Raw genomic sequence first — 144,179 nt, forward strand, 5'->3', positions numbered from 1 at the left:
GTCCCAAAGTTAACACATTCATTTGTTATAGAACAATAAATCATCTTACATTAATTGTATTATTTATTTTGCAGTCTTTGAAGATCCAATACTGACGAAATACACTGGAAATTATTGTCTGAAATAAATTATTGCTTGCAAGAAGTTGCTTTGCTTTCTTTCTCTTAGATATACAAAATGTCAGGAAAATGGCACCATTGATTGATTGCCAATAACATAAACTGTATAGAATGGTGATTGGGTCTATAAAAGTATGGCTGACAGGTGCACACTGACTATAGGTATCAGAAGCATTAATAAAATATCTCGAAAAGAAAATAAAGCAACATATAATAACAATAGTCTGAGAGGGTAGTGACTTTTCTAGTGGCAACGCACGACACGCCAATTATTCGATTCTTTCTAATTAGGCGTGCATTTATGACGTAGATCGCTTTAGTGTTGAAGAATTATGGGACAGCGCGAAACTACCTAGCAAGAACGCACCGAACTTAAAACTGTTGATGCTCAATTAAATGCAAGAAGGTATAGGGACAAAATACTGGCACGACTTGTTCTCCCATTTCTCTAAAGGCATCATTTAAAACATGCACGTGGTACATTTACGCATTTCGATCAACTTTATGAAAAAAAATCATGTTCGTTTGTTACCGTGACCAGCAAATTCTTCAGATTTATCTCCCACCAAACATTTTTACCGAGTATAGATAAAAAAAATACATCGTGCTAGACATGTTTTAAGAGTTTTAAGTTCCATATATGAAGACAAGTTATATGATATCTCATCAGTTGATATCAGAAGGTGTATTTATTGTTTTTGAAATTTCATTTAATGGTATTCTTTCATATAGACATAGACAATGAATCATATTATTGTTTTGAAGTTATAGAGCAACCAAGAAGAGCAAAACAATCTTAATAAAACACCGATTTTTATGACTTATCCAACTAAAAGGATATATGAGTGTTCATCTTTCACTCAACCTGCACAGCCACGCAAAATCAGTTTTTTTTATATAAGAGTAAAGAAAATTAACGTACGAGCTGCAAATTTTAGAAAAGAAAATTTATCATTCTGCAGAGAATACATATACACATGACTCAAAAGGCTTAACTTTAAACAGTTGGGCAGAAATGGACACAATAATCAACCTTGATACAGGTAATAATTTGTTTTACTGGAGTCCGAGTTTCTCATTTAATAAAAATTAAAAAAAAAAAATGAAATTTCATTAAGTCTAATGGGAATGCGTTTTCTTTTTTGAGATTAAATTCTAAATATATTTCGCTGAATTTGTTTGCTTTGTTTTCCCGAAAATTTGCAAAACTATACAAAAAAATGAACACAAAATAAACTAATAATAATTGTTTTAGACACCAACACATATGTTTCCCTACCGTTCATATTGTCACATTAGCTAAAATCAGTTTCTTTGGCTGTCTGTTTTATTTTCAAATATTTTTGAATGTTGTAGAAGTTTCTACCGACAACCATCTTGGAATGGCGGCCGTTTTTTTTTCTTTTATCTTTTCAATATGGCCGATCGGATGCCTCTGTGATGACGTATTTTGAAACCGAAAATCACGTCTTTATAATATTTTTATGCGCGATTTCTCGTTTTTAAAAGGTGGCCATATTGCGATATGCACAATAGCATATGGTGTCTGATTTTTGTTGGGTTTCATTTCGTTTGGTCGTTTTTGAGATCGTTCGCGGACGAAGTCCGTATGAAAAGAAGAATTATTAGTGATAGAAGAATAACAAAATGGTTCCTACTTTGTTTACGGTACATAATAATTTAAAATGAAAAATATGTAAAACACATTATTCATTATTTTGCTTTCAATCATATCTAGATAGACTGATAGTTTAAAGGCGACAAATTTCATGTGAAGCTCACAGAAATTACCTCTACCTCATGGTGTAAAGTTTTTTTGATTTGTTTGTATTTGTTTGTTTATTTGTTCCTTTGTTTTTTTTTTCTTATATATTGAATCATGTTGAAACCTGAGGCGGTGTTGGAAAAATACAAAACGAAATTAAAATATCTGTTGAATTCGGATTTAACTCTTTTAATCGATACAGAAAACGACATTTTGATAAATAGAGCAAAAGACAACAAGCTGTATCTTCTTCGAATGAATACTAGCCTGTTCTGTAAGCTAGTGCATGTTGGTGTATGATATTGCACATATTGTCATAATACATAATACAAACCACTAAAAAATTGACTAGATAGTGGTGTATCAACCCTTTTATTGCAAATCATTTTAGAAGCAATATATTAGTTTCGTAACATCCGTTGTTAAGATATACCATAGCTAGTGGCCAATATTCTGACTTCTTAAGTACCAGTCCACAAAATAGTTAGACACTGTGGGTTTTTGACATGCATGAATCACCTCCAGTCTGATCAAACCATTCGTGCATTTTCTGTCAATATGATAAAATGGAAATTAGGGACTCATGTATTATGCATTCACATTACATTACAAAAGGCATCAAAGAACAAGAACAGCAAAACATCAGGATCGTCAAGAAATGCACCGTTCAAAATCATAGACAGAAAACACGCAATCACCATATACCAAGCATTAAAAAACTACAATCAAGTTTAAATGTAGATTTAAAAAACATAGAAACAACTGAGAATATGATAACTGGCCAATCGTTTCTGAAACCGTCTTGAACATTTTTACATGAAGAGATTAGGCAAACACTTTCGAACGAGTCAGAACAAAAAACATATTCAGCTGAAATACTGAAAGAAAAGAAAAAAATCCAGTAACAGCAAAAAATGTTATCAAACAATTAAAAAAAAATTAAATGAAAATGAAATTTATTGAACAATGATTGTTGTTATCGTTCCTAGTTGTTTTGTATTATCGTTATCATTTTGGTTAATCTGCGTATATATGGCTAGCATTATTTTTTTAATTATCAAAACAAAATTATTTGAAATTTTAATATCTTTCATTTGAAATATAATAAAGAGGACGTAATGTAATATGGTTGATCACTATAACGGTAATAGCTTCATTGTTTAATAACTTTACAAGAGCAGCTTTCGCAACATCTTGACAGTCTGTACTAGTTTAGCTGGGGCTTGGCTTTCTAAGCAAAATTAATAGATCGTTTATCATGCATGATCCAGACACAACTGACAATCACCAGTGTCGGTCATAGAAAGGACTGTTTAATATGAACACTTCATCCAATCAAATACAAATTCATATCAAAGGAAAAGATGATTCAGCGTGCAGAAAAATGCTGCCAACAAACGATGTTTTTTTTTCAAAATACAAGTGTGGACACTGATTGGTATTGCTCGAGGGGCAAGTATGGACGCAGACTGGGATTGCCCGAAGAGTAAATTTGATTGAACATACATACATTTTGTCTTGAATGTGCTTTCATTGTCAAGAAAACTTCTCTATTTACTGATATCAATAATTGAATTATGCGTATGCTGATAAACATCCATTGACATATGTTACTTAACACCTAAATGGAGAACAAATTCCACAATGGCTAAACATAGCCATAAGACAAGTCATATACATATAATAATGCTTCTTTCTTGAAGGTGTACTTGAATAGGATGTGTTGAACTTGGTTGAGGATTGACTATTTCACTTTATGTACGTTAGCTTGGTAAAGTTCTGGACTAAGTTTTTTTTAGATTAACAGAAACCAAAAGTATGGTATCTGTCAGTTATATGGATGGCCCTAATTTGAAAACGGTAGGGGTCATCAACTCAAAATTAAATAAAGGCATCCCTTTAGTAGTTAGTAAAATCTCAAAATTTCATAATAGTTAATCAACCATAACTAAAGTCATCGCACGAAAACCAAATGAATATGGACGACGACACGGACGCCGCTGACAGCACCATACCAATATACGACCAAATTTTTTTTTACATATATAAGGTCTTTGTTTTTACATCAGTCCTAGTTAAACATTTTATATCAAAAGAGAATAAAACTGCAGAACTGTCATGTACTCAACAGAAAACATTCAAAATTCTTATGAATCAAAATTACAATACCGTTATATGAAGGACTTGAAGGCTAAATCCATCGATACTGGCTCACAGTTGACATTTCAAAATCAATATTTCAACTAAATATTGTATTAAACAATTTTATCAACTTTTAAATAGCCTGCAAAATGTTTCCTATACTATAGTACTTTTTTCAGAACCGACGTGTATGTGCATTCAGTACTTCATAACACTGTTATTATCTTTAAATCACTATTTCATTTAATCCAGTAAATCTTCTTCACAATTGTTACATGTGTAGTATTAATGTCTTGACACTTAATAAAAGCCCACCCTTTTAACACACGTTTAAGTATGAATGTGATTAAAATTGTATTTTTATGTACAAACTTTACTTTCTTGGCATGAAGTCATAAACAAAAAAGAAATGGTTTAATTAAAAAATCATATTAAGAGTTGTCAGTAAATGCAGTCTGACATATACATATATATAGCAAAATTAAAAATCGTTGGAGCTCCTCGGGTATGTACTTACATGTACACACTGTACTTTTACGTGTACATAATTATATATATATATATATAATCTAGAGACCCCGAAACCTCATGTTACAGTAATTGTCAGCTAATTGGACTACTCTAACTCAACCGATTTCTCAATGCCATGTGTTTTGCAACAAGGTAGCTTGCCAGATAATCACTAATCTCTAACACTGCTGGCGTAATAAATAGATCATCCTATTAGGCTTAAAAATGTGTTATATTTCTGGTCATCATACGTACCCTCCTTCAGACACCCTATCCAAAAGTTTTTATTTGTTATTTTGAAAAAAAAAATAATCATAAAGTCTGCGGATTGTTTTTTTCGAAAAAAAAACAAAGTAAAAAATATAGCTATGATAGACGTTTTTATTTCTATCCTAGATGAAAAAAAAACAACGAGAAATATTGGTTGTTTATATCTAGATTCGATTGTAAACATACATGCCGTGAGTGTGCTCGTGGTCGTGGATAATCCCTTTTAGGATTCGGCACTTGAATTAAATATGATTTGTTTGGACTACCACCGTTAAAACAAAAAGTATCTCAATCGCCGAATCCAAAAAGGGATTAGGCTGTGGACTAAGTCTATTAGTTTTTGCATATTTGGTTCATTGTATTCTACGTTTGGTGTCACTATAACTTATTCTAAAAATAATAATAGAATAGACCGAAGGTACTACGATCTCTGCTTAAAAAAAAGAACATCCATCTTACTAGCATGTCAGGTGTAAAGGAAAGAAACAATGACAGTAAGGAATGGTTTGGTAGATTATACCAGTGATCACTAGAAGTAATTAGTACATGCAGTATCTGTACTGTGGGAGACCTTATCCCTCGATATGTGTTTCTAGACCTAAATAATCGAATGTGAGTTTATTAACTGAACATTAGTAAAAGAAACTACATGTATCTTATTTTCCTATTTCAAACATAGATAAGATTGTATGACAACGTTACTTGTATCGTCTAAACTCGTGAAGGCTTGGTACCAAACTAACCTGAATTAGTACTTTGTTTGTGATAGATGTTCAGGAATTATCACTTTCTGATCGCCTTTGTTTTTAGGACCAATCTCCATCAATTGAAGACATTTAAAATGTATTTTCGAAAGTGAAAATTATTTTGAAAGCATGCATTTTAGTGTCAAATAACATTTTGTTAATCATAATAATTGTTCATAATGACTGGGCATTTCATGTTCTTTAGTAAATGGACTGTTTCCAAACTGTTGTTTGCTTTTGAGATGTGATATCTCTCGAGTATGCGTTTATCGCTTAAAAATCAAATACCGTTCTCAAAAAATGTGTTTTTATCCTTGTGTCCCATCCCATTTTTCATTTCATTATTATTTCATTATCATTTTGTCATCCACTTTATGTTCATCGCCTGAATATAGCTGAAATATTGCTGCTCGGGCGTTAAACCCCAACAAACAAACAAACAAATTCATCTGTATCCTTCTTCAAAACCTTATCAAAACATTCCGTTAAAGACAAATCACACTAACAAGTTCTGACGTTAGGAATTTTGTGAAATTTTAATAGAATGGTCTCAAGTAAAAAGGCATTGATATAAGATTCTCAAAATATAGGTCACCGTGCTTTTAACAAAGATATGGCACTTCCAAAATTCGTAAAATTGGGAGTTTTTGTCATTTTCCGAATTCAATTCAGACGTCTCTGATCTTGCCAATATTTGTACGAATGACACATGCCATACACCAGTAGATTGGAAATTGTCTGTATTTCATTCATAAAACATTAAAAACAAAATACAAAAAGAACCTTTTATTGTTTCCCGCCAAAAGAAAAACTGTAATCTGAAATCTCGTTAAGATTTTTTTTTAAACTTGCGGTATGAAAAGGTATCCATTAGCTGATGTTCTAAACTCTTTAAAAAGTGAGGGTCACCGATCAAATAAGAAAGTTAATCTCATTTGTGTACCATTTCTGCAGAATTTTGTTTGGTTATTGGACGTTACCTACTCCAAATGTTATCTTGGATGATGTTACGTCATAGTCAGCGTCGGAACGTCTTTAGAAGAAATAGAATATTAAAACGGCGATACAAAACTTGTCTGCTAAGAAATAAGCGGAAGACAAAAAGAATTACAACTGGGGAGAACAGGAACTTGGGCAAAAGGTGACATATACATGTACATAAAACTATTCTTGTTGCATGACAGTGACTCTTCGAGTGAACATGTTATAATTCGTAATCATATTTTAAGTCACACATACCACAATGTTTATTCATAATACTTCAATAGCGAATGACTTATCGATCTAAAGTTCAACAGTTACAAATGTACATGGAGCGTTTCAACAGTTAGTAGTAATATTTTTACTAAGCTTTAGGAAGAAAATATCGCACAACAGCCGCCGGTGAAGTATTTTTACATGTAAGAAAGTGCACCTCCCATATGTACTTGTACAGGTTTGTGTCTTCTTGTGGCGTACTTTGTGTCAAATTTGAAATAAATTCTGGATTGAAATTTTCAAGAAATAAAAAGGCATGATCTATTATTGTCCTAATATTTTTCATTTACATTAAAATAATATTTCGGCGCTCTATGGAGAAGAAAAAAGTTTTCTACAAAAAAGGGACAGGACAGAAAATTTGATTCTGGAATCAAAGAAAATAAATTGGCAGGCCATCCTTGTCGGCGTTTACCAGTGTTCCTACTCTGATACTGCATAGATTTTGTTTTGCAAATGGACGACAATCCATCATGATTTCATACAAAAATGTTTGATAATCAAATTGGCATAACACTATCGGAGAATGCCATTATGCTGATTATCATTTTTTTTTCTAAGTCTATGTCTTAGTAACATTTGGTATAAGTTTCCTCCGTTGTGATCATATCGTGGAAAAATGCCAACAAATTATTTCCTTTGCATAAAACGCATAATTACATTAGTTACTTACATGCATATGCGTTCTTCTCTCTCTGATTAGGGAATAATTTTTAAATGGATTCTCCTGTTTTCTGATATTTATTGATTAACAATTGGTTTAGAAAACAAGAGTCAGCCGTTACGTTCGAAGTAAAATAGGCATGCAAAGTGTCTTCCTTCGTTCGCTTCTAGTTTTGGGTGTCATGTCTCTTCATTCACGGCGAAATTTCAAATTTCGAAAACCACGAAAAATACTGCGGAAACTAAAATCTCGTATGCTATAATTTGTCCTCTTCGCGTTCTTGTTGTTATGCATCGCTTTTCCAGCGAAATTCCAAACATAGAAAATCACGGAAAATACTGTGTTTACAGCTACTGAAGAAAGTTTAATAATTCTATGTTGCCCTATATACTTCTAGATGATGCGGTTGCATTTCTAATTGATTTTGATCTCCAGCCTGAGCATCTCCTACTCTGCCCCCTCGGCAACATTGAGGTTTTAACTCATTCCTGACAGTTTCTAGTCGAGAGAAGTAGATAAAAGGATCAACAAGAGGATTTAACAAAACTATAAGATTTAGCGCTTGCAAAGTTGATAAATTATCTCCACTACTGAATTGCCCTAAAGTAGATAAGTATAGGTTATAAAGAACTCTTGGAAGGTAAGCGAGGGATGTCACGGTCACAATGGCGAGCAAGGTTCCCATTTGTTTTCGCAATTTCTTATCTTTATCATTTGACATTGCCCTTTGCACGCCAGACATCACCAAAAGTCGTTGCTTTTTGTGCTGATGTTTGATCTTTATCACTATGATGCAGTAGCAAACGGTAATTACAGTTATCAGAATCAACACTACAATACCCCGCCTAAAAAAAGTTTCTTCTGAAGACGAGTAACCATGATTACATTGTATCAAAGATAAATCGTTGAATGTATATATCAAAAACACAATAATTTCTGGTAGATGAGTAAGTACCAATGCAATCAGAGTAAATTTGTGTGATGTAACAATTGAAAATAGACGTTTCTGTATTACAAATGTAGCGTTAAGCTGTTCAACACAAATTTGCATTCTCTGAGTTAAAGAAAACATAGTTGTTCCTGCAAGTAAATGTATCAGAAATCGGCATTGTATTAAATAGGACTCGTGTGTTCTGAAAAGATCAAGTATACCAAAATAAAGTGATCCGCTTCCAAATAATAAATCACTTGCACTAAGACAGAGAACCAAACGTATAAATCTACGTTTTCTTAATGCTTTCCTTCTGCACAACAAAACCAAACATAAAATATGTGTATTTGACATAACAAAGCCTATAAAAATACTAAAGAACATTCCACGCCTTGAATACAACTCCGAAGAAATGGATATGAACTAATTAATAACAATAATCATATCAGCTAAATCATTTAAATGATTCTCCGTTCATCCAATCGCAAGACATTATTAAAATATTCATTTTCTTATTCATGTAAACCCTAAAGCAAGGTTACTGACTTTTAAGTTAAAATATCGGTGTTTTTATGGTCATTTTTTAGTTTCTAAGAACTGATGTCATCATGACAACCAATGTTCTTATGAGTTGTCAGATCGTACTCGAATTTACAAAAACTTAGTTCACCGAACTTAAATATATGAGATGTGGAAACTCTACCATCTTACTTTCTAATGCCGTACTATACAGACATACTCCATGCAACGCTATGGTCAACATATGAATGCATACCATATACAATCAAGCCTAAGGTACAGCCAAACCCTGAAATCGATGCACTCCCGGGTTTTCGAACGCCTTCTTTGCTCTGACCTCTATAGCAACACCACCTGCACTCAACAAGTCCAATGCTCTACACCAATCCGCCAACTAGCTATAGAAATATAACTTCCATTAACCGAGTGATGCGTCCCTTGTAAGTAAATCTTCAGCGTGAACATTAGCACATGATGTGACTTGATAGCGTTTTCGATAGGACAACCTCTGATGGTATCAAGTAAGAAATTAAAAAAGTAAGTAAAAATACATTACACAATTAAACACATCAAAAATCAGATCAAAAAGGTCTGAGTCCCTGGTTACAAAGGAAATGAAAAAAAAACTAAATGTTAATTACACAAATGTACAAACAAGGACTACTAGTAGACAAGTGACATGCCATGCAGCTCATTACCAGTTTAAACCTGTCACCATCGGATGTAAAATACATGCCAGTTCTTCCCATCCGGGGTTGAGAACCACGGTACATCGTAAGTCATACAATAAAGACACAACCCATGTCATGCCAAGAACTGCTTTTAAATATAGTGTTTATATTAATATAGTTCGGACCAAATAATTCTGACTACCAGTTATAAGCTGGTGAATTAACTAGGGGACCTTTGGTCAACTAGCAGTGGTTTCTAATAAAAATACCTATCATCGGTTGACATACTCCCAAACAATTAGAGTGGGGAAATGCTCTCCAACCCTTCCAGATTCTACGGTAAGATTTTCCAAAGGCTGCCATCGATACCTGTTGGTTTACTAAAGTCTACTAAACATAACATACTAGTCTACTAAACATAACATACTAGCAGAATCCCAGTTAAGGGCAGTCGTCCGAAATCCTGAAGAACATTCAAGACAGTAAAGAGTAATCAAGGGAACCAAGGTTCTAGCAAAAATCAAAAGAAAGAATAACCAAACATGAATAACAGACATACACAACAAAGAACATTAAGTAACTAAAATAATGCACACAAAGTAACAAAAGCAAACGAGCAACTCGCACTCAACTAAAAACTGGGAGCATGGAGCAGGTGCACCGGTAGGGTAAGCGTCCTCTGCTTTTCTAGAAACATCCACCAAGTTGCTTATAAAAAGTCAAGTCCGGGGTAGACGAATGAGGAAAGGAAAACTATGACACGATGAACAAATCAGTTTTTATGGTGCAGATGGATACACCATAACGATCCCCGAGTTCATGATGGCGACCACAAAACGTCTGTAGTGATGACTTCAATCTTGTAGCAACATAAGTTGAGTTGTGATATGAAAACTCCATACGCAGGTGCTTAAGGGATGAAAGATGAAAGGATTCTGAATCAAATCATCACGTTTGTCGTGTAAAGTTTGGTCGATAGTTTTCCTATCAGAGAACATATATAAAATTTCAACTGATGGAAATGATCCTCCTCCCAATTGAGTCAAAGATGTAGAACGACTGCTTGTTAGAGTTTTTGCCCTTGAAAGAATTTAAAAAAAAAAAAGTTCAGTATGAGAAGATCTACAGTATCATGCCATTGGTGCAATTTTCAGGAAAAAATCTGTTTATTTTTCAAGGAGTGGAATCGCCTGAAAACGCAATTTTGACGTTTTTTCTTTTCCATTTCCCTCTGTTATCCAAAGAACCGAAGTTATACATTTCACTTTTTTATTGTAAATAGAGACTGTGAGCTATTCAAGCTTGTTATATCGATAGCAATGATTTTTTCCAATGTTCTCTGTGTAGAATGCATGAGAAATAAATTTTGTATTTCCACTCTTGCAAATCTGTTCATTGCGACTTTACCTAATAAATTGATACGAAATTATATATTATGAATATGGTAGCAATTGGTTGTCGTGAAAATTAATCGTACATTATGAATATGGTATTATGAATATTTGGATATTGATATGTCGGGTTTGGGTCAGAACGATGTGCCACACAAAAAGTTGGAGTTTTATCTGTATCGCGGAGTACCGCGCTTCAACCTCTTTAAACGACTTTGAAGTTGAAATCGTGCATGTCACACCTACAAAATTCGATTCCGAATCATTTTTCTGTATGCTTTTACCATATTTGCTACAAAAATTACAATTTTTATTGACATTTTGATCATTTTTGAATCTTACACATGCGAAGTGGTGCGAGACGAGTAGGCGGAGAAGTCCTTCATATACAAGGGGTTCAGCAGGGATGAGTACTCCCGCCTATACTATTTATCCTCTATATGAACGATTCCAGGGCTACCAAAAGGTGTACATGCAACCCTTTACGCAGACGATATTGTTCTCTAGTTCTCAGAGGAATATATAGGTATTGCAAAATACAGAATACAAACTGCTTTAGACAAGGTAGTGATATGGGTTGAACAATCATGGCGTGTTACAATCAACAAAGAAATAACAACTGGAACTTCATTCACACTCTCCCAGAAAAAACAGCCTGTACAGCTTCAAATGGGCAGAAAACCACTTGAAATTGAAGAGCAACAAACATATCGTGGTGTAACATTTGACAAAAGAATGACATGGAAGCAACATATAAACATCAGCGGAAGCAAAGTCATGAATTAAGCATCATGGGGAAATTGGCAGGAAAAAAATTGGATGCAAATGCAAAATGAAAAAAAAAAAACCCTTGATTTTGGTTTACCAGGGGAATATTCACCCACATCTCGAATATGGATCTAGCTCATGGATGACGACAACAAAAACCCACCTCCAGACCTTGAACAATGTTCAGAACCAAACATTACAAATCACAGGTGCCATAAGTCAACCCCAATACAGAGTATGAAGGAGAAAACGAAGTTAGAGAAGGGGTGCAAAGCAATAACACAAGCCACAAAATATTGGTGTACCGAAGATCATCCAATAAATTGCTAGACTAAAACAACTTTCATCAGGCAAATTGAAAAGATCAAGTTTTACATTAGAGACAAAGGCTTTACAGAGAGAGCACCAAGAAACTTTATCAAAACATGTCAATTACATACATAACTACTCTTCTGCAGATAAACTAAGAAATGTCAGCATCAAGACATCAGTACCAAACATCATGACGAAAAATGAAGTCTGACTTTGTTAAGAAAACTCCTTAAAACTGAATAAGATGTTCATGAAGTAATATTTTTATGTGTCTATCAAACAACATTAAAATGATCCCAAAATGCTAATCATAATTTTGCATTATTCACTGTCATTTGCAGTTTGTAATTTGTTTTTCCAGAGGATCAAGAGGGGGTTGGCCCCCACTATTTATGGTAAAATTTGTCATTTTCGTGTGTAACATTCAGATTTAGCTAATTCCCGCTTACAAATTGTTTTTTTAACTATTCTTATGTGTGGAAGGATAAATAATTATTATATGATAAATAATTACATCTATGTGTCTGCCAGCATGGACCTTGTCATTTGGACAGACAAATAATTATTATTGTTATTCGTCTGCCCGGACTGAAAGATAGTTACTTCGGCTATTTGTCCATTTATACGGACAAATAGCAATGGCCTATCTTAAAATGTTAATAATGATTGTAGGTCCCAGTGTGCATAAAACAAGCTTTAAATAGGTGTATAACTATTGGAAACAGTTGAACTAAATTATTGTTGTAGTCTTGTAAAAAATGTAGTTTCAGTTGTATCAAATTTTATATGTGCCCTCATTATCCCTGTACATGAGAGCGAATTTTACAGCCCTAAGTTAATTGTCCAAAGGCTTCTAAGGACGAAGTAAGTACATGTAAAAAAAATTATTAAGTCTTTCAAAAATTTATTTCATCCTTCACCAGATGCATTTTTCATATCAAAATCACTGCTGATTCGACATTGCCCACCTGAAGCACCCTTATGAACTTTTATGGTTCTCTAGGTCTTTTTCTAAATCAATATCGCCTTTTCTTTCAGAATCAGCAGAAAAGATAACATCACTATCTCCATGGCTTGTCCCGAGGTCACCAGAAGCAATGAGTTTAATGACACCGTCCCCTGGTTTGGACAGCTGATCAGATTTTCTCAGTTTACAGGCTTCTTCATATGGTGGTTTTATTGGGCTTTGTGTTGGAGGATGATAAACATAGTCCTGCCCTGGTTTTAGCTGGAAAGGTAAAATGTCAATGCCAGTATACTAAAATCTCAATAAAAAGTCACAGGGACCAAGCAAAATTATTTGAATCATCCCAGGTTGTGTATAAACTGGAAATATATTGGTTGGTGATTGTTTCTGCTTTTAAATGATTTGTTGTGCTTGCATTTCATTCACTTTATCTGGGTACATAGTGATATTGTAAGATAATTTTTCTGTGTTGTATATCACTATACAGTGTTTTCAGGGAAATTTGTGTTCATTTTATTCTATGATGATAAATTGTCTTTGGAACACACAATATGTTATTGTGAATAAAAAAAATGAGAATTATCATCAAACCAGATATACTTCAATCACACCAATACAATTTCAGATGCACTAGCAGAACAAACATAGTTGTTAAATTCTTCAATTACAGTGGTCTGTTTGGCATGTAGTTAAGTAAGGAGATACCATTTCAACAAATAAAAGTTATGAGTATCATTCTTATACATGTACTTATCAAAATATGAAACTGCATTGAAACACTTCCAGACATTGGAGGGAATTAACCTAGAAAACCTTTCGAGTGGAATGATTGAAAACATCAAGTTCTCCAAGATTTCCATCAATCTGAGATAAGTCATCAGATATAAAATTGTATTGGAAAAATGAGAATTTTGTAGGAGAGTAAAATAGTTTGACTCTTCTAATTTTGACATATCAAGGTTCAACTGTATTTAAATCAGAACTCCATTCAAACTTAAAGTGCATCAATCAACAATCTTAAATGAATTGCTGAATAAAAAGCTTAGTGGAGTGCAGCATGACCTCACTGGTTGAACCCTGAACAGTTTGAGCAAGTGTAAGACTATATTAGTTTTTGACACACTTAAGCATTGGGACTTATAATTTATTACCGACACTACAACTAGTCTGGACACTGCACAGAATTTGAAACTCAAATAAAAGCTTTCAAAATCAGACCAAAAACTAGCAAAAACTGTGAGCAATGCTCATGAACATGCCACATTTGATAACATACACCTTTTAACCTCCATTTTGATTCGGATCAAAATCTGAAATAGGAAGTGCACAATAGGAACATGTAATAAAGATTCTGTGAAAGCTTCTTTAAGTTCCATTCAGTGGTGTAGGAGGAGTAATGGATAAGAGACAGGCCCACCACGTACCCATATCAACAAATGACAAAGTCCATGTTTTGCTATGTGAAACCCCAAAATTGATTCGGATCAAAATCTTAATTAAACGGTACACAATGGGAACATGTTTTACAGATTATGTGAAAGTTTTATTTAATTCCATACAATGTTGTAAGAGGAGTAATGAATAAGAGATGGGTCCCCCTTCTGTGTAACTGAAGGAAGAAAGGATAGACACCCCATCACTATATATACTCTACTTTGCAAATAGGGTGGATCATAAAAAAGTTTTTGGGGTGTGGTCCCTTTGACTTCTTGTAACTCAAAAACTGTAAGAGATATCTGAAATCTACACTCTTGTAAGATTACAATTCAGGGATGAAAATTAGCAGTCGCCCAGTAGCCCATGGCTAATAGATTTTGAGCTGGGCTACCAAACTTTTGGGTAAAAAGTAGGTGAACTAAAGAAAATGTTAAACAAAAATATGGTCTGCCAGGTCTGGGCTACCAGCTTATCTTTACCCCTGCATTTAATACTTCAGTTTAGTGTTCTAGCTTTCCATTTATTCATTTAGATAAACAGACACACAGACAGATGGATTAAGACAACACATTATTTTTGAAGACCGCATGCTGTAATCTGATCCCTACCTCTAATGGGTATGTCCTATCTGAGTCAAAACCACTCAAATCACCACAAGCCAGGAAGGGCACAATGATTCTGTTTGGTCCTTCTAAATTGTTAAAATCTACATCTGAAAATACAACCCAATCAAAATTACTAGATATGATTTCAGGCTTTGTCTTTAAAGGAAGGACTTATTTGTGTTTACTTTAGGAAGAGTCACACACACAGACAACCAGCTGTCCTCATTTGGAAACTCCTAAACTGTTGTCAAAGTACACTGAAGTTAAAAATTAAAATATGCAATTTATAGACAAAGAAAAAATAAACAGGAATTATTACTTGAGTATACCTGTCCTATTATTATTTTTGATATGTTGTCAAAGTGGCCCTCATATTGCAAAGGTGAAGCAGCATGTTGTTTTGATAGGCCCTTTCCGCTATTGTCTATTTTTGCAATGACGTAACAAAATAAAAATGTAAGTGTGATGTTCAGTTGCAGGCTGTGTCTAACTCATAATATATTTTTTTCCGTACAAATAACCATACCATATTGATGGTCTAATAATGGGTTTGACATGTTAGGAATGTATCCATCTGGTGGTGTGTAATCCTGACATACTACAAATGATTCTAAAATGGAAAATTAAATAATATACATGTACAAATAATACAAATACACATACAAAATTAGGGGGTGAAAAATACAGCTTTAAACATATGACATTTAAAAGAAAGTATGTTGTAAGGAATGCAAGCCCATTATAGCTTGTTCAAATGATGTGGCTTCATAAAAATATATTTCTCATTATGCATTAGTATATGTGGCATTCTAATATGACGTCTTCCTATCGTCAAACAGTATATGTCGGTGCAACCCAACCTTTAGCACCTGCACACTGTCTCTTTTCTTTCACTATCGAGACAAAACATGCGCTCACTTAAAAACGTTTAAACAATGATTTAATGGCTGAGAGGTTATCTAAATGAAATCAATTATATAAATACCCACATTTAACACATATGATGACATAAATATACAAATTTACGACAGAAATGTGCACCATCAGCGTTTTCCTGGTGGCTTTTCTCATTGCCTCCTACAGAAATTAGCGGCAATGTAAACATGCATTCATCCAACTTCCATATGGGGGAGGTTAAACGGAACAGCCGTTACTTTGGCATTTATATTCTCATTTAAATAATCAAATATAAATGTTGTGTCCATGATAAAATGAGTACAAATCTACCCCCTCCAAAAATTATTTCTTAAATAATAATTTCAATAAGGTCTGAAGATGAAATACATTTTGTAAGACAAAATTTGTTAATAATTTTGAAAAAACTAACTCTGTTAAGAGAGTTTATCAGGTAAACAGAAGTTTAAATCACTTGATTTCATGTGAAGTAGTACATCAAATGCTATCCCCCACTACATAGTAGTCTCAGATAAAACTGTGCAGTTAAAAAAAAAAAAACAACCAAAAATCTACATGTACACAAATGCAGCAACAGCTGAAATTTGACATCTAATTGTATGAAGATGATAATAGCAGGTCCGATCTACAATTCTTATTTATTAAAAAAAACATTACATGAAATGTAATGCTATAGAAACCTTGCTAATTACAAACCAAACTTGTGGAACAGTTATGATTGGAGAAAAACTGTAAATACTCATCATGAAAAAGCTATACATACAGTAGATGTACCATACAAAAACCCAGTAAATCCTGAGAGATGGTGATACCTTGGTTTACCTGGTAAATCCTGAGAGATGGTGATACCTTGGTTTACCCAGTAAATCCTGAGAGATGGTGATACCTTGGTTTACCCAGTAAATCCTGGGAGATGGTGATACCTTGGTTTACCTGGTAAATCCTGAGAGATGGTGATACCTTGGTATCCTGAGAGATGTTATTACCTTGGTATCCTAAGAGATAGAGATACAAGGTGTTCCTCATGTTAAAAGGTGTGTTGGGGTAGTCATGTCATCAAAGTTGTGTATGTTTAATAATTTGTTATTTCCTATCTTCAAAGACTTGTTACTCCCATAAAACTTAGTATATTGAATGATTTGCAACTATCATCCTAAAATATTTGTTTACTACATGTATCTAATCACTATAAAGACTTGGTCCTCTCGTCTCAAGTGGTTAATTTCATTACCTATACTTGAATTTCTGCTACTTCTTGGTTTAAAAATTGACACCATTGGAAAAAATATCTTCAATTGTGAATATAACAATGTTACGTCTTTTCCTCTAAAGATCTAAAATAAATATTTACTTTCAATTCTATAATAATTGCAAGATTTATGCAGATAAAGCAAACATCAACATGATATAAGAACTATTAATAAAAATACTGAAAAAAAAAGAAAAAAATTGGGTAAAGACAGAAATGGCAGAATTTTGTTAAATAGGAAGTAGGTGTCTGACAGGCCTAAAATTGTATCCCAAAATATGGGACCCGTACCTGATGGTGGATACCAAATATCAACAGGCTGCAATTATTTAAAGTTGCTGAGAAAAGTGTTAAAAAAAATTATTTCCCTGCCCATCCGCCCCGCCTGACCAACATTCACCATACTACAATCAGATTTTCACTATGTGAAATTATGTCGAAAATCAACATGCAGTAGATCTTATTTTATATTTAAATTTTATTATAAAGAGACAGCATTTCAAAATCGTTTGGTCAATGAAATTTCAACAAATATAACTTAAAAGTAGAATTTATCAATAACCATTTTCGGTAAAGGTATGTTCAAGGTGGTATGTCAAAATTAGGTTATCATGTGGAATTTTAAATTGGTTGATTTGTTTATATCTGGTAAGTCTTTAGTATAAAGTTTAGATTTTGCTGGATACTTAAATTCATAGCTTGACCTAGGCACAAGAACCATAAATGTTGGTACTCCATTAACAAAATTCAAGTGAAATCAAAAGAAGATAATCCAAGGATAAAGACCAGACAAGAAAAACCGACACGCACAACAAAAGGCATGAAATTACCAAAAAAAATATGTACAAGAAACAAAAGCAAATGAGCAACATGGGAGCATGAAAAATATACACCAAACACCCACTGCTAAAAAAATGTCACATTCGGAATTGTTCTTCTTTGGATATAAATAAACCAGGTGCATGGATGAAGATTTTTACTGCACTTTATTCAAACTTCAAATTAAAATGTCCTACGGCAGATATTTCATGCATTTCAGCATGATAATGATTGACCTATGGAACATACCCTGCTTTGTACTAGTCTGACATGCTGAGCCATATTTTATTGTGCAAGCTCACAGAAGCAACAGCCTGCAGGTAAGCTTTCCACTCCACTCAGACACATTATTCCATCTCCTAGATGACCAGTAATAACTCTATCCCCTTAAATACCACATGCTTGGAAAAAGAAGCAGTGACTACCAATTTTAAAGTGTTTTGTATGACTTGGCCAGGTCAAAACCAACCTACCAAAAGGAGACCACTGAGGTGTTTTTTCTACTTCAAACTTGTCCTTCAAGCTATAATTAGGTTCCCTTCTGTATATACAAGAAAAGTTGTGATATATCTTTTACAACAAATGATTATGACCAATATGGAATTATGTTTTTTATGCCTATAGATACCATGGAAACAAATGCCTTCCAAAATTATAAAACAATACTTTTTTCATACATTAAATTTTATGGAGTACATAATATGATTATTTTTTATTACCTGTTTTTCATGATTTTCAGATGTTTTGCAACACGTTGAAATTTTTCCCTTATAACTGAATGAAAACTTTCATAAAACTATGTTTCTATAAATTAGTGTTTAGTATTCTTCATGTTGTTTAAAGTAGATAAATAATAACCTTAGCTAGAAAATTTCCTCCTTTCTTCAACACGTGTGTTGTAATATTCAGCGCCTAGGAAAAAAAAATTCATGTGAGCAGTACAAATATGTACGAAACAATAAAAAAAGAATTTAACATGCATGTAAAGAGAATAAATATGGTGAATATGTAAAAGAGACAACAACCCCACCTGGTTGTCATTGTACATTTTAGGATTGACTACTGAATATCAGTTCCTATTTCATTGTATTTCATGACTACACTAATCAGAAATCAGCTAGACAAATGAAGTGTCAAGAGTGAGTTGGAAAAAAATATAAATCACAGCTCCTGATCTTGTTTTTACCATCTCCAGATCTTATTTATACAAGCTGACCAAATCTAATTTTTACCACACCTAATCTAATTTTTTACTGACCTTATTTTTAGCACTAATTTAATCTATACAAGCCTCTGGTCTTATTTTTACCATTGATCTTATCTATACTAGATCCTAAACTAATTTTTGACAGCTTCTGATCTAATTTATACCAGCACCTAACCTTTTTTTTTGGTATACCATTGGTCTTATTTTTATCAGCTCCTACTTTTTTTTTACCAGTACCTATTTTTATTCATACCATTGATCTTATTTATACCAGCTCCTATTCTTTTTTTTCACCACTGATTTTATTTTTACCAGCTCCTGATCTTAATTTTAACACTGATCTTATTTTTACCACTGATCTGATCTATACTAGCTCCTTATTTATACCATTACTTGTAACATATAGAAACCTTATTGTGTACAACTACATGTATCTTTGAAATATTAGCCATTTCTAATGGTTATACGCAAGCTTTTTAGCAAAACAACTCACAGAAAAACATTTTCTTTTTTCATAAATTGGCAGAATTTTTGTGCTGTCTATGCTTGGGCTATGCTGAACTTAATTTATTTATTGAAATATGAATACATCTTTACAATCAGTAAAATAAAATCTGAACATGCTGTCTTCAGATTATAATCATATTTATAAATACCTACAGCTAGAAGTAACTGGGCTTGTATGTATTCGTCTATATCATGTAATCCTGTTACTGGAAATAATCAGAGAAATATTAACACAAATTGTAGTATCTTCACTAGTACTATAACAAATTGACCCACAAGCTGTAATATTTCAACATCCCCTTATGATAAATTGACCCCAGCTGCAATATTTTAACCTTTCCTCATAATAAATTACTGGCAACACAGGAAACTTACTCTTCAAGGAAAAATTACTGTGGTTAAAAGTTTGGCCTTGCCTAAATTAATTCATTTATTAACCACTCTACCTAATATTAAAAAGAATTTTATAAATGATTTAGATAAACTGTTTTATGGTTTTATTTGGGATGAAAAAAAAAAAAACAGAAAAAATTAAGTGCAAAACTCTTATAGCAGACATACCATATGGAGGATTGCGAACGGTTCATCTGCCATCTTTTATGACTTATCTAAAAGTGTGATGGGTTTTTCTTCATGAAAATGGGGATTGGCAGCATTTATTGAATTTATCACTAAAACATATTGGTGGTTTACTAGTTTTTTCTCTTAATAAAGAGTAACTTCTTGAAGTTAAAGATCATATAAAAAACCCTTTTTGGAGAGATGTGATTTGTGCTTTAAGTTTTTCAAAACCAACTCTTAAACCTGATGATATTAAACAATGTTTATCAACTGACATTTTAAACTATGTATCAGTGGAGGATATACCTTACTACATGTATGTATCAGTAGAAGATATACCTTACTACATGTATGTATCAGTAGAGGATATACCTTACTACATGTATGTATCAGTACAAGATATACCTTACTACATGTATGTATCAGTAGAGGATACACCTTACTACAAGTATGTATCAGTAGAAGATACACCTTACTACATGTATGTATCAGTAGAAGATATACCTTACTACATGAGATGGGAGAATGCCAATATTTAATACATTTGTAACATTATGAATGCATCAAGAAACAATTTTCTTTCTTTCCAAGACATCAAAGAAAGGACAAATAGCCAGAACTTTGTTAAAAAATTTTCTTTGATTAGCTATATACATTCTAGAGTTGAAAAATGTATTAAAGAAGTTAAAAAATATCGATCCCATGTGATGAATTTTTAGATTAAGTTGTTCATTGCAAGAGAGTAAAATTTGTTTATACACAACTTATTAAATAGCAAAGTTATCTCCCAAATGAAAAATTTTATAAGTGGGAAAATGAACTTAATGTTGAAATCCCAGAATGGAACAAACTATTTGTACTCAATAAGAAGTGTTGTAGAAATGTTTAACTGAATAATTTCCTATATAAATTTTTACACAGAGTTATTCCTACAAATGTATTTTTGTACAGAATTCACATTAAAAAAAGTGATGTATGTTCTTTTTGTAACAATGAAAAGGAAACAGTAAAAATTTATTTTTTGATTGTGCAATCACCTTTAATACTTTGCAAAATGTTTATCACTGTCTGCAAAGGTTTTTTACAGGCTTGGTTTTGAAAAAAGAAGTTTTCCTTGTGGGTGATCCCCAAGGAGGACTTTTATTGAATCTTCTATTGACTGTTACAAAGAACTATATATTTAAATGCAAACTTGATGAGAGACTTCCAAACTTATTAGGGTTAAAACATAAAATTAGAAGCTTATATAATATTGAATTATATATAGGCCATAAAAATTTCAAGGAGGATAAAGTCAAACAATTGTGGGCCCCTATTAATATCATTTTCCGTATTATAACCCAAGTTATTATTTTTTTGCCTTTATCTTTTCCAGTTATATTTATATGAACAAGCCAAATGAACATATTGTAATAGTTCAGTCATTTAGTTGAATTTAAATGTGTACAGTGCAGTGGATTATTTACAAAGTTCTTGAACTGAATGAAAGATGAAAGTGAGAGTGTGTGAAAGTGATGATGAGTATATATAATATTTGAATAGTCTTTTTTGTATTAAATTTGATCTCTTGTGAAGACTCTGTAACACCTTAGTCAGGTGGTGATGTATGAGTCTTTGTAAAACCCTGACCATACTCAAAAGGAAATAAAAAAAAAAAGGTTAAATGGAAGAAATTCGAAATTCCAAGAATACCCCTTTTTATGAAAAAGTTATTTTTGTAACCTTGAAACTGAGAAATAATTATTTGAAATGAATGGATATATTGAATACATCAATATTTAAATCAACAGTTTCCAACATGTCCTTTCAAAATTATTTTTATGCTAAAAATTATCCTTTTGTTTAATATTGGTGTATATTTTTCAAAGGTAGGGGTGGCAGTTATTTTTGTCACCTTGAAAATGAGAAAAAATCGCCTGAAATGAGAAGATATATTGAAGATATACATCAATAATCAAAACAATAGTTCCCAACATGATTTTTTTCATTGTTTATATGCTCAATATTAACATTTGGTTCATGTTGAGGTAATTTTTTTAGGGTAGGGGTGGCAATTTTTTAGCTTATTGGACTTGAAAAAGTTCAAATGTATATGACATGGGCTCATTTGAAAGCTAAGATACCACGTAAAGGTACTGTATCAAACAAAAGCTTGTTTGAACTATGGTATAAAGAAAAAAATTGACAATAATGTATGATGTAGACAAAAATCAGAAATTCTGAAAAGTTCCTTTTACGATTTTATAATAATTGTAACCCCAAAGGAAAATCTAAGTACCTGAAATGATCAGATATGCTGGATACATCATTATCTTAATCATGAATGCCCAAAATATAAGTTTTACAGTGTTGGTAAGCTGTGAATGAGAGTTTTGTTTGATACTGAGACCAGTTTTATTGAGGTAAGGGTAATATTTTCACTTTTAATTGAAAATTCTAAAAAAAAAATTGTTTTTGTGGTTGTATTATCTAGAAAATTATTGAATTATACCAACTTTTGAGACATTTTGGTGGAGCAATAACTGGATATCTTAACCTCTCCTTATAATAAGTTAACCCCCAGCCGCGATATTTTAATCTTCCCCTCATCATATATCTACCCCATTTGGAGTGCTTAAATATCATGTTAAAATAAGCCCAGGAATCAATACTTCAACATATATATTTGGGTCAATATTTCATGGGGGTCAAAGTATCATATAACACTGGTGTTAAAATATCAATTGAAATTTTAATCCCGGGTCAATATTTTAATATCTTCACCCTTATGATAAATTAACCCTTTAAGGGGTGCTTAAATACATGTACCATGTCAATGACTGTATACAACTTTTTAATATATGATCAATGCATTTTGACTGCTAAAATAAATTGGTTGTAGGCTAAAAACCACTAATTCCACTTTCCATAGGCTTCTATGCTAATTTCACAATATTCAATGGCTTCTATGGACTTTACCTTAACTTTAACCTGCAGAGGACTATATATCAGCATGATTCTACATATGTCAGCTCACAATCCTCAGAATGGCATGTGGGGTTAGCAGACTTGCAGTGCAGTACTGGTCACCGGAAGTGAAGGGTCTATAAATAGCATGGGAAATCCCAGTGTTTTCACAAGACAGGGGTATATTTAAAAATCATTATGGAGATTAGGCTTCACATCACAAGAAGCAAAATGCACCTATAAAATGTACAGAAATGTTTTTCCTTTCAGAAACTGTTTAAATTTTTTAAATAAGATGAGAACTATTTTCACAGCACTATGAGGAACAGGGGTAATTTCTGCGTAGGACTATTTTTGCGTACGTTCCAAATGCTCATTGGTTGAATTGGTGGTCTGTAACCTAAAGGGTCACTTTTTGTCTTAGAAAAAATAAATAACTATACAGGTATCTTCCTACACACATACTGAATGCAGCTGCAAAGTTTCAGTGAAATGTGACAAGCACTTTTTTAAATATTTGATTTTTAAATATAGGGTAACCAAGTTGTACGAGCAAAAAAGTGACAATATTCTACCATGCTTAAATGCATTAAATATTTGCAAAGAACTTTTTCTGACTTCTCAAATAAAAAATATCAATCACAACTTGTTTTTTAACAATATTAATGAAGAAATAGTTTTAAAAGTAATCATTTTCTGAGAAATTGGTCTATTTTTAAAAATTTATTTCTGACATGCCTCCCCCTTTTTCTTGATCACATGTCAAAAATCCTAAATCTTTAAATTTTCACAAAAGGTGATATATTTGGCTTTAAATTTGTAAATACAGTGTTTTCACATTAAAACATGACCAGTAAAGGGCACCTAAAGCAAAAAAAGTACTCAATAATGGATTTTCCATGTTGCCATAGGGGAATGCTGATATGGCCTTAACCGCAGTAATGAAAGTGAGTTTTTCCTCATTTCTAACCTAATTTTTGCTCAAATCTACACAAAACTTGATTTCAAGTGCTTATTACCACCATATTTAGGTAAATATAGCCCTCAAAGTTTAATATTTGATATTTTTACTAAATTTTCTACACTTTTTACAAAATAGGACATAAAAATCAGCCAAAAAGACCAATTTTCCATAATTTGGACCTATAACTTAAAAAAATGCATATTTTGAAGGATTTTTGTAGTGTATTCCTCTCATGGCAAAGTTAACAAGATCTTCAAGTAGTTTAAAGCTATTTCAAGAAACTTTTCATTTTGCCATGGCTTCATCTTAAGGCTAAAAACCACTAATTCCACTTTCCATAGGCTTCTATGCTAATTTCACAATATTCAATGGCTTCTATGGACTTTACCTTAACTTTAACCTGCAGAGGACTATATATCAGCATGATTCTACATATGTCAGCTCACAATCCTCAGAATGGCATGTGGGGTTAGCAGACTTGCAGTGCAGTACTGGTCACCGGAAGTGAAGGGTCTATAAATAGCATGGGAAATCCCAGTGTTTTCACAAGACAGGGGTATATTTAAAAATCATTATGGAGATTAGGCTTCACATCACAAGAAGCAAAATGCACCTATAAAATGTACAGAAATGTTTTTCCTTTCAGAAACTGTTTAAATTTTTTAAATAAGATGAGAACTTTTTTCACAGCACTATGAGGAACAGGGGTAATTTCTGCGTAGGACTATTTTTGCGTACGTTCCAAATGCTCATTGGTTGAATTGGTGGTCTGTAACCTGTAGAATAAAAATGGGTAATTTGGCAACCTCAAGAAGAGGTGAGAGAGTTGTCAGAGAACTAAGAAATGAAATTAAGTTGGCCTTACCACTTACTAATAATAAGTTCTAATCACTCTAACAATCAAACTACATGCAAATTATCAGAAATACCTTGTGATATCTTATACTACACAAAGATGTGGAGTTTGATATGCTATCAACTCAAGGCTAGGTTGCCAATAAGAATCCAGTAGAGTAGCATACCACAAACAGGTTGGTATACCTACCATCTGGAGCCCCATCACATACGACCAAATCAGCAAAGTCACCCTCAAAATGGGAGATAATTTTCTGAGCTGTAGATTTCTGAAGATAAAAAAAACATAAAATCCTAACACTATATTTTAGGATGGCTAGTTAACTATTTAAATGTACATGTTAGCAGTGATTCCAAGCAACAAAACCTCAAGCCTAAATGTTCTATCACTTAACCAATTTGAAGTATTATTCTTGCTGTTTCCAGGCCAAAAAATAATTGCATAGAAAACTGTAAAAGACCGAGCAACCTGTCCATTAAATTGGAATTACAACTAGAATTGTAAGGAACTTTATTATATAGATAGCACTGATTTACTGAATGTTCATAGTGTAAATAATTTTGATAATTCACACAGTTAAATAAATTCAGTAGTTTCACTCTCAGACTTTCTACAGCAAAAATGTAACAAAACACCACAAACATGAATATCAATCCTCCATTCACAAAATTTATAATGTATGTTGAAAATAGCAAGAAATAATGGAGAAAATCGATATAATAAATAGGATCAACTATTGAAGCTTGTGAATAACCAAAATGTATGATCACTCATGCAAAGAATGCTTGAAGATTTAATTGTGTTCGGAACTTACACTCATGAAATATATAGGCATTCTTCAGCACTTGTGATCATATTTTGCTCATTCACTCTGTACAATTAGTTATCCTATTAATATTATTTCACGCAAATCTTCAGATAATGTACCTTGAATTAATGTGAAGTTTAATAAAAAAAATCCATTTAAGAGAAGAAAGCAAATAACCAGCAATGATTTTGCTAAATGCACATCAGCACATAAAGCCCAACCTTTGAATCAAGTTTCATCACAATTCATCAAAGAAACAATATATCATTGAGATGGAATCCATCTCTGTGGGGCCCCTCTGACCAAGTTTGGTTCCAACTGGTCAACTAGTGTTCAAGAGTTTTGAAAAAAAAGGTTACAGCCTAGACACAAGTTTGTCACAGAAAAAACAGGAATTTGACCATGAGGTCAAAGTTCAAAAAACGAAAATAGACATATCTTAGTTACATGTAGGACCCCTTGAAAATGTATACTGTCAGGGAAAGGAGCCATTGTTTGTACATCTACAGCTAATGAGAAAGGGTATATGTAAGTTATGTTCCCTTGTACCTGTATAGCATAAAGGACAGGAGCCATACCTTATAAATCTATAGCTAATGAGAAAGAAAAGGGCATACCTTAGTTACCTATGTCCCCTTGTGTCGTTGTAACATCTGGGATAGGAGCCATACCTCGTAAATCTCCAGCTAATGAGAAAAGACATGCCTTTGTTATGTTCACTTGTATCTGCATTACACCAGGGATATAAGCCATATTTGTAAATCTCTAACAAGAAAGGAAAGGGTATATCTTAGTAACCTATGTCTCTTTAACACCTATGATAGGAGCCATTGCTTGTAAATCTACATCTAAATATAATGTGAAATACCTTGGTAATATCTCCTTGTATCTGTATTACACCTGGGATAGGAGCCATTGCTTGTAAATCTACAGCTACTATTTTTACATCATCTGGCTTATCTTGTTCTTCTCTGAAAATGTGCAATTTTATTGTATAGGTACATGTAACTCCATCATCAATTGGTATATTCATAAACTTAATGGAAGGATTCACCTGATATATTTTGACAGACATAATATGAGAGTTAATTATGGTAATACAATGTACAACCTTAAATTTAAAACTTAAGCAAATATTTCAATGTTTAAAGACACAATTAGTTCTTCTATCTTACACGTACATTCTCAGGTTCTGAAATTCATAAGTGAGCAAGAGCATATCTAAGTTTAGTACATCTTCACAGAAACAAGAGGCTTCCAGTAGCCCGAATCACTTACTTAGTTCAGTTTTTGTCTTTCAAGGGCAATAACTCTAACGAGGAGTTGTCCGACAATTTTTATCCCTGCTTTGGTAGGACATCATAAGTATCATTTCATCAATTGAAAGTTTCATTCTATCTATCATCGTTTACAAGATATTGAGAGAAAACTGTAAAAACAAGATATTGACAGAAAACTGTAAAAATAATCACCATTTTTCACCTTTCAAAGGCATAACAATAGACATAGACGTAGAATTTTTATTTACAGTCGGACACATTACAAAACAAAGAGGCTCCCAGGAGCCTGAATCACTCACCTGGTTAAATTTTTGAAAGTTTCATTCTATCCATCATAGTTTTCAAGGAATTGGCTGAAAACTATAAAAAAAAGTCATTTTTCACCTCTCAAGGACAATTACCCTTACATGGAGTAGTCTGACCACTTTGATCCTTTGGAGATTTTTGTAAGCCTTATAACAAGAATCATTTCAGCAATTGAAAGATACTGGCTAAACCTAATGGTTTCGGAGATATACCGGTATATGCAAAAACTACTGTCTAACCCCTATATTAGTAACAGCGGCCCTGTTTTTAAACCAATCAAAAATCTATTCATTTCATTAAAGATACCTTAAAAACCTAAAATACCAACTTTCATTGAATTCTGTACAGTAGTTTCTGAGGAGAAGATTTTTTAAGTTTAACAACAGCAAAAATAGCAAAAAATGTCCAAAAAGGCCTATAACTCCAACATGGGTCAACAAATTTTCACTAAAATTTAACCACAGATAGATTTCATCATGCTTTTGTGCATGTCAAAATTTGGTTTTAACCTAACGGTTTTGGAGATATATGCTAAAACCTGCTGTCTGACCCCTATGTTCTATTTTCAGTAATGGCAGCCTTGTTTTTTTAGCGGATCAAAAAATTTTGAGGATGATGACCGACATCATTTGAGATATATGCAAAAAACATGTCTGATACCTTATGTTCTATTTTTAGCAACAGAGGCCATGTTTTTCAACAGATCAGAATACCCCACATCAGGTCTATGCAGAGCACACTAAGGAACATTCATACTGTTTGGCTCTTATTGGTTAAGTAGTTTCAGAGGAGAAGATTTTTGAAAGAACTAATATAAACAAGAGGCACCCAGGAGCCTTTATCACTCACCTGGTTAATTTTTTTGTCTGTAAAGGGCAATAATTCTAAAAAGGAGCTGTCTGACAATTTTAAATCAATGAAGAGTTCGGTTGGACTTATCATCAGGATCATTTCATCATTTGAAGTTCCATTCTATTTATCATAGTTTTCAAAATATTGGCTGAAAACTGGTAAAAACATAATTTTTGCCTTTCAAGGGCAATAACTCTAACAAGAAGTCATCCAACAAGTTTGATCTCTGCAAACTGTCGTAGGCCTTATCATAATTATCATTTCAGCAATTAAAAAGTTTCACTCTATCTATCATAGTTTTCAAGATACTGACTGAAAACTGTAAAAAAAACCATAAATTTTCACCATTCACTGGCAATAAGTCTACAAGGAGTAACTTTGACATCTTTGATCCCTGGAGACTTTTGTAGGCCTTATAATAAAGACTTTTTTCAGCAAAAAAAAAAAATTGGCTAAACCTAACGGTTTTGGGGATATATTAAGCGAATAACTTTTGACTGACCCCTTTGTTCTATTTTTATTAACAGTGGCCATTTTTTCCCATGGATTGAAAAAACCCCTTCATCGGTTCTAAGAAAAAAAACCCTAAGGAACATTCATTCCAAATTTGGTTCCAATGGCTCAAGTAGTGTCAGAGGAGAAGATTTTTGAAAAAAATAACATTAAAAATAGCAAAAAAAAATGCAAAAAACCTTTGGCAATAACTCCAACATAGCTTATCATATTAAAACAGAAATTTTACCATGGACTGACCTCATCATGCTGAACACTTTTACCCAGTCAAAATTTGGCTAAACCTAATGTTTATTAAAAATTTATGCAATAAACTACTGTCTGACACCTTTGTTCTATTTTTAGTAATGACAGCCAAGTTTTTGGCCAGGTGAGCTAAAAAGAGTTTTTAAACTTACTTAAGACATGGCTAATGAATAATTGTATAAATGGGCAAAAAATAAAAATCTGTATTTCCCTAAAATTAATTCAAAACAAAGAAGTGATATGTCTTAAAAACATACATCAACTTCTTAGCTAACACTTGGCTCCAGCTCCCTGGGGCAGCACATAGATCTACTATCTTTCTCACACCTGAAAAGAGAAATGTCTGTATGTAAGAAATAGCATAAAATATGATGTTAACAAAACCTTTTAGAAATTGTATACGTGTTTGTAGTTAAAAATAATTAAAACATGTATACAGGAACAGAATTTTGAGGATAATTAAAGAGGTCACAATTTTATGGTTCGTGATATTGTGTTTTTGTTCAAAATGGCCAAGCCATTCTTTTAGTACCAGCCATAAGTGGAACTGACAAATCAACAAAAGTATGAGTAGAAATGTGGACCAATAGATACTCAGTTGAGCTTGGTATTAAAAACAAAAAAGTCCAAAACATAAAATGGTTTTTCCATGTTTCAATTTAATGGTCCAAATATAAAGTGATAATAAAATGGGTTAAAGGTCTAGAACCTATGTAGGTCTTAGGTCCCAGACCTCAAATCACCACTAATTTGAACCCCTCACCACTTAATAATAACTGCATTAATCATATCTTTCCAGGAAAAATTAGTTATATTTGCAATGAAACACATCAAGTGAGTGTTAAACAATTCAGACACAGAATAATACCCTTTCAAATTCAAAGTTGAAAACTTTAATTCTCACATTCTATTGAAAAGTTTCCCTATTTCTTCACAGAATTGATAGATGTTTGACATGCATGCTATGAATTTTTCAATCATGCCTGTAAAATATCTTTTTTGTTGTTGTTTTTTTTAGTTTTTTGTTAATTAACTAGTACATCTAAATCATTACCCATGCAATCATATGGCTAACCCCTAAGTTGGGGCTTTATCCTTATTCAGATTGTTTTGCTGTATTCCAAAATCATTCCAGTTCTAAATATACAATTATTAAATGTATTTACAATGTAGTTTACAACCAAAACATGTTCAGTGAAAGTTTCAGGTTTTCAACATGCTAATTCTAATAAAAATCAAATCTTTAACTGGATTCCATTGATAAAGGAGCAAGTATGAGATCAAATACAAGTTCGATTTTGCTACACAAAAAATATATGTACTCACAGGTATATATGTCTGTGAACTTAAAGGTTTATCAAAACTTCAACATTACCATTAAACAAGTTATAATCTTCATTGATCTGTAATAGCTTAAATGCACTTCTTGCTCGCCACCCTTCTTCTTTGGCAAGACGATAATAGACATCTCTTTTGTCTTTACTTGATCTGCCCATCTTAACTCATTCTTTAAAAAAAATCAACATGACTGTAAGCACTCAACTCAGATTAAGTCAGTCAACAAGCTAAACTACAAGTTGATGCCAAGTGAAATTTTACCATAAGCAGAGACATACCAGTATGTTATACAGAGATTATATAGATTTTCTCCCTTCTTTGTTGCAATTCAAATATTGTGAATCGCAGATTAATTTACTTATTGTGATGTTTTGTGACATTTCACCGGGAAAAGTCATGATCAGAAAGTGAAATTACCAAATTTATTTCAGTTTTAATTATCCAAAATTTGTAAACTAGCATTCAGTAAATCACTACTGTTTATATAATAACTTCTTTTCAATACTTCTTTTTTGTTGGTTTTGGTAGAAAGAAAAAATGTGATGATGAGATTTACGCATGACTGAGAATTTCACCATTGCACCGGAACTAGGTTGAACAAAAATAATAATGACAGCTGATGACCCTTGGCTAGTCATTCACTCATTTGTATGGCAAGCCAAAGTGGACAAAAATCAATATTTTGTACTGATAGAAAACAAATTTTTAATATTACAAAATCATTATTAGAAAATATTATTTACTATTAGAAATTCATTTTGTAATACTAAAAATTCACTTTCAAATATTACAAATTTCTGATTCAGTAATATTAAAATATCACACATTTTGTAATATTACAAATTGAATTTGTAATATTAGAAAATGAATTTATAATACTAAAAAATCAATTTGCATTATTGCAAAATCAGTCACATTTTTAATATTACAAAATGATTTTCTAATATTAAGAAATTGTAATTGAATACAACATATCCATTTTATAATATTGGAAAATCAATTTCTAATATTAAAAATAGTTTTTAATATTAGAAATTCAATTGAATTTTTAATATTAAAAAGGGTTTTGTGATATTAGAAATCAAATTTGTAATATTACAAAAGCCTTTTTTAATAATATCAATTTATTTCGTAATATTAAAAATTCATTTTCTATATTAAAAATTCCTGATTTAGTAATATTAAAAAATATCACGCATATGGTAATATTACAAATTGAATTTGTGATATTAGCAAATGAATTTGTAATATTAGCAAATGAATTTGTTATATTAGAAAATGAATTTATAATATTAGAAACTGTATTTCTAATATTAAAAATCACTTTGCATTCATTCATTCTATATTTCCTCTAATACAGAGATTTTATGAACAAATATTAGAAACATACAAGTAATTATACATGTCAAGATAGAAAGAAGAGAAAAAAATATAAACACATTGATCAGTACAAAAATGTCAACTATATACATCACTGAGGCCTATCACAAAAAGTCAAAAAGGAAAAATGCAATAAAAAGACCTGTATCAACCTAAGAACAATATTGCAAAACAGTCAATTTTTTTAATATTACAAAATAATTTTCTAATATTAAGAAATTGCAATTAAATGCAACAAATTCAATTGAATTCTTGATATTAAAAAATGATTTTCTAATATTAAAAAGGGTTTTGTAATATCAGAAATTAAATTTGCAGTATTAAAAAATGAATTTTTAATAATACAAAATCATATTTTAATATTAGAAAAATCTCATTTTTGTCCACTTTGGCTCGTCATACATTTGATTTTTTAAGTAGATTAGCATTTACAATCATAATTGTTTCGTAATTGGATAGAGTAATCAAGGAAACCAAGGTTATAGCGGTGATCAAAAGAATGTAATCCAGGGACAAAGACCAGACATGGAAAACAGACATACACAACAAAGAACATAAAGTAACTAAAATCATACATACAAAGTAACAAAAGTAAATGAGCAACTCGGACTCCACTTAAGACTGGGAGCATGGACCAGGTGCACCGGTAGGGTAAGCGTCCTCTTCTTTTCTAGAAACACCCGCCGAGTTGCTCATAAAAAGTCAAGTCCGGGGTAGACAAACGATGGAAGGAAAACTATGACCCGTTTAATAAATCAGTTTTCATGGTGCTGATGGATACACCACAACGATCCACAAGTTCATGATAACGGTCATAAAACTTCTGTAGTGATGACTTCAATCTTGTAGCAACATAACTCTGTTCCAGAAGCCTATTTGTTAGAGTTCTAGCGCAATACAAAAAGTCTGCGTAGTTTCGGCAAGCTCTGGCATAACGTATGAGTTGTGATATGAACACTCCATACGCAGGAGCCAAAGGGATGTTGCCACAGATGAAAGGGAAGTTGACAATTCTGAATGAAAAGTCATCACGTTTGTCGTAAAGTTTGGTCAATAGTTTTCCTTTACCATCGATTTCTAAGTGTAGGTCAAGATATGAGGCTGACTTCACAGTGTCTGTAGTATCCTTTACCTCAAGTTCTTTTGGGTAGATTTGATGTATCAAATCCCCAAAATTAGGATTTTTTAAAGATAAAACGTCATCTATATAGCGGAAACTGAGATTGAAGGATCTAGCCAAACGATATTCTTTCTTTCTGATCAGATCAGCAATAAAGTCAGCCTCATAAGAGTGAAGGAATAGGTCAGCAAGTAAAGGAGCACAATTTGTTCCCATTGGAATGCCGACCGTTTGTTGAAAAACATATCCACCACACTGGACAAATATGTTGTCAATTAAAAATTCCAGCATTTTGTAAACATCTTCCTCTGTATATTTGGAAGATGATTTGGAATTATTTCTTACAAAGTATGAGGAATCTGTACTAAGAACTATATATTTGTATCTAGGTGTACCATCTTTTTTGGAAAAACAACGATGTATAATGTTTTTAAGTTGGGATTTTAACTGAGTATTTGGAACAGAAGTATACAGTGTTGAAAAATCATAGGCTTTAATGCTATTATATTCAGATAATAGTCTTGAACTGATTGTCTCCAAAAGATCTTTCGAATTTTTCAGGATCCACATTGAATTAATACCACTACCGGAGTAACAAGTGTTGTGGTAGGACTGTAGACCCTCTTTGACAGTTGTGAGTATAGAAGTTAAAAGTTTTGAAAGTTGTTTGGTGGTACATTTTGTAGATCCAGCTATGAAACGCTGTTTGTATGGATTCTTGTGAAGTTTAGGAATCCAGTACATAGACGATAAATCACAACCATCGTCCTTGGTAGAGAGACCAAACGAGGATAGCACAGATTTATGGTTTTCTACAATCTCTTCTTTGGAGAGAGTGGTAGCAGTGTAGGTCTTATCACTACAATTATTTTCTACGTCTACCTCTGATAATAAATATTGGATATAAAACATTTTGCAGACAAAAACAATGTTGTTTTGGGCTTTGTCTGCTGGTACGACAACATATTTGTCATGTACAGTAGACAGTGTTTTTGCTACATTGGGGTCTTTGAAAACTGATGTAGCCTTGGCACTCATTGACCTACTTAAAACTTTCATTCGTTTCAAAATTAAAGACCTCACGGCCTTTAACCACTCTGACAGAGAATCAATGTCTTCTTGTTCTCGTTTTATCCATTTTCTTGCATAGTCCTCGGCGGCATCCATAAGAACTTTAAAGTTATAATTCCAATTTATGGAGTGTGGTTCACGGTACTTGGGACCTTTAGAAAGGATATTACGCAGAGATTCGTTTTCAATAATGGTTAAATCTCCTGTAACGATGTGACCAGAAGGACCATATTTGAATGGAGAGGTTTTGCAAGAACAGTCAGGTGGTTTAGCCTTGAAGTCCTCAATCTCGAGGTTCTGCAATAGCCTTTTATAATTGAAAATTTTGGATGCGATGGGTGAAGTATAGGAATATGAAATAATTGGTATGGATTTGTCTTTGAAATATGGGGGAAATTTGTTGGTAACGTTTTTGTGATGGAGTATGTTAGCCAAATGAATTGCATCTATACCTTTGTTGACAAATGGTAGTGGAAGAAATGATCGTTTTTCTTCATCTTGACTTTTCACACAAACTGGTTTAAAGAGTCTGTGGAAACCAATATCCAAAATGATGGCAACAAGTCTGTATAATGATGAGGTGGGGTCAGAAACAGGAGTGTCGAGACTTGTTTTGTAAAGGGAGTGTAGTAGAGTGAGAGGTATAGAATAAAGTTTGGTTCTAATGTGATGAAGTCCAAGAGGTTTTTGTATGAAAGGAAGGAGACCATCTATGGAGACATCATGTAACTTATATATAGGTGACATATAGCGGCGATGGCCATGACTCCTTTCCTGTCTTGGATTTTTGTCAAATAAATTCATCACATTTATGTTATTGTTATATTGGCTTGAAAGGTTTCCTATACCTTTGATGTTGTCATTGCATCCGTAAGGTATTGCAGTACCTAGTCTGCGTATCCAGTACTCCTCTTTTTCCCTACAATAGTTTTTACTTAGAACGGGACTGTTCGTAGGATGGTAATTTTTTTCTAAAATACGAACTTTCATGGAGAGGATTGAATGATCTTGTTGATTAAAGTGTTGATAAATTGTCGGGAATTTGGTGGTGTTAATTCCCGAACGATGACCGCACATTCTTTTATTTAATCGTTCTTGCGTTTCTCCGACATATTTTAAACCACACAAGTTGCATAGATAGATTATGCACACTGTTCGTTAAGAAACAAAACATGTCCATCAATTGCTGTTTTGAATTTTTATCGGAGGCCTAATATTTTGACCACCGGAGTAACTTTTACCCACAATAAGTCAATATTTACATCTCCGGTATGTGCCATACTACATGTAAATAGTGCCATACCACCAAAGGAACTTAACTAGTTCTTATAACTTAGACAAAGTAGAGTAATTTGCTTTATGAAAATATCTCAAACAAGAGATAAGCTCTAGATCTAATTTTATTTTTACCCTGAATTGCTGAATTTTACCATAGTGTGGTACAAGCGAAAGGGATACAACTAATGTATTGTACGGTAGACAGAAATAAAGACTAGAAAAGTCTAGTAAGGACCAAAAGTCTATTATTTTTGAACGCTTTTTTTAATGTAAAATATGGTTGAATTTGTCTATTTAAATATTTTCCATCACATATATTTCGGTTTTCTGGTTCCAGTACCTGAAATACGATTTCGTCGGGAAAGACCAGAAGTAAGAAATGTGATAAAATAACATGTTAAATGCAAAGTTATGCTTAATAATTGTTAAATATACCCTTTCAATTATACTAAAGAGTAATTCACCCCATAAATTTCGTTTATTTTTATTTTTTTTTTTTATTTGATTTTATTTTTTTTATGGGGGGTACTAGTGACGATTTTACCGGGTAAGTTCAGATGTAAAAATGCAATAAAATAACTTGTTGAAACTTATTTTTCAGTAAAATATGTTAATGCAGGTTTGTATTACCATGTTTCTATTTATTTATATGGGATCAATGTTGATTTCATTGGAAGATCCCGAAATTGCAAGTAAGTAAGCTAAATATTTTAAAGTCGGCATGAATATATTAATAAAAAAATGACAATAGGAAAGTGAGTACTATAGAGCTCTTTGACCGACCGAAAGTTAACAAATAACAAGACATGGGCATATATAAATAAAATATGACAGACACATTAGGACGCATGCAGAAGACATAAACACATATTTAAATATCTTTTTTTTTTAAGTTTTGAAAAAAGAGCTTACGAATAGCTCATATCCCGAATTCAAGGGTTTCATATTCAGGGCCCCATGTGGCAAGCGCCTCTCTGTGCATTGAATGAGATCAGACACAACTAGATTTTAACCATTCATTAAAAAACAGACCATTTTGTCCTCGAGGAGAAGAGGGCTTGGATATTATGTTGAGCAAGCGCGAAAATGATATGTTTTTTTAGCATGCAGCAGCCAAATTTATTGATTTTTTTAAAACTTTTTAAGTAATGAGAAAATATTACATCATAATTCTTTTCTGTCCAAGGTTGAGTATTTTTTTTTGCTCAAATATGCAATAATTTGATTCTTTTTCGAGATAATCTCAATCCTTCCTCAGTATAAAAATGGTCGGTCCCTTAAGATACATAGAAATATACTACAAAAAGTAGCAAAGCTAATCAAAAACATACAAAATTCAAAGTTCAAGACCTTTATTTAAAGTCGGTACTTATAAAACATTACAATACAAGCTGTAATGGGCTTTTAAAACAGACACATAAGATATACAGCATTAAATACACACAAAGCATGCAGATAAAAATGGCAACATCGCATCTACCCCAAATAACTTGAGATGAAGGATACTAAAGATACTGTGAAGTCAGCCTCATATCTTGACCTACACTTATAGAAATCGATGGTAAAGGAAAACTAGCGACCAAACTTTACGACAAACGTGATGGCTTTTCATTCAGAATTGTCAACTTTCCTTTCATTTTTGGCGATTTCCCTTCAGCACCTGCGTATGGAGTTTTCATATCACAACTCATGCGTTATGCCAGAGCTTGCCGTAGCTATGCAGACATTTGTATAGTGCACTAGACATCTTACAATTAAGCTTTTGGAACAGGGTTATGTTGCTACAAGTTTGAAGTCATCACAACAAAAGTTTTATGGCCATCATCGTGAACTCATGGATCGTTACGATGTATCCATCTGCATCATGAATTATTTGTTCAACGTGTCATGGTTTTCCTTTCCTTTATCGTATACCCCGGACTTGACTTTTTATGCACAACTCGGTGAGTGTTTCTAGAAAAGCAGAGGATGCTTACCCTACCGGTGCACCTAGTCCAAGCTCCCAATTTTTAGTGGAGTACGAGTTGCTCATTTACAATTGCTACTTTTTATGTATTATTTTAGTAACTCTATGTTCTTTGTTGTGTTTGTCTGTTTTCCATGTCTGGACTTTGTCCCTGGATTACATTCTTTGATTTCTGCTAGAATCTTGGTTCTCTTGATTACTCTTTTAAATTGACAGAAAGAAATCTGGATTCTAAAGTGGTTTGGCAGCTCGTTTCGTTTCATAGCTTGGCCGCAGTATACCTGAATGATTTTAAGCCATATACGGTTGTTCTTACTGATGGAACCGTAATCACTTTTGAAATTCAGTGTCCGGAGCTGTTTTCTAATTTGGCAGTCAAATCAGAAAACAGCTCCGGACACTGAATCCCAAAAAGGGTTAATGGAACTGCTGGTAAATTCTGGAACCTAAAAATATGGGTGTTTATAATTTTAATAAGTCATGTAAGTATGACGAAATTCATTCGTGTATGATGTTAGAGACTTCGATTGTCATAGATCTTATCTGTTCTATTCTCTAATGGTGGCATTTAAGATGTTTCTAGTAGTTGTTCATAGTTACTTTGATAGTTTTCATAAAGAAATATGAGCGCACGTTCTGGGATTTTTTTCAATTTTGTTTGTATTACTTTTACGAAAGAAATGCCAACTGGGGGGACAAAAGTTGAAGTTTGATCATATGTAAAAATGGTTTATTGTACATATAACTCTGTCCAATCTGTTTGATATATATTTTCCAATTCTTTTAAGTATGTTTGTTTTGATGGCTTTTTGCAAATATTTGACATGTGACTGTTGAAATTCAGATTAATGGTTATCCCAAGTAGTTTAACTTCATTTTCACAATTGATTGTATTTCCATGCAGCCAAGTGAAAGTTTATATTTTACCCAACAGCCAAAACCTGAAACTTTTCTGGATTTGCCTTCATTTGATTACTGGAAAACCAATCTATACGAGTTAAACTGTCAGATTCTAGATCATTTTTTTATAACCATGTCTATGTTGTGATGTGCATAAATTGCACGTAAAGGACGCACACAATTATTAGCACAAGTAGCATATTATTATAAGCATACCCCATCAATTATTATCTAATCACAAAAAGCAGCACATTTAAACATCTTGTATGCAGCAAACATGAAGCAGTAAAACAGGCTTTCACGACGAAATCGTATTTTAAGTCACTGGAATCGAAACTTATGTTGTGAATTACTCTTCAAAAGGTCTACACGAACGTATTTGACCATAATTACATATAACTTTGAACACAAAATGCTATTTTATTACATTTTTTACTTCTGGTCTTTATTCCTACCATTTTTGTTTTTCACACAAGAAATCATATTTTCAATCACTGGCACCAGAAAACCTTAATATATATGATGAAAAATATTTTGACAGACATATTGAACCATATTCAACATTAAAAAAAGACATTAAAACGTGTATTTTCCACTACTTTGACTTCTTGTCTTTTCTGTTTTTTTTGTCATGTCTTTTCTGGTCTTTTCTTGTCTTTCTACCCAATCGGAACACCTCTGATTTTCGAGACTTGTTTTAGTGTAATAGGTTAGCGGAAATATCCGAGTAGTTCCGATTTTCTTCCTACCTTGTCTCGGATTTATGCTAGTGCTGAAGAAAAGTCCAGAGGCCATAAAGACATGCTTTAGGCTGCTTTGTTTTTCTAATGAAAAGCGTCATGACGGGTTATGCAGAATTGAAACAACGAGAGCTTTTATACAGATTAGTAATTAGGCATGTCGAAAGAAAATTTTGCACGTTTTCATGCAATGCAGATTCCACGCCGCTGCTCAAGCCACAACTTGGCACAAGCCTTGTCAACAGGCTGATTTTTTATCTATATCTATCTATCTATCTATCTATCTATCTATCTATCTATCTATCTATCTATCTATCTATCTATCTATCTATCTATTTCCTCACTTCTTCATTATGCTGACTATTATGTGCCGTTTGCATGCGTGGCAATCGCATAAATTTAAAAACAATTTTTACAAACAGTGATAAAACTAAATACTATTATATACAGTGAAAATATGTTTTTTTTTTGTCATTCAAAAGTAATTTTGTTTTTTAGGCTATTTACATGTCTTGCTCATTTAGAAAATTTGTGAGAGAGCAGATGTGGTAATCTGCTCTTTAAAGCTGACTACTGTAGTACATAGAAAACTGCAGATGTTGATAGTATGTTCCACTGTATGATGGTACATTTTTTGGATAATATGAAAATTTATAAGTGTCTTTCTTTGTCTGAATTTGTATATAATGGTAGGGACATTTATTTCTGGTTCTATTGCCAGACAGTACAAGTAGATTTGTTGGGTATATGACCAGTTGAAGGTGAATGATCTTACAAAATACTACTAGTCTTGTCTGAATACATCTAAGCTGTTATATTGGCCATTGCAGATGTTATAGTATGTCTGAGACAGAACTGGTGTTATGATATAGATCTGTTACAATGAAACAAGCTGCTCTGCGTTGGACCATCTCTGATCGGTTGATTTGTTTTTTACTTTGTGGGTCCCAAATGCAGGCACTGTATTGAAGCTTGGGTCGTACTAGTGATATGTCTGCTCTTTCTTTTACTGTTTTCGATGGTACTTTTAGGTTGTGTCTTAAGAAGTTCAATTGTCTGCTTGTGTTTGATGTTATATTGTCTACTTGTTTATTCCATTTTAGGTCTGATTGTATAGTTGTTCCTAGGCATTTAGTAGATGGTCCTGGATGTAGTCATGGTCAGCTGGTTTCTTTTTTAATGAGATTCTGATAATTGTGCATTTGTCAGGGTGGAACATTAACCAGTCTTCTTCCCATTTTGCTGCAGCGTTTAAATCTTGTTGAAGCTTACATGCATCTTATGTACTCTTGACGTTTTTGTAGATGATGCTATCGTCTGCAAAGAGTCTTAATGTACAATGTACCGTGTTGTAAGTATTCTGGGAAGTCATTTATATATATGACAAATAATATAGGTTCACCATCAATCATAACTGTGTGCAATCATGTAGGAAATCACCGATCCATTTTAAAATATTATCTTCTATACCATAATCTTTTAAGTTTTTATAACAGTCTTTTGTGAGGGACTTTGTCGAATGCTTTGTCAAAGTCGATACCAATGACATCAGTCTGTATCTTTTGGTCATTATCTCTTATAATCGTAAGAATGGTATTGAGTTTCACAAGAGTGTTTAAATCGAAAACTGTGTTGTAAATCATGTAGTATTTTGTTCATTTCAAGATGTCCAATAACCTGGCTAGCTATGATATGTTCCATTACTTTACATAGTATACATGTAAAGGATATTGGGTGGTAATTAATAGCATCATGTTGTCTCTTTTTTTTTAATGTGTTCACAAACATTTGCACGTGTCCAGTTGGTAGGTATGGTGTGAGTGTCTATTGATTTTTGGAAAATAAGGGTGATTGGTTTACAAATATTTTCTTTTGTCTCTTTAAGTGTTCTGCCACATATTTGATCTGGTTATAATTCAGTACTTACACTACACTCGAAGTGGAATTGTTCTCTAACGCTGAAGTCGGACCTGAGTGAAATTCAGTGTTACACCGACATTTTGAGTGTTCAACACCCAGATTCCACCTAGCCAACACCGACCATTTGTATATTGCTATAGTCGTAAAATTCAAGGCGGCATAACAGTGAATTCATTGTAAGATGCTATGTGTATTCTGTTTCTGTTTCTCATGTAATACGAAGCAATCCAGTTAAGATGAAAAAATTAGTCATGTCATTTAAAATTGGCAGTGGCTCCTCGTCCATGCATTCAACAATGATTTGTGGATGGAGAGCCTCTACAGGCTAATCATCCACATATCCAGTTTGCGTCAAAAACATACAGAATTGTGATGGAAACGACTGATTCGTTACAGAAATGTTATCGAACTTAATATCTGCAAATGTATGACTGTTAATGTCATCGTGAACAGTGTTCACATTTGATAAACTTAACAGTTTTCTATTCATGTTATATACTAGTTTGACTGCATATTTGATAGTGGGAGCAAGCCCTTGTGCTTGAAAATTGATGGATTGGTAAGACACCGAACAAGTCACAGAAGTTATGATGACTGGTGCCAAAGTTGATGCATCGTCTTTACCAGATGTTTGAAAAAAAATAAAATCTTGGCCGAAAACATAAATATCCCACAAAAAAATACCCCAAAAAAGGCATGGAATGTTCTTAAATTTTAGTTACTATAGCTTGACGTCTGGGATGGCAGCATTATGATTTAAAATGTGCCAGACTGAATTGTGCCAAAACAATCTTTCCCAATGTGCAAACTTTGTTTAAAATAGTCTTTCAAGTTTGTTAAAAGGATATTTTGTATTAATTGTGAATGAATTTTAATCATTATTTGTTACATCATTTCCAATTTAAATTGTATTTGTATCATTTTCTATATATTTGTACAAAAAAAATATCTCACAATTTCCACATTACTGATGTAAATGAACCATTTGCGTCTTGATTCCCTGTGTTATTTACTCAAACCAGATGTGTGGAAGGTTAGCTTGTAGGCACTCCCCATCCATGAATGCGATGACGAGCAGCCACTGCCTTAAAAATTCGGCACCATCAATTTTTTTTTAATATTTTGTATATGTTTATCAATTTTTGATGTGTTATTTTTTTATTTACACTTCGAAAGTATTGATTTTTGTAATTTGATTCAAGTGAAGGACTTGTAAAAACAGTCTGGTGACGCATTTAGTTTCTGATTTATGGGTATCTATAAAATGTGAAATGAAATAGAAAGGAAACGAAGTGAAGCAATCCAAAACGAAACAAAATCCTTCAAAACAAAATGAAGTCATTCAAAACGAAAGCTATAAATTGCGAAAGAAACTGTAAAGTTTGAAATGAAACCTTAAAATAAGAAACATAATGGAACTGAGAAAATAAATGTACGTGAATAGTAGCTATATACACATTGAATAGCTGGACTTGGTGCAGGCGGTGTTGCCATAGATGTCACAGCAGAGTGAATGTCTTCTTCTTCCTAATCTTCTAAGTTAGAGTGTAAATTCAATGTAGCACATGGTACACAGCTAAAAGCCTCGTATTTACAACTTTACAAATTATGTAAAGGTTAAAAACATGGCCTCTTGCTGTCTATGGCTGGTGAGAGGCAGCTATGGTATTGGTTGGCCGCCCCTTGAATGCCTTGATGTTACTGGCATGTTTGGCACTGTCTGGAAGGCTGTTCCAGTCCCGGATGCTTCTGGAAAGAATGAGACTTTGTAGGTGTCTCAGTTGGTGTGCAATTGCCTATAGTTGCTGTTTCCCCAAGTTCTGGCATCACCACAGTGTTGTAATGTAGATGCAGCTGGTATATCTATCATGTCACGGTTGATTTTATATACATCATGACTAGCATGGATCTTAGTTGGCATTCTTCCAGGCTTCCCATTGTAGCTTCTTACCATTGATGTAACACAGCCAGGAGTTCTGTCGCAGTAATTGCCCTTGATAAATCTTGCTGCATTTCGTTGTACATTCTCTTGTGACTGTGTGAGACTGTAAATAGGGATCCCAAACTGTGACTGCATATTCAAGTGTGGGTCTAACCATGGTTCTGTAAGCAGAAGCTTTGATGTCTGGTTCACATCCACGTATATAGCGGTGTAGGAACCCTAGCCCTAATGTCATTCATAATTCTGGATGTTACATGTAAATACCTAAGATCGATGATAAACATTTGACTGAGTATTCATAGTGATGATGTTTTTTTTAGTTTAGACTTTCCATTTGGGTCTCTCAAGACTAGCTATTACCATGGAATTTGGATAGTTACTGGATTAAATATTGGAGCATCATTAAATAAACCTACCATTAAAGCTTCAAAAGAACAACCTGTGTAAATACCGAAACTGTAATTTCCAGTTGTTGACATTTTAAGATATTATATGGTCTTCTATTATGCCGACAGCCTTTAGATTTTCCCAGATTAAATGGAGTTGATTTCATCTGTACTAAGAACTATATATTTGTATCTAGGTGTACCATCTTTTTTGGAAAAACAACTGCATTCTGAAGAATTTTATTGTAAACCATGTGCTTAATCTGCATTTATTGAAGTTTGTTTACTAGTTTAAAAACAGGGCTTGCCTAGACATAAGTAGGGGTGGTCTGTTAAGTAGAAATTAACATTCATATAAACCTCTGTAACGTACAATGTTAGGTCTGATTGTGATGATTTATTCATTTTTGTATTTTTTGTTTGTGTAAAATAATGAATTCTGGTTTGTCAGGACGGTGACATCCTGTTAGTGAAGGCTGCAATGCTAGTTTGAATTTTGAACTCCCCTTATGATCATGATTGTTGATTTTTTTCTCATACTTAAGCATTTATTGGTGTATATAAGACATTTGACTGAAAACCATCTATGTTTTATCCCTATTTAGTTTATCAACCAGCAATATCAAGAGACTCGTGAAAATAAATATAACGGGTTAAGTGACAAATTTGTGAGATACAACAGAAAGCCTGAAATTCCAATCCTATCTACTTAAAAAAATCTACATGTTATTTATTTAACACAATGAAACTCATATATGCCATTAGTACTTCACAGAGAATCTCCATGAGAATTTTTGAAGTACTTTACTAAGCTTACATGTAGATCTATGACTTTGGCTTCAATCAGCTGGTAGCAGCTGAGCAAAGGTTATAATCCCTAACCTCATGTCAATAGCATATTTCATATGGAAGCTTTTTACAATGTTCTATTAAGATATTATTCAGATGTACTTTTTATGCCAACACTGAAATTTAAATTGCTTACAATTCCATGAACACATGATGAATGATGGCTTATTGTGGCAGTGTTGCATATTCCAGTGCAGATTGTAGATATTTTTTATTGCTAACTACATGTCTTTAATAAATATATGTATAATCATCAAACAAATTGATAATATTAACTGCCATTCTGATTACATTTTGAGTGAATCACATCTGGATACTTACCGGTTATTTCTCATTTTAACATTTCCAAACAGACATATGTACTGTGATTACAATTTAACAGAAATTTTGTATCCATTATTATATATTATTATTATTATTAACCAACGACCCAAAACACGTTAAAATATGTCAAAAACTGACCAATTCATATGAATTCAAACCGGGCGTCTATACGGGGCCAATACAGCATCATAACTTCCGGTCGTTTGACTCCGCCATTTTGAGTTAGAATTGGATTACATGAAGTTTGATCACAGATCTAAAAGCTGCAGAAACCCCAAAAAATCTTTCATTATTGTACAAAAAGTATATTTAAAACTGATTAATGCAAATAAACCTGTATGTTCTTGGTAAAACACAAAACATGCAAATAAACCTACATGTTCTTGGTAAAACATGAGTTGAGTTGGTTAATAAAATTGTCAATAAATATGTAATTTCATATTGGCCCTGTTGTAGGTTTCGGTCAATCATATTGGCCTCAACAGCCGTATTGGCCCTTGGTGATGCCTCAGGACCAATACGACCGCCTCGACCAATATGACAGACCTCAAAGCTAGAACAGGGCCAATATGAAATTACATATTTATTAACATATATTATGTGATTGGGTATGAATTGTGAAAATTTATAAAGAAAACATAAAAAAATAAATGAAAGCCATATTTGAGATGTCTTATGCTATTTCTTTTTCTGTTACAGTCAGTTGTTCTATGATGGATACCAACAGCTTGCTGTGACATTGTCTAACCTGGTTAAGGCCCACCCTGCCTGTCCACCATCAGACAGACTATTTACAGTTGTCAAATATGGGCTTGATGTAGAGGAAGGTACACTATTTTTCTGAGTTTTCTTCCTTGGTCAATATAAAAGTATTTTTTGTACATGTACAACCTGTAAAAATGCAGTATGACTGTTTTGTTGTGCAGTATCCTCCCTGGGACAAAATGTAGGGGGTTTATGCCCCACCCCTTTCACGTCCCAATTTAGTACCTCCTATTGTCCCACTAAATTTATCTGAATGTCCTATCAAGATTACACACTTATTAATAACCCAAATGAGGTGTCACATTTATGATTCAAAATACTGTCGTAATTAACCCACAGGTACACCTCAGGTAATTATCGGTGATCAATCAACTCTTCAGGGTTATTGGATGGTGATTGACAAGTAGAAAATGGATCCTGATTGGATCTGTCTCCATTCTATTGAACAGCCAATCATTTGTTAATAATTAATTTCTGCTACACAATTAATTTGACAAAAAAATAAGATCAATGTCCCTTTTTAGTTGAAAAAAAACACGTTACATGTTAAAGCACTCACTTCACTTCACCCCTCTATTTTCAAATCCTAGCTAGAACAGGCATTGTGTGAAGTGAGCTTCATAGACTAGAAACAAAGTGTACTTTGCAGTAAATAGAACCATCTAAAGAAGAAAAACAATAAATATACTGTACAATTATCAATCAAAGAAACCAATTTAGTCTTTATGAAATACATTTTTTTGTACGCCTGTTGGATCCTTGGATGGTTCCATTCATTGTGAGATATGTTTTCTGTTTCCAGCTCACATGATGCAACAGTGCAACAGTCATGCTAAATTTTTGCAGGTTGTATATATTGTATTGATCTCTTTCATCAGCATTTCCTTTTATGTACTGCAATACAGTGTACATTTTTTCACATACAACATGTACATGTACAATAAAAATCATGTAAGTACAATCTCACAATTTAAAAACACCTTCATGCACGTACATTAAAAATATTCCTTTTCATTATAATCTTTGGATTTCCGATTTTCTATTCCAATCATTGTAAAAATTTATCAACATTCGAGAACAATATTTGGTTACATCAAATGTAAAAAGTAAAATATTAGTCTAAGTATGTCTGGTAATTTCATTGCCTGCTTTTGACTATTGACCAAACTATATGACAAACCCTATGATTTTTCATTATGTATTGTCAACTTTCCTTTCATCTGTGGCAAACATCCCTTCAGCACATGTGTTTGAAGTTTTCACTCAAACTTATGCCAGAGCTTGCCTTAACTATGCAGACTTTTCATATCACGCTTGACTACTTACAATTAGGTTCTGGAACAGGGTTATGTTGCTACAAGATTGAAGTCATCACTACGGAAGTTTTATGGTCATCATCATGAACTCTTGGATCGTTACGATGTATCCATCAGCACCTTGAAAATTGATTTGTTCAATGAGTCATAGTTTTCCTTTCCTCTTTCATCTACCCTGGACTTGACTTTTTATGAGCAACCCGGTGGGTGTTTCTAGAAAAGCAGAGGACACTTCCCCTACCAATGCACCTGGTCTATGCTCCCAGTTTTTAGTGAAATCTAAGTTGCTCATTTACTTTTGTTATTTTGTATGTATAATTTTGGTTAATTTATGTTATTTGTTGTGTGTGTTTGTTTTCCTTGTCTGGTCTTTTTTCACGGATTAAATTCTTTTGACTTCCGCTAGAATCTTGGTTCCCTTGATTACTCAATGATCTGTGTCTCCAATTGCAAAGGTAGTTTTTTATTCAACTTCCATCATTATTTACATGCTTCATTATTAAAGAAATACGGATTGATCGTTTGTACCATAAGAAACCCTCTGTACCCCAAAATTCAGAGGTCGGGGATGCATGAACCCCTAGATGTAAAACTAGTAGGCATGCTAATAATTGAATATTAAGTTTCCATACCACTAAGATTGTGCTTGGATATATAATCTGTGATGGAATTTTGGGTCAAAAGGAGAAAAACCATTCTTTTTTCTGGTTTACATGTAACTTGAGAAAAATGTGTAGATCTTTGTGAAATTATACTACAGGATTCTATACAACAAAAGTAAGATTTTGTTTGATTTAAAGTGTTATGGTTCAAATCATTTAGGAACAGCGGGGACCAAAATGGAACTGACAAAAAGCATTTCTTCAACTTTGTATAGTTACAAGTATGTACATTGCTTAATTCTTACTGTGTATGACTTACTGCAAAATTGAAAGTTCAAGAAATTTTAACTGTGTTATTAGCTCACCTTGCCATGTGAGCTATGGCCATTCCTGGCGTCCATTGTTGTTGTGTCATGGACATTAACCCATTTTCTTCAAAAACCTCCTTCCCAAAAACTACAGGACAGAATTCAATGAAATGTGTATGGTTCTTCATTTTTCTGCACAAAGTTTATGCTTTGATTTTTTTATCCATAAAAATGGCTGCTGTTTCTAAAAATAGAACATAGTGGTCAGGCAACATTTTTTTGCATTGTCTGAGATTTTTGATCCATCGAAAAACATGGTCTCTGTCACTAAAGATAGAACATAGGGGTTAGACAGTAGTTTTTCCCATATATCTCCAAAACTGTTAGGTTTAGCCATTAATTTGGACAGGGTAAAATGTTCAGCACAATGAGATCTGTCTGTGGTCAAATTTTCGTGTAAATCAATTTAGCCGTTTTGGATTTATTGCCCTTCTTCAACATCTTTTTGCTATTTTAAATGTTACTACTTGAAACAAAAATTTTCTCCTCAGAAACTACTGGACAGAATTTAATGAAAATTTATATGATTGTTCCATAGGTACGAGCATTAGGAATTTTTATCCAAGAAAAAACATGGTTGCTTTTACAAAAATAGAATGTTGCTTATTGATCAGGTGAGAGATTGAGACTCTTTAGAGCCTTTAGTTTCAGTTGCAGGGATAGAAAGCAAATGTCTTTGATATGCACCCTTAAAGAAGAACTTTTTGACCTTTTATTGAACTTATAATTTTTGTGTATATTTTGTGCTTACCAGTTCTTGTGTCTATGATGATCCTATGCTTAAGTATGTCAAAAACTAATGTTATGTCCATACTTGCCCCAATTGAGCAGAGTTGAAGGTTCTGTAGTTTTACCATGCTGCACTCCACAAAGCTCTTTATTTAAACTGACTACATACATGCATGGCAACAAACTGAAAAATGTATAAACAGAGTGTCACATTTTCTTTTTTTAAGCTCACCTAGCCTTAGGCCATGTGAGCTATTGCCATCACTATATGCACCTCAGCATTGTCTGTAAACTTTTTCAAACATTCTCTCCTCTGAATCTTCTCAACAGATTGTAACCAAACTTTGACCACTGTTACTAAAAATAGACCATAGGGGTCAAATTGCAGGACTTTGCAAATAACTCAATAAGAGTTGCAGTTAGCTAAAATCTGGCTGTGGGTATAATTGTTAAGCATGATGGGATGGACCTATGCCAAAATATCATAAAGATCTGTTGACGAATGGATTTTTTTCCAGAATTTTACATTTCCATTTAAAAAAAATCTCCTCTGAAACTGCAGGATAGATTGAAACAAAACTTTTTTTTATCTTTTATTTATTATTATATATTGTCAGGATTTTACATTTCACCCTTATATCACCACCTGACAAGGGTTGACAAATGCATTGAGCTAAATTTTGACAGGGTAAAATTTACCAGCATGGTAAGACCAACCAATGCAAAAATTTTCATAAAGATCTCTTGACCAGTGTCTGAGATGGAGAGTTATTTTCCTTTAAAAGTCATAAAATTACTACGAGTGATTTATTTTATAATATGATTACTTGTGAGAATAGTACAGTAAGGTCAAGAGTCTAGTTTTAGAGAGCTTAAAAGACTATTTTGGACCAGTTGAGCGATTCAGCTCTCTAGAGCCTCTAGTTTCACATGACTATTCTACTGATTTGAGTGGGCTACATTGCAATCACCTTGTCAGCCTGTGTGATACACTTTTCTGGTGTGCAACGTCTTGTTTTTTTTTTTCAGAAATAACAGGCACAAAGCCAATTTCTACAGAAACTGTGACTCCAGGGACTGGCATTGACCTTGAATACACCACAGATGGTTTGTATAGAATAAATGAATATATTCCAACATTTGTTCATAAGATGAGGACCATCTTATGAAACATACATGTATATTAGGGACCAAAGAAAAAAATATAATGAAAATCATGTGTACAGTAAATATACAGTACACTCATGGATACATGTATTTGTTTATCTAACACTCAAGTCGGAGTTTTAAATCTGTGTTAGTTGTGAAACACTGTATCTATCAGATTTTTTGATGGTGAAATATGAGTGTTACACCCACCAAGCTGGGACAATCATAAATTGTTATGATGTACAGAGAATCACTGACCTGGTTGTAAAATTTACCTAGCATGGTGAAGTTAGTCTCATTGACTCTTTGCCAACAATATGGATGTTAGTATTGTTCTTGAAGACCTGAGCTTCTGGGTCCCTGACCTCCAAAATTCATTAGGGACCCCTGCAAATCAAAACAGGGAGTTCAGGGCACTTGTGAAAATTTTCAGTCCAATTGCTTACTGTCTCAATTGACAAATTGACAAACATGAAAAGATAATAAAATCGTAAAATAGATATTTATCATTGATTAATACTTCATAACTGTACCATACTGAGTTATATCTTGTAATGAATTGGAGTCCATTTGATGGCTATACATATTGAAACATTGTATACTGTGTTGATAAAAATTTCTGAAAATAGACAACTGTGTGTGACGTTTTTATTCGGGATTAAACACCGTTTGGCATCAATTAAAGTTCAAAATAAAGATATGTATAGGTTGTATTTCAAACATACTTTAAATAAAAAATGTCTCGGAGTAAACTGGAAGCATTTTTAGTGGTTAAAAATAATTGAATAAGGTCACTGTCATCCTCGTTTTGACAACATATTATAACTTAATACAGACATTGTTCACTGTCCCTTTTAAGGGCTTCTTTGAAATTCTTATGTAACGTTATTTAGAATGCTTAGGCCCTGTAAGTAGTTTCTTTTATTTCAGGAAAAGCCATTCAATAATTAAAAATAAGTAACAGAAAGTGTCACCAGACTGTTTTTATAACTCTGTCAATCAAATCAAAATTAATCAATGCATGGAATCTGGGAGACTGTGACACATAAATTTCAGTCCAGAAATCTTCAAAATGACTTATTTTTCTGAAGTTCTAATGTGCAAGCACTTGCAATTTCTATAATGGTGTAAAAATATTGTATAAAATTCTGAAAATGTCAATATCAGTTTCATGTGTGTGTAGTTTGAATCTTTATATTTAAGTCCAAAAACTTTAAATTGACAGTTTTTTGCAAAATGTATGTGTGCGAGCATTTTGATATACCTAAAATTATTGTTAAAATGTTAAAATTGAATTTATTTATCATATGAGTGGCTGTAGCACATATTTTCCAGTCCTAATTCTTCAAAATGTTATAAATTTTCAAATTGTACTAGTGTGAGCACTTTTAATTTTAATAATGGTAAAAAATTACTGTTTAAAATATTAAAAATGGCAATGCATTGTCTTCATATCATGTTGGTGGTTGCACAGTATTATTTCAATCCAGAATATTCAAAATGACATGATTTTGCAAAGTGTATATGTGTGTGAACAATTTCGATATACGTATTGTATAAAATGTTAAAATTGTCAATACAGTATAATTGTTATGTACATTGCTATGATACATATTTTTAAAATGAGATATTTTTTGGAAAATAAAATGAGTGCCGATACTTGAAATTTGCATAATGTTCTGATATTATTGTTTAAAATATTAAAATTGTTAAAATGTGCATCATATATATATGGTTTAGACACATATATTTTTGTCCAAATTCTACAAAATAACATATTTCTGAATTTTTATGGGTGGTAATACTTTAAATTTCAATAATGGTCTGATTTTATGGTTTAATTTGTTAAATATGTCAATATTGATTAACATCATGTCTGTGGCACAAAATTATTCAGTCCAGATTTTTTTAAATGACATATTTTTACATTTTTAGAAATCATTGTGAACATTTTTAATCTATAATGGTAAAAAAAGTACTGCACTAAATATTAAAAATGTCCATAAAAAATGAACTGTGACAGGTATTTCATTCCAAATTTCCCATGCTTCATTGCCCAATCCGCCATTCCTTATTGCCCCATATCTGACATAATATGGAAAGTTTATCTCATACTGCAGCTGTCACATGTGATACTGTTGTGTTATAAAAATTGAAGATGTCCTAGGTGTTGTGAAAGATATATTATGTATGTGGTAATGATGCAGATATGAACAAGATGATATCCGTGGACAAAGTCAATGTAGGGAAAGACAAAAAAGCAAATTGTACAACAAAAAACAACTAAAAAGTCGATACCAGTAAACAAACAGTACCATCCCCACCAAAACCAGGGTGATTCCAAATGCTCTGGAAAGGTGGGCTGCCAACAAAATATTCTTAAAAGCAAGACCCAATCATATCATTGGAGTTGACAAGGTATGATGAGCATGATTGAATTAAAAATACCTTAATACTTTAATTACCTTTATGTTTTGTTTTAGTTCAGACCATTTCACCTGAGGCAGCTCTTTATGAAACCTGTTATGTCACAGCACACAAGGGCCCATGTCGAGCTGGAGCATTCCACCCTAATGGTAACTATAATTGTATTGATATGCCCTACATCATAGGTGACTTACGCAAAATAGACCAAACTTCTAACACATGGGATGACTTTTCATTCAGTGTTGTCAACTTTTCTTTCATCTGTGGCAACATCCCTTCAGCATATATGTATGGAGTTTTCATATCACAACTCATACGCTATGCCAGAACTTGCCAGACGTTTTACTATTAGGCTTCTGGAATAGGGTTATGTTCCTACAAGATTGAAGTCATCACTACAGAACCTTTACGGTCTTCATCATGAACTTGTGGATTGTTATGGTGTATCCATCTGCACCATGAAAACTGATTTGTTCAACGTGTAATAGTTTTCCTTTCCTCATTCTCCTGACCTGAACTCAGCAGGTGTTTCTAGTAAAGCAGAGGACCCTTAACCTTTCGATGCACCTGGTACATACTCCCAGTTTTTAGTGGAGTTCTAGTTGCTCATTTACTTTGTATGTATTATTTTAGTTACTTTATGTTCTTTGTTGTGTTTGTCTAGATTTGTTTTCCATGTCTGGTCCTTGTCCCTTGATTACATTCTTGGTTCCCTTGATTACTCTTTGAACATCTAATTAATGCTTGGTTGCTCTCTAGACTTTTCCTGATAAATAAGAAAACTCTGAATAGTTTACAATTTTGGAATGGATAGTTTCGTCAAGATCAAGGTTGGCAATTTAATTAAATTCTTCAATCTTTTTTTTAACCAAAAGCTTAATCTAAAGGAAAATAAACAATGACATTTTGGATGAAGAAGAAATATTATTGTAATTATTTACCAAAATGGACTTAATTGCACACATTGTAACTTGGCTCAAATTTTGTCCCATTCAGTGCCATTTAGGGAATGACCAACCATATACATGTACATGGAGGAGTAAATGATGTAAAAATGCATGCAGAAAATATTGGTCACAAACTTGCTGTTTTTGCTACAAAAGGCCCTACATGGTCTTATCACTTTTATTCCCCTTTATGTCAAAGCATAATTTCCATAGAATCCCAAAATTAGAGCCAGGACTCTATCTTGAATTTTTTGATGTGCATGACTTCAGGGCTTGAATTAAAGGGGGAAATGGACAAAAACTTTTCTTTGTTTGTGCTGACTTTTTCCCATTTGTCTTTGAAAGAGATTGTCTTGTAAAAGATTACACAGACAAAAAAGTCAATATTATTATTTATTAAACAGAATGTACTAAAACTTCTCCTTGTCATTGATATTAGAATAGGCCCTGGACTTGTTGTTCTTTGAAGTGGAACATTTTTAACACAGCACTGGTACAAAAGGTTTTCAGATAGTAATTTTTATTTCTTACCAAGGCGACTAAATAGTACGCAGAAACCTAGCCGATGGCTAGGCGCTCTGCCCACAAAGCAACTGGGATTTGTGCCCCAGGTGGTGGAATGGGGTACTCCTGGAGTGTTACATGCTGGGGTTGTCAGGCTATAATACGTAAAACCTGATCACAAACCATAGTGGTGCACCGTATTTGGAAAGATGTCACATTCCTCACACGTTAAAGAACCCTTCTGTGGTATTTGATAGGAGTAGGAACCTTTGCACTCCGCCACAGGAGGCTAAATTGCCCGATCCTGCCCATCCCTCCCTATTACCAGTGGCAATCAAAATTTGTCGACCCCATTATCCTTGTGTCCCATCCCTTTTTTAATTTCATCATCATTCCATGTTCATTATGTCATCCATTTCATGTTCATCGTCTGAATATAGCTGAAATATTGCTGCTCGGACGTTAAACCCCAACAATCAATCAATCATTTATTTCTTACCAGGCCTTGCTTCTGGGATTTGCCTTTGTTTTTTCCTGCTTAAAACTGTATAAAAAAAACTAATTCATACAGATATAGACTTACTTGTATAAACATGCTTGTACAAATGTGATATACACAAAATACTTGTTGAAAATGTTATCACACAAAATCTCCTGCAATTTGGAAATGAGGATTAACAGGTATGACTGCATTCTTTTATGGCAAGAATTTTATGCTTATAATTTATATAAGTGTAAGGATGCTTGTTTGTGGTTTAAGGTTAATGAAAGAAAATTTGCCTGCTTAGTCTAGTTGTACAAGTACATAGTGTTAAATTACATTTATTGATATATATTTAGGCCTATCCATTTCTGTACAGAATACAAATACAACAGACATAAATTAATTTTTTGAAATAAAACTGATGTGGGGATTTTGGATTTGTCGATAAAATTTTATTTCTTTAAAAAGTTTTCACCTCTGACACTACTTGACCTATTGGAACCAAACTTGTTATGAATGTTCCTTGGGGTATTTTGCATAGCACTGATGTGGAGATTTTGGATTTGTCAATAAACATGGCTGTCCTTACTGAAATTAATTTTTCACATATATCTCCAAAACCACTAGGTTAAGCCAAATTCTGACATAGGGTAAAAGTGTTCAGCATGATGAGTATATCAGTGGTTTAATTTTCGTTTTAATCTGTTAACCCATGTTGGAGTTGTTGCCCTTTTTTGACATTTGTTGCTATTTTTAATGTTATTTTTCTCAAAAGTTTTCTCCTCTGACACTACTTGACCTATTGGAACCAAACTTGGTATGAATGTTTCGTGGGGTATCCTGCATAGACCTGACCTGGGGATTTTTTATCAGTCAAAAAACATTGCTGCCATTACTAAAAATAGTACATAGGGATCAGAAAGTACATTTTGCATATTTTATCTCCATAACCATTTGGTTCAGCCAAATTCTTTCAGTTGCTGAAATGATTCTTATTATAAGGCCTACAGAAGTCTCCAGTAATCAGAGTTGTCAAACAACTCCTTGTAAGAGTTATTGCAATTGAAAGGTGTTTTTTTTTTACAGTGTCAGCCAATATCTTTAAAACTGTGATAGAAAGTTGGAAACTTTCAATTGCCCAAATGATCCTTGTGATAATTTCTACCCAAGTCATCTTGAGTCAAAATTGTGGGACAACTCCTTGTCAAATTTATTGTCCTTGACAGACAAAAAATAACCAGGTGAGCAATTACAGCCCTAGATTAACCCTACGAGGAGGAGTGGCCCGGCCAGCAAAAGCTATAATTTTATATAGCCTAACTGGCCAAGTGGTCTAGGAGGCTGGCGGTGTTGCCATAGATGTCACAGCGGTCGTCAGTTTGAGTCCCTAGGAGGGAAAGACCAAACATCGTTGGGAATTTTTCAGACCCCTTTATGCATACGTTATCTTCTCTGTATCAATTTTATCCGATGGAGCAGTGTAGCTGATAGTGTTGTCACATTCTTGGACATTTGTATATTATTTGTTGTGACAGGTATCATTAATTTGATCAAAAACTAATATTATGTCCACACTTGCCAAAACAGTTTGGGGTTCAACCACTGTGGAGGTATCATGCTGCACTTGGCAAAGCTTTTTATAGGGGTATATCTCACCTGCACAGTTTTGTGAAACTTTCTTTTCCCTTATTAAGACGCCAAAAGCAATTCTTTATGAATTAGTGATATGGGTTATACAATTAGTTGAACATTACCCTTTACTTGAATGGATTCTGTATTTAAGGGATCTTTAAACCTACACATATTTGTATCATTTATAATTTCAGGAAAGTTGATAGCAACAGGTTCTGAAGATGCTTCAATAAAGGTAGTAACTTTCAAAGTCATATGAGAAATGAACTCCAGCAGTTGAATTTAGATAAATCAAAAAGGCACCATCTATTCTTTAACACTAAATAGTTGGATGTACGAAAGAAGAGACCATCCCAACATTATTGATTTGTGGAAACTGAATAATAGCAATTTTAAGTTGAGACATAAAACAGTGAACATGTGAGATGAAATGTTCTTTTGAGACATTGAAACCTGATGTTATTCTGTATATCACAGTTGATTTGATATGATTTTGTAATTTTAAATTGACAATAATTTTCAGCATCATGGCAGTTGTTTGAGATAGATATTATCAGATAGTTAGAACAATAGAAAAACAGTCAAGCTGCCAATGAATTAAATTAAATTATTTGATGTCATTTAAGATAGTTTTACATAAATTTTGTGGAAGTATTATGACGTGTATCATGTTTTGTATAAAGTTCAGTAAATTAAAAGTTAGTTGTTTGAAAAAATGCTTGCAGGATTGAGGAATGTCTAATGGTAGAAATAAAAATGGATAGATAAATGTTTTTTTTTTTTGTTTGTTGAAAATGTACATGTACAGTACCTGAACTGATCCGTGCAACAAAAATTGTGATAGGTCATCGATCACCGATCAGTCATCCATCTGTCAAACCAATCCATTAAACCGGTAACCGCATCATGTGACCACAGAGCAGTCAATATATTTTACGTTCTCTGTTTTCTTTGTCAATTTTACACTTTCTTACATAATGCAATAGATTTAAACATCAATTTTTAATTTTATTCTACATTTGTTTTATTCTAAACAGATCATATGTAATTTTACATAACAAAACTATGATCAGATTGGTCACTGGTCATCAGTTTTCAATCCGTCAGCGGTTTATCGGTCAGCAGTCATCAATCCCTCAAATCATTGCACAGATCCATTCAAGGACTGTAGATTGATTTGAAAAATATAGTGTTAATATTTTTTTTAATTACATGAAACGTATATACAATGACTATTTATATTTCTCAGACATTGTATCGTTTCTAATTTGGATACAAATATATGTCTTGCTATTTTAACTTAATTTACATCCATTTACTTTTATTTTAGATTTTAGATGTAGAAAGGATGTTGTCCAAGAGTGCCACCCCACAGGAAATCATTGCCATGGAAACACCACAACAAGCAATGGAAAATCACCCAGTCATTAGGACACTTTATGATCATGCAGATGTATGATTAAATATTTAGATTTTTGGAAAAATTAATAGATTTGTAAAAATCATAAATTAGTTGCCTAATTTGTTTTGTGAAAAAACATAGTTACCTATATGTGTTGAGAGGAAAAAAAACATGAAAACTTTTAAAAGGCTGGATATCTATCATTCAAAGTATATATTTTTGTAAGCTCTGTGGATTTAATTGGTAATAATAATTAATTCTTGTTTGTCATATCATAAAGATTTTGTGAAATGTGAAAAATTTAAGTCTCTGTGTAATATATGTGTTCTTTTCAATTGGTATTACTATCAATCTTGGTCCAGTTGTTTAAAACTTTATCCCCTGGATAACTTGTATAGATTGTACTAGACTTATCTAGTGGATAACTTTTGCCCAGTGGATAAATATTTGAACAACTGGGCCCTGCTGTACAGCAGATGGATTGTATATATATTCATCTTGTAAAATATTAATAGAGACTAGCAGCAAGTCTATTTTTGGTGCTATGTCAATTGTTTTGAATAACCGAAAAAGAAGTTGTATACTGTTTTTGTTTCCATTGATAGGAGATAACAGCTTTAGATTTTCACCCACAACATCAGATTTTAGCGTCCGGTGGAAAGGACTTCAGTGTACGATTCTTTGAATATTCAAAGCCTTCAGTGAAAAAAGCATACAAAAGTTTACAGGTGAGTTTTGGATTGTTTTAATCTGTCACTTGGAAAAATTACTTAATTTTAAAAGTATAATGCATTCTAAAGGTTGAATGGAAACTTAATAAATAAAGTCTGAAAATTTTATATCATCACAGTTTAAAGCTGCTTTAGCTGCCAAATTTGTTCAGTTTTGATTCTACTGGATTTTGTTGATTCAATGAAACAAGTTTATAGTAATGCAATTGAACCAATATAAATGTCGATAATACCTACAGAATATTGTGAAAACAATGTTTTTTAAATCAGAGAAGATCATTAGCTCTGATCTAATTATTTTTTGCCTTTACTTCCGATGTTTGCCGACAGGACATTCACCTGGGTTAAAAATACTTTTACCTTGGTAAAAAAATAACAATAATGGATACACAGGTAAGTAAGTGTCTTGTTTTCATTTCATTTCATGTATTTCTTGATTAGTTTTCAAATAAATAATGACCATATTTAAGTCACATTATATCACAATACGTAAATTTCAAAAGAATCCTTTGTGTTATATTCAAAGTTTTTTCCTTTATGGCTTGAGTCTGTCGGTCTTCCTTGCCATTGAATAACAACTTTTGCTTTGCAATCAGATTGTTAATAAAGAAGGGACCCTTAGCATACAGCACATGCACGGATTAAGGTCACCAGCGGTCACATGGATACAAATTTATCTAGGTCAATTTTTTGTCTTGCAAGACAATGAATATATTGACACCTATTTCATGTATTTAATGCATTTTATTTGTGGATATCGAATGAAATTATACGGGAAGAGTACAATTTAGTAGAAATAATTCAAAGTTAAGATAAATTTCAACAGAAACAAAAATTAACGAAACTGACAGCTAATGCAGCTTTAAATATTTCTATTAAAATGAATTTGTTCAATTTTGTGGTGCTAAGGCATTGTCTTATTTGTACAGGTTTTTTTATGTTTTTACTTTTGCCTTAAGTTGTTTATTTATGTCTTTTTATTGCAAATATGATATTTTTATTCCAGAGGTGTAGTAGCCAAAAATTGTTTGGTACTGCAGAATGAGTAAAATATAATGTTTTGTACAGTTTTTACAGAAATTTTAGTACTGCTTGCCAACAAAAATCATTGGTACTGCTTTAGCAGTGCCTGCCATAGTAGGTTACACCCCTGAATTCATGATCACTTCTGTGTGTGAGTTTTCAAATGAAAATCACTGTAAATTTTAAACTTTTGATAGTTAAACAAAAATCACTTATTGTGCCTCTTATGGTTATTTGCTGGTATATTTTAGAATAACACGGATTTCAACAGAAATCAATGAAGATCTTTCATGCTAGAACAAAATGAAAAAAAAAATAGATGGGTCAGTGTGTTCATTTTTCAGAAATAGGCATTTAAAAATTAGGTGGGAAAGAGATTTCTCTAGATTTTCTGTAGGTTTTGTCTTAGTACATGTTTAGATTTATCTATTTGAACCACTGAAGAAAGAACAAGGATTTCACAAAAAAACTTCCCAAATAACATTTTGAGGTGTGTCTAAAGAAATTATGAAAAAAAAGGTGGGGGTCACTGGGCAAAAAAATTTTATATGCTATATGAAATTGGTAAAACCAGAAGAGTAAGAAAATCTGACAAAAATGGCTGAACATGACCAGTGAACATTTTTTTAAGGTGAAAGGAAATATTGCTGATCAACCAATGCAAATACTCAGTCTGGTTTTCTTTATAGGAAGCATCAGAGGTAAGGTGGATATCATTTCATCCTTCAGGAGACTTCATACTGGTAGGAACACAGCATCCGACATGTAAGGCATTATATGAGATACTTGTAAAATTGGCAATGCTTGTTTCCCAATTCTTTCAGTGATGTTTTGTTGTTACGTTCTAAAATACATTGCACTCCTTTTTTTCTTCTTCTGAATAAATATATTTATAGTAAGTCATTATAGAAGGCCATTCATAATTTATTTCTTGGTTCTTGGTTCCATAAAATCCAATAAAAGAGGGGGCATTACTTTTCACCTTTTTTGTTGTGCCAAAAATGTGACGAGGGGCTTTTACATGGTTCATTTTCAGACAAAGATTATAGAGATGTTGTTTGTTTTCATTTTATTGATTTTGGGTAAAATAGAAATTGAGGCACCCAGAAAGAGATGAGGGAGAGCTTGAGAACCAAGATTTTTTTTTTAGCCTAAAATAAAAATTGTAAAGACGAAGGCAATTTTATGTACATTTTTTCAGTTAAACAAAATTACCAGTTTTGAGTTATAAGTGCAGAAAAATAAATAGAGAATGAATATTATTGGGACTAAATAGCAATCACCATGTCTGTCCATCTGCTACATTTTCTTGTAGAGTAAATGCTTATTTGGCCTGAATTGTATGCTCTCTCTCCTTTCCAAGTTCCTAACTTATCTACTTCCTGTTTTCAAAACAACTTAATTGCATTAGGTATTCTTAGCATGATGTAGTGTGCTCCATCTTGTTGAAAACGGGAATTGATGTGAATTTTGAATTTAAAGTTAGAAATGGAAAATTGTAAAGATTGATAAAAACTACATGTAATTGATATATTTGAAGTACTTAGAAGTGAATGTCAGTTCATTGTGTGTTTATTTATGGTTTTTCAGTAAGATTGTACGATGTTAACACATTCCAGTGTTATGTAGGGCGAGATCCAAGTCATCAACACAAAGGTGCTGTTACATGTGTAAGTATGGTTAAAGTATTCAAAACATGCCAAAGTAGGAAAAAGTGTTTAAGTTACAAAATATGTGTAAGAAGATAAATTGTTTTTAAAAGTAATCAAAATACATGTAAGTAAAGTAAATTGTTTAAGCAATCAAAATATGTGTAAGTAGGGAAAATTGTTAAGTAAACAAAACATGTATAAAGGGAAAAGTAATTAAATAATCAAAAGGTGTAAGTAAAGTGAAGTGTCAGTAATCAAAAGGTGTAGTAGAGTGAATTGTTTAAGTAATTTAAACATGTAAGTAGGATAAAGTGTCTTAAGTTATAAAAATGTGTAGGTAGGGAAAAGTGTTTAAGTAATCAAAATGTGTAGATAGGAAAAAGTTAAAACATGTAAGTAGAGTAAAATGTTCAAGTAATCAAAACGTGTAAGTAGAGTAAAATATTCAAGTAATCAAAACATGTGTAAGTAGAGTAAAATATTCAAGTAATCAAAACGTGTAAGTAGGGTCAAATATTCAAGTAATCATAACATGTAATTAGGGTCAAATGTTCTAGTATTCAATGCATAATCTAAGGTTTTCTAATACATCCAAATTTTACTTTTCATATCTATAGAATAACTGTATTTATTATATAACAGCTCTGAGGGATAGATACTGTTTTACCCTAGTCCTTGTTTCCGTGTGTCTGTGTTTCTGTTACACTTTTTTCTGTCTCAGTTTTCTCAGCAACTACTCATTACAGCCACTTGATACTTAATCACATTCTTCCTGTAGGTATGACATATGGTGAGATTTATTTTTGGAAACATTTTTCTACAACTTCCTGTTTACCAAGGACTTTGTTTATTTTTGACATATTTTGAAAGTTGAAATTTTTTATGCATTTTTCTCAGCAATTACTCATTACAGGGGCTTGAAATTATAACACATTCTTCCTGTAGGTGTGCCATGTCTTGGGATCCATTTTCTGAAAAATTTGACAACTTCTTGTTAACCAAGGACTTTTTTTTTATTTTTTGACTCCATGTTTTTGCAAGTCAAGGTATTCCTCACATTTCTCAGCAACTACTCATCACAGCGGCTTGAAATTTTAACACATTCTTTTAATGGTGGTATCCATTTTTAGAAAAATTTGACAATAACTTCCTGTTTACGAATGACTTTGTTTATTTTTTTACTTTATATCTTTAAAACTTGGAAGTTTACTCACATTTTTCTTAGCAACTACTCATTACAGTGGATTGAAATTTTAACACATTCTTTCTGTAGGTATATCATATGGTGAGATCCATTTTCAGAAAAATTCGAAAGATTGAAAGCTGGGGTATCACTAGTGAGCCATTACTCACGGATTTCTTTGAAGATATTAAGCCTAAGTTTGACTGTCACAAATTTAGTTTGCACATACAGTGACAGCTTAGATGTCGACAACTTTTCTAATGAAATAAAAAAGTTTATTATATAGATAGCAGTATTTTATCGAATGTTCCCAGTGTAATAAATTTTGATATTACACACTGAATAAATTCTGTTATTTCACTCTCAGATTTTCTCCCGCCAAAATGTTACAATTTTGATATCAATCCACCAATCACAGAATTTAAAATTCATGTTGAAATTATTGATGCATTATGAAGAAAATTTATATAATAAATAGGATAATCAACTGGTTATCTTGAATAACCAAAACAGGATCACATGTGCCAAGAACGCTTGAGGATTTAACTAGTGCATGGAACAAGTTTCGCACACTCTTTAAATCTAGGCATTCTTCAGCACTCATGGTAATATTTTGGATATTAACTCTTTCTAATTAATTATCCTATTATTACAACCCTGTTAACCTACTGGATCCTTTTTGCAGGAGATCTCCTGCATTTCATTTCCAAATTACAGAAGATTTGGCATGGCAACATTTTCAACAAATATTTTGTATGTATCACCTGTATATACAAGTCAGTATATATCTGTATGAATTAGTGTTTATTATTTTATTCTTGGTAAATATTTCCAAGAGTATTTCTTTTTTCTGTGGGTGTTTTGGGAATAACATATCCAAAATGCCATTGTCTATTTTCCTTAAGAATAAGCATCCTTTTGGTGAAATAAATTAGATTGAAGAATTTGATTTCAAATTTCAATTTGAACTTGGCAATGGTAACTACCCATTTGAAATTATAAATTATGCAGGGTATACTTGTTGATAGTGAAAATTCTAGAGAGCATCCTAGCATTAATCTGATGTTCAAAGCTTTATATTAACCAAGTGCATACGAGACCAATGGTATATGTGTAAAAAAAAAAACAACAAAAATGGTGCCCATTAAAAATGAAAAGACAATCATGGGAGGTCTTGCAGTGGACATCCACAAAAAATGGGAGGTTTGTGTCTCCCAGACTAATTGGAGAAAGGTTTTGTTTTGTAGGAGTCTCCAGCAGAAATAGGGAGGGTTAAAATGTATGACATTTATCTCCATGCTAATGCAGCTCTATTTTTAGAGTGTTAAAAACTTGCTTGAAGTGCTTGATAAATTAAATGGCCATTTGGGATCTTTCAAATCTGTATAAAGTTTAGATTTATCTACCTTACACACTACACTTCCACAAAACCTGATAAAATAAACAAAAAATTGCTGATCATTTCAAATGGTCCTTTGATAAATTGGGATGTGAATATATTTGTTTGAATTCTTTAAGATCATTTTTTTATTAACTAAAACATAAAAACAACATTAATTGGACGACTTTTGATATGTTTACAGCATTCAAATATTTTTGTTCTCTTTGGAGATACCATTTATTGTCAAGTTATTGGTATTCCCATGGGGATCTTTTGTGAACCACTTATTGCTGAGCTCTTTCTATTGTTGTGAAACACAGTTTATGGCTATAATAGATAAAGTCCCAAGTTCCAAACAACATTTGGTAGAACAATTTAATAAGACCTTGGGATATTTGGATGATATTTTGGCTCTTAACCATGATGACTTCGGTCTTTATACAAAGATATATATCGTGCAGAACTTTCTTTGAACAAAGCAAATATTGATAATAAAGATTATTATACCTTACATAATAAAGGATTAATTTTATTGGATGAAATATAATCACGTGACATAGATTAATTTGGATATATTTTGTTTTAATTGCAAGAAAGGTTAAATAACGCTCAAAATTCATGCCATCATTCAATAACCCTATTATTGTCTGGTCAATAACCCATAAAAATAGAAGAGCAGGTGAATAACCCATCTTTGCAAATTACGACTGGGCACGGCATGAAGAAAAAAAAATATTCACCTACATGTGCAAAAATGTACCACCCACATTCAAAATTTGTAGTCAATAAACAGCAAACAAGACATTTTTTAAGGATGGCCTAGCACATTTGAAACCATGCATTTTTTGTAAGTCCTTTGTTTGTTAGGTATAAGAAAACAATTATGGCACTCTAATTCGGTGAACATCCAAAATTGTCAACCTCACTAAAGTTATTCCCCTCGGGCTAAAACCCTCAGGGTAATAACCCTAGTTCGGGTTGATAATTTTGGATATTCACCTCCTCAGAGGGCTGTAATTGTATAATGTCTTATTTTTGATCTGAGTATTCATTTGGAATATGGTAAACATAAAACTGAAATTTACATAAAAGGAATGATTTTCATTCCCAATTGTTAACTATCTGTTTTCACTTCTAACGTCCCCTAGTCATCATCATATGGTGTTTACTTATCAAATTGTTTTGATTTTGCTTGTATTGGAAACAGTGTTTTGGATTTTAATGAAAGAAATCTTTATATAACAGATCTCATCTACACCAAACAGAACCAAACTTGGTATGAATGTTCCTTTGGTTATTCTGCATAGAACTGATGCTTGGATATTTGATATTGAAAAGTATAGCCACCATTATTAAAAATAGAACATAGGGGTTTGACAGAAGTTTTTTGCATAAATTTCAAAAAACCATTATCAGGTTTAGCCAAATTCTGACGTAGGTAAAAGTGTTTAGCATGATGAGATCCGTCAGCATTGAAATTTTCATTTTTAATCTGTTTAGCCATGTGGGAGTTATTGCCCTTTTTCAACATTTTTTTTTTGCTGTTTTTGTTTTTTCTTTCAAAAATCTTCTCTGACCAAGGATCCGGATACGGTAAAAAATGCCAGTCACTGACCGACACATTTTGCATATAATTAAATCAATGCTACACATGCAGCACCACTGCTAATATGAATTAATTGAAGTGACTCTGAGAATTTTCATACATTTATTACTTGATTTAAATAAGAAAAAGATTGACAAATCCATCATTTTTCCGCTGATCTCTTTGTGGTAGCGAAAGCACATGGTGCTGAAACTACGAATCAGTCATAGTTTGTAATTATTAATTTTGAATTATGTTTGAATCTGTTACTACTGAAGTCAACCACCCATTCAAATCAATTTACAAAACGTATTCGCGATTTTTATTTTTAAAATAGTCAATTTTTTCTTTCCTCACTCAGAAGTTTTTCGGCTGTTTACCGATATGATGAAAAGATCCGAGAGACACAATGTTTTGTTTCCATGTCAGAATGTCCACATGTGGTAGAAACCGAAGTTGTTCACTCGTTCAGATATTTTGTAAAAGACAGAGTATGTGATGGAAAAACAAATTCCAATATTTATCTATAAAATAGATACAAAAAAGGGTTTTTAAAGTTTATTCTCGATCTAGGCAGGTAAAGACTGACACAAATGTCTGCTGAAATTTGATAAAATGTCCGACATGGGTTGTCAAAATTTCCGGACTCTTGCCTCTGACTACTTGACCGATTCAAACCAAACTTAGTTTTGAATTTTTAGTTCACCTGACCGAAAGTGTGAGCTATTGCCATCATTTGGCATCTTTGTTGTTCGTCATTAACAATTTTTCAAAACTCTTCTCCTCTGACACCTCTTGACCAACTGGAACCAATCTTGGTATGAATGTTCCTTGGGGTATCCTGCATAAAATTGTTGTGGGGATTTTTTATTTGGCAAAAAACATGGCAGTTGTTACTATAAATAGAACATAGGGGTCAGTCAATAGTTTTTCGCATATATGTCGAAATCTGTTAGGTTTATCCAAATTCTTTCAATTGCTGAAATGATCCTCATTATTAGGCCTAGAAAAGTCTTCAAGTGATCAAAGTTGTCAGACAACTCCTTGGAAGTTATTGCCCTTGAAAACTGTTAAAAGATGTTGTTTTTTTTAGTTTTCAGCCGATACCTTAAAAACAAGAAACTTTCAGTCACTGAAATGATCCTTATGATAAGTTAAAGTACTAACAAAATCTTGAGTCAAAATTGTTGGACAACTCCTTGTTAAATTTATTGCCCTTGAAAGGTAAAATTAAACAAGATGAGCCATTCAGGCTCCTGGGAGCCTCTTGTTTTCAGGGTATTCTGTACAAACTGTTGGGGGGCATATTAATTTACCCCGTCTGTCCATTCGTCCATCCATCCGTCCGGATTACACATGATCATTTCTACACATGATGAAGGTGTGCAGGGCCAAAGGATTTTGTTTTTCGTGAAATATTATGGAAATTGGTGATAGTTACAGTTAGTCATTTTACTCAGAAACAGGGCTATATGGCTTGTCTGGCTATCTCCTTGTGCATTTTTTAACTACATCTAAAATATTTTACAGGATATTTCTATTTATGATGAAGGTGTGCAGGGCCAAAGGATTTTGATTTTCATGAAATATTACGGAAATTGGTGATAGTTATACTGTCATTTTACTCAGAAATGTGTGGATCATATTGGTGAAAGTTAAACTTACTTATTTTTGTCAAAAATAGGGCCATATGTCATGTATGGCAATCTCTTTCTGTAGTTTTTGAACTACATCTAAAACATTTTTTGCAGGATGTTTCTACACATAACGATGGTGTGCAAGGTCATAGGATCTTGATTTTTCGTGAAATATTACGGAAATTGGTGAAAGTTAGACTTAGTCATTTTCATCAGAAATAGGGCTACATGTATATGGCTTGTATGGCTATCTCTTCTGGCATGGTTAAAATTGTTAAGCATCACAAGAAGGACCTATGCCGAAATTTTCAAAACCATTCATTGACTAATGTAGGAGTTACGACCCCTGAAACAGTTTTTTTTGTTGTTTTTTTTTTTCACATGTACAACTTCGAAAACCATTTAAGATCATTGAATGAAAATAAGCATAATAGTTCTTTAGTGTATTGTGCTCAAAATGACTGTTATGATTTTTAATCCATGAATAGATATGGATGCATATACTAAAAATGGAACTTAGGGGTCATAAGACAAGTTTTTAAAAAAAATTCAAAAATTGTTGCCTTTAGCAAAATTCTGGTTCAGGTCATGAAAATGCTATGAAAAGCATTTGCTGCATTTGACAATTTAGTTGATTTTAACTTAGCCTGTCTCATTCCTCAAGTTTTTCAAATAAGCAAATGGTTAACTAGGTGAGCGATTCAGGCTGTCTTGAGCCACTAGTTTTGCTTACAAAATTTTTTTTACAACACCACATAAATACAATGTAATAAAATTTATAGAAACCTTTGTCTAAAATCTCCTTTCAAAAAGTAACATCTGATTATTCTTCAATGCAATATTTTTCTAAATCATGTAAATATTTGAGCTTTGACTTCCATTCAATGAAGTTGGGAAGTTTGTCCTGAAGTTTACATCGATAAATATAGTTTTTGACAACAATGATGATATAGTTAAGAAAAGGAGTCTCAGAGATATAACCCAAAATTACATTGGTTTTGTCCAATTGAAAATGTGTGAGAAGTTTTTTGGTGTACTGTTCTACAATTTTTCCAAACACATTGAATAATTCTACAATAAAAAAATAAATGTTCAATTATTTCTTCATCTTAACAACAGAAGGTACATATTTTGATATCTTTTAATCATACTAAATATAAATACTTATTAGTGGGTAGAATTCAGTGAAGTATGTTATACTGAAAGGTTTTTAGATATGTCTGATGGTATTTCTTTTTCAAAAGATGAAAATATTTTGACCAGTCTGGAATATCACATCCAAATTCTTCCTCCCATTTTTCAAATTTCTCAGTAGATGCACAGAATGCTTCATCTTTTAACTTCTTATACTCCAAGTTGAGTTCCCTTACTGCTAATAAGGATTTCAGAAAAGAATCTTACATTAGGAAATTTTCTACAATAACATTTTCCATACCAGATCTAATGAAATCTTTTATAAATTGAGGAATTTTAAATATCACACTATAGTATTTAATAAAATTATTACTAACAATCTTATCTCTCATTCTATCAAATAAACAATATTTTGTTCTTGGATCAATCAAATCATACAAATACTGAGTTCCACAATTTTTCCATCTGATATAATAAGGAAAATCTTCACATGGTACAAAATTTATGATATCTAAGGATAAAGTATCATTTACCTAAGTGTTGATCACAGATTTTGCTAATACTAAACCATATAAAACATCTCTCCAGAAGCAATTAGTTAATTTAATACTAATTTCTTTCATTTTTTTCAATTTGGAGGTTAAAGACTCATTTACCTTCATAATCAAGTAAATTTTTCAATAAAATAGTTTGCCAACGACCTCCAAGATTGTTAAAAAAATCTTTGTACCCAACCAATTTTAAAATATGAGACAAATGATTGTAAATGGATCATATAAAGCCCACCTTGATCAAAATTCCTTATCAATGTGTTTTTTGCCAATGATTTTATTACAGTAATTTTACCCATTAGAGTCAACTTTCCATGCTCCCAACTTTTCAATATTTTGGCAACATTCCTGATTTTCTGAAATCGATGTCTACCATAGTGGCTAAATCCAAGGAAAAGTCCAGGTCATGTACTCTAAAATTTGAATGTGACCATTTTAAGTAAAAATTTAAGCACAATATTTGATCAGAAAACCTTTTGCTTCCTATTCATACTACTCTGGTTTTTTATTTGTTGACTTTTAAACCAGAAGTTAAGTGGAAAAAGTCAAAACAATTCAATGTTTCATTTAAAAAGGGCTCTGAGCCATCTAACATCTGAAAGATATCGTCAGCATATTGACTAATTAGAGGTTCAGTATCATTAATGATTACTCCATGAAAATTGTTATTGCTCTTTAACTTAATTGCTAGTTACTCCACTCCAATGATAAATAGATAAGGTGATAATGGATCACCTTATCTGCATCCTATGTTAAGACTGAAAAAAATTGACACCTGACCATTGTTGATCACATAAGGAAAGAAACTTCTATGCAGACTAAAAGATCATGTAAACATCAGTAGCTGCATAAATTGGATAATTTTCATTTCGAAGCATGATCAAATTGACACAGGATGTATGGCTAATAAAACAAAATCAAAAGTCAAGAAAATCAGACATTTCCAGTTTTGGTTGTAACTCAAATTTCACAATTTTTCATTTAAAAACATACTTTTAAGGAAGAAAATTGTAAGAAACAATCAAAATAAGTATCAGAATAATCATTTCCAGCTGTAAAAGCATTTGATAAAAAAGGAATTAGTAACTTTTTGGTTTTTAGTTATTTCATATTAATTTCTAACCAGGCATTATAAGAAGGAAATATTGTACAACTTTTGTTTGAAACATGTTATTAAGTTATTTGAACATGATTTGAAGAAAATATCAATAAAAATTTAATACTTAAAGATGTATTTGATAATTGGTTTGTTTGTTTACCTTATGCAATGTCTATTCACGTACCTAAATCTTTAATTTCATGGCCAATTCTTATGTATTGATGTATAATACGCAACCCCATGTTGTGGAAATAATTTCAAAAGACTTATTGGTCTTCAATTATTAAGAAAACGTCTATCTTAATCCTCTTTTACAGGTTATGACACTTTGGTACTGAAATGGTGAAAAATGTTCTACTTCATAACTAAAGTATAATGATCTTAAACAAAAAAGGACCTATATGGATAAAAAAAAATATAAGAATCAACAGTGTACCCATCTGAACCTGGAGTTTTCCCATTAGACATGTTTTTCAATGCATCTAGACATTTTTGAATGTTAAATTACCTTCACAGATTTCTTTTTGTTCATCTGTCAATTTTACTGAGATCAAAAAAAGACTGATCAGCATTGTCTGTATTTTGTGAGGTATACAGTTTTTAGATAAAAATGTTCTTGTTTCTTTAGAGATTGGTCTGATATATGATCACCCTTTTCATCAATTAATTGAGAAATTGTTTTATTTACTGAATCCTTTTGTTCTAATTTGCAAAAATTAGAACAAATTTGCATAAATATTCTGAATATCTTTCACCATTTTCAAACCAGTTGGCATGAGATCGCAGTAAGAGGCCAGAGATAATACTACCTCTTCTTTTTTCAAGTTTATTTTTTTTATTATTTAATGTTTCTAGCAACTGATTATTTGGATTGTTACTAAGTTTGTTTTCTAGATCTTCAATCTCTGAATCAAGTTTCTTATAAGAGTCTTTCATATTTCTTGATTTCTTAATACAGTAATCAATAGAAAGACTTCTTATTTTCATTTTTAATGTCTCAGAGAAAAATTGATCATTAAATTTTAATTTTACATCTACTAAATTTTCAATGTCTCCAGATAAATAGTATTCATGAACACTGTCTTTAATACATTTTTTAACTTGTCTTTTCTAACATACTCAAAGTCTCGAAGTAACTGGGGATTGAACTTCCAGTACCCTTTTCCTCGCTTTGCAAGACTATCAGAAAATGTGAATAAAATAGCAGAGTGATCTGTCCTATATTCAGGGATTATAGTTGTAGATTTCATTAGAGAAAAGATATCTTCAGAAACTAAAATATAATCGAGACAACTCTGTTGTAAAGAAGGTTGTCCCCAAGTGTATCGTCTAGTTTCGGGATTACAAGTTCTCCAAGGATCTACAAGTTCTAAGTTACCTATTATCTCTTCAATCATTTTTCTGAGAGTTGAGATTTCTATTATAACACATATTGTAATTATCAATAGCATAGTTTTGAACCACATTCCAGTCACCACAAAACCGAACACTAGTATTTTGAAAATTCATGTTTTTCTGATATATTTCTTGATAAAAGTTCGGTTCATTGTTGTGGACCCATATAAAGTCACAAAAGTAATTCATTGTTTATATAAACTCAGATATAAAATTATACATCAACCATTACAATCATTGATAGAATCTTGTACATTATTATCAAACCCTCTCTGAAACAAAACACAAACTCCTGCACTTCTGCTACCATTCATCTTCCTCTTTAGAACTGTGCGTCTCTTGGAGACATATAATAGATGCCTTTTCTCCTTTAACCAAGCAAAAACATCAGTCCTCTTTTTCACACAAGAACTTAATCCCCTTACATACATAGAAAGTACACATACATCAGTGTAACCATTTATAAGTATAGGTAGATGACAAATAATGAGCATAAACAAAAATGAATAAAAATCACAGAAAACATACACACATATATACATTCTAAATAAAGATGACACCTTGAATTCCTTTGTTAACTGGACAGTAAATGACATGTCATAAACCATTTCAGTTACTGGCAAATGGATAAAAGTAAATTTTTGAAAATGATGTGTAAAAGTTCATAGATTTCTGAAAATAGGGGAAAGAAAATCCCTAAAATGAGGAAAAGTTTACAAAATAACCAGAATAACCAGTATTCTGCACAGATCTGATGTGGGGATTTTTTATCTTATGAAAAACATGGTGGCTGCTACTAAAAATAGAACAAAGGGGCAGTCAGAAGTTTTTCTCATACATCTCCAAAACTGTAAATTTTAACAAATTCTTTCAATTGACTAATTGAATATTATAATAGGGCCTACAAAAGTCTTCATTGGGTCAAAGTTGTAAGATGAATCCTTGTTAGAGTTATTGCCCTTAAAAGGTTAGAAATGATGAGTTTTTTTAACAGTTTTGACACTTTTCAGTCATTATTATTGTTGATGATAAGGCCTATACTCTGTAATAGTCTGCATGATTAAAGTTGTCCTTGTTAAAGTGATTGCCCTTGATGGGCAAAAAATGACATTTTTAGCAGTTTTCAGTCAATATTTTGAAAACGATAATAGATAGAAAGAAACTTTCAATTGATGAAATGACCCTTATGATTAGTCCTACCAAAGTCTTTGAGTCAAAATTATGGGACAACTCCTTGTTACAGTTATTGCTTTTTAAGGCAAAAATTTAAGAGGCAGTTGATTCAGGCTCCTGGGAACCTCTAGTTTTGTGTTATAATAATGACTGTTCATAGGGTCTTTACATACAAACTAACACACTATAAGCAGTTTCTGGCATGACACAGGTTGTGTCCTTATTGTATGACTTGTGATGTACCCTGGTTCTCAACTGCACAAGGGAAGAAACGGGAATGGTATTACATACCATGGGGACATAACTTTTTGTAGGTTTAAACTGGAGCTTGTATGTCAATTAACTGCTAGTAGCCCTTTGATCATTTCTATAACATATAATCAGTTTCTTAATTTCTGTTTTAACAAAGGACTTTGTCCTTTTTGAATAGATTTTTATGTGTTTAATTGTGTAAGATTTTTTTCATTGTGGCCAGTTTATGAATGGGGAATGGTTATGATCAAGCCAAAGTACTATTTTGCGCCTGTCCCAGGTCAAGAATATCTGGCCTCTGTATGTATTGTTATGTTTTCACTTTCAGTTTAATTTTATGTTGCTAGAGTATAAAGGGGCAAGTTTTTGCCGTACCTGTGTATAATGTTGATTTGGGGCCAGCTTCAGCTTGCCCTATGGTGTGAGAGTTTCCTCATCAGTCATTGAAGACCCATGGGTAGCTTTAAGCGGACATTTTTCCTCAGGGGGAGGGGGGGGGGGGTAGTGTCTCTTTGACATATTCACCATTTTCATTCTTTTTATATTGATTATATCTGTGAAAGTAGCAATTATACAAACTTAGAAATAATGCTGGCATCAGCTTAAATATTTGAGGAAGTCACCCAATAAATGGAAATCATGAAATTTACAATGTTGTAAAAAAAAAATTGACATTTAAATAGTAATCAAGGGAACCAAGGTTATAGCGGTAATCAAAAGAATGTAATCCAGGGACAAAGACCAAGACATGGAAAACAGACATACACAACAAAGAACATAAATTAAGTAAAATCATACATACAAAGTAACAAAAGTAAATGAGCAACTCGGACTCCACTAAAAACTGGGAGCATGGACCAGGTGCACTGGTAGGGTTAGTGTCCTCTGCTTTTCTAGAAACACTCGCAGAGTTGCTCATAAAAAGTCAAGTCCGGGGTAGACAAACGAGGAAAGGAAAACTATGACCTGTTGAATACATCAGTTTTCATGGTGCTGATGGATACACCAAAACGATCCACGAGTTCATGATGACGACCATAAAACTTCTGTAGTGATGACTTCAATCTTGTAGCAACATAACCCTGTTCCAGAAGCCTATTTGTTAGAGTTCTAGCGCGATACAAAAAGTCTGCATAGTTTCGGCAAGCTCTGGCATAACGTATGAGTTGTGATATGAACACTCCATGCGCAGGAGCTGAAGGGATGTTGCCACAGATAAAAGTTGACAATTCTGAATGAAAAGTCATCACGGTTGTCGTAAAGTTTGGTCAATAGTTTTCCTTTACCATTGATATCTAAGTGTAGGTCAAGATATGAGGCTGACTTCACAGTATCTGTAGTATCCTTTATCTCAAGTTCTTTTGGGTAGATTCGATGTATCAAATCCCCGAAATTAGGATTGTTTAAAGATAATACGTTATCTATATAGCAGAAACTGAGATTGAAGGATCTAGCCAATCGATATTCTTTCTTTCTGATCAGATCAGCTATAAAGTCAGCCTCATAAGAGTGAAGGAATAGGTCAGCAAGTAAAGGAGCACAATTTGTTCCCATTGGAATGCCGACCGTTTGTTGAAAAACAAGACCACCACACTGGACAAATATGTTGTCGATTAAAAATTCCAGCATTTTGTAAACATCTTCCTCTGTATATTTGGAAGATGATTTGGAATTATTTCTTACAAAGTATGAGGAATCTCTACCAAGAACTATATATTTGTATCTAGGTGTACCATCTTTTTTGGAAAAACAACGATGTATAATGTTTTTAAGTCGGGATTTTAACTGAGTATGGGAAATAGGAGTATACAGTGTTGAAAAATCATAGGTTTTAATGCTATTATATTCAGATAATAGTCTTGAACTGATTGTCTCCAAAAGATCTTTTGAATTTTTGAGGATTCACATTGAATTAATACCACTACGGGAGTTACAAGTGTTGTGGTAGGACTGTAGAATGAATGTTGCATTTAAATGGTACTTCAATACACTTAATCATCACATCATTGGGTTTGTATTGGGTTGATGCAATACTCAGGATGAAATACATGTATCATTGGGTCTGATTAATATGTAAAGGTTATACTGCTAACTTGATTTGTTTTGTTTCACAAATAACTTGATCTATACAGAACATTGACAATAAAGCTGACATTATTACAGTAAACCATAAAGGATTATAGTTATATTTTGTGAAGACATTTGATGCTGACATTATTCTGTTAATCAGCATCTTTCCAGTTGCTTTGACATAGAGTTTTTTGGAAATTGCCAGTTTAATTTTTTTTACAAAGCTACAAAGCTTGAGATAAGCTTGAGATTTAAAAAATGCTAGGCTTTAAGAACAGTTGAAACATGTTAAAACTATCTTACAATGTACAGGTGAAGTAGAGTCCTAATTCTAACGTGTCCAGTTCTAAAGATGGTAACATTTTTTTAAGTATTAGATGGTGGTACTCTTATATTGATCAATGCATTTTTTTTACCTTCAGTGAAATGGTTTTAGTAATATCATGAATATGGAGACTTATACTAATAGGATTATTATAGAATGCCTATATTTAATGAGTGTATGGAGCTATTTCTGTGCACAAGTTAATTTTTCTAGCATTCTTTGCATGAGTGATCATATATTTTGGTTAATCACAATCACCATTTGTTGATCCTATTTATAAAATAAATTTTCTTCTTAGTTTATTGCAGGAGAAAGTCATAGAGTGAAATGATCAAATTTATAACTGAATTATTGAAATTTATTACACAGAGTGCATTTGATGAATCATTGCTATCAATATTAAAATGTTTATAATCAATACATTGTTACTTTCAGGTGAAATGGAGCCCTAATGCCAACATGTATGTATCAAGTTCTAAGGATGGTGACATTAAAGTATGGGATGGAGTTAGTAATACAATGATCAATACATTTGTCAAAGCTCATGATGGGAATGAAGTGTGTTCTGTCAACTTCTCTAGGAATGGAAAGGTATCGATTATTGCAAAGAAATGATGTGTCTTGTTATAGTTGGTGACTTTTGACCTTTAGCTTTGATCTGAAGGTCAAATTAGTGATTTTTAGCTCACCTGACCATAGGCCATAAGGGTAACAACAAAATTATTGATCACTAATCCGGTTCATATTTCAAGTGAAGTCCAAAATAAATCTGGTAAAATAGATATTACACCACCGGAGCAGCTGGTACTGCAATGGTCCTGACTTGATTCAGGCATTTCAAACAAAATGGTGGGTTAAATCTAAGTTTTACAGCATGCTAAACCTCTCCCTTTCATTGTGGTGTGAATATACCAGTGGTGATTAAAAGCATTTGCATGCTATTGTCATAATCGGTAAATTAGCGGTCACATTAGCACAAAGAACAATAAAAAAAAAACAATCATTACTCATTGTTTTAGAAGAAACTTGACTATTTTTCAACCAAGGGCTGATATCTAGAAAATATCTAAGACCTTGTAAGACACATTTCCTCATACCCCTGATTCAGGAGTTTGTTACACAGATATTTATGGCCTTCAAGGAAGTCAGAGTAGTTAGTACTTGCTCTAGCATAGTGAATCATTTGTGAAATATTAACACCATATGCAGGAGATGAAAGGATATTGATGCACAGGTAAGGAAAATTTATGATATTAAAGTTAAAGTCATCCTTTTTATCATAAATCTTAGTGCTGAAATTACCACTGCTGTCAAATTCAAGATTTATGTCCAAAAAAGATTCAGAACAAGCTGTTTCTGTAGTCCCCGTTATCTCGAGCTTTGGTGAATTTATTGATGGTAACCGTTTACCAAAAGAAGGATTGTTGATGGACAGTAAATCATCAATATATCGGTATGTAATGTTAAAGGATTTAGCATCTTTCAATTTTTATTCTTTACGAGATTCTGAAGAAATTCAGTGTTATATGAATATAAAAACAAATCAGCACAGTTAGTCCCCATTGGAATGCCAACTTTTTGTTGAAAAATAGCTCCTCCAAATGTAACAAATATGTTACCAATGAGGAAATCAAGCATATTACAAACCTGCTTTTCTGTGCAGCACACTTTGCCTTTCTGCAATGTTTTAGAAAATTTGTGGATTTATAACTAGGAGCAACATAAACATAAACAGCAAAAGATTTACAAATATGTCCTTTCAAACAAGATTTAAATTTATAGTGTGGTAACGTAGTGTAGAGTTGAGAAGTCAAAACATTGGAGAGAAAAGCTGGGAGATTTTATGTTTTAAAGAAAATCTTTAGATTTTTTAAGTTTCCATATATGATTAATGCCACTACAAGAGTAGATGGTATTGCAACAAGCTTGCTGTCCACCCTTCACTACAGATAATATCTTTGTAAGATATGTTGACATCTCCTTCATGAAGCAAGATGAAGAACCTTTCTTTGTATTGATTCTTATGAAGTTTGGGAATCCAATACAAGTGAGGTAAGTCCTCACATTTTGTTTCGATGTTGAGAGAAGACATGAAGGACTTATGATTGTTTAGTCAAAACTAGTATGTTTATATGTGGCATTACCTGGGATGTTACTATCAATGCCCAGTGCCATAATAAGGCAATTGAGGTAATGCGCTTTACAAATAAATACAATGTTGTTTTAAGCTTTGTTCGCAGGGGAGTTAACAAATTTCTCATGTAGAAAAGGTATTCAAGTGCCTCCCAACCATTGAATAAGCACTTGAGTCTTTTATTGACACATTTCTGGAGATTGTCAAAACAATTTTATTGTCACATTTCTGGAGATTGTCAATATGATTTCGTACCAATGATCAGATGGCATGTACCCAAACTGACAAGGACTCGATCTCTGATTCTTTGTCTTTTTCTGTCTCTATCCATGATCTGGCATAATCTTCAACAGCATCCATTATGGTTTTGAAACTAAGTTTCCACTGGAAGCACTGCGGTTATTTGAATTTTGGACCATGAGAAATTACTTAAGTAGTAGTTCATTGTCAGTGATATTCAAATCTCCAGTGATGACATGACCAGAAGGACTGTAATTAGAGAAAAAGCACAGTCACATGTCAGAGGGGACTTCAGTATTTAGATTTTGCAATGCCTTTTTATTGTTGAACATTTTACTACTTATTGTCATAGTGTATCTGTAAGAGACAATAGGAACAGATTGATATTTGAAATATGGTGGAATTTTGGAAACTACCTCTTTACGATGAAGAATATTGCTGATGTTGATAGCATCTACTCCCTTGTTGGAAAATGTAATATGTATAAATTTGCAATTCTCATCATGAAGAGGTTCAGAGTTAATAGGTTAAAAAAGACAGAATTTGGCCATGAAATAATGCTGAACTATCTGTATTTTGTCAAAAAAGGGGTTGACACCTCCTTCCTCGATTCCGAAATCATTAAGATCTTGCAGAAGGGTGACTGGTAGTGAAAAAAGATTTGTTTTAATATAATGAACACTTAAAGATTTTTGTAAACTAGACAAAAGGTTATTATATCTGTCTGAAAGTGAATATGCTGTAACAGGATCAGGTGCATCTTTTTCCCTATTCAGTTGTCTTTGGCCATAGCTATGTTTATTTTCTGAGATAGGTGTTTAACAACGTCATTACATTGATTTCACAGTTACTTGGACTAGGTAAATTTCCAGTACCTTTTTTATTATGTAAGCCATTGCTACCACTTGGCATTCGTCATCGTCATCTGTCAGTTTCGTCATTGTCAAAAACAATTTTTCAAACATCTTCTCCTCTGATACTACTGAATGGATTTGGATGGAACTGTTAAATTAAGCAAAATATTGTTGGAGATTGTTCACCATCAGAAGACAGACCTGTTCAGAAACTTTCAAAATGATTTGTTACTCAATATAGGAGTTATGGCCCCTGAAACATTTTTTCATATCAATTCTTTATTATCCTTATTATAAGGCCTACAAATGTCTTGAAGGGATCAAAGTTGTCTCCTTGTAAGAGTTATTGCCCTTGAAAGGTGAAAATGAGGGGTTTTTTTTGTTTTTTTGTTAGTTTTCAGCCAATATCTTGAAAACTATGATTGCTGAAATGATCCTTATGATAAGTCCTACCAAAGTCTTCTTGAGTCAAAACTGTTGGACAACTCCTTGTTAAATTTATTGCCCTTGAAAGGCCAAATTTAACCTGGTGAGCGTTTCAAGCTTCTTGGAGCCTCTTGTTTGGGAGTCTCTCCCACCTAATCATGTGGGAGGGTAAACAAGTATGAATGTCTTTGGATATCATTGAAAGTCTGCTCACTTGTGTCCATTTTTTGTTTTTTGTTGCATAACTAATCCTGGTGCCATGTGAGCCACAACTTATGCTTTCCATTCTGTAAAATGTCAGACAACTATGTTATGCTTTTTATTATACATGCTGTTATTTCTTTTTCAGTATATACTCTCAAGTGGAAAGGATTCTTTAGTGAAACTCTGGGAGCTGTCTACCAACAGATGTCTCATCATGTACACAGGAGCAGGGGCAACAGGCAAACAGGAACACAGAACACAGGCTGTCTTCAATCACACGGAGGATTACAGTAAGTATGATATGCTTGGTGAACTTTATTCCTTGGAAAAGACTAAGGATGGTTTTCATTTTTTAACCAATTTTATCGATATATCTTTGGAGCAGTTCATTGCCTGTGAGTTGGTTATGGAAGCACAAATAGGTTAGAAATTTAAATCAGACCTAATAATTTAATTTCAAATCAATTCTAATACGTATAAGAAAATAATCATTAATCAAAAAGCTATTTTGGCCAAAAAGGCTACCAGCATTTAAAAAAATAGGGGAGGTAGGTAAGGAAATTATTTTATTATTCGAAAACATTTTAAGTAGTAATCTGTGTAAGAATTATGCAAATCCTGTTACATGTGATACACCTCAAAAAAGGCTATTTTTGTTATTAAGTTGCTTTATAGATCTATATGATGAAATGTATAATTATTCATTCCAATCTGTCTGCTCTTAGGAGATAATCCACACTGAAAATACAACAGTTTCTATTGTATTTTACTGTCATTTACAGAATCATCTCCCTTAACTATGAATTCCACAGTACATTCTATGTAATTTTTATCTTCTAAGAGCATGTGTTATATGAAAAACCACATGTCAATTTCTGTTTACTATAACAATTTAAACAAAATATCAAGAATAAAAATATGTAGGCTTTCCAACCATGAATCACATTTTGCATGATTCTTAGGTTGAGTACTACTTAAATTGAGTTGATGGGGAAATAATCTTTGAGTTAATGTGTTTTAGCCTTTGAGGCAAAATTGCCATAAAATGTTAAGGGTAGGCACAAAAACAATGGATAGGTAGGTGAGCAGGAAGGACATATTTTTTTGCCTTCCTGCAGGAATTTTTAAAAATTGTTCACTACACACCAATCAATGGTAGTGACATTACAGTACCAAAGTAACCAATCAGATGGCTTATTACAAACTTCACAGATGTTTACTTAAGGGATTCACCATTGTTGTTTTTTTTAATTTGACTGCAAATAAGTGCTATGGATTGTGAAAGAGTAATCAAGAAAACCAAGATTCTAGTGAAAATTAAAAGAATGTAATCCAGGGACAAAGACTATACATGGAAAACAGACCAACATGACAAAGAACATATAGTAATTAAAATAATACATACAAAGTAACAAAAGAAAATGAGCAACTTGGTCCACTTAAAACAGGGAGCAAGGACCAGGTGCACCGGTAGGGTAAGTGTGTCCTCTGCTTTTCTAGAGACACTCGCAGAGGTGCTCATAAAAAGTCAAGTCCGGGGTAGACAAAAGAGGAAAGGAAAATTATGACACAATTAACAAATCAATTTTAATGGTGCAGATGGATACACCATGACGATCCGCGAGTTCATGATGACGACCATGAAACTTCTGTCATGATGACTTCAATCTTGTAGCAACATAACCCTTTTCCAGAAGCCTAATTGTATGAAATCTAGCACAATACAAAAAGTCTGTGTAGTTACAGCAAGCTATGGCATAATGTACGAGTTATGATATGAGAACTCCATACGTAGGTGGTGATGGGATGTTGCCACAGATGAAAGGAAAGTTGACAGTTCTGAAGGAAAAGTCATCATGTTTGTTAAAAAGTTTGGTCAATAGTTGAATCTCTATCCATTGTACCTGTATTTAAAAAAAATCATGAAATTAAGTGTTTTATGGACCATATTCATAAAATATGGCAAATAAATACAAAAAAAAACAAACACATTTATTGCTAATTTCAATATGCTTTACACATGTTTCAAGAAGTAATCTGTCATCAGCAGCATTGAAATCCATCACTGAGAGGTTCTGTCATGTGCAATGCAAGGAATGAAGCCTCAGTATATATTTAGAAAATTTGCAATACTGCAAATTTTGGTTAATTTGAAAATAACTTATTATATATTTTTGGGTCAGACTACTGTTTTGATGAATATGCTAAGGGACCTTTGGTCCTCCAGCAGTGGCATTGACCCAATGGTTATTAAAAACATAAATAATAACATAAATAAAAACATTATTAAAAATATGACATATCATAAAGTGGCATACACTTTATAATACAGGTCATTATCTAGGCGAGCAAAGCCACTGGAAAAACAATATTTACTATGGCCAACATCAAAATCATATATTTAGGGCTAACAAAGTAAATCATAAAAAAAATCATATATTTCTCATGGTACTTCATATGTAATAGAGTATGTTCTTCATACAATTTTTGAAAACATTTACTTTCACATATTGTTTCAACAAGTACTATACGCACATAATACAAGTTCGAAATTCCACTTTTGCATGTGTTTTGAAACAGATGTAATTATATGTTATAATATTTTAAAGACCTAATGTAGCTGGAGATCAGAAATACAAAAGGTTATTAGTATAGTAGCAAGTGTATACATAATTGTATTTATAAAAACACATTGGAAATAAAAAAAATATAAATGTTGCTTTTTAGTTTTATTTCCTGATGAGAAGACTACCAGTTTGTGTTGTTGGGACTCCAGGAATGCTGAAAGACAAAGGTTACTGGCTCTAGGTATGTATCTTCTTATTTAAGTAACAATTAAATAAATCTTTTCGTCCTGAAAGTTGTATTTCTGCAGAGATATGTTTCGAAGATTTTGCAAATGCCAAAGAAATTAAGAGGTTTTGAAAAATGAACCTTTGGAAGGTATTTGTTTAAATGTTAGATATATGAAATTGAAGTAGTACTGTGCTTTAATAATGGAGAACTTTTTCAGAATACATACACAACAGTTTTTGAATCAGTACAAAAAAATTACATCACTACTTACCCAACATAGGTAAATACTGGTATTACTCTATTATTTACACCAATATCTTTCTTGACATGAAAGTTTAAAAGAAAGGTCACATATTTTGATAACTAGGGTTATCTGACATTATTATACCTCCACTAAACAAGTGGATGGTATATTTGAATCATCTTGTCGGTCTGTCATGCCATCCATCTGCGTCCTTCTGACGGAATTTTCCTCTTGGATCCCAGTGGATGGATTTGTTTCAAATTTTGTGTGTAGCTTTTTATAGGGGTATATGTTGTAAGCAATTTTGGTCGCTCTACGGTATCAACTTTCTGTATGAGTTGGGATAGCAGGACAATGTGTGCAACATCATGTTGTAATTTTGATGTGGTTATATTCTGTTAATTGTACCTTTCAGGACACAATGGAGCTGTAAGATTTATGGCCCATTCCCCTACAGGACCTGCCTTCATCACATGCAGTGAGGACTTCAGGGCCAGATTCTGGTACAGAAAGGCTGATACAGACTAATTTATAGTTTTTTTATTGACTGATATCAATTAAGATAATACTAGCTCTCAGAGGCTGTTACATTTGTTATTACATAATTTTTTTTTGGTTTAATCTAAAATGTATTAATAAAATGAATTGTAATGGTTATCTGTTAAAAAATTAACACCAAGCAAACATCGTGAGATACAAGTTCCAGGTCAGAAGGCAGTTTTTGCAAAATAGGTTTTCTTTACCATTGATATCTAAGTGTAGGTCAAGATGTGAGGCTGACTTCACAGTGTCTGTAGTATCCTTTATCTCAAGTTCTTTGGAGTAGATGCGATGTATCAAATCCAAGAAACTAGGATTATTTAATGACAATACGTCATCTATAAGACGGAAATTGAGATTAAAGCATCTAGCTAAACGATGTTCTATCTTGACCTACACTTAGATATTGATGGCAAAGGAAACTATTGACCAAACTATACGACAAATGTGATGACTTTTCATTCAGTATTGTCAAATTTCCTTTCATGAAAACTGATTTGTTCAACGTGCCATAGTTTTCCTTTCCTCTTTCGTCTAACCCGGACTTGAAATTTTTATAATCAATTCAGCGGGTGTTTCTAGAAAAGCAGAAATTATCCTACCAGTGCTATTGGTCCATGCTCCCAGGTTTTAGTGGAGTCCGAGTTACTTGTGTACTTTTGTTTCTTTTTATGTATTTTTTATTTATTATATGTTCTTTGTTGTATTTGTTAGTTTTCCTTATCTAGTCTTTGTTACTGGAGTACACTCTTTTGATTTCAGCTAGAAACTTGGCTCCCTTGATTACTTTTTGAAAACTATGATAGATAAAATGAAACTTTAAATTGCTGAAATCTGAAATGATCCTCATAATAAGACCTACAAAGTTAGTGGGGATCAAACTTGTTTGACGACTCCTTGTTAGAGCTATTTTCCTCGAAAGGCAAAAAATTATGTTTTTAGCAGTTGTCAGCCCATATCTTGAAAACTATAATAAATCGAATGAAACTTTCAACAGATTAAAAGATTCTCATAAGTCCTACCAAAGTGTTCATTGAGCCAGAATTCTTGCTAAGCTCCTTGTTAGGGTTATTGTCATTGAAAAATAAAAAATTAACCAGGGATTCAGGCTTCTGGGAGCCTCTTGTGTTTCTTTTAAAAATCTCCTCTGACACTACTTGACCAATTGGAACAAAACTTGGTATGAATATTCCTTGGGGTATCTTGCATAGAACTGAGGTGGGGATTTTGATCCGTCAAAAAAAGTATATGTGGTTTCTAAAAGTAGAACATAGGGGTCAGCATTGATTGTATATGATTTCAATCAACTGGAATAAATACATGTAAATGTGCAAGGCATAAATAGCTTGCCGTTTTGATTTCTTCTTAAAAGCAATTAACTGCATTGAACTTTCCTACTTCTGAGAATTGATAACTGTCATGACTTAAAATTTAGAAAATATTGTCTTGACTATGTGTGTTATTGACTTTATTCTTTATATGTACCTAATTTTACAAAGAAGCATACATTTTCAATGTTGGAAGCACACATACTAGTAATAAAAAATGCAGAATCATGAAAATAGAAATCAGAAAATGCACAATTTGAAATTGCATTTTGAAAGGTCTAAAACTATATTAAATTGAAATAGAATTTAATTTAACCTGACAATAATTTGAATTTTCATCTAGAACATTTCATTTCATTTTCAGTCCCCTAGCGGCTTTAGTCGAAGGGGACTTAAGATTTGCACTCCGCCGCCCGAGTGTTAGTCCACGAACAGTCCCGTTCTAAGTAATAACTATCGTAGGGAAAGTGAGGAGTACTGGATACGCAGACTAAGTACTGCAATACCTTACGGATGCAATGACAACATCAAAAGTATAGGAAAGCATTCAAGCCAATATGACAATAGCATAGATGTGATGAATTTATTTGACAAAAATCCAAGACGGGAAAGGAGTCATGGCCATCGCCGCTATACGTCACCCAAGTTACATGATGTCTCCATAGATGATCTCCTTCCTTTCATTCAAAAACCTCTTGGACTTCGTCACATTAGAACCAAACTCTATTCTATACCCCTCACTCAACTACACTCCCTTTACAACACAAGTCTTCAGACTCCAGTTTCTGACCCTACCTCATTATTATACAGACTTGTTGCCATCATTTTATATATTGGTTTCCAAAGACTCTTTAAACCAGTTTGTGTGAAAAGTCAAGATGAAGAAAAACTATCGTTTCTACCACTACCGTATGTTAACAAAGGTATAGATGCAATTAACTTGGCTAACATCCTCCATCACAAAAACGTTACCAACAAAACTCCCCCATATTTCATAGACAAATCCATACTAGAAAAGCAGAGCACGCTTAACCTACCGGTGCACCTGGTTCATGCTCCCAGTTTTTAGTGGAGTCCGAGTTGCTCATTTGCTTTTGTTACTTTGTATGTATAATTTTAGTTACTTTATGTTCTTTGTTGCTGTTTTCCATGTCTGGTTTTTGTCGCTGGATTACATTCTTTTGATTACCTCTATAACCTCGGTTCCCTTGATTACTCTTGCACTCGTAATTTCAGTAAAGATAATTTTATATTCGCATATAATTTTCATAATTATATATTTATACTCCACGTAATGCTACAGATCTGTGTCTATAGCATCATAGTTCTAAAAAGTAGTTTTTAATTTATTATCTAATTTCTTTTAAAGAATGAAAAGATATTTAGATATTTTATTTTATATGCTTACATGTGTATCTACCGCCTTAATGTTTTAGAAATGTTATTTGTTGCTGAATGAAGTTATGGAGAAAGGGATTTTATGGACAGTTTATTAATGAACATATTTAGAATTAACCAAAATGGTATATAATTGTGATTGACAAGGTTTTCACTAACAGCTATGTTATGTCAATAATTATACTAAATGTCCTATAAATAGATTAGTAATGTTGTGGTTATCCATCCTATGGTAAATGTGCCATACATTTAAAGACAGGAATTTTCATCAATCGAACAGACCTTTCCTTGTAGTTGACCGATACGCTGTATATTGTAATAACTCACGCACAGAGCCAAAATTTAGCCCGCAATTTATTAAGCACGTCACGTCGTACACATTATTCTGTTCCGAGCCAATGACTCATCCCTATATCACCGCTATGCCACGTGCTTGGTGAAAATACAAAAACTATCAACTTTAAAGACTGTTGTTACCAATATAATAGTTTACCTGGATGAATTTTTAACATATCTTTTCTTAGCTTCGCGCTTCGCGCCAAAATTCGTACAGGGTTATTTATTATTCTTTATTTCTAGTTATATCAACTATTTTTAGCACCACTTTGAGGATAAAACTACTTTCAACTGATTAACGTGTATTGCTATACACATTCCGGCAAATGCTAACTTCAAGATGAAACTATTCTTTCTGCATCCGAGGTTACTCTCTAGTGTAGCGTCAATAACCTAGTAGTTCCGATTGTCTACTGGGGCTCAAACCCATGCACTCTAGAGTTAGTTAAAGGTATGATTTCTCATTTTAGTAATGAGAAACAAAATATGTATATTTAAACATTTCAAAACCTACTGATACATCAAAGAAGTCAGGATATTTTGATAGGTAAAAAAAGTTTGTTTGATATTTGGAAATGAATTCATTTGGTTTTTTTTCCTATTTTGAAGTGGACCTGGCCGGTCGTTTGTTAGCTAGGCTAAGGGTACACACTCCCTTTCACTGGGGTAAAGCGGATAACCGTAACGGCCGTCACGGTCATCCCAAGATGCATTACGGAAATTCGGATCAGAATATTTCTCTTTAATAAAGTTGTCTATTCAAGTTATTCAACAAGATAAATATGACATATAGTCAGTCCTTCGTCAATGCTTGATATTTGAAGCGGTAAGTATATGTGTAAAATGTATGATTAATGAGAAATACAAGGTAAAAATATCGCCGGGATGACAAAACTTCGGAGACTATACACTATAACGTATAAAGAAATAAAATTAAACAATAAACAATTTGATTTAAAGTTTATTAAACCGTAGGTCTTATTTTCATTTCCACCTTTTTAAGTGTGGTAGTACCCTTCCATGAGCCCCAGTAAACTGACGTGTACCCTCTTGTGCCCGCCGGTTTGTACGGTCCATTTATATTCGAACCTCCACACCATTTATACCACCAGCCTCCTTGCCACAATATGGCACAATTGTCTTTTTTAATATCATTGTCTTGATCTTGCGTGGTAAACATGTAATTGTTATTTGCTGCAAAGGAATCGCCTGAAATGAAACATTCGTAATTTTGTCACGTTATATGATGTTTTGAATTTTTGAAGTTCTATAGGCATTTTACCAAACTTCTTATAACAATACAAATTTTATAAATTTTCGAAATGGTTTCGAGGAACATTTACGAAATAAAATATAATGGTTGAATGTCATGTTGATCTGAAATACAAATATATGCTACGTGTAATAAGAACATATTTTGATACATGCTCAACACGAAAGTATATATAACTAAGAGACATGAATAGAGGCTCTATTATCAAGGTTACATATTTTATAGAATTCAAATCATTTCAATTATTTTAGATATTTGTCACAAAACTCTTTCTTTAACCATGGCTTCTCTTATATAATGAATGACACTTAATCAATCGGGTATAATACTAAAAAGAAATCAAAATACATATACTATCTATGGTAATTATATGTAAACCAACTTACAAACGTATAAAGAATATATGAAAACGTATTATAAATAACGTCCTTACAAAAACTAAATTTTATGGTGACTCCATTGCTTCACAAAACAAAATTTATCAAAGAAAGGATTTCATTTACATAAGTGAAATAAGATGATGTTTGGATTGTGTATGGAGTCACTAATCAGTTGTTTTCAAATGTTGTACATTGAAACGGCCTCACCATAACATCACATTTGTCAGACGATATTGGACCTACTCGTCCTGCCAAATTTTCAAATTTATCAAATTATTTTGAATTCCTTTATCCCGTCAGAATAACTTAATTTGCCAGACCACATTGAACGAACCAACTGCGTCAGAATATCCTCATTTCGCAGACTACGAACTTACCCGCCGTACCAGAGTATCCCCCATTAGTCATACGGTATTTTGATGCTTCATGTGCTACAATGAAAACTGTGTATTCAGCATAAGCAGTATCACCTGTAAAATCCTCCAGATCAAATCGAACAGTATATGCTCTCCTGTTAGTCAGTATGTGTAAATTGTCGTTCCCTGTATGAACAAAAACGAATGCAAGATAAAAAAAATTAAAAGACAAAACATACAAGAACCTCAATATAACTTTAACTCGATTATTTTTGTGTTAAAAGAAAGAGTAATCAAGAGAACCAAGATTCTATCGGAAATCAAAAGATGTAATACAGAGACCAATACCAGACATCGAAAACAGACACACAACAAAGAACATAAAGTAACTAAAAAAATACATACAAAGTAACAAAAGTAAATAAGCAACTCGGACTCCACTGAAAACTGAAAGCATGGACCAGGTGCACCGGTAGGGTTAGCGTCCTCTGCTTTTCTAGAAACACCCGCACGCGATACAAAACGTTTGCGTAGTTACGGCAAGCTCTGGCATAATGTATGAGTTGTGATATGAAAACTCCATACGCAGGTGCTGAAGGGATGTTGCCACAAATGAAAGGAAAGTTAACAATTCTCAAGGAAAAGTCATCACGTTTGTCGTTTAGTTTTGGTCAGTAGTTTTTCTTCACCATCGATTTCTGAGTGTACGTCAAGATATGAGGCCGACTTAAAGATAGAATATCATATATACAGCGGAAACTGAGGTTAAAGGATTTAGCTAAACGATATTCTTTCTTCCGTATCAGATCAGCTATAATGTCAGTCTCAGTGAAGCATCTGACAGTCATCTTGTTTAACCAAATGGAAACAAAGTTTTATCACACATATAAGGTATCTCTTTTATGATTTCTACCCTGTGAAACTAAAGATATTGGCCAAAATGTGTTTTTCCAAAGGGATTCAATGTCAATTTGACTTGCCACAGCTACCCGCTGAGCCAACTGTGAATCGTTTGTAAAGGGCATAGGGATCATCAAACGGTCAAACAGAAGCTTCGATCAATAGCCGGTAGCAGCCATTCTGTTCGGTGAAATGAAACCAAAAATAATTCTTTTGTAGAAGCTCTACCCTTCACCCTTCGTGCCAATTTTTTTTTTAATCAATGTAGAGGATTTCGTGTAATTAAACAAATTGTGAAAAGGACGTAAAGAGATGACAGAAGCTGACATAAACCCAGGAGCTAAAACGTAGAATAATTTACCTAGCCAATGTTCGCCGGTTATATCTCCAAACCCAGTCTTATAATCTGTCCAATTTCTGTAAAAATTTTCGCTTCCATCTTGCCGACGCTGGACTAACTTAAATGACAAAATTATAAATTACGTTCTTTATCGTTTAATTAGAAATTTCTAAAAGCACATGAAGCAGTTTTAAAAGTCATCTAGATATTACATGTATTATACAAACATTTGTTTTAAAACAGGCACACTTAAGTGTCAACCACGAAATAAAAGAGTTACCTTCATCTAGTCTAGAAAGCAGTTACAACAATTTAATGAATAAGAGGATCAAGGAACACAGAAAAGACATAAAAACTGAAACAAATTTTGTGTGTATATATCCCATGTCTAGTAGCTATCCCTATGTGTTTTTATTGCCGTTCGAATCCCGGTTCCCCTTGGTTTCCCTTTCACAAAACGTTGGAATATGGACAATGGAATAAGCGTGTTTTGTAGTAATTCTGATTGACTGTTGTTAACGGCTTCAGTTATACCACAGATAATTCAAGCATTTTCAGACGAAAACGTATGATTAATTAAACATATCCTGGATTGTACACGCTAAATACTTCCGGGCGCAGGTGGACATTTCACACCATCTAGACACATGCATTTTTCTGTCAGTCGTTACATTATTTTCAATTAGCTAAATGGAGGAGCAATGAAATCCAGCAATCGCTCCCATTCAAGATGAACACGCTATAACCAGACCACAGAGGTGGTCGTTTGCAACTATAAAAGAACACGAGTACAGTGTATTTTGGAACTATACGGCTGGGAGACAAGTTCGGTTGTTCAATAAACTTATAAAATAATCCCAAATTAACTCGATCAAAGGCGTTTACTCACTGTAAAGTACTAAAAGAGGAGGTAATCATCTAAACTGTATTAAATGAAGATAGACAACGTAAATCAAATATTTAAAGAAGCAACAATAACTCTGAAGGAAATTTTACCTTCTCTAGATTTGAGTCTTTACATTTATTAATGGACAAGACATGAACACGATAATATATGATAGACTAAAATATACATTTTTGGTATACACTTTTAAGTGGTTGTTTGAATTTAAAATCATTTAACCTATATAGCATACTCTATGTCACACCGTATACATGTATAGCTTACGCTATATCGCATCACTTCTCGGAACACTTGAAGTATAGTTATAATATACGTATCTACACTCAACCTATATCACCCGTTGTGGTTTGATAGCCTTGTGTGTCGATATCGTATCTTATAATGATTTTAGCATGTATTATCCCGATAATGTTTTATATTTGATTTATAATTATTAAGTCCACGGACAGATTGATATTATAAGAAATTGTAAACACCAAATATAAATAGAGCATTAAAATGATCTTTACCATATGTCTTGAGTTCATGCACTTTTTAATAGAAAAAAATATTCAATCGTATATTTGGTTTTGTTTTTTGTTCCAAAGAGTGCATACCATTGATAAGAAATGTCCACTGGATTTGTCAAACTACATGTCTGAATGATCTATTACAAATGTACTTACAAAACTAGTACAGATTGTTATTTCTGTCACATAAGAGTGAAAAAAAAAACAATCAATGGAACCTAAATTCAAACGATATTCAAAAAGGTCATAATCCAAGGATAACTAATAGACAAGGATAATAGACAGCGAATATAAACATAACCAAATTAACACGTACAACGAAACAAAGTTAGTTTGTAAATTTAGAATCCAACAAAACCCGGTAAACTGATAACAATGCACCAGTCCGGTAAGCAACATCAGCTTTTCAAGAAGCAACAGTCGAGTTGCATGTAGTATCTAGTAACAGTCTCCGGGACAAGTTTGCAATTCCGGGGAGTGCAAACATGGTCTTGGCCATTTTAAGTGGCAGCGAAAAATTTTTTTGTCAGAGATGATGCACTAACATCCTAGTAAAAAAATTACATGAGTTGTATTCTTACTTTGCTTACCATCTAAACACAGTAAGCATTTAAAACCAAATTTCCTCTGAAGAAATCTCATTTTCTTTAAGGAAATATCATTTCCCTTGAGAAAAAATTACACATCAGATTTCCTTTGAGGACATTCAAAAACAAGAATTTCCTTAAAGGAAAAAGTTTTACTTTAAGGAAATTTACTCAATTGCAGTTTCCTCAAAGGAAAATGTTTTTCCTAAAGGAAAATGTTTTTCCTCAAGGAAAATGTTTTTCCTCAAGGAAAAACATCATATTGAAATTTCCTCAAAGAAAAAAATTTTTACTTTAAGAAATAAATCACATTAAAATTTCCTTTGAGGAAACTCTTTCACTTAAAATTTCCTCAAAGGAAATCATTTTTCTTACCAGAACAAAATCTTAAATGAAGAAGCACTTTTGGGTAACGTTTGTAGGTATATTTTATTCCTTTCTATATTATACAATCCTGTAACAATATAACTTACAGTCCATCCCCCAGAGGATGTATCCATGTCACAATAAACGTTGATTCTGTTGAAACTCGACGGATTAATGATGTAAACTCCACTTCCGGATCCGGGTGGAAGACAACTGCAATCTACATGGTCTACCTGTAAAGCTGTAACACAATTATAACTAGAGATATTATATTCAAAGGCGTTTTGAATGTTGAAGAGTATATGTACCAATTAGAAGCAAAAACAACAATAAAAAAGACCCGCATAATGGAATAATTCTTAGCGAGATAAACAAAATATATATACAGTAGTATATGTCCCGTACTACCATACATCGTGTACTAAGTTACAGCCCTAGATTAATCCTACGAGGAGGAATGACCCGGCCAGCGAAAGCTATATTTTTATATAGCCTAGCTGGCCGAGTGGTCTAGGGCGCTGCACTTAGTGCAGGCGGTGTTGCCATAGATGTCACAACGGTACGAGTTCGAATCCCGCGGAGGGAGCGACCAAAAATTTGCATTGCAAATTTGACAGTTCTAACATCGTTGGGAAGTTTTCAGACCTTTCTATACGTTTATGTATTTTCCCTGTATCAATTTGATCCGATGGAGCAGTGTAGCGAATAGAGTCGTCACATTCTGAGACGTTTATATATATATATCCAGCGTAATAGGGGTAATTGTGGTACACATGAATGCCCTCTATATCTTTTTGATGATTTAATGTAAGAGTCCACCAAGATTTCAAAACCATTCGAATCAAAAGTCGTGCAAAACATAACCTGAAAGATTTATTAATATCAATCAAACGGACAAAGAAGTAATTAAAAAGTATAACAGTCGTACGGACGGAAAGGTGGGTATCATGTACACTATATACAACCAGCTTTTAAACGTGAAGTATATGATATTTTACCTAATCAAACTTCTATGATTAGGGGTTCTGTCAATATGGATGTGTTTGGCGTGAGTAGAACAGTTTTTAATTTATATTTATAAATATTCAGTAGGTATTTTTCAGGAAGAACTGTAATTCTATAACCAAAGTTAAAATATCAACTTATTACAATGTGACTTTTCGTTCGGAATTGAACATTAAAAGGGGGCATGGATAATAATCACGTTTCTTTACCTAGCTTGTAATGTATATGAAGTTATCGATTGTATCAAAATAGAGTGAAATGGCGAAATACATTTTTAATATATCATAATAAAAAAAAAATAAATTAAATAAAAATAAAACATTGTGATATGAACTTGATTTGTTTCATGACAATAATTGCTTTTTTTTTTTCATTTCATGTCTTTATACATACCTTATTTGAACAATATTCGATGAGCTTTTTACGAGCTTATTGAATATTTTAAATTTAGTATTTGTACATTTTCTTGTAATATATTGAAAAAAAAAAAAGATTTCCGTATTAAAATGACGGAGGTATGTTAGGGTACAAACTTTTGATGCTTGAAAAGAAGCAGCCCCTTCCACTTTCTCCATGCTGTGTTTTTTCTAACCGGAAGTTTAATTTCTGTTTTCAGACTAGATATATTTTCTGTCCGATATTTGTCCAGCCAATTTCAAAGTCGTTTTAATATTTAGTTAATGAGTATACTAAGATCAATTCGTGAGTCTTAGATATTTTATCTTAATAAGGAAATGATTCAAAATTATTTCAAAACCAAAAAGTTTTGTCCCATCTAAATTGTGACCCTTCAATAAAAGCAATTTACATATATTCCTTTTTTATCGTAATTGTTTTATATATGACATATTATAACCCACTATCATTGCATAAATTGACCAAAAGAACACGTACAAAGAAACAAAACTGAATCAGCAATCCGGACTCCACTAAAAACCAGGAGCACAGACGAGGTGCACCGGTAGGGTAAGCTTCTTCTATTTTTCTACAAACACCCACTGAGTTGCTCATAAAAAGATACATATCTTTAGTTTTGTAAGGTTTAATTCATGAATATATTTTGTTTGGAAAACACGTCGAGGATACGTTGAAAAGTCTTTAGTCAATTGCGAAAAACGCACCGCCGCCAACGAAAACGCTCTGAAGTCGTTTAAACCAAGTTGCATATTTTCAGTGTCATGTAATAAGTTGCCGATTATTTGGCAGAGGACGCTTACCCTATCGTAGCACCTGGTCCATGCTCCCCGTTTCTAGCGGAGTCGGAGTTGCTCATTTGCTTTTGTTACTTTGTATATATGATTTCAGTTACTTATGTTCTTTGTTGTGTATGTTTTCCATGTCTGGTCTTTGTCCCTGGATTACATTCTTTTGGTTACCGCTATAACCTTGGTTCCCTTGATTACTCTTTAAACCGATATGACGTTTTTATCTACAAATGATACATGATATCTTCAGATAGCTTTCTTCACGTCTTCGCGGATTGAAAAAAAAACATTTAATTAGACGCTTACAGGATTTTACTCAAAGTTTGCACTCGTTTATATAAAGCTTTTACATGTAATTTTTTTTTTATCAAGTTGTCTACATAGTGCAGATAGATCATCTCCATTTCGTTTTCCGTGTTTACATTTTTATTGGTATGTACTTATAAGAAATCAAATCATTTGCAAAGCACTAACAAGTTACACAAATTGAATTACTTCACGTTGAAATTTAAATTATGGTAAGTATCTTCACATTTTTTGGTTATTGTAAACTATATAGACAAGTTCAAAGTGGTTACGGTAGACTACGAACATGAAACATGTTAAAACATTACATTTTAAAGAATTAAAATCAAAATACTCATGTACTGAATCAATTTATATCGATCGTTTGAATTTTTACGCCCAAATAATCGTCAAATAGCAAACATTTGAAATAAAAGGGAAGAACTGGGATCGAACTCAAACGTATCTAAAATAAGCTTATTGTTGTAGAAAAATGATGTTGAACTCTTTGATTTTAATTTTAAAAATACTTAATATCTTAAACCGATATAGGTACACAAAGCGAAAGCTGATATTATTCAGAATCAGACCGCAGTACTATTTGACAATGTTCGAAAAGATTTGCGGTTTCCCTGCTTACGTGATTTGCGACTTGAAATGAAACGATTCGGTTGGTCACTAGAACTTTAAAACCGTAAATCGTACAGTTATACTAAAAAGCCACTTTGTTCCAACGTTATTAAGTCAACTGGCACCATGTAGACAAATTACTCACACTACTACACAATATTCATGCACCTTACCAGTCCTTGCTTTCAATTTTTTTATCTAGTAGCCCTTTGGGCTAGCAAGTTTGAATTTTTGGTAGCCCAAACTCAAAACTAATAGCCCGAAAAATTCAGAAAAAGACATGCAAATTATCTGAGGAGTTCGATTGACATCGCTAAAATTTCAATACCGAAAACTATCGACGAACAACAACGACCCTCAAATCAAAATAAGAACCACGGTAATTTTAATTTGACAGCTAAATATTATGTTGTCCTACAAGTATTTGTGAAAGATTTTATTATATAAATCGATTAGTTTTTATTTAGTTTTACTTTTAATCATCGTTTTTTATAGTAAATCTAACATAAAATAAACGTTGCGGCAAATTGCTGTTTTTAATTAACGCCCGGTTCGCAGATATCGTCAGGTTTAACTCGGAATGATTTGACACGAAAGGACAAAAGGTCGCGAAAGTAAATAATGACAAAAATAAACAATAGTGACATTGTCGTAACTTTGTAATTATATTTCGGACAGAATGTAAACACGACAACGTACTGTAGGTCATTGAAACACTTTAATCTTACACTTTCACAACTCGAATCTGACTAGCCCGGTCGGGCTACGGACATTTAAACTGTACTAGCCCGAGGCTGATTTTACTAGCCCCGGGCTTCGGGCTAGTGGCTAACGTCGAGGACTGCCTTATGAATGAATTCTAAGCATGATTTTAAAGTATACAATCTGAATTTTATTTTGACCACTTTGGATCAATGCACACTCTGATAATCCATTTGCAATGCATAATTGTAGGTTCAGTGTTTTTTATGGTACTACATAGACTGATAGCCATTTGACCTGGAAGTGATTATGCCTTGAACATCCAGTCGTTGTATATATACAGGGACAGTGAGAATGTCATCTGCGAAGGCGATTAATTATCTAAATTTACCTAAGGTAACCTTTTTGTGATTCAATTGGTTATTTTTGTGTTGTCTTCATGTGAATAAGCGACAATAATACTTTGTACATTAACTATCGACTCTACGAATCATTCCTATACTCGGCGTCACATAAATAACATACTGTTAAAATTTGAATAAAAATATTTTCTACGACTTTATTGAGACCTATTGTCGTTTAAATTGTCTTAAATGACTTGCTCATTCGTTTAGCCAAACTGCTTCTCCCTGAACAAGTCGCTTTTAGCTTAAATCATGCGTAACAAATCCTTACGGGGAAATCTCATACTAATATCCGCCATGTTGGTTTCTACGGGACGATTTGTTTACAAACGAAGTTCGTAAGTTCCCGTCGAACTCCGGTGACAATCGTCTGCTTGATTAACTTCTCGGTATTGTACGTTGTTCGCGTAAAAAAATCCGAGATATCCGAAATAACGCCGAAATGCATTCTGGGTTCTTCAGTTTTTGGACAAACCATTTAAACGTAAACAACATCTCCTAGCAACCCGATCACTGTAAACATGGCCGACTTTTTACAATGTAAATATTGGCACCGAGAATTAAAATCTGACCGGAATTTAACGATTCAATGTTTAGGGAGATGCCGTTTGCCCAAACGAATGAGCAAGTCGTTTAAGACAATTTAAACGACGGTAGGTGTCAATAAAGTCGTAGAAAATATTTTTATTCAAATTTTAACAGTATGTTATTTATGTGACGCCGAGTATAGTATATTCTTTACCAACTGTAATAAGAGCAACTTATCTAAAAAGAAAATTCTCACATCAATACATTCTATTCACGATAAATTATTAAATACAAATTATAATTATTGAAAATCATTTTATTTTTAAATGTGCGTGTACAGGGTATGCCTATTTAATGGAAAACAATAGAATGTATATAATATCAGAGGTTCAATCAAATTTACTAAAACTTACTATTTACCCACTCCCTTACCAATTATGAGTACTTAAAGGCTTTTGGAACAATTAGCTTTATCATTACATATTTCAAAACATTTCAACAGTACTAAACCAGTCGATTCGTGCAAGAAATTGAATAATTACGTAATAGACAGGAATGGTGTGTCATTAACGAATAAGCAAAAGTAAACAATCGCATTTAATTGGTCTCTTTGAGTTTACTTGTCCTAGAATTCTTAATTAAAATAAGTTGTATTGAGTCTTTGGGACAATCGAAGGCAATATTTCACTATTCAAAATCTGTATTTACATGACAGTAATTATGGCACACGATGTCACTGTGATGTCGTATGTTATTGTTTTATTTCCAAATAAGCAGTTTCTTAAATTTAAAGGGGTTTGTGTACACTCTATTGTTGCGTGTACCTTCATTTGTACTCGAATAAAAATTAAATCCTTTTTAAAAATCACTAAAAAAGGTTGATCTGTCGTTAAAATAGAAATATTTCCTATATTTCTACTTAAGTTTTCTCTGAATGATAACTATAAATGTATAACCCTAAGTGTTCAATTATAAATGGTACTCGTTACATAATTTAACTTGAAGAACAGACACTGTGAAGTCAGCCTCATATCTTGACCTACACTTAGAAATCGATGGTAAAGGAAAACTATTGACCAAACTTTAAGACAAACGTGATGACTTTTCATTCAGAATTGTCAATTTTCCTTTCATCTGTGGCAGCATCCCTTCGGCTCCTGCGTATGGAGTGTTCATATCACAACTCATACGTTATGCCAGATCTTGCCGAAACTACGCAGACTTTTTGTATCGCGCTAGAACTCTAACAAATAGGCTTCTGGAACAGGGTTATGCTACTACAATATTGAAGTCATCACTACAGAAGTTTTATGGTCGTTACGGTATATCCATCTGCGCCATGAAAAATGATATGTTCAATGTGTCATAGTTTTCCTTTCCTCTTTCGTCTACCCCGGACTTGACATTTCATGAGCAACTCGGCGGGTGTTTCTAGAAAAGCAGAGGACGCTTATCCTACCGGTGCACCTAGTCCATTCTCCCAGTTTTAGTTGAGTCCGAGTTGCTCATTTGCTTTTGTTACTTTGTATGTATGATTTCAGTTACTTATGTTCTTTGTTGTGTATGTCTGTTTTCCATGTCTGATCTTTGTCCCTGGATTACATTATTTTGATTACCGCTTTAATCTTGATTACTCATTGAAAACAAATATGTCAACAATGTAGAAAAAATGCATATGATGTTTAGAAAAGTTAAGGTAAAACAATATCCGCCAGTCAGATATTCCCGGGCAAGGTTTACTTGACTAGTTGTTACCGGAAGACAAAAACTCTAATCGTAAGATGACTTGACAGATGAAATTAGTTTAATTGAAATAGTAATAGACCAAATCAATTTGTGAGCACGGAAGTAAGAATATAAGAAATCCGTATCGTATTGGCAAAACGTCAAGCTACAGGTTTGTGCTTGGTTTCTTACGGTTTTATTGATTCAAATTATTTTTTTCCATAAACCGCGTTTCTCCGTTACTTTAAGAAAGCCTCTTCATCAAACTTCAAAACTGTGGAAATGCCAATACCAAAGGTCTTCACACTGATTAAAAAATGTCAGAACAAAACGGTTATCTGCTGTTAAACCTAAAAGCAAGGTAGGTTTAGAATGTATTTTATTTTCTAAAACTTTGACGGAACGGAAAATTCGTGACTAAATCTGATAACAAACGCAATACATTTCCGTCTAGTATCATCAATTTAAAACGTGTTTATCGGTTTAATCTATCCGCAAAAATTACTTAAGCATTTTAGGTTCAAGCAATCTGAATGATATTTTATCCCATGGAGAAAGTTATCAGTATCTTAATTTTTATTACAGAAGTTTGATTTTGTATTGCTTTTGAAGCTAACTTGTATTGATTATTGAAATACCATCTTTTTTTACTTTTATATACTATTTCTAATAGTAATATAAAGACAAGTACCTCTATAATATATTCGAAAAGCAACACATGCATTTGATAAATCACAGGCACTTAATACAGGAAAAAACCTGAATGTTCCGAATCCTTTTTGGACTTAAGAAATTGTCCAATTTATATGGGAATCGGTTTACCCAGGTTCAAAATACATTCAGACTGAATTTAAAAAAAATATATAAAAAGTATCTACTTTAGACAGGGTTCGGTATGCACAGGTTTTGCCGTCACCTGGTTGATGATCGGTGTTATATTCGTATACACCATTTAGAATTACATAGAGAAGAAAAGAAATTTGAATGTATCAAAGAGAAAACAACTTCACCAAACAGTGAGAAAAAAACAACAGCTAAAGGCAGACGGGTTTCTTTATGGACTGTGAAGTTCTTTACACCATAAACATAAAAAAGTTAATAAAGGCAAGATGTTCCTGTCTCCTCGTGTATATTTAAAAATAAGTAATTGTTTATTGTTCTCTATATGGTAATATTGTTGCGAGATTTTACTTTTTCGTCATCCGAATATTTGATAGATGATCGAATGTGAAATGATAAGCATACTGCTAATATATAATTATAATATTACCTGCATGTGAAGTAGTTCAGTTAACCGATTATATGAATGATAAAAAAGAAACTAAATAAAAATAAATAAAAATAAATCGTGATAAAAGAATATAAGGAGGCACAAATTTTCGGTCGTAGGGACTAGACGGGAGGCGAATAACAAATATATGTAACAACAAAGACGTATGGAATAGAAAAAGGAACACATGCACTATCGTATAACACCTAAAAAGTTAAATAATTCAAATAATCTTGGGAGTGGTTAATATAAGGCAAATGTAACCTGTTAGAGGACGAAGTTGTTACATAGATATATTTAAAAATCATGTCGCTATTTCCCACCTCCTGTCGCTTTTTAGTGATGAAGATATGAAAATACTGATTTTGTACGGGAAACTTTCTTGACGGACTGAAATTAGGAATCTCAATGTTTCCAAGCTATAACTTAATTTTGCATTAAACAGTTATGAGTACATCGGCCTCGACTAACATGATCTTGAATTCTGTACGGAAAAAAGCGATAAAAATAATTAAAAACAGATAATAATATAAATGTGTTAAAGTAAATGTAGGTGCTAAATGTAGTTTTATGAACTGTTTGTTGACCAACATACCAAACGGTATTTATTATAATTGATACTTCTAACGTATTACCTGCATTGAATGGTTTAAGCATAACACTTGTCGGTGTTGAATTTTCCATGGTCGGGTTACAGCACGAGTCTAACATGCATTCCAATGTATCTTGTTTATATGTCGCTGAACAACAGTTATCTCTTTCGACACACAGGTTTGCACACATGACACTAGACCTGATTGTTCTTTTTCCGACAACAGTGTCACTCGAAGATATTATTTTGTCGTTGTGGACTGCAAACGTTTGGAAATCCCATTGTCCTTGAGCGGATCGTAACCATCCGAGTAAAAATATTTGCAGTATTTCTAGGAAAAACTGGTTTTGTATAAGGTTTGACATCATTATTTCTCTATTTGATATTTTCATAAATTGTCTTTATGAGAACGTAAAAAAAGTTGTACAATTGAAGACATTCAGAATATAGAAGATTGATTATGTTACAAAAAACACTGACAGATTGAATGAACTTCATTAGAGTCGTAGAGTATTTGATTGATTATCGAATGTTTGTTTTAATTGGCTGACGTGTTTTCCAATACAAGGTATGATTTAAACAATCACTTTAAAAATCAAATGATCATTATCTTTAAAAGAGATGGAAAAATCATGGATGTACAAATATTTAACTGAATTTAAATATATTTGGGATGAGACGTTATCAATTAACCATTAAAAATATAAACGGTATATTATATGTCAGTAATATAAAACTGAAATAAAAATATAGGTAGAAAATCAATTTTTGACGCATTTCCACTGTCATATGCTTAAAAATGCTTTAATCCGCAGATTATCTAACTTGACCTGTAAAAAGCCTTCTGGTTGGGCAGACATCTTTCAGAAAACCAAGTTATTTTGTATATCCTGGTTTTGCATTGTGACGTCATAAACGTAGATTGGTTAAACATCCACAATTCCAAACGAAATAACAGTTTGGTTAAAATCGATTATAATATTTGGACTTTAATCCATTTTTAATTAAATTATAAAAATATTCCTTTGATTTGAACAAGTTATACGAACTAACTGTTCGAGCTAGTTTACACTATAATAAACTGAGTCAAAAATTGTTACAAACCAATGTATTTAGTATTATCTGTTAAAAATAAGGAACTTCTTTCCTCAAATATATTAAACTGATTATATGAATTGAGTACCTGAACACAAGATTTAACAAATCAACAAAACACTTTAAAATGATATATTTCACGTCACAGGTGTCTGGAAATACATAAACACATAACAGAAAATACTTGGCGCATTGGTAGGGTAGATACAACGATAGCAATTAACTACTTAACGATTTCATTTCAAAGCTATGGTAATGAGAGAAGAGTGCGATTATCCTCTTTAATTCAGTGCAATTTTGTGATAAAATAAATCGTTATTTTTATTCAGTAAAATCAAAGGCAAACTGTTAATTGGTAACCAGTTATCGTATTACAGAATGTTTAATGTCAGTGGATCGACTTGTCAAGATAATTGGGCAATATCACTTTAAAATTGTTATCGTTCTTGATCACTAATTGCAAAACAAAAATGTATTTGTTGACGATATTTATCTACGGAGCCTTGTAAGTGCCATGCAAAAAAATATATAATAACTAAGTCGTGCGCATGAAATATTTAAAACATGCCCACGAAATATTAAATTGTGCGCACGAAATGCAAAATCGTGAACACGAAAAGCTAAGTCGTGCGCACAATATACCATTTTAAAAGTGTTAAATCGTGCGAATAAAGTAATAAATCATGCGCACGAAATATTAATGCGCACGCGACTTTAAGTGGAATTGACACGAATGAGTTCAAGCACGTGGAACGGTAAGTTAAGGGGTCAGGACTTTCCTTTCTCTAATGTTTTGACTACATCTTCTTCATCTGTTTTTTTTCTCCAACACCCATATTTAATTAAGAAGTTACGCGCCATGTTCGTGCATGGTGGGTTGAAGGGATTATCACGAGAACTATTAGGGGAAACGTCTTTTTTCACTAGTGGACAATCTTGTAAGACTCTGAAAGAGTGACGATACTATAATCTTATACAACGGAAAAACATGAAATATGGATCTTACTCGTTGAGAACATTTCTCTGTCATTACTTGTTATTACAAGTGGTTTAGAATAGAATTTCGTGGGCAAGACTTTGCGCACAATTTATTATTTCGTGCGTACATTTTAATATTTCGCGAAAGATTAAAACAGATGTACGATTCGGACTTATTATCATTTAGATACAGAATAGACATAGTTTATCCTACCGGTGAACCTGATCCATGCTCCTAGTTAGGATACAAATAGAATTTACTTCGTTCCATTCAGTCGCAATGCAGGATCTAACAACACTACGTTCTGTTAGATATAACCTTAGAAAAGTTCGATATCAAATAGTAACTTTACATTCAATACGAGAGCCAACTACATTTAAAAGTATGAGAATGTAAAAAGATATTGAATGAACTATCAAGTTCATAAAACTATTCATAAATTGTTACATAGAGAATCCGGTACCACGGATAGTGGATTAAAACAATAACTCAATTATCAAATGGAATTATGATTCAAATTGAATTAATCGGGGCATTTAAGTAAACAGAAAATAATGAAGATATTTATCTATTTTGTTGTAAATATATATTAATGGTATATCAAATAATATCTAAAACAACCGTTAAGTAGAAAAAAATATTTCAAAAATGTTGTCAATTTGTTCACCGGCTTGTCAATTAGAAAATTAAAAAGGTAGGTTAACTAAAAGGATAAACAATGAATTAATCATTGTGATTGTTTTGATTAACTTTTCGGTTTTGCCGTAATATTGCCATTTGCCGTACGGACTTTCCTTTTAGACAAATGTAAACCGGGAAATTTTCACGGCAGTTTTATTTCCGCTATTTCACGAAAAGAACCTGAACGCAAAAATAAACTGTCGTGAATATTTTATCGAGGGACATTATAAGAAGATTTGGGGAACAATCGCGAATTCGCAACTGCGCGAAAACTTATCGCTGAAACCGGGGAAAAAAGACGGCGCCAAAATTTCATAGTTTTAGTTAAAGTACAACCTAGATTTGATCAGTTCGGTAATCTTGTAATTACATTTTTGTACCCTTCATTAATCATGTAACAAAGTTGCTTCCAGGTGTTTCTGATTTTCTTTTAGGCATACAGTTGTTATGGTAACAGGCAAATTTATTTCACATGAATTTCACGTTAGTTTTGAATGAATTGAACAAATAAAATATTGACAGAGTTCACTTGAATTTCATGTGAATATTTCACATGAAGTTCTTATAACGTCAATTTAATGTGAAAAATCACTTGTTTCACGTGAACATAACCTAAAACTCGATTTCATAAATTTCACGTGATCATTATTTGCATATGTATGCACTGCGAAAGTTCGCTTTGTTCTACGACACCATGCCAAATATTAAATACAAGAAAACATAGAAACGCTAATCGACTCGAACAGTTTTCATATACGCTTGATACAGCTACTTCTTGTTGTTAACTACATGATAAACCACGGGAACTCCATTTAATCATTGCAATACCACGGATTGGCCTTTTTTGTCGCACAATTTTACCTCTAGCAATGACGAGTATGTAAGAGGATATCCACCATAAATATGCCCATGCATTTTTGTTTAACTTTGTTACTTGCTCATTTGTTTTCTGCACTTTCTTTCTTTCTTAATCGAAGATTGTTTAAATGTTGATTCGTGAAAAGCACTGTTTAGCACTGTAAATTGCAGTTTGTACGTATCTTTCTTTGTTGAATATCAATTCTTTTTCTGTAACATCTTTCTTTTACGTTTCTACAATTATCCATTTGTAAAATACTTCTTCTAACCCCGAAAGTCGTAGTTTTCCAATATCTTTATTTGTTGAAAGTCTTAAATCAATGATTTATGCAGGTTATATATAAATTAAAACATACGTTTCTTTTAAAATCGACACGATCAACACGGTTACAAAGCACTAACATTTGACAAATTAAGAATAAACATGTTACTCATGAGTGAGTTTTCACCGGAAGAGGGATTGTTCTAAACCCAGTACGGGCATTTTCCGATACATTTTGGCTATAACTTTTGTTTTATTTAATGATATTCTCATAATTATGGAAGGATTTCTAAAGAAGAATAAAAGTGCTTTTAACTGATTTAAATTTTTTTGAAAATGTCAAAAAAAAAAAAAAAAAAAACAGCGAAAATCTTGACGAGACACACTTTTGCTGAGAAGAAAATTGCGATGAAAAGGGGTACATGTTGATGATTAAAAAGTTCATTATTCATAAAATGTGTCGTGTTTGTCAAATAATGTTTACTTATTCTTAAGGCTTTTACTAACAGGTACATTTTGATATAAAAAAAATATTTCATTTTTAGTTAGTTTAAGTGAAAAAATCTTAACAGGACGGGCTTATTCTGTTGCGTAATTTGTTTTTTTTACGGGGCTACGGTAAGAAATATCAAATATCTGGATTTTACTTCATGTCTGTCACAAATCCTTAACATATTCTTAAAGCTTAAACTTTTTGCTATATTTTGATTATATGTTTTTGAAACATGTTCAGAAATAAATTCAAAATCTCACAGGGGGAACTTTTTCTGACACGAAATTATCAATTTGGTATCGGATGTGGAAACAAACAAAGTTATTTTTTTTCTAAGTTATAAATGTCTGTCGAAAAAGGTTTACATATCGTGAAGCCTGTATTAAACGGTATATTTTGAAATAAAAATATTTTGAGAAAGTTAAAGGGATGATACTTGACAGGACGGACTCTTTCTCTTACGTGATTTGTGCATTCTTTTTTATGGGGGTATAGGAACAAAACATAATATATTTTAAATTTACTTAATATCTGTCAAAATATTTATCGTATTCTTAGAGCATTTAATTTGTGCTTCATTTTGATGTATAGATATTTGAAATTATTTTTTTAGATAAATCTTGACAGGACGAACTTTTTTCGGGGTGAAAAATCTTCATTTATCGACATAATTAGACCTGGACCTATACATAGGTATTTCTTTCTGTTATAGAGTTAATTGGTGTTAACAGTTACATGTTGTTATAAAACATTAACAAGAAAAGACGAGACAAGACAAGACAACTTTATTGATAACCTCAGACACAATAGGTGTACAAGAGGACACTATCATATCACACAAATCACACAACAATACAAACAATAATTACAAAACATAAAAATAATGCAGTATCAAGGTTGAAAGGTTGGTTTTCACAGCAATTTAGCAAGATTTCTAATGAATGATGCCAAATTAATGCACAGTTCTTTATGACAAAATTCAATAAGCCTTTTTAATTTATACATCTGTGGATTTATAGTATAGTATTTTGGTAAATATTTATCTCGAATTTCTTTGATCTTTTCATGCTTACACAGAAAGAAATAATGGAATTCGTTTCCAATTCCCTGCCCACAAAGATGACATATTCTTTAACCTTTTGGTATCGTAGACCATCTACCTGTTTCAAATGGTATTTGTAAATTGGAGCATCTCAGTTTGGCGATTTGGTGCATTTCACCAACTCTAAGTTTTAACAAGTATGATTCTAACTTAAATTCTTTTTTGAATTCAAAATAAAATTCGCCTCTTTAAGAGTTATTAGCATTTGAGAACCATGATTGAATGAATTGATCTTTTAACTGTCGTTCAACAATGGTTTTCAGTACATTTCTGTCCATAGTTTTTTATCATTCCAAATACATGTAAAAGTAAGTCCTACATCGTTTAGGACGAACTTAGCAAATGATATCCACTTAAAGTTATTCGGATTTCTGGGATGCAGAGCAAACATTACCTTATACATGATAGGTGATAATTTATTATTGTCAGTCAGTAAACTATTCCAATATAAAATAAGTCTGCTTTTAATTATTATTTCCATAGGAAATCTGCCTAGTTCACCATAGATTATGTAATTTGGGGTGATATTCCTCACCTTTAAAATGTTTTTTTTTTTAATAAAACTGAAGGTGTAATTTCTCAAGACTATCTGTATTTTCAAAACCCCATATTTCTGAACCATATATCAAAATGGGAGTAACTATGAGTCAAATAGTTTCAACTGTAAATCACTGGGAATAGCAGTATTTTATTTTCTTGTAAAGAGCGCATAAATCCTTTTGTGCTTGCTCAATTAACTTTTTCTTCGCTTTACAAAAAATTACCATTAAAACTGAAAAGTATACCAAGGTAAGTATAAGAATCTACAATCTCAATCTCTTCATTACAGATTTTGAATATGTGCCTAGGCTTAAATTTCTTTTTACTGAATACAACAACTTTGGTTTTACTAATATTAACTTGAAGCCGCCAACTTCCACAATATCTCTCAAAAACATCAACTATTTTTTTAACCCTTCTGCCGTTTCGGACAAAAGTGCAGTATCTTCTACATACAATATAATAAACAGCTTTACAAATATGTGCAATTTTTCTTGACATAAAACAGATAAATCCTTCAGTGGTTCCAAGTTATTTTCAGCAAAAAAAGCCTCCAAGTCATTTAAAAATACTGAAAATAGAAAAGGTGTTAAATTTTCACACTGTTTACTCCAGCATATGAAATAAAAAAAAATAGAATATTCGTTTTCTAATTTGACACAGTTTTGATATTCTGATACATATTAAAAATGGCAGTAAATGTTTTCCTTTAATGTTCGATTTCAATAATTTTTGCCACAATCCAGCCCTCCATACAGTGTCAAAAGCACTTTTGAAATCAACAAAGGTACAAAACATTTTTTACCAAAAGAAAAATAAATAGTTATTAATGAATAGAGTACAAAAATGTTATTAATAGTAGAAAACCATATGCGAAAACCTGCTTGTGCATTGGATATGAGGTCAATTGCTTCAGAAAATTTATTCAGTCTATTATTCAGTACCACAGGGAAAATTTTACTGAAACATGAATTCAATGTTATTCCTCTGTACATGTTTGGGTCCTCTTTGGAACCTTTATTTTTATAAATAGCTATCATAATACCAGACAACCAACTTTCTGGAATCAATCCTGTACCTAAAAGAATATTAAATAATCTAACATATATTGGCATCATTTCCTCTAGAGAAGACTTCATTCAATTTTTATCATTGCCAAAAACTTTCATATTTTTCAGACTTGTAACTACTTTTCTAATTTCCGATATTGATTTCGGGCTATTTAGTTGGATTTCAGCTTCTTCACTTACATTGTTATTTACGATATCATTTTGCAAGTCAATAAGTCATTAACTTGATTCAAATTTTTGAAGTGCTCATATAATGTTTCAAGTGATATATTAGAGTTTTCGTCCTTTTTCATTTTATTTATATCATTTAAGATTTTCCATAATTCTTTTGGATCTTTTTTGGACATATTGCGAAGATCACCAGCTGCCTTTAGTTGAAAGTCAGCAAAAGACTTGTTTAATGTTGCTTTATGTTCTTTACTCGCCGGTCTCATTCGGAGTCTATTGCTAGCGTTTTTCAAAATGGTATATTTTTTCCGTGCTTTATGAAATTCCTTTCTGGATTTTGCACATTTTCTATTATACCACGGTTTAGAATTTGCATGTTTATTAAATGGTTTACGTTTAACAACTTTTCCAAAAGTATCGACCGCTGCGTTTATGTTGTTTTTACCAATATCCGACACAATGTCCAATTCTATTTGAGTTATATGGCTATTTATAGACAGTTCTTCAAGTTTTAATAAAGTATTTAAGAATTGGCAATAATAAAAATTTTGTCTATTGAAAAATAACATAAATTTTCCATGTGCATATTGTTTATTGCGCGAAGTGCATTTAAACAAAATATGCACATGGAAACTTTATGTTATTTTTCAATAGACAAAATTTTTATCATAGCCAATTCTTATAAATAAAAAAATATATTTTTATCTTTAAACATGAGAAAAGTAGTTCTGAACTTAATTGAATAGGGGCGTGTCAATATTTTTTATCCATTGAGATAAAACAAAATTATTTTAACCAATCAGATTGCAGTATTTATCTCAAATTAATTTATTCTAGTATATCTTCATCATCATTCAGATTAAAAATATTAACAACAGTTTCATCAGGTATTACAAAATCTGATAATGACCCAGTTTTCGCATTGAAATCACCCACTAACGTTACATAAGATATTTTCAGAATTTGACACAGTATCAACTCGTTTTCGAGTTCAAAGAAAGCCTCGGTATTTGAATATTTCGAATTCTCTGGTGGTATATAAACACAATCAAAAATCAGGTCTGATTTAAGCAAAAGAAAGTTTTTCGATATTTGAAACCAAAGAACAAATTCACTTTCTGTTTTGTAAAATTTTAGATTCAAGAATTTTTTGAAAATTATGACTATTCCTCCCGATGCTCTTTGGAATTTCTTTCGATTTTTTTGTGACGAACTCGTAACCATCTGGTATGTTTAAAATATCTAGATCTGTTAATTTTGTCTCTACACAATTTCAAATATCATGTTTACAAATTAAATCATTAAAATCTGGTGATAATAATCTATTATTTATACCACAAGCATTTTAAAACAAGCACTTCAGGTCATTAATACTATAATTATTTACAATTTCATTTTTTGTAACATTTTTATTTGGTTGCCCCTTGCACCGAGTCTCTAAGTGTGTCCAGCTCTGCCCCCTGAATGTTGAGGAGAAGGTCCATGTCTTTGTCGTTTGCTTGGTGGTGTATCACTAACGTGCAGAATCTTTGGAGGGGTCTGGTCATTTGCATGGCTATTGTTTAGTCTATCAGCAGTTGGATCGTTAACTGCTTCATCTGGTACATACAATACATTGTCTATAAAGAGCTTGTCACGAATCATGGTAACTTGCCTATGTCTCTTTTTGCCTGTTTCATGACCGGATACAGATCTTTTCTTCTCTGTTCAATTTCTTGCGGGAACTGTTCTTTTATGCCATATGGTTTACTTCTAAGTTTGTAGGCGCAACTTAGAACATATTCCAGATCTTTCCGATAGAGGAATCTAGCCACAATGGGAGGTGTTTTCTATCACCATGTGGAGCTCTGAATCGATGCACGTTCCCAAATTAAAGGTGGTGTTTAATACCTAACTTGTTATACAGAAAACTACGTATTTAAGACTCGGTGTCCTAATCTCTCTCGCGGTACAAACATGTAAATATCAAGTTGTACTTCATTGATCGATATTTCAGATCAAGAACATCAGCTTTCATTTTCTTAATTTCTTCAGACTCAGCAGTAGGTTGTATAACTGGCTGTAAGACAGGTTTCTTCTTTAACTCTTTAATTCTAGTATCTTGACAAAGTCAGAGGTCATTATATTAGATCAAAAATGCAAATTTTAGAAGAAGGAGAAAAACCAACCACATACTTCTTGAATTTAGAATCCTCAAATTTTGTGAATAAGACTATTCCCAAACTAATTAATGAGAAAGGTGAATTAATTGAAAACCAAGCAGAAATCTTAAATGAGGCACAAATTTTTTATAAAAATCTATATTCTAGAAAAGAAACAGGTACATCTGAAAACCTAAATCTTCAACATGACATACCGTATAATGATATACCTAAACTTACGAACCAAAAAAGAGACTCTCTAGAGGGGAATATCTCAATGTCAGAACTAACACAGGCGATTAAAAGAATGAAAAATGGTAAAAGTCCTGGATCAACTGGTTGTACAAATGAATTCTATAATTTTTTTTGGTTAGACTTAGGGAAGTTTATACTTAGATCAATTAATTATAGCTATAGTATGGGTGAAATGTCAATAACTCAAAAAAGAGGAATTATAACATGCATACCAAAGGGAAATAAACCAAGACAATTTATGAAAAACTGGAGACCTATAACATTACTAAACACAGTATACAAATTAGCATCAAGTTGTATTGCAGAAAGAATTAAATCTGTTTTTCCATCAATAATCTGTACAAATCAAACTGGTTTTATTCCAGGTAGATTTATAGGTGAAAACATTCGTCTAATATATGATATCTTGCATTTTACTGAAGATAAAGATATACCAGGCATTCTCCTCCTCATCGACTTTGAAAAAGCATTTGATTCAATATCTTGGCTATTTGTGGATAAGGTTTTGAGTTTTTTTAATTTTGGAGACTCTATCAAACAATGGATAAAAACCTTTTATAACAATATTCAATCTTCTGTGACACAAAACTGTCAACTTTCAGAATTCTTTGATGTGCAAAGAGGATGTAGACAAGGGGATCCTCTATCACCGTATATTTTTTTATGTGCTGAAGTTTTAGGTATTATGGTGCGGAATAACAAAGAAATTAAAGGAATAACCATTGATGATTCAGAATTTTTAATATCTCAATATGCAGATGACACTTCATTAATATTAGACGGATCACCACAGTCTCTTGACGCATCTCTCAGTACCCGAGACAGATATGCAGATATGTCAGGTCTGAAGGTAAACATTGACAAAACAAAAGTTGTCTGGATTAGAAAGAAAAAATTCAGTAGAGACAAAATGTGTGGGAAGCATGGCTTGGACTGGGGTTCCAGTAGATTTACAATGCTAGGTATTGATTTTTCAGTAAACCTAAGTGAAATTGAAGACCTTAATTACACACCTAAAATCAGAGAAATTGAAAATGAACTGAAAAGATGGTCAAACCAAGTACTTTCCCCTATTGGAAAAATCACCATTATTAAATCATTAATTATTTCCAAATTAAATCATTTATTTCTGTCAATACCAAATCCTAGTAATGATCTCTTAAAGAAATTGAATAGTAAATTATTCAGCTTTATTTGGGATAACAAACCAGACAAAGTGAAAAGAGATACCCTATCCCAATCACATGAACTAGGCGGTTTAAGAATGCTTAATATAGATAACTATATCAAAGGATTAAAACTAACATTGATTAGGAGAATGTTTAAAAATAATTCAAAGGTGTTTAACCTATTATCCCATTCAGAAAAGATTGAATTTACTGAACTGGCTCATGTCAGTCAAATTAAAAAGTTGAAGAATCCTTTCTGGAATGAAGTCTTCTCTGCATGGAACGACCTAGAAACGAAAAATAATATTGACAAGTCTGAGATAAATTCAGTTTGTCTTTGGAAAAATGATAATATCAGAATTGGAAACAGACCAATATTTTATAAGGAATGGGCAAATAAAGGAATTTGGCTTATCAATGATCTATTGGATGACAAAGGAAATATCTTGTCATTTCAAGGGTTTCAAAATACTTTTGAAATAAGAACAAACTTTCTCACTTACCATGGACTAGTCTGTGCAGTCAGAAAATGTATAACATAAAAAAACTTCAATTTTGATGAAACAGAAAAGACATATGGACCAATCAATACTACCTAACAAATTAAAAATAGTTTTAAAATCTCAAAAGGAATCAAAAGATATGTATAATATATTAAATCACAATAACCAAACAGGGTTAAGATGTGAGGAAAAATGGGACCAACTTTTGAACAAAAACTACTCATGGAAGGCGATTCACTCTCAAATGAAATATTCAACAAAAAACTCAAAGCTGCAATGGCTACAATACAGAATAATTCATAGAATACTAGGGACAAATCAATTTCTTCATAAGATAGGTATAAAAGAATCAGATAAATGTGATTTCTGTGGGGAAGAAACAGAAACCATAGAACACCTATTTTGGTCATGTCATAAGGTGATAGATTTATGGGAAAGATTAAATGAATGGATTTTTGATACAACCGAAATAGAATTACCTTTAAATGTTGAACTAGTCCTATTTGGGAATTTAGACAAAAATCCAAAGAACTATATTCGTAACCAAATTATTCTTTATGGAAAATTCTATATTCTAAGAACTAAATTGAATGGTACTGAACTCAACATCACTGCATTAAAAAGCTTTGTCAGAGAAAATCTAAACTTTGAAAAACAAATATTCTACAAAAATAAACAATTTCAACAATCAAATATCTACTGGAACCCCTGGCTCCAAATACTATGATTTTCTTATAATGCAACAAAAGTCATAATTAAATATATTAATAATAAATTGATAATTGACCTGTAGTCCTTTCATATCTGCTCTTATATATGTAAATATTTCTAATTATGAAATATATATGTAATATGTAAATACACATAATACTTGCCTTCATTATGACCATATTGTAACTATCTGATATTTAGGTACATTTGTTATTTCAACAGACCAGAGCTGACCTGACACCTATTCTTCATTATTTTTTTTATTTTTTTTTCGGTATTTCTTTTGTTCTTTTTCTGCTTATTAGATTTTATTTTTTTTCTAGCCATTTATCCTTTTTTAATACAAAGTATCAATCTGTTTCATATTACTTAAATGTCAATTATTGTTATCAGTTCATGTACCTTTATACTAACAAGTACTAACAAAATCTATCCACTCTAATAAATATAAATGAATTCTCTTATTATACTAATTTAAACGGGGCCGGGATAAGGTACCGGTATTCGATGTTTTCCACTAACAAATGTACAGATTGAAATAAAATATCAAAAATTAAAAAAAAAAAAAAAAAAAAAAAAAAAGGTACGAGTGTTCGTTTTAATCTGTAAGTCAACATTCTTTATCTTATTTTTTTTTCACATTTTTATCAAACAAATTGCTAACCCCCTGACAGCTTGACTCGTAATCAGAAATTTTCACACGAAAGTCCGCAATAGCACTTTCTAGTGTCCGTACCCTTGCTGATACAGCTAAAAATTCCTGTCTTATGTATTCAAACTTTTGATCAATGCCGAATTCCATCTTTTTCATACTCGACTCCATACTTGTCATTATATTGAGTATCATACTCAAAGCTGCATTGGCATTAAAGTTTTCCATTTGGGTTGCCTCAAGGATTTTCCTATTTCCTTCAGGAGGGCAACGTATCTTTCAGAGACATTTTAACCTAGTTATTATTGGTTCGTTGTAACGTCGAAAGGTCAGCGCTTTATCAATGAATACTATAAAATACTATAAAGTCCAAAATTCAATTTCATTCATTCTGCAGTTTTCTAATAGGCACAATCAAGCCCCGGGCAAAAGGTAGTAGGTCTCTATGATCTTAATACTACAATGTATTTACAACATTTCAACTCAGTTTTAATTATGTGAAAAATGGGTATCTAGAACTCCCATTTCTTAAAAAATTCCAGTATAGAAAGTAAATAAATATAGTTATATTCACATGTGCGAAAAATTAGTCCATAAATCACATTACAACTATCCCAAATCTATAGTTTTTCAAGAAGCACAATAACAACACTTTCCTGTAATGTCACGTGACCGAAAACTGAATATAAACAGTGCCTGTTATAGTACGTGGGCTGAGATACCCCCGTGCACCCCAATCATCAACCAAAATATGATTTCCAGGTTTAGTTTAAACATATTTTATTTGTAATAAACAAAATGGACCAGACACACTTATGATGTCTTCTCCTGAAATAATAATAATTACAATAAAGTATAGGGATACAAATTCACTAGTGTTATTTATGTTTTACAAAGTTAAGACAAGACAGTAACAATATAACATTAGGTGATGTGGTGAGATGTGATGTGATGTAATGTGTACTATGCGAACTCAAGCGACAAGGAATCTTTTCGTGTATTTAATGAAGAAATATACACGGTCCAACACAGCCTGATATTGTTTTTTCTGATAGATTTCCTGAAAGACCAACAAGTAGACGTAGGTCTAAATTACAAAATTCAAGAACCCACTGTAGGTCGTTCATTAGTTTGGTTCTTGCATTGTTATAAAGAGGGTATACAAAAGGTTATGGTGAGCAGTCTCGTACGCATTACCACAATGACACGACGGGCTTTGTATAATATTGACTCTATACAAATCAAAGTTTAAAGAGGATGAAGAGTTACGAAGTTGAGTTATCAATATATTTAAATTTCTTGGGCCGTAGCAAAAATGTTTGGGAACAGTTAATTTATCACTGGTGTTCAGTAAACACGATTTAAATTGTTTGGGTGCCTGAATCTCCCTTAATGTTCTGTCTAGTTTATTCCATTCAATTTTTGTTGATGGAGAAAAGGATTCACGAGTCACCGACAGCCTACAAAAGGGAACAATGATATCTTCACCATTCCACAGCGGATATACTGTAGTAGATGGAATCTTCGGTGGCATTAGATCTTGTAAATAATCCGGAGCCATTTTATTATATATTTTATGAAATAAATTTAATTTCTTACGTTTTCGTCGATCTTCTAGTTTTTCCCATCCAATTTCTCGATATACTTGCTCCGCTTTGGTGAATATTGGTAAGCCAGTTATCATTCTAGCAGCTTCGAGTTGTAAAGTTTCTAGTTTTTGAGTGTTTACTATCCCACAATTATCCCAGACTTATGAAGCATATTCAAATAAAGGTCGGATATGCACTGTGAATAGTTTTCCTAAGTGATTCCAAGAAAGTTTAAAGTTTAATTTTCGAACAATACCAAGATGCTTTCTAATCGAGGTAGCTAGATTTCCTGTGATCGTTCCATTTTGCGTCGTCACTAAAAGTAACTCTCAAATGTTTATGAGTTTTGTCAAGCGGAATGTCTTTTCCGTTCAGACTGAAATTTATTGTTGGAAGATCGACTTTTGAAAACATTATAATTTCTGTTTTATTTGGGTTAAAGTCCATTAACCATATTTTTTACTATCTGCTATGTCATTTATATAAATTATGAATAAAAAGGACCTAATACTGAGCCTTGCGGCACTCCGGCCGACGCATTGCAAAGATCTGACGAAGAAGTCTATAACTACAGGTACCTGTTGTTTCCTATCTTTAAGATAGCTATGAAACCAATCCAAAAGTTTACCTTGTATGCGATATCATTTCATTTTATGCAATAATTCCCGATGCCATACTTGATCAAAGGCCTTTGAGAAATTGCAGAATACAAAACATGAATTTTTTTTCTTTTCCAATGAATTGAGTATATTGTTATACATTTCAATTAACTGATGAACTGTGGATCGTTCTGGTAGAAATCCCGATTGAAACCATATAGTAAATTGTTTGAACGTACTTATAAACAACCCTTTCCATTACTTTCCCAACACAGCTTATAAGATATGTGGGTCTGTAATTAAAGGGTAAAATTGTTTAATAGGTTACACTTATCTTCGTCTCTATAAGTGTTTGCTTCTACACTGTGATCATTGATAATGTTTTGTAAGGGTGGCAATTCATTAGAACCTTTGTTTGATTTTATTAATAATTTCATTATTTTCCAATATGCCTTAGGATTCGATGAGTGTTATAAGATAATATTATCTAAATTATTTTCAAATTTGTCTTTCAGTGATTGTTTAAGATTGTTAACTTTATTCTTTTGTTTTTTATACCGTGCTTTATCGGAATGGCGTCCACACTTTTGCACTTTTTTGCGTAGTCCATCTCTTATACGAATTTCTTTACGATTTTTATTATTAAACCATGGCTTGTCACGACTGCAGATGGTAACGTGTTTTGATAGTATGCTGTCACCAGCAATTGTCTGAAATCTTTCAGCAAATATTTCGCAAGTTTCGTCAACAGATTTTCCGTTAAACAACTCAAACCAATCTGTATCGCGCATCATCTCGGAAAACTTATTGACATCTGCATGATCATATAGCCAGATTTTCCGTTTAAAAGATAGAAAAGTCGGTTTAGGACATTCAACTAGTGCTATTACGGCATCGCGGTCACTGATGTTTCTTGGAACATCTAATACGTCCGAGTATATGGTCAGTTACCCTAGTAGGTTTATTTATTACATTACTTGGATTAAAAATGTTCATTGTATCTATTATCTTATAATTGTTTATGACGAGGAGGTCAGAGTTTAAGTCACCGGCAATGATAATATTTTGATTACATTGGTACGCCAATTCAACAGCATGCTTTAATCGTGACAAATAGCTCTTATCTGTCCACTTCGGTCGGTAAGTGACACACAAAAGACAATGTAGACCACGTGATTTAACTTCTATCCATATGATTTCATCTCATTGATTTTGTTAGTGATTTAATCTGGATATACTTACTTCGTTTTTGGAGTAGATTAATATTCCACCTCCAGCTCTGTTCCGCTCTTTACGGACCACATTTTTTGAAAATGCTTCTAGTTCAAGATCTTTATCGTTTACGCTATCGTCACATTTTGACTCGGTGACTATCAGAATATCAAATTCATCCGCAAAATTTTCCAAAAACTCTAATTTATTTCGAACACTACGGATATTTATGTTGCAAATAGATAACGAATTTTCAACAAAATGGATTTTATCATGATTCGGAGGACCTGGATTTTGCTCGACATTACCTATGAGAAGTGTAAAGTGCAGTACGTATAGTAGAAATAATACATTAATATTTGGTGCAGCAGATTGTAAGACCGAAAGTGAGACCACGAGAATTGAACACCTAACATTGGTAAGTAATATTGTAACGAACGACGGAGAAAAGTTACTGTGTATCAAAAAACTTAGCTTAAGACTCCACTGCTGATATCAAGTAGTCCTATTGCTGCCTTGTAGGCTTTAACACGATTACCCATTGGTTGAGATAATAGGTACATGTAAGCAATTTCGAGCAGCAACATTTCTGTCTGTCAGAATCAGTACACTCACATCACACATAAAGACTCCATGAAAATGGCAAATGTATAATGTAAATAAACGCAGTCGAATCTTTGACGAGTTGCTACATTAGAACATAAATTATATAATCAACATGAGTTAACAAATCTTGTAGTAATAACAGTAATAATAATAAAGTAAATACTGATATATATATACACATAAAGATATTCATAAGATCTTCTTGATTATATTCATATGAGGTACAACTAGTGGTAGTGTCTACTGTTTTTTTTTTGTTGTCTAACTATTGGCAACAAAATTTGATCACCATCTCAATTGAAAAGATGGAATGATTTCTAATTTGTTAGAAGTTTTAGCACCACCCCCACCCCCCGGACAAAAAAGGAAAAAGTTCGGAACATAGTTCTGTTTATGATACATACTTTTACTACTTTACGGAACATACATAAAAGAAAAAATATTCTTATGGTAAAAACAGTAATTTCAAAAATAAATGGCGTTTATGTTTTCATACAATGACATGCCAAATCGGCAGGTATACTACACGCATAAATCATGGTTCAGGTTCTCAAGTTCAAACAGGCAAAGTGGTAAAAGAGAGATAGTGACCAAGGGTATATTCTAAAGCTATTCAACCATAACTTTAAATGACTAGATGTAACCGAACAAATTAATTTGCATAATTAGAAAGGTCAAAGGTATTTGAACAGGGTCTATTTTCCGACGGACTTTTATCTGAATTACGAAAAATTATATAAAAAGCTAAAATTGAAATCTGATGAGAGTTGGTAAGAAACACCGTAAACAATTATTCATTTAGAGCTGCGCATAAAATTTACATAGCACATAGAAAAAAAAAGATCAGCAAAAATTTGCATATTCAGGGAGGTCAAGGTGTTTGAAATGTAAACAAATGCGGTCAATCTTTTTTTATGGGGGTGGTTTTATTTATAAACAATCGTATGGATCTGATAGGATTTAGACTAGCAAGTTTATTGAAATACTGTAGAGTTCACCAATAAGAACATCGCATAATAATTACGGATATATAATAAAAATAAGCAATATTAAATACAAACAAAAAAGCTATTTGAGATTATGCAAGTTTAGTCATAAGCTTCGGATTTACATTTTTGGAATTATGAAACTTCGAGGTCACTTTGATCGGATGTTGTCCTTCATTGAAGTTCTAAGTTTTGGTCATTATTGTTGGAGGAACCCATTCGAGTATTGGTCTAACCCCAGATCTTGATGCAGTCGCATCCTCCTTTCAATTACCGCAATCTCATCGAAGTTGTTGACCATACGGTTGCGACTGTTTTCTGTTTCTTTTACATATATTCTACCGTCAATTGTCCAGTATGCATTTATAAGTTTGTTGTATTTGAGTTAAGCAAGCTTTTTGGTCAAGTTGGTTCTGTGTTGGGTGAGGTTTTCAGTGATAAACGTACCATTTGGATCATTTTTCAGTATTTTTTTTGTTGGAATAAACCTGGTGTCGGACTTTACATGAAATGAACCTAACAATAACCTGGTACTTGCCATTGAAGGGTTTTCCAATTACGTGGGTCCCCCCAATGTCATTAATTGTTAAGCCGAGTCCTAGTTTTGTTGTTACATACATTGAGCACAAGCTGATCTGTATCAACAGGGTGCACTACTCTTCCGCTATTGTCCACAGGCACAGGAATATTATGGAATCGTAGGCTAGTTCTACGAGAGTATTGTTCCTGATTTTCTATTCTGCTTTCCAGTTCACATATCTTTTTATGCTGGAAATTAAGCTCAGCATCGTGTTCATTGATAAAGTCATTTTGTTTGTTGACTGTCGACTCAAGGGATTGAATTTTGGGGAATTGGCTGCATATTTTCTGAGAATGAGAGTCGATTGTTTCTTTTTTGTTGTGAAATTGTCTCTTTCAGTGGTCCGATCTCAGTTTGTAGACAAGCTATGACTTGTGACTCAATCATTTCTGCTATTTTCTCACCTATTTTGTCAGACAAGATAGGAATAATTTGGTTAATAACATCAGGACTGGTTATATGGCTTCGAGTACTTTACTTGTAATGTCCTTTTTAGATGCTTGTGGTTTGTTGGTTGGTGGTTTGGCTTGTTTACCCTGTGGTTTGTGAGGTGTCATAGCCGGGATAGTTGTAAGGTCGCCGACTGAACCACAATTTCGCCTACGTATCTGTCGTTTTTCTTGTTTTTGTGTGGCTGGTAAATTTTCAGGGCTGTCCGGGCATTGTCTTTTTGACCATGTAGAAAGATTAGGCTGAGAGCTGCACAATAAAGGGACCTCATCTAGATTAACAGATTTCGCCATGTTTGTTATAGATTATGACTTTACTTTGTTCGACTGGTCAACTAGGACTGGATACCCCTATACCTCCCATTTACGAATCTTTTTGTCGCCAAAAATAAACTAAAGCATTTTTGTATTTTTTAGCTTTGTACTTTGTATACCTCGTTGAGGCATAAAATCTTTTTTTTCACGTTTTTGATTCTTCGAACTTTTTCTATCTACAAAGCGAAGTAAACTAACATATATATGTAACATCATGTATGCCATTGTCTCAGTTTGACAATGGTACTACGAAAGTTGCGGTAAGGTTTTGGGGTAAAATAAAAAAAAAATGTACCCCTAAACCACCGAAAAATCGCTTAAGTTGACGTTTTTGCATATCAAAACCCCTAGAGTACTTATGCTTCAGTAAAAAATTGCTTATTTGGTATTTTCTGTTTGGTATTATCACAATTAATGCATCTGGAGTTATTTTTTATGAATTTTGGCGATTTTCGTAGTCTGAATTTTTCCAAAAAAAAAAAAAAAAAGCGAAAACCGGATTTTCGATTTTTCCGTTAAAAGTCACATAAATTCGACTCTACACGTTTTTCACGTGCTCAACTGAAACGTTTCAAATTTGATATCATTCGATAGATAATTTTCCACATAAATAAACCACGAAAAACTAATTTTCAAAAAAGAGCTTTCAAAAATGTTAAAAATACTACCCCTACCCCTAGAAAACTAATCTCAATATCAAACAGAATCCTCTTTCACATCATGCATACCGATACCGTAAAACTCATAATTCATAATTAAGATAGTGATGTACCAAACCCATATGATCAATTCATGCGCTTAGATTTTCCTTTTAGGGTTACAATTACTATAAAATCGTAAAATAGGAAATTTTCAGAATTTCAGAATTTCTTCTGTATCACCCGTTATTTCCATTTTTTTTTTTTAGAATATCGTACTTTAAACAAGCTTTAATGGGATACAGTGCATTAGTATAGTGTCTTAGCATCCAAATGAGCCCGAGTAATCATTATTAAAACCTGTTCAGGTCAAGTTAGGCGAAAAATTGCCCCCCCACCACCAATGAAAAATTAAACTTCACCATGAATTAAAATGTTAATTTTTCAACATATCAATGTATCAAACATCTCTTCCCACTTAAATCTACCTCTACCACTTAAATCTGCCCAAATATGAAAGAAAATGACTTTTTATAGCGTACATGAATGTACACAATGTCTATCGGGCATTTATTATGGATATTTTCTTGTATCAATCATATTGTCAAGCAAATATGCTTTAATTGTCCCGAAAACAACAGAATATTTAAAGAGTTATCAAGGGGGCCAAGGTTATAGCGGTAATCAAAAGAATGTAATCCAGGGACAAAGACTAGACATGGAAAACAGACATACACAACAAAGAACATAAAGTAGCTAAAATCATACAAACAAAGTAACAAAAGTAAATGAGCAACTCGGACTCTGTTAAAAACTGGGAGCATGGACCAGGAGCACCGGTAGGGTAAGCGTCCTCTGCTATGTAAAAAAGAAATTGAAGGAAACAGATTATCACTCATTTTAGCACGTAAATATTATATTTTTTTGTTTAAACACGATTCATAGTTTCTGTTATTTAGGAATATCGTTGTCAAGAACAGGTAGCTTTTTTAAAGCGAAAAAGACAAACATAGAAAAGGCAATTCGAGCCATGTACGATGTTCTACGTAAATGCAGATTACACAACTTATCTTTGGAATACCAGTTAGATTTATTTGACTGAGTTATACAACCTATTCTCTTAAACGGTTGCGAAGTTCGTGACATTGAAACTAATATTGTTATAGAAAGGGTGCATCTAAAATTTTGTGAGACCCTAATGCATGTCAAAAACTTAACCCGGATATTATGGTTTACGGCGACCTAGGCAGATATCCATTGGAAATAAAAATAAAACTGAGGGTCATTATACTAGTTACTGGAAAATCTGAAAAACTGCCTGCGATTTTATTCAACTTTACTCTTAAAAATATGGCGATAGAATACTCTGGGTAAAAAATGTTCAATCAATACTGGATGAGTGTGGTTTGTTTTTTGTTTTGAACGAACAACACGAACATAATTGCATCTAGGATATTTCTGACATTTAAGCAACGCCTTTTAGACCAATTTCAACAGTCGTTGAACTCAAAAGTGAAAAAACTCACCTAAATCTCTGAATTATAGATTGTACAAAGAAGATATTGGAATTGAAAACTATTTCAGAATTTTAGATGACAAAAATATTATTACTATTTTTATGCAGTTTTTGATTTCACCTTACATATACTTGACCCATTAGTGATTTAGGAAATATCTTGAACTCTCCCTTTTCCAAACATGAAATCAAATGGTCTCTCATATATTTTTCTTCGTAATGAGTATGAAGACCCCCAGTTAAACCACTTAATATACATAATTCAACCGTGTTTACAATTGCATATTAAACACAATCAACTGAATAGGATTGTTTCTGAATTTCTGTGATTTTGATGAGAAGCCGCGTTTTCTTTTGTTACACAAGTAAACCTGTGATAACTGGATTTCCTCAGAAACTGTCAATTTATCAAATAAACTATCTAAAACATAAGCCTGTTTTTTATCTGTTTGGACTAATATATTACCCAATTGTGCTTGCCTGTCTCTAAATTAAATTGTAAATTTTGTCTTGAATCTGGAGTAGATTTGCTTGTTCTTTTAAATTTCTACTGTTTTTGCTAGTAGGTGAAGATTTCAACAGGTTCAAGCTCTATGGTGATTTTTGCTGTTAGGATATGGAAGCATGTTATTGTATATGGGCATTGACATGATTCCTTGGAAACTGTTGTGACACAATACTTACCACTTCTACCTTGAACAATAAAAGCACCCTGAGTGTGTACATGAGTGTGACTACTTACTGCTGGGGAAATTGATGATTCTGGGAGCAGAGACAACTTTTTCCTGTACTTGCGATGTGTCTGATAAATTTTCCTCAGCCTTACATGCCATTTTTTCACCCCCGAACTCATGCTCCGCTTGATTCAAGGACAGACCATTCATAGATTTGATGCTCTTTTTTTATGTTTTCTATTATGTCAGAAGGTGCAATAAGTTTAACTCTAAGCCTAATTATGTCGATAAATGAAGATTTTTTTCCCCACGAAAAAAGTTCGTCCTGTCAAGATTTTGGATTTATCTCTAAATCAATTTAAAATACCAAAAAGAACTTTTATTCTTCTTTAGAAATCATTTTAAATTTTGAATGCCATCAAATAAAACAAGTTATAGCAAAAAATGTATCGGAAAATGCCGTCCCGTTTTAGACCAACCCCTCTTCCGGTGAAAAATCATTCATGAGTAACATGTTTATTCTTAATTTGTCAAATGTTATTGAGTTTTTTGTAACCGTGTTGATTGTGTCGATTTTAAAAAGAAACGTGTTTTGATTTATATATAACCTGTGTAAATCACTGATTTAAGACTTTCAACAAAGAAGGATATTAGAAAACTACGACTTTCGGGGTTAGAAGAAGTATTTTACAAATGGATAATTGTAGAAATGTAAAAGAAAGATGTTACAGAAAAAGAAACGACATTAATCAAAGCAAGTTACTAACAAACTGCATGTTAAAGTGCTAAAAAATGCATTTCACGAATTAACATTTAAACAATCTACGATTAAAGAAGACAGAAAGTACAGAGAACAAATGAGCAAGTAACAAAGTTATAAGAAACGCATGAACATATTTATGGCGGATATCCCCGTCCATAGACGAGGGCTTAAATAACGACACGAATAACCAGCCCGTAGTAGAACAGTGACACAACTGAGTTTCAGAGATTTATTCGATTCTTATAGGGCTAGTTTCTTTATACTTTGTTTAAAGACACAGCTTTTGTGTTGCACGAAATTGCAACCGTTGTGTAGCAAAATTCTGTTGTGACATTGTTCATTTCTTTAACTTCATCTATGATGTCAGAAATTAGACTTTCATGCGTCATACAAAGTTTTACCACAACTGTAGTCTGAAGACCTTTAAGACATTTCATATTTGAACATTATATAAATCGTTAATTTACTTTGTCATGTTCGGTAGTGTACAGAAGACATTTGACAAATAAATAGAAACAATAACCCCTTTCCACTTACTGATTTTTTGACATTTCGATCAAAGCTTAAGGGAAAAAACCTAGATGCTTTTCTCTCTAAGAATTAGGCAAAATGTGTTCAAAGGTGTGATACGTTAAAACTTTTTTTTTTGCATTATCAAAGTATTTATTCCTCATATTCTACAGAATTAGCCATCAGTTGTTGGTAAAGTTTGCCTTTTTATGAAATTGAGAGGTAAAATTTAGTTGAAATGCACTGTGGGCAATGGTATTCAAACATATTTGAGTCACAGATGCTTCAGGATAAATATGAAAGGCTTTTCGGTTATTTTCAAGATGTATTGAAAATATTTGCGGCAAAAAAGACTAAAATGAAAAAAAAATGATGTGCCACCAATTACCTGATTCTTACACAGAATCTTACTTAAAGCTGCTTTAGTTGCCAAATTTGTTCAGTTTTGATTCAATTGAATTTTGCTGATTCAATGAAATAAGTTTGTAGTAATACGATTGAAGCAATAAATGTCGATAATACCTGCAGAATATTTTGAAAACGTTTTTTTTTAATCAGAGAAGATCGGTAGCTCTGATCTAATTATTTTTCGTCATTACTTTCGAAGAGTGCCGACAGTAAAAATACTTTAACCTTGGTAAAAAGAAAAATAACACTAACGGCTACACAGGTACAAGCACGTGTCTTCTTTTCATTTCATTTCATCTTCTTCTTGATTAGTTTTCAAATAAATAATGACCATATTTAAGCCACATTATATCACAGTACGTAAATTTCAAAAGGATCCTTGCGTTATATTCGAAGTTTGACAGCTAATGCAGCTTTAATCATTAGACAGAATGGTAATTTCCCGTTCAAAATATCAAAGGATTTTGTCCCTGCTGCTTTTATTAAAATTTCAAATTAATAGGAGACAGGTGAAATCTGAAACCCTCCTGCAAAAACATTGGTTCATACTCCCAATTAGTCTATGACCTACTAATATTAGTCTAGTCTAATTCTATGTAACTGCGGTTTTATGCTTTTGTACATTTTCAAACTTATAGGAGGAAATCAAAAGAAGTACATTGTACTAGTAAGTGTAAATAAATTATATATTTCAAAAGGAGTATTCACAGCTTCATATGTCACCTTTGTTCCGAGTCCGCTAATTCCAGAAACCTAAAAATCAAACTAAAATTATTTGACTTGTTTGACTAACCTCAAAAAGAAAACACATCATTTGTATCAAATGAGTTGCAGTTTCAAAAATATAGATTTTATATTAAGTAACAATTATGAAAAAAAGCCAATATATAAATTGGTTCATACTGATTGACACCTGACGTGTATTATATAAACAACAATATATACAAAGATCGATGATCTTATGAACTGTTGCTAAAATGATTTCAAGATGGAATATGGAAAATTTATTGAAAATTTGTTAATTAGGTAATGGTAGTACAATGTATTTCAAATCCATCGAACGCTTGGACTATCAACGCTTTCAATTGATATTGAACATTTGCAGTTAAATAAAAAAGATTGACAAATAAAACCACAATGATTTGGAAGTCATGGTAAAAAAACCACGTTAATAGCAATTGATGGATTGCCGACTTGAGAATTTATAGCATGCCCTTTAACATATTTGCCGTTTGCCGGCCCTCCTTCAATCTCCGAAACATAGGTTGGTAGCTCCTTTGTTTCTGTTTCCAAGATTGGCTTTCCTTCACCTCTTTCAAGAAATACACATTGCAAATATGATCAGGAACAAAACTATGGATCATCAAAATTTGGGTTTTAAAAGTCAAAATGATTCAGCCGCTGATCAAATTGTTGATATAAACACGCGTTCTTCAATTCAAATATCATCTAAAAAACTATTAACACGGTAAATATTGCTTTAAATTTTGCGTAATCCATTAAGTTTCATTCATATATATCGATCAAAAATAAGATAAATTAAATACACTGTCACTCCGATATTGTTAACAATTCGCTATCCTTTATTTTGTCGTTTATAGTTTGTAACTTTTTACATGCATTATGAAATTTTACCAAGTTTAAAAATCGTAATGCCTTCCCTCTTACTACATTCATAATTTATAATGAACGATGTACCGGGAATGGCAATGGCGTATATATCAGAGACAACAATTCCATCTGGATGAAAAATGTCAGCTCAAGGCTACTCGTGGGACTTGAATAAATGACGATGAAACCCTCACACCATAGGTCAGGCTGTAGCTGGCTTTAAAACAACATTATACACAGGTACAGCGAACTAGTTGCCCTTATATACTCCAGCAAATTGAAAGTGAAAACGAAACAATACATGCAGAGGCCAGAAATTACCGACTTGGGACAGGCGCAAAAAATGCCCTTGCTAGATTCCTCCGACGAATTTTTCCGAAGAAAAAAATTGCCCAAAATCTTATAGGTCTAGTTCTGCTTTAACGAAAACACGTTAGAAGTTATAAATCTTTAGTTAAGTGGATACATAATATCTTCTCTTAAATTTATTTGGCTTTTTTAAATTTCTTGAAATTTTAGTCAGTGTTTTACATTGATAAAAGAAGCAAAATATATAAATTTCAAGACATTTTAACCACACGTTTCATGGTAATAATTTCAATGAACATATGGTAGCTTCATCAACAAAACTTTTGATCACTAAAATGTTTCGAGTTTGATATCAGAATAAATTTCCCAAGATCTGTACATGGACTTTAAACTCTTTCTAATTTAAATTTGCAATTCTAATTTTTCCAAATCCCCAAATCGCCATTGTTAGAGTTAACATATCATATTATATACCAAACTGTACGGAATAAAATTGGAAAAACAAGTATAATATTTTCATTGTGAAAATAGTAAACATATTCTTTAAATTTTGAAAAAAAAAAAAACAAAACATGGGGAAATTTATTCCAATAGGAAAACTTGATTTCCAATTGGAATATCGACTTTCCAATTGGAAAACCAGCTTTCCTATTGGAAATTCGCATTTTCCCATTGGAGAACGAGTGCTCCCATTGGAAAAAAATTCTTCCCATACGAAAAAAAATCCCATTGGAGAAAATTTCTTCCAATTGGAGAATTTTTTTCCAATGGGAAAATAATTTTTCCAAACGGATTTTTTTATTTCCAATGGGAAGTATACTTTCCAATTGGAAGATATATTTCTCAAGTTGAAGATAAAAATTCCGCTTGGAATATATATGATACTGAAGATAGCTTTAATTTCTCCGTTATTTCATATATTCATGAAATAAAATTATTTGATTGATATACCTGTATAAGTCGTGAAGTGAAAAGTAAACCTTCATTTTCCAATTACAAAATTTTAATAAAAATAAATACAGAGAAATGTACATGTACAGGTATAAATGTGTGTGGTTTTATAGGGGTCTAGCTAGTTTTACAGCATTTCTTCACATTTTTTTTTCGTGAAAGGCATTACACATCTAAATATTTGATGAACTGATTTCCACTACATGTATTTTTCAACTTCTGAAGTCTTTCTTTTCCAATTCCATCTCATTTATTCGGCGACAAAAGCACATGCCTCTTTGTACAGCAGTCAGTAGAGAACTTATAAATGAGTTACAAGTACACCTGAATCAGCCAAACACGATGACTTTTCGTACCGTATTGTCAACTTTCCTTTCATATCTGGAAACATCCCTTTAGCTCCTGCTTTTGGAATTTTCTTATCACACGCTATTCCAGAGTTTGCCTTAATAACACAGATTTTCGTTCTGTGCTACACTTCTTGTAATTAGGATTTTTGGGTTATGTTGCAACAAGATTGAAGTAGAAGTTTTATGGTCATCATCATGAACTCGCGGGTCGTGACGGTGTATCCATCTGCACCATGAAACGAATTTTTTCACCGTGTCTTAGTTTTCCTGTCCTCTTTCGCCTACCCCTGACTTGAATTTTAATGAACAACTTGGCGGGTCTTTCCAGGAAAGCAGAGAATGCTTATCCTAGAGGTGCAACTGGTCCATACTTCCAGTTTTTGGTGGAGCTCATTTACTTTTGTTGCTTCGTTCGTGTTGTTTTGGTTATTTCTTTTTTTTTAATTTAGCTGCTTAATATGGTGGTAATCAGCACTTGAAATCAAGTTTTGTGTAAATTTGAGCAAAAATTTGATTAGAAATGAGGAAAAACTCACTTCCATTACTGCGGTTAAGGACATATAAGCATTTCCCTATGGCAACATGGAAAATCCATTTTTGAGTACTTTTTTTGCTTTAGGTGCCCTTTACTTGTCATGTTTTATTGTGAAAACACTGTATTTACAAATTTAAAGCCAAAGATATCACCTTTTGCGAAAATTTAAAGATTTAGGGTTTTTGACATGTGATCAAGAAAAAGGGGGAGGCATGTCAGACATAAATTTTTAAAAATAGACCAATTTTTCAGAAAATGACTACTTTTAAAGGCTATCTCTTTATTAATATTGTTAAAAAAACAAGTTGTGATTGATTTTTTTTATTTGAAAAGTCAGAAAAAGTTCTTTGCAAATATTTAATGCATTTAAGTATGGTAGAATATTGTCACTTTTTTGCTCGCGCAACTTGGTTACCCTATATTTAAAAATCAAATATTTAAAAAAGTGCATGTCACATTTCACTGAAACTTTGCAAATGCATTCAGTATGTGTATAGGAAGATACTTGTATAGTTTTTTATTTTTTCTAAGACAGAAATTGATTCTTTATAAAGGTTACAGACCACCAATTCAACCAATGAGCATTTGGAACATACACAAAAATAGTCCTACGCAGAAATTACCCCTGTTCCTCATAGTGCTGTGAAAAAAGGTCTCATCTCATTTGAAAAATTTAAACAGTTTCTGAAAGGAAAAACATTTCTGTACATTTTATAGGTGCATTTTGCTTCTTGTGATGTGAAGCCTAATTTCCATAATGATTTCTAAATATACCCCTATCTTGTGAAAACACTGGGATTTCCCATGCTGTTTATAGACACTTCACTTCCGGTGACCAGTACTGCACTGCAAGTCTGCTAACCCCACATGCCATTCTGAGGATTGTGAGCTGACATATGTAGAATCATGCTGATATATAGTCCTGTGCAGGTTAAAGTTAAGGTAAAGTCCAGAGAAGCCATTGAATATAGTGAAATTAGCATAGAAGCCTATGGGAAGTGGAATTAGTGGTTTTTAGCCTTAAGCTTAGGCCATGGCAAAATGAAATGTTTCTTGGAATAGCTTTAAACTACTTGAAGATCTTGTAAACTTTGCTATGAGAGGAATACACTACAAAAATCCTTCAAAATATGCATTTTTTTAAGTTATAGGTCCAAATTATGGAAAATTGGTCTTTTTGGCTGAATTTTATGTCCTATCTTGTGAAAAGTGTAGATAATTTAGTAAAAATATCAAATATTTAACTTTGAGGGCTATATTTACCTAAATATGGTGGTAATCAGCACTTGAAATCAAGTTTTGTGTAAATTTGAGCAAAAATTTGATTAGAAATGAGGAAAAACTCACTTCCATTACTGCGGTTAAGGACATATAAGCATTTCCCTATGGCAACATGGAAAATCCATTTTTGAGTATTTTTTTTGCTTTAGGTGCCCTTTACTTGTCATGTTTTATTGTGAAAACACTGTATTTACAAATTTAAAGCCAAAGATATCACCTTTTGCGAAAATTTAAAGATTTAGGGTTTTTGACATGTGATCAAGAAAAAGGGGGAGGCATGTCAGACATAAATTTTTAAAAATAGACCAATTTTTCAGAAAATGACTACTTTTAAAGGCTATCTCTTTATTAATATTGTTAAAAAAACAAGTTGTGATTGATTTTTTTTATTTGAAAAGTCAGAAAAAGTTCTTTGCAAATATTTAATGCATTTAAGTATGGTAGAATATTGTCACTTTTTTGCTCGCGCAACTTGGTTACCCTATATTTAAAAATCAAATATTTAAAAAAGTGCATGTCACATTTCACTGAAACTTTGCAAATGCATTCAGTATGTGTATAGGAAGATACTTGTATAGTTTTTTTTTTTTTCTAAGACAGAAATTGATTCTTTATAAAGGTTACAGACCACCAATTCAACCAATGAGCATTTGGAACGTACGCAAAAATAGTCCTACGCAGAAATTACCCCTGTTCCTCATAGTGCTGTGAAAAAAGGTCTCATCTCATTTGAAAAATTTAAACAGTTTCTGAAAGGAAAAACATTTCTGTACATTTTATAGGTGCATTTTGCTTCTTGTGATGTGAAGCCTAATCTCCATAATGATTTCTAAATATACCCCTATCTTGTGAAAACACTGGGATTTCCCATGCTATTTATAGACACTTCACTTCCGGTGACCAGTACTGCACTGCAAGTCTGCTAACCCCACACATGCCATTCTGAGGATTGTGAGCTGACATATGTAGAATCATGCTGATATATAGTCCTGTGCAGGTTAAAGTTAAGGTAAAGTCCAGAGAAGCCATTGAATATAGTGAAATTAGCATAGAAGCCTATGGGAAGTGGAATTAGTGGTTTTTAGCCTTAAGCTTAGGCCATGGCAAAATGAAAAGTTTCTTGGAATAGCTTTAAACTACTTGAAGATCTTGTAAACTTTGCTATGAGAGGAATACACTACAAAAATCCTTCAAAATATGCATTTTTTTAAGTTATAGGTCCAAATTATGGAAAATTGGTCTTTTTGGCTGAATTTTATGTCCTATCTTGTGAAAAGTGTAGATAATTTAGTAAAAATATCAAATATTTAACTTTGAGGGCTATATTTACCTAAATATGGTGGTAATCAGCACTTGAAATCAAGTTTTGTGTAAATTTGAGCAAAAATTTGATTAGAAATGAGGAAAAACTCACTTCCATTACTGCGGTTAAGGACATATAAGCATTTCCCTATGGCAACATGGAAAATCCATTTTTGAGTACTTTTTTTGCTTTAGGTGCCCTTTACTTGTCATGTTTTATTGTGAAAACACTGTATTTACAAATTTAAAGCCAAAGATATCACCTTTTGCGAAAATTTAAAGATTTAGGGTTTTTGACATGTGATCAAGAAAAAGGGGGAGGCATGTCAGACATAAATTTTTAAAAATAGACCAATTTTTCAGAAAATGACTACTTTTAAAGGCTATCTCTTTATTAATATTGTTAAAAAAACAAGTTGTGATTGATTTTTTTTATTTGAAAAGTCAGAAAAAGTTCTTTGCAAATATTTAATGCATTTAAGTATGGTAGAATATTGTCACTTTTTCGCTCGCGCAACTTGGTTACCCTATATTTAAAAATCAAATATTTAAAAAAGTGCATGTCACATTTCACTGAAACTTTGCAAATGCATTCAGTATGTGTATTTGAAGATACTTGTATAGTTTTTTATTTTTTCTAAGACAGAAATTGACTCTTTATAAAGGTTACAGACCACCAATTCAACCAATGAGCATTTGGAACGTACGCAAAAATAGTCCTACGCAGAAATTACCCCTGTTCCTCATAGTGCTGTGAAAAAAGGTCTCATCTCATTTGAAAAATTTAAACAGTTTCTGAAAGGAAAAACATTTCTGTACATTTTATAGGTGCATTTTGCTTCTTGTGATGTGAAGCCTAATCTCCATAATGATTTCTAAATATACCCCTATCTTGTGAAAACACTGGGATTTCCCATGCTATTTATAGACACTTCACTTCCGGTGACCAGTACTGCACTGCAAGTCTGCTAACCCCACACATGCCATTCTGAGGATTGTGAGCTGACATATGTAGAATCATGCTGATATATAGTCCTGTGCAGGTTAAAGTTAAGGTAAAGTCCAGAGAAGCCATTGAATATTGTGAAATTAGCATAGAAGCCTATGGAAAGTGGAATTAGTGGTTTTTAGCCTTAAGCTTAGGCCATGGCAAAATGAAATGTTTCTTGGAATAGCTTTAAACTACTTGAAGATCTTGTAAACTTTGCTATGAGAGGAATACACCACAAAAATCCTTCAAAATATGCATTTTTTTAAGTTATAGGTCCAAATTATGGAAAATTGGTCTTTTTGGCTGAATTTTATGTCCTATCTTGTGAAAAGTGTAGATAATTTAGTAAAAATATCAAATATTTAACTTTGAGGGCTATATTTACCTAAATATGGTGGTAATCAGCACTTGAAATCAAGTTTTGTGTAAATTTGAGCAAAAATTTGATTAGAAATGAGGAAAAACTCACTTCCATTACTGCGGTTAAGGACATATAAGCATTTCCCTATGGCAACATGGAAAATCCATTTTTGAGTACTTTTTTTGCTTTAGGTGCCCTTTACTTGTCATGTTTTATTGTGAAAACACTGTATTTACAAATTTAAAGCCAAAGATATCACCTTTTGCGAAAATTTAAAGATTTAGGGTTTTTGACATGTGATCAAGAAAAAGGGGGAGGCATGTCAGACATAAATTTTTAAAAATAGACCAATTTTTCAGAAAATGACTACTTTTAAAGGCTATCTCTTTATTAATATTGTTAAAAAAACAAGTTGTGATTGATTTTTTTTATTTGAAAAGTCAGAAAAAGTTCTTTGCAAATATTTAATGCATTTAAGTATGGTAGAATATTGTCACTTTTTCGCTCGCGCAACTTGGTTACCCTATATTTAAAAATCAAATATTTAAAAAAGTGCATGTCACATTTCACTGAAACTTTGCAAATGCATTCAGTATGTGTATAGGAAGATACTTGTATAGTTTTTTATTTTTTCTAAGACAGAAATTGACTCTTTATAAAGGTTACAGACCACCAATTCAACCAATGAGCATTTGGAACGTACGCAAAAATAGTCCTACGCAGAAATTACCCCTGTTCCTCATAGTGCTGTGAAAAAAGGTCTCATCTCATTTGAAAAATTTAAACAGTTTCTGAAAGGAAAAACATTTCTGTACATTTTATAGGTGCATTTTGCTTCTTGTGATGTGAAGCCTAATCTCCATAATGATTTCTAAATATACCCCTATCTTGTGAAAACACTGGGATTTCCCATGCTATTTATAGACACTTCACTTCCGGTGACCAGTACTGCACTGCAAGTCTGCTAACCCCACACATGCCATTCTGAGGATTGTGAGCTGACATATGTAGAATCATGCTGATATATAGTCCTGTGCAGGTTAAAGTTAAGGTAAAGTCCAGAGAAGCCATTGAATATTGTGAAATTAGCATAGAAGCCTATGGAAAGTGGAATTAGTGGTTTTTAGCCTTAAGCTTAGGCCATGGCAAAATGAAAAGTTTCTTGGAATAGCTTTAAACTACTTGAAGATCTTGTAAACTTTGCTATGAGAGGAATACACCACAAAAATCCTTCAAAATATGCATTTTTTTAAGTTATAGGTCCAAATTATGGAAAATTGGTCTTTTTGGCTGAATTTTATGTCCTATCTTGTGAAAAGTGTAGATAATTTAGTAAAAATATCAAATATTTAACTTTGAGGGCTATATTTACCTAAATATGGTGGTAATCAGCACTTGAAATCAAGTTTTGTGTAAATTTGAGCAAAAATTTGATTAGAAATGAGGAAAAACTCACTTCCATTACTGCGGTTAAGGACATATAAGCATTTCCCTATGGCAACATGGAAAATCCATTTTTGAGTACTTTTTTTGCTTTAGGTGCCCTTTACTTGTCATGTTTTATTGTGAAAACACTGTATTTACAAATTTAAAGCCAAAGATATCACCTTTTGCGAAAATTTAAAGATTTAGGGTTTTTGACATGTGATCAAGAAAAAGGGGGAGGCATGTCAGACATAAATTTTTAAAAATAGACCAATTTTTCAGAAAATGACTACTTTTAAAGGCTATCTCTTTATTAATATTGTTAAAAAAACAAGTTGTGATTGATTTTTTTTATTTGAAAAGTCAGAAAAAGTTCTTTGCAAATACTTAATGCATTTAAGTATGGTAGAATATTGTCACTTTTTCGCTCGCGCAACTTGGTTACCCTATATTTAAAAATCAAATATTTAAAAAAGTGCATGTCACATTTCACTGAAACTTTGCAAATGCATTCAGTATGTGTATAGGAAGATACTTGTATAGTTTTTTATTTTTTCTAAGACAGAAATTGACTCTTTATAAAGGTTACAGACCACCAATTCAACCAATGAGCATTTGGAACGTACGCAAAAATAGTCCTACGCAGAAATTACCCCTGTTCCTCATAGTGCTGTGAAAAAAGGTCTCATCTCATTTGAAAAATTTAAACAGTTTCTGAAAGGAAAAACATTTCTGTACATTTTATAGGTGCATTTTGCTTCTTGTGATGTGAAGCCTAATCTCCATAATGATTTCTAAATATACCCCTATCTTGTGAAAACACTGGGATTTCCCATGCTATTTATAGACACTTCACTTCCGGTGACCAGTACTGCACTGCAAGTCTGCTAACCCCACACATGCCATTCTGAGGATTGTGAGCTGACATATGTAGAATCATGCTGATATATAGTCCTGTGCAGGTTAAAGTTAAGGTAAAGTCCAGAGAAGCCATTGAATATTGTGAAATTAGCATAGAAGCCTATGGAAAGTGGAATTAGTGGTTTTTAGCCTTAAGCTTAGGCCATGGCAAAATGAAATGTTTCTTGGAATAGCTTTAAACTACTTGAAGATCTTGTAAACTTTGCTATGAGAGGAATACACCACAAAAATCCTTCAAAATATGCATTTTTTTAAGTTATAGGTCCAAATTATGGAAAATTGGTCTTTTTGGCTGAATTTTATGTCCTATCTTGTGAAAAGTGTAGATAATTTAGTAAAAATATCAAATATTTAACTTTGAGGGCTATATTTACCTAAATATGGTGGTAATCAGCACTTGAAATCAAGTTTTGTGTAAATTTGAGCAAAAATTTGATTAGAAATGAGGAAAAACTCACTTCCATTACTGCGGTTAAGGACATATAAGCATTTCCCTATGGCAACATGGAAAATCCATTTTTGAGTACTTTTTTTGCTTTAGGTGCCCTTTACTTGTCATGTTTTATTGTGAAAACACTGTATTTACAAATTTAAAGCCAAAGATATCACCTTTTGCGAAAATTTAAAGATTTAGGGTTTTTGACATGTGATCAAGAAAAAGGGGGAGGCATGTCAGACATAAATTTTTAAAAATAGACCAATTTTTCAGAAAATGACTACTTTTAAAGGCTATCTCTTTATTAATATTGTTAAAAAAACAAGTTGTGATTGATTTTTTTTATTTGAAAAGTCAGAAAAAGTTCTTTGCAAATACTTAATGCATTTAAGTATGGTAGAATATTGTCACTTTTTCGCTCGCGCAACTTGGTTACCCTATATTTAAAAATCAAATATTTAAAAAAGTGCATGTCACATTTCACTGAAACTTTGCAAATGCATTCAGTATGTGTATAGGAAGATACTTGTATAGTTTTTTATTTTTTCTAAGACACAATTGACTCTTTATAAAGGTTACAGACCACCAATTCAACTAATGAGCATTTGGAACGTACGCAAAAATAGTCCTACGCAGAAATTACCCCTGTTCCTCATAGTGCTGTGAAAAAAGGTCTCATCTCATTTGAAAAATTTAAACAGTTTCTGAAAGGAAAAACATTTCTGTACATTTTATAGGTGCATTTTGCTTCTTGTGATGTGAAGCCTAATCTCCATAATGATTTCTAAATATACCCCTATCTTGTGAAAACACTGGGATTTCCCATGCTATTTATAGACACTTCACTTCCGGTGACCAGTACTGCACTGCAAGTCTGCTAACCCCACACATGCCATTCTGAGGATTGTGAGCTGACATATGTAGAATCATGCTGATATATAGTCCTGTGCAGGTTAAAGTTAAGGTAAAGTCCAGAGAAGCCATTGAATATTGTGAAATTAGCATAGAAGCCTATGGAAAGTGGAATTAGTGGTTTTTAGCCTTAAGCTTAGGCCATGGCAAAATGAAATGTTTCTTGGAATAGCTTTAAACTACTTGAAGATCTTGTAAACTTTGCTATGAGAGGAATACACCACAAAAATCCTTCAAAATATGCATTTTTTTAAGTTATAGGTCCAAATTATGGAAAATTGGTCTTTTTGGCTGAATTTTATGTCCTATCTTGTGAAAAGTGTAGATAATTTAGTAAAAATATCAAATATTTAACTTTGAGGGCTATATTTACCTAAATATGGTGGTAATCAGCACTTGAAATCAAGTTTTGTGTAAATTTGAGCAAAAATTTGATTAGAAATGAGGAAAAACTCACTTCCATTACTGCGGTTAAGGACATATAAGCATTTCCCTATGGCAACATGGAAAATCCATTTTTGAGTACTTTTTTTGCTTTAGGTGCCCTTTACTTGTCATGTTTTATTGTGAAAACACTGTATTTACAAATTTAAAGCCAAAGATATCACCTTTTGCGAAAATTTAAAGATTTAGGGTTTTTGACATGTGATCAAGAAAAAGGGGGAGGCATGTCAGACATAAATTTTTAAAAATAGACCAATTTTTCAGAAAATGACTACTTTTAAAGGCTATCTCTTTATTAATATTGTTAAAAAAACAAGTTGTGATTGATTTTTTTTATTTGAAAAGTCAGAAAAAGTTCTTTGCAAATACTTAATGCATTTAAGTATGGTAGAATATTGTCACTTTTTCGCTCGCGCAACTTGGTTACCCTATATTTAAAAATCAAATATTTAAAAAAGTGCATGTCACATTTCACTGAAACTTTGCAAATGCATTCAGTATGTGTATAGGAAGATACTTGTATAGTTTTTTATTTTTTCTAAGACAGAAATTGACTCTTTATAAAGGTTACAGACCACCAATTCAACCAATGAGCATTTGGAACGTACGCAAAAATAGTCCTACGCAGAAATTACCCCTGTTCCTCATAGTGCTGTGAAAAAAGGTCTCATCTCATTTGAAAAATTTAAACAGTTTCTGAAAGGAAAAACATTTCTGTACATTTTATAGGTGCATTTTGCTTCTTGTGATGTGAAGCCTAATCTCCATAATGATTTCTAAATATACCCCTATCTTGTGAAAACACTGGGATTTCCCATGCTATTTATAGACACTTCACTTCCGGTGACCAGTACTGCACTGCAAGTCTGCTAACCCCACACATGCCATTCTGAGGATTGTGAGCTGACATATGTAGAATCATGCTGATATATAGTCCTGTGCAGGTTAAAGTTAAGGTAAAGTCCAGAGAAGCCATTGAATATTGTGAAATTAGCATAGAAGCCTATGGAAAGTGGAATTAGTGGTTTTTAGCCTTAAGCTTAGGCCATGGCAAAATGAAATGTTTCTTGGAATAGCTTTAAACTACTTGAAGATCTTGTAAACTTTGCTATGAGAGGAATACACCACAAAAATCCTTCAAAATATGCATTTTTTTAAGTTATAGGTCCAAATTATGGAAAATTGGTCTTTTTGGCTGAATTTTATGTCCTATCTTGTGAAAAGTGTAGATAATTTAGTAAAAATATCAAATATTTAACTTTGAGGGCTATATTTACCTAAATATGGTGGTAATCAGCACTTGAAATCAAGTTTTGTGTAAATTTTGAGCAAAAATTTGATTAGAAATGAGGAAAAACTCACTTCCATTACTGCGGTTAAGGACATATAAGCATTTCCCTATGGCAACATGGAAAATCCATTTTTGAGTACTTTTTTTGCTTTAGGTGCCCTTTACTTGTCATGTTTTATTGTGAAAACACTGTATTTACAAATTTAAAGCCAAAGATATCACCTTTTGCGAAAATTTAAAGATTTAGGGTTTTTGACATGTGATCAAGAAAAAGGGGGAGGCATGTCAGACATAAATTTTTAAAAATAGACCAATTTTTCAGAAAATGACTACTTTTAAAGGCTATCTCTTTATTAATATTGTTAAAAAAACAAGTTGTGATTGATTTTTTTTATTTGAAAAGTCTGAAAAAGTTCTTTGCAAATATTTAATGCATTTAAGTATGGTAGAATATTGTCACTTTTTCGCTCGCGCAACTTGGTTACCCTATATTTAAAAATCAAATATTTAAAAAAGTGCATGTCACATTTCACTGAAACTTTGCAAATGCATTCAGTATGTGTATAGGAAGATACTTGTATAGTTTTTTATTTTTTCTAAGACAGAAATTGACTCTTTATAAAGGTTACAGACCACCAATTCAACCAATGAGCATTTGGAACGTACGCAAAAATAGTCCTACGCAGAAATTACCCCTGTTCCTCATAGTGCTGTGAAAAAAGGTCTCATCTCATTTGAAAAATTTAAACAGTTTCTGAAAGGAAAAACATTTCTGTACATTTTATAGGTGCATTTTGCTTCTTGTGATGTGAAGCCTAATCTCCATAATGATTTCTAAATATACCCCTATCTTGTGAAAACACTGGGATTTCCCATGCTATTTATAGACACTTCACTTCCGGTGACCAGTACTGCACTGCAAGTCTGCTAACCCCACACATGCCATTCTGAGGATTGTGAGCTGACATATGTAGAATCATGCTGATATATAGTCCTGTGCAGGTTAAAGTTAAGGTAAAGTCCAGAGAAGCCATTGAATATTGTGAAATTAGCATAGAAGCCTATGGAAAGTGGAATTAGTGGTTTTTAGCCTTAAGCTTAGGCCATGGCAAAATGAAATGTTTCTTGGAATAGCTTTAAACTACTTGAAGATCTTGTAAACTTTGCTATGAGAGGAATACACCACAAAAATCCTTCAAAATATGCATTTTTTTAAGTTATAGGTCCAAATTATGGAAAATTGGTCTTTTTGGCTGAATTTTATGTCCTATCTTGTGAAAAGTGTAGATAATTTAGTAAAAATATCAAATATTTAACTTTGAGGGCTATATTTACCTAAATATGGTGGTAATCAGCACTTGAAATCAAGTTTTGTGTAAATTTTGAGCAAAAATTTGATTAGAAATGAGGAAAAACTCACTTCCATTACTGCGGTTAAGGACATATAAGCATTTCCCTATGGCAACATGGAAAATCCATTTTTGAGTACTTTTTTTGCTTTAGGTGCCCTTTACTTGTCATGTTTTATTGTGAAAACACTGTATTTACAAATTTAAAGCCAAAGATATCACCTTTTGCGAAAATTTAAAGATTTAGGGTTTTTGACATGTGATCAAGAAAAAGGGGGAGGCATGTCAGACATAAATTTTTAAAAATAGACCAATTTTTCAGAAAATGACTACTTTTAAAGGCTATCTCTTTATTAATATTGTTAAAAAAACAAGTTGTGATTGATTTTTTTTATTTGAAAAGTCTGAAAAAGTTCTTTGCAAATATTTAATGCATTTAAGTATGGTAGAATATTGTCACTTTTTCGCTCGCGCAACTTGGTTACCCTATATTTAAAAATCAAATATTTAAAAAAGTGCATGTCACATTTCACTGAAACTTTGCAAATGCATTCAGTATGTGTATAGGAAGATACTTGTATAGTTTTTTATTTTTTCTAAGACAGAAATTGACTCTTTATAAAGGTTACAGACCACCAATTCAACCAATGAGCATTTGGAACGTACGCAAAAATAGTCCTACGCAGAAATTACCCCTGTTCCTCATAGTGCTGTGAAAAAAGGTCTCATCTCATTTGAAAAATTTAAACAGTTTCTGAAAGGAAAAACATTTCTGTACATTTTATAGGTGCATTTTGCTTCTTGTGATGTGAAGCCTAATCTCCATAATGATTTCTAAATATACCCCTATCTTGTGAAAACACTGGGATTTCCCATGCTATTTATAGACACTTCACTTCCGGTGACCAGTACTGCACTGCAAGTCTGCTAACCCCACACATGCCATTCTGAGGATTGTGAGCTGACATATGTAGAATCATGCTGATATATAGTCCTGTGCAGGTTAAAGTTAAGGTAAAGTCCAGAGAAGCCATTGAATATTGTGAAATTAGCATAGAAGCCTATGGAAAGTGGAATTAGTGGTTTTTAGCCTTAAGCTTAGGCCATGGCAAAATGAAATGTTTCTTGGAATAGCTTTAAACTACTTGAAGATCTTGTAAACTTTGCTATGAGAGGAATACACCACAAAAATCCTTCAAAATATGCATTTTTTTAAGTTATAGGTCCAAATTATGGAAAATTGGTCTTTTTGGCTGAATTTTATGTCCTATCTTGTGAAAAGTGTAGATAATTTAGTAAAAATATCAAATATTTAACTTTGAGGGCTATATTTACCTAAATATGGTGGTAATCAGCACTTGAAATCAAGTTTTGTGTAAATTTTGAGCAAAAATTTGATTAGAAATGAGGAAAAACTCACTTCCATTACTGCGGTTAAGGACATATAAGCATTTCCCTATGGCAACATGGAAAATCCATTTTTGAGTACTTTTTTTGCTTTAGGTGCCCTTTACTTGTCATGTTTTATTGTGAAAACACTGTATTTACAAATTTAAAGCCAAAGATATCACCTTTTGCGAAAATTTAAAGATTTAGGGTTTTTGACATGTGATCAAGAAAAAGGGGGAGGCATGTCAGACATAAATTTTTAAAAATAGACCAATTTTTCAGAAAATGACTACTTTTAAAGGCTATCTCTTTATTAATATTGTTAAAAAAACAAGTTGTGATTGATTTTTTTTATTTGAAAAGTCAGAAAAAGTTCTTTGCAAATATTTAATGCATTTAAGTATGGTAGAATATTGTCACTTTTTCGCTCGCGCAACTTGGTTACCCTATATTTAAAAATCAAATATTTAAAAAAGTGCATGTCACATTTCACTGAAACTTTGCAAATGCATTCAGTATGTGTATAGGAAGATACTTGTATAGTTTTTTATTTTTTCTAAGACAGAAATTGACTCTTTATAAAGGTTACAGACCACCAATTCAACCAATGAGCATTTGGAACGTACGCAAAAATAGTCCTACGCAGAAATTACCCCTGTTCCTCATAGTGCTGTGAAAAAAGGTCTCATCTCATTTGAAAAATTTAAACAGTTTCTGAAAGGAAAAACATTTCTGTACATTTTATAGGTGCATTTTGCTTCTTGTGATGTGAAGCCTAATCTCCATAATGATTTCTAAATATACCCCTATCTTGTGAAAACACTGGGATTTCCCATGCTATTTATAGACACTTCACTTCCGATGACCAGTACTGCACTGCAAGTCTGCTAACCCCACATGCCATTCTGAGGATTGTGAGCTGACATATGTAGAATCATGCTGATATATAGTCCTGTGCAGGTTAAAGTTAAGGTAAAGTCCAGAGAAGCCATTGAATATTGTGAAATTAGCATAGAAGCCTATGGGAAGTGGAATTAGTGGTTTTTAGCCTTAAGCTTAGGCCATGGCAAAATGAAATGTTTCTTGGAATAGCTTTAAACTACTTGAAGATCTTGTAAACTTTGCTATGAGAGGAATACACCACAAAAATCCTTCAAAATATGCATTTTTTTAAGTTATAGGTCCAAATTATGGAAAATTGGTCTTTTTGGCTGAATTTTATGTCCTATCTTGTGAAAAGTGTAGATAATTTAGTAAAAATATCAAATATTTAACTTTGAGGGCTATATTTACCTAAATATGGTGGTAATCAGCACTTGAAATCAAGTTTTGTGTAAATTTGAGCAAAAATTTGATTAGAAATGAGGAAAAACTCACTTCCATTACTGCGGTTAAGGACATATAAGCATTTCCCTATGGCAACATGGAAAATTCATTTTTGAGTACTTTTTTTGCTTTAGGTGCCCTTTACTTGTCATGTTTTATTGTGAAAACACTGTATTTACAAATTTAAAGCCAAAGATATCACCTTTTGCGAAAATTTAAAGATTTAGGGTTTTTGACATGTGATCAAGAAAAAGGGGGAGGCATGTCAGACATAAATTTTTAAAAATAGACCAATTTTTCAGAAAATGACTACTTTTAAAGGCTATCTCTTTATTAATATTGTTAAAAAAACAAGTTGTGATTGATTTTTTTTATTTGAAAAGTCAGAAAAAGTTCTTTGCAAATACTTAATGCATTTAAGTATGGTAGAATATTGTCACTTTTTCGCTCGCGCAACTTGGTTACCCTATATTTAAAAATCAAATATTTAAAAAAGTGCATGTCACATTTCACTGAAACTTTGCAAATGCATTCAGTATGTGTATAGGAAGATACTTGTATAGTTTTTTATTTTTTCTAAGACAGAAATTGACTCTTTATAAAGGTTACAGACCACCAATTCAACCAATGAGCATTTGGAACGTACGCAAAAATAGTCCTACGCAGAAATTACCCCTGTTCCTCATAGTGCTGTGAAAAAAGGTCTCATCTCATTTGAAAAATTTAAACAGTTTCTGAAAGGAAAAACATTTCTGTACATTTTATAGGTGCATTTTGCTTCTTGTGATGTGAAGCCTAATCTCCATAATGATTTCTAAATATACCCCTATCTTGTGAAAACACTGGGATTTCCCATGCTATTTATAGACACTTCACTTCCGGTGACCAGTACTGCACTGCAAGTCTGCTAACCCCACACATGCCATTCTGAGGATTGTGAGCTGACATATGTAGAATCATGCTGATATATAGTCCTGTGCAGGTTAAAGTTAAGGTAAAGTCCAGAGAAGCCATTGAATATTGTGAAATTAGCATAGAAGCCTATGGAAAGTGGAATTAGTGGTTTTTAGCCTTAAGCTTAGGCCATGGCAAAATGAAATGTTTCTTGGAATAGCTTTAAACTACTTGAAGATCTTGTAAACTTTGCTATGAGAGGAATACACCACAAAAATCCTTCAAAATATGCATTTTTTTAAGTTATAGGTCCAAATTATGGAAAATTGGTCTTTTTGGCTGAATTTTATGTCCTATCTTGTGAAAAGTGTAGATAATTTAGTAAAAATATCAAATATTTAACTTTGAGGGCTATATTTACCTAAATATGGTGGTAATCAGCACTTGAAATCAAGTTTTGTGTAAATTTGAGCAAAAATTTGATTAGAAATGAGGAAAAACTCACTTCCATTACTGCGGTTAAGGACATATAAGCATTTCCCTATGGCAACATGGAAAATCCATTTTTGAGTACTTTTTTTGCTTTAGGTGCCCTTTACTTGTCATGTTTTATTGTGAAAACACTGTATTTACAAATTTAAAGCCAAAGATATCACCTTTTGCGAAAATTTAAAGATTTAGGGTTTTTGACATGTGATCAAGAAAAAGGGGGAGGCATGTCAGACATAAATTTTTAAAAATAGACCAATTTTTCAGAAAATGACTACTTTTAAAGGCTATCTCTTTATTAATATTGTTAAAAAAACAAGTTGTGATTGATTTTTTTTATTTGAAAAGTCAGAAAAAGTTCTTTGCAAATACTTAATGCATTTAAGTATGGTAGAATATTGTCACTTTTTCGCTCGCGCAACTTGGTTACCCTATATTTAAAAATCAAATATTTAAAAAAGTGCATGTCACATTTCACTGAAACTTTGCAAATGCATTCAGTATGTGTATAGGAAGATACTTGTATAGTTTTTTATTTTTTCTAAGACAGAAATTGACTCTTTATAAAGGTTACAGACCACCAATTCAACCAATGAGCATTTGGAACGTACGCAAAAATAGTCCTACGCAGAAATTACCCCTGTTCCTCATAGTGCTGTGAAAAAAGGTCTCATCTCATTTGAAAAATTTAAACAGTTTCTGAAAGGAAAAACATTTCTGTACATTTTATAGGTGCATTTTGCTTCTTGTGATGTGAAGCCTAATCTCCATAATGATTTCTAAATATACCCCTATCTTGTGAAAACACTGGGATTTCCCATGCTATTTATAGACACTTCACTTCCGGTGACCAGTACTGCACTGCAAGTCTGCTAACCCCACACATGCCATTCTGAGGATTGTGAGCTGACATATGTAGAATCATGCTGATATATAGTCCTGTGCAGGTTAAAGTTAAGGTAAAGTCCAGAGAAGCCATTGAATATTGTGAAATTAGCATAGAAGCCTATGGAAAGTGGAATTAGTGGTTTTTAGCCTTAAGCTTAGGCCATGGCAAAATGAAATGTTTCTTGGAATAGCTTTAAACTACTTGAAGATCTTGTAAACTTTGCTATGAGAGGAATACACCACAAAAATCCTTCAAAATATGCATTTTTTTAAGTTATAGGTCCAAATTATGGAAAATTGGTCTTTTTGGCTGAATTTTATGTCCTATCTTGTGAAAAGTGTAGATAATTTAGTAAAAATATCAAATATTTAACTTTGAGGGCTATATTTACCTAAATATGGTGGTAATCAGCACTTGAAATCAAGTTTTGTGTAAATTTGAGCAAAAATTTGATTAGAAATGAGGAAAAACTCACTTCCATTACTGCGGTTAAGGACATATAAGCATTTCCCTATGGCAACATGGAAAATCCATTTTTGAGTACTTTTTTTGCTTTAGGTGCCCTTTACTTGTCATGTTTTATTGTGAAAACACTGTATTTACAAATTTAAAGCCAAAGATATCACCTTTTGCGAAAATTTAAAGATTTAGGGTTTTTGACATGTGATCAAGAAAAAGGGGGAGGCATGTCAGACATAAATTTTTAAAAATAGACCAATTTTTCAGAAAATGACTACTTTTAAAGGCTATCTCTTTATTAATATTGTTAAAAAAACAAGTTGTGATTGATTTTTTTTATTTGAAAAGTCAGAAAAAGTTCTTTGCAAATACTTAATGCATTTAAGTATGGTAGAATATTGTCACTTTTTCGCTCGCGCAACTTGGTTACCCTATATTTAAAAATCAAATATTTAAAACAGTGCATGTCACATTTCACTGAAACTTTGCAAATGCATTCAGTATGTGTATAGGAAGATACTTGTATAGTTTTTTATTTTTTCTAAGACAGAAATTGACTCTTTATAAAGGTTACAGACCACCAATTCAACCAATGAGCATTTGGAACGTACGCAAAAATAGTCCTACGCAGAAATTACCCCTGTTCCTCATAGTGCTGTGAAAAAAGGTCTCATCTCATTTGAAAAATTTAAACAGTTTCTGAAAGGAAAAACATTTCTGTACATTTTATAGGTGCATTTTGCTTCTTGTGATGTGAAGCCTAATCTCCATAATGATTTCTAAATATACCCCTATCTTGTGAAAACACTGGGATTTCCCATGCTATTTATAGACACTTCACTTCCGGTGACCAGTACTGCACTGCAAGTCTGCTAACCCCACACATGCCATTCTGAGGATTGTGAGCTGACATATGTAGAATCATGCTGATATATAGTCCTGTGCAGGTTAAAGTTAAGGTAAAGTCCAGAGAAGCCATTGAATATTGTGAAATTAGCATAGAAGCCTATGGAAAGTGGAATTAGTGGTTTTTAGCCTTAAGCTTAGGCCATGGCAAAATGAAATGTTTCTTGGAATAGCTTTAAACTACTTGAAGATCTTGTAAACTTTGCTATGAGAGGAATACACCACAAAAATCCTTCAAAATATGCATTTTTTTAAGTTATAGGTCCAAATTATGGAAAATTGGTCTTTTTGGCTGAATTTTATGTCCTATCTTGTGAAAAGTGTAGATAATTTAGTAAAAATATCAAATATTTAACTTTGAGGGCTATATTTACCTAAATATGGTGGTAATCAGCACTTGAAATCAAGTTTTGTGTAAATTTGAGCAAAAATTTGATTAGAAATGAGGAAAAACTCACTTCCATTACTGCGGTTAAGGACATATAAGCATTTCCCTATGGCAACATGGAAAATCCATTTTTGAGTACTTTTTTTGCTTTAGGTGCCCTTTACTTGTCATGTTTTATTGTGAAAACACTGTATTTACAAATTTAAAGCCAAAGATATCACCTTTTGCGAAAATTTAAAGATTTAGGGTTTTTGACATGTGATCAAGAAAAAGGGGGAGGCATGTCAGACATAAATTTTTAAAAATAGACCAATTTTTCAGAAAATGACTACTTTTAAAGGCTATCTCTTTATTAATATTGTTAAAAAAACAAGTTGTGATTGATTTTTTTTATTTGAAAAGTCAGAAAAAGTTCTTTGCAAATATTTAATGCATTTAAGTATGGTAGAATATTGTCACTTTTTCGCTCGCGCAACTTGGTTACCCTATATTTAAAAATCAAATATTTAAAAAAGTGCATGTCACATTTCACTGAAACTTTGCAAATGCATTCAGTATGTGTATAGGAAGATACTTGTATAGTTTTTTATTTTTTCTAAGACAGAAATTGACTCTTTATAAAGGTTACAGACCACCAATTCAACCAATGAGCATTTGGAACGTACGCAAAAATAGTCCTATGCAGAAATTACCCCTGTTCCTCATAGTGCTGTGAAAAAAGGTCTCATCTCATTTGAAAAATTTAAACAGTTTCTGAAAGGAAAAACATTTCTGTACATTTTATAGGTGCATTTTGCTTCTTGTGATGTGAAGCCTAATCTCCATAATGATTTCTAAATATACCCCTATCTTGTGAAAACACTGGGATTTCCCATGCTATTTATAGACACTTCACTTCCGGTGACCAGTACTGCACTGCAAGTCTGCTAACCCCACATGCCATTCTGAGGATTGTGAGCTGACATATGTAGAATCATGCTGATATATAGTCCTGTGCAGGTTAAAGTTAAGGTAAAGTCCAGAGAAGCCATTGAATATTGTGAAATTAGCATAGAAGCCTATGGGAAGTGGAATTAGTGGTTTTTAGCCTTAAGCTTAGGCCATGGCAAAATGAAATGTTTCTTGGAATAGCTTTAAACTACTTGAAGATCT

At 32.6% G+C, this 144,179-nt stretch overlaps 3 protein-coding genes and 1 long non-coding RNA gene across 4 annotated transcripts; 2 read left to right on the top strand and 2 right to left on the bottom strand.

Moving 5' to 3' along the window:
• Positions 1-12,949: 12,949 nt before the first annotated feature.
• On the bottom strand, positions 12,950-35,521 carry LOC148601879 (tRNA (cytidine(32)/guanosine(34)-2'-O)-methyltransferase-like). Its single transcript, XM_088555117.1, has 11 exons — positions 35,423-35,521; positions 30,479-30,610; positions 29,361-29,430; positions 26,775-26,877; positions 25,288-25,366; positions 19,925-19,977; positions 18,916-18,969; positions 17,221-17,323; positions 15,601-15,684; positions 15,078-15,181; positions 12,950-13,293 (listed from the first exon to the last, which is right to left on the bottom strand). Exons 2-11 carry the CDS (start codon positions 30,597-30,599, stop codon positions 13,045-13,047), a joined length of 1,020 nt encoding a protein of 339 aa, XP_088411243.1. The 5' UTR covers positions 30,600-30,610; positions 35,423-35,521; the 3' UTR covers positions 12,950-13,044.
• A 3,365-nt stretch (positions 35,522-38,886) lies between these two features.
• On the top strand, positions 38,887-81,386 carry LOC148601880 (cleavage stimulation factor subunit 1-like). The gene is made up of 13 exons (XM_088554919.1): positions 38,887-39,055; positions 45,021-45,144; positions 49,127-49,204; positions 51,730-51,822; positions 55,435-55,475; positions 56,571-56,693; positions 57,248-57,370; positions 59,086-59,161; positions 59,987-60,066; positions 74,269-74,424; positions 77,837-77,981; positions 80,419-80,499; positions 81,147-81,386. Exons 1-13 carry the CDS (start codon positions 38,984-38,986, stop codon positions 81,257-81,259), a joined length of 1,305 nt encoding a protein of 434 aa, XP_088411045.1. The 5' UTR covers positions 38,887-38,983; the 3' UTR covers positions 81,260-81,386.
• Positions 81,387-85,281: 3,895 nt separating this feature from the next.
• LOC148601881 (fibrinogen-like protein A) lies at positions 85,282-98,780 on the bottom strand. Its single transcript, XM_088554920.1, has 5 exons — positions 98,338-98,780; positions 90,056-90,189; positions 87,604-87,700; positions 86,364-86,528; positions 85,282-85,542 (listed from the first exon to the last, which is right to left on the bottom strand). Exons 1-5 carry the CDS (start codon positions 98,684-98,686, stop codon positions 85,298-85,300), a joined length of 990 nt encoding a protein of 329 aa, XP_088411046.1. The 5' UTR covers positions 98,687-98,780; the 3' UTR covers positions 85,282-85,297.
• A 15,467-nt stretch (positions 98,781-114,247) lies between these two features.
• On the top strand, positions 114,248-124,309 carry LOC148601882 (uncharacterized). The gene is made up of 2 exons (XR_015917004.1): positions 114,248-114,791; positions 120,027-124,309. It is a non-coding gene; the product is annotated as an uncharacterized LOC148601882 (long non-coding RNA).
• Positions 124,310-144,179: the final 19,870 nt, after the last annotated feature.

Source organism: Perna viridis, chromosome 12 (genome assembly GCF_037379345.1).
Source record: "Perna viridis isolate PV_CMFRI_1.1 ecotype Kerala chromosome 12, ASM3737934v1, whole genome shotgun sequence".
NCBI lineage: Eukaryota > Metazoa > Mollusca > Bivalvia > Mytilida > Mytilidae > Perna > Perna viridis.

What these genes read in the sequence shown, in the direction of transcription:
- LOC148601879 (XM_088555117.1), bottom strand. Translation starts at nt 30,599, where the DNA reads ATGGGCAGATCAAGTAAAGACAAAAGAGATGTCTATTATCGTCTTGCC. An exon ending in AGATTATAACTTGTTTAATG is followed by an intron (nt 29,431 to 30,478) that starts GTAATGTTGAAG and finishes TTCTCTTTTCAG; the next exon opens with GTGTGAGAAAGATAGTAGAT. An exon ending in AAGCCCAGTTACTTCTAGCT is followed by an intron (nt 18,970 to 19,924) that starts GTAGGTATTTAT and finishes TTTTTTTCCTAG; the next exon opens with GCGCTGAATATTACAACACA.
- LOC148601880 (XM_088554919.1), top strand. Translation starts at nt 38,984, where the DNA reads ATGAAAAGCGTCATGACGGGTTATGCAGAATTGAAACAACGAGAGCTT. An exon ending in TGGGCTTGATGTAGAGGAAG is followed by an intron (nt 45,145 to 49,126) that starts GTACACTATTTT and finishes TTTTTTTTTCAG; the next exon opens with AAATAACAGGCACAAAGCCA. An exon ending in CCTTGAATACACCACAGATG is followed by an intron (nt 49,205 to 51,729) that starts GTTTGTATAGAA and finishes GTTTTGTTTTAG; the next exon opens with TTCAGACCATTTCACCTGAG.
- LOC148601881 (XM_088554920.1), bottom strand. Translation starts at nt 98,686, where the DNA reads ATGAAAATATCAAATAGAGAAATAATGATGTCAAACCTTATACAAAAC. An exon ending in CATCCTCTGGGGGATGGACT is followed by an intron (nt 87,701 to 90,055) that starts GTAAGTTATATT and finishes TTGTCATTTAAG; the next exon opens with TTAGTCCAGCGTCGGCAAGA. An exon ending in GGGATACTCTGGTACGGCGG is followed by an intron (nt 85,543 to 86,363) that starts GTAAGTTCGTAG and finishes GTTTCATTTCAG; the next exon opens with GCGATTCCTTTGCAGCAAAT.